The sequence below is a fragment of the Triturus cristatus genome, chromosome 2_2, assembly GCF_964204655.1.
Source record: "Triturus cristatus chromosome 2_2, aTriCri1.1, whole genome shotgun sequence".
NCBI lineage: Eukaryota > Metazoa > Chordata > Amphibia > Caudata > Salamandridae > Triturus > Triturus cristatus.
Window position 1 is genome coordinate 884,312,009 of NC_140582.1, and position 144,179 is coordinate 884,456,187.

Genomic DNA, 144,179 nt, shown 5'->3' on the forward strand with positions numbered 1-144,179 from the left:
TCTGCAATGCTTATATTGTTGTTCTCTTTATATTTGCATATGCTAAACATTTATGCCATTGTTTTCAATGTATCATCTGCTAAACATTTATGCCATTGTTTTAAATGTATTTGTTTCTGACCTCCTTGTGCTCTCATTGCATTTAAGGATAGTGATAGTCTATGTAGACTACAACTCCCATGGTGCTCAGAGAGTGTACTAACGTACTGACGTTAGAGTCAGCGGTCACGCCCTTCCTTCCATGCTCACTATTTGTTGACAGCTCTCACAGAAGGATCGTTTTGCTCCGGTTCCGTTTCTTTGCTGGGACTCCCTACTGGGATTGTGGTGAGTTCCCTTTGGTTATACCAAAGGGTTGGCAGTCAGTTTTGGGGTTGGCTGGCCATTTGCCCTGACGTAACTGATTCTTGCTTCGGCGGTTCAAGATCAGCCACGCCTGCATACACTTAGATTTGGTGCCGGCTCCGGCAGCTCCTCTTCGACGCCAGGATTTGAGTGCCAATTCGAAGTAGGTCGTGCTTTGGGAGGCGGTAAGAGTTTCGGTAACTAATCTATTTGCGTGTAAAGAGACTTTGGTGTAAATCATTCAAGAATGCAATTCATATCGAGAATGCAATTCATGTCTTGCTGTTAAACAGTGGTGAAAATGTAAAGGTGCATTTATAGAGTCTGAGAAAGAAAAAATAACTTTTGATTTTGTATTTCATTAAGAGACAGACCATACAATCAGTGAAATTACAAAGAAGGTTTGCAGATATAGAAGATTAGAGTGGAGATAACTCATATCTTCTTTAGAAGATCTAATAGTAATATCACAGAGTGGCTTAACTTATGTTGTGGTGAATTGTGCTTAGTTAAATGAACAAAGGAGGACACAAGCTTCATTTTAGATCTGTGCAAAAGTAACAGTGAAGTTGTATTGTGTTTTTGCTTTTCCTTTGTATTAACCTTTTACTTTTCAGATCTCCTTCCCCGCTGTTCCCATCCCTAATTTCCTTCCCCCGCTTGATCACGCTAATCCCCTGTTATTTAAAAGCCAGAGTTGGTGGTATCGAGAGGTGGGTCCATTTGTCTTCGTGTACAGATTCTGAGGAAGGACGTTCGCTCTGACACCTTGCTTGCGAATACCTCTAAGTATGTAGACTTTTGTCTACGCCTATTTCTTCTAGCACCATCCTCGTATATACAAGATACCAAGGACTTTTTAGCACACATTGATGGTATACATTGTTATGCATTGGGAGGCAGATTTTGTGTTAGTCACCCTTGATGTGGGAATCCTATACAATAGGATAGACCATGAGGCAGAGTTACATGCTTTTAGACATTTCTTGAAGTTCAGATCCCTATCCTACTTCTTCTACACTAAAATGATCCTGGAAATGATTGATTTCAGGCAAACAGTATAGGACCCATTGTGTTTGCAAACCAGAAGGCAGGAGAAGTCTACCCTGGGTAATTTTGTAGGTGGAAACCATTCCATAACGCCTTTAATCTATGTGGAGCCAGTACACTGTGAACAACTGACCCATATTTGGTGTATCTTGAAAACTACATTTCCTATGCATATTTATAAAATGGACAAAAGGGAAGCATATCCAATAAATATGAGAGGAGTATTCTGTTTGTTTTGGTTCTGCATACGTATTTCATCTGATTTTCTGGAGAGCTAACCATATTTTATTTCTTTGTTTGGTCCTCAAGTCAGTGCTTGGCACGTTAACATTTAATATATGGCTTTCTAGAATCTCCAATTTGTTTCTGTTCTCTAGCCTGTCTCACGCACGCTCTGCATACTTTGGGCCAGATGTACGACCAGTGTTTTGTGACTCACTATTAGGAAGGAGCGTACCCTTCCCAATAGCAACTCTCTAGCCATGTATGAATGTTTTGTGACCTCAACTGCGAACACAAAACACTCGCAATTAACGGCCCTCTTCAAAAGGGTAGTAATGGAGTTGCAAATGGGGAGGGGTACCCTGGGGACCCCTTCCCCTTTGTGACTGGCTCTATAAATATTTTTAAGGGCCGGCAGTGGTCCCAGCAACCACTACCTGCCCTTAAAAAATGAAACAAAAACTTTTTTTTCTTTTTAAATGCTGCCAGATTTTCTTCAAGGAAACCGGGCTGCATTTAAAAAAACAAACCAATGCTTTATTGACAAGCAGTCCCAGACATGATGAGCCTAGCAGGCCACCATTCCTGGGAGGGCCAGCCATTCCTAATGGGGTCGCAAATTGCGAGTGACTCATTATTATTCATGAGCCTCGCATTTTGCGACCCCATTGGGAATCGCAATCAGTTTCTCTGACACTGTGGCACATTCCAAATTATGACTCACAATGTGCGACTTGCCATTGAGCCATAATAGAGGGAATTGGTGTACAACAGTCTACATGTGATGAGGGTCTGGGTGATGGTCTCACAGGTGTCAGGAGGGAACCATAAGAAGAATTGTCTGACTATGCAAAATGTGGGAAAGAAGGTGAAGGTGAAACAGGGAAAGGTGAAGTCTGAGCGTGGGATAGGTGTCCAGGATGAGGGGCAGGTTTCTGGAATGGTTGGAGGGTGAGATGTTTGGGCCTAGTCATTTGGGGAACGATGGTACATACATGTTGCTGCATATCCTCACTACAATCTTGTCGAGGTTACTGTCACATACAGGTAGGCATTTTGGTCAATGGCATAATGTAACAAATGTTGGAGGTGTTGGTGTCTCCTGAGAGTCGATGTATGATCTGGGTGTTATCAGTGTGTGAGATGAAGTCGTATCCCTGGGTCTGAATTATGATTTCCAGAGGAGTCATGTACAAGTAGAAATTAGTGGAGCTGAGTGAAGTCATTTGGGGACTCTGCAGATTTCCATCTTGGGTTCTGAGGAAATGGGGTGATCATGAGCTGTTGCATATTTCCAAGTGTGCCGTGGCTATCCCCTTCAGAGATGCTTCTCAGTGTCTACTTTTGTGGACTCTGGAGATAAATGTGTGTGTGCTAGGAAACTACTGGATTTTACTCAACTATAGCATATAGCATATATATGCCGTTGCTGATTTCGGCAGTGTAGCAAGATTGCTAGCTGTGTAGAGTTGTGTGGATGTGTGTCAAGTATGACTCCTAGGCCACAATATTGCACACATTACATGCAAGACACAACAGCAAGCCAGATTGGTGTTTTGTAGTGTGTGAAAGACACAGGGCTGGTTTTTATGTAATACATAACATAATAACATTACTTGGTCAGTGCTGGGGTGGTAACTGATGGCTTGATAGAATGCAGCCACCCTGGTGACATGCTGCAATGGTCTCAGCAGTGGTGTCAATAAGCTAATGTCACATCAGTTTAGGCAGAAACCAGAAAAGCAACATATTATGTCAAATGGGCTCCTTACCACCACTCTCTCTTTCAGACAGGGCAGGCCAGTAAGTTGGCTATGGTCTTTGTGTTGTGTGCGATTACCCAAATAAGCCTCCTTGTTTATACAGAGGTTGTGTGAACAATGTAAAGGTAATTCCATGTGAATAGCAACAATAGTGTAACATGGCCTCATTACCTTGCAGTAACATATGTTCCACATATCCCTGTGTACTGGAAAGTAAATACAAAATCATCCTGAATGTCACCAAAATCATCTATGTATACATCGATCATGTATAATTTTTTACATATTTATATCATTTTCCAGAGGGACAAGCAACACCTCCTGTAGGGAAGCCTGTCCTTTATGACCAACCTATTGGTGATACCATGCTGCCACCCCTTGGATGTTGACACCTTCAAGCAACTTCTGGACTCTTTTGAATATTCACCTCCAATTTTGAGAAGCGAAGACAATGCTGCAGGGTCTCTAGAGGAATGTCATCCACAGGACATGCCCCATCTATTCCAGCTGAGGACGCCAAGAACCCCCGCTTTGAAATTCAACAGTGAGTGATGGGAGCCCAGCAGTGAATCGCTGGAGAGGTGCAGGAGGGGATGGAGACCATAGCGGGCACCCAAAAAGGAGTCCATAGGTGTCTGAGCCCTAATAAGGATATAACACAGGCTATTACACACACCTAATCTTGGTTTCATGGGATTAATGACTCCCGAGATGGTGTTATGATGTGGAGGGCCCAACAACAACCCTCTGCATCTGACACCAGTGAAGTTACCACACAGCTGGGGGCCATCCCTGGAGCACAAGTTGGACTTCTGCATGGCAACAAAGGGTGCCTTAATAGGAATGTTGTTGCTTTTTTGGCAAGCAACCAGACCCTTGCTAGGGATTTCTAGGCTGTCTGACTGGCACAGACAAATGCTGGTGGGGACAGTGGAGCTATATTTTTTGCCTCTTTTGTGTGTATGTGTGTGCATGTGTGTGTGTGTCTTAGATGCCTCCCATGCAAAAATACCAACTGCAGGGTACAACATGCATTAAAGGAGGACGATGTGAACTGAACCTGTTTCAGTCAGCAAATTGCCAGATAACATTTGGCAGTGCCTCCTGGCCAGTTTTCTAGTGGCCCTGTGTTTAATATCATGCCACCTCCTTTGCCATCCAGTGCTGTACTTTTTGTTTGTGCACCTGTACATCTTATCCACTTTTGGACTTTTCAACAAGTCTACCTTCCCTATTGGCAATTGGTACCTCCTCCGTGAAACAGCCCTCACTTCCACATGTTGTATGACATGTCTCCAACTCGACGGCTATCTTGTTTTTTAACGGTCTAGTTGTTCCAACACGAGGTAGCTATGTGCAGGCTTTAATCCACCGAAGCCCGTGATACTGGCAAGATGCGGTCCCCAAGCGGCTCCCAAGTAGGTGAATGAAGCTGAGGGAAGTCTTGATGAGGTAAGCGCTCGCTGATGACTGCCCATCTAACCAGTGCACAATGACTAAAGGTCCTTTGAGTACCCTATTCTGAGGCACAAAGCTACCCTTAGGTCTAACTTGTCCTGCATCATGGAAGTTTCTAGGGTTATTTCTCGATAACTTTAATATGCTCTCTCCAACAGAGTGTGACTACGGACTTCACTATCCGCAGGATGAACCACGAAGAAAAGACTGAATATTACATATGTATGTGGTGTGTTTATGTCTCTGTTCGTGTACATGTTTGTGTATGTGTTAAAATACTCTTCACTCTAAAAAAATATATAATACGGGCATCGTGAGTGTCATCTAACTTTAATAGTAAGCATGCAACGTGACTCTTACTTAGCTCAAAATAATCATGCCTTCCCTGTTCTATAGTCACCCAAAACTCTAACACCATTCTTTCTAGCACGGTCACTTAATGGGACTGAAAAATTCTCCTGACGCGCTCCAACTTCCTCCAATCAGTAAAATAAATAAATGCCGGAGAGTGGGTGACTCCGCTTTTAAATACGCCCATCGTCCCTTTCCTTTTATTGAAATCATAAAGATAGAAAGCGGACTGCGGAACCGACTGATAGCCGCCATCTATGAGTGAGTTTAAAGTCGATACTGCTCGTAACATTGCCGTGATGTTCATTTCTAAGCACTTCACATAAACTTTGTCAAGTTTTCAAAAACTGAATAGTTCTGTAGTACCTGCCTCAAATTCTCAGCTCGTTGTTGCATAAAGTCACCTTACACGATTGTTTGAGGAGTGTTAATGTCTTCAACTTAGGATACACCTTTTGTAACACAGATCTGCCATTAAAACTAAAAAATGTAATGCTCCTTTGTGAGCACACTTTGTAGAACAGGAACACAAAGAAACTGATTTTAAATGGTACATTTTAGAAAAGGTGATCATGAACAAAAGAGGTGACAATATGGAAGAAAAAAGGAAAACTAGAGAACAGTGGTACATTTCTATTCTTAACACTATAAGGCAAGGATTGAACTTATGAGAGGAATGCGAGAAACTTATAAAATAATGTGGAAAGAAAAGGGAGTATTATTAAGGCATATATATGAATAAGCGATATATATGTTTTGAAGATGTTTGTCCTTATATGCTACTCTTTTTAGTTTATTATGGACCCTTGTTTGTATAAGGTCAGGGCCTTTTTAGAGCAATCGTGGTTAGTAAAATAATTTGATTATATACATTAGACATATCGTTTAAGATAGTAACACTTCCCAACAATCGTGTGAGTTGTCGTTATGCAGTAATGAACTGACCACGTTGGAATGAGATTAGGGTGTTTTTAGGGCAATGGTGGTTTGAAAAATAATTTTATTATACACATTAGACATCACGTTGAAGACAGTAACAATCCTCAAATGATCGTGTAAGGTGACTTTATGCAACAACGAGCTGAACATTTGAGACAGGTACTGCATAATAATCCACTTTTTGAAAACTTGACAAAGTTTATATGAAGTGCTTAGAAATTAACATCATAGCAATGTTACGAGCAGTATCGACTTTAAGCCCACTCTTAGATGGCGGCTATCAGTCGGTTCCGCAGTCCGCTTTCTATCTTTATGATTTTGATACAAGGAAAGGGGCGACGGGTGTATTTAAAAGCGAAGTCATCCACTCTCCGGCATTTATTTATTTTACTGATCGTAGGAAGTTGGAGCACGTCAGGAGACTTTTTCAGTCCCGGTAAGTGACCGTGCTAGAAAGAAGGGTGTTAGAGTTTTGGGTGACTATAGAACAGCGGAGACATGAGTATTTTAAGCTAAGTAGGAGTCATTTTGTATGCTTACTATTAAAGTTAGATGACACTCGAGAGATTTTGTTAGACCCACTCTTGCCATGTAACAGGTGGGGCCATCACCACGGGTAGCACTATTGTGACGATTGTAAGCAGTAAGCAGTTCCGAGTGAGTTCAATACATACGTATAAAGATACCATCAATCTAAGTTAGTCGGCTGTTCATGTAACGCTCCAAAGACAGCAAGGGCCCGATTCACAGAACTAACTTAAGACAAAATCCTAAACTTACTACCATTTTCGTATTCACAGAAGGCACTTACTCATTTTGGTATTCACAGAAGACACTTACTCACATCGGTATTCACAGAAGTTAGGAGTCCTAACTTTAGGACTTCTAAATGCCTTCTGTGAATACCGAAAGTCTTAAAATTAGGATTTTTCTCAGTTTAGGAGTCCTAAAGTTAGGAGTCCTAACTATACTACTACTAAACTGAGAAAAATCCCAATTTTAAGGCGTTCGGTATTCACAGAAGGCATTTAGGAGTCCTAAAGTTAGGAGTCCTAACTTTACTACTACTAAATTTAGAAAAATCCTAATTTTAAGGCTTTCGGTATTCACAGAAGGCATTTAGGAGTCCTAAAGTTAGGAGTCCTAACTATACTACTACTAAACTGAGAAAAATCCCAATTTTAAGACTTTCGGTATTCACAGAAGGCATTTAGGAGTCCTAAAGTTAGGACTCCTAACTTCTGTGAATACCGAAATGAGTAGGTGCCTTCTGTGAATACCAAAATGAGTAAGTGCCTTCTGTGAATACCAAAATGGTAGTAAGTTTAGGATTTTGTCTTAAGTTAGTTCTGTGAATCGGGCCCCAAGCCTTTAACGTGGCTTTTTCCTTTAGATAGGCATCCTACAGGCTTGAATGAGCAGTGTGAAAGTACTGGAGGAGCACTAAGAAAACAAGAACTATATCGTCTTGTGTGCCACAGCTCCAGTGGCTATTTACTGTTGAATTTTAACGAAGGTACAGTGTGAATATATTGTTTTATGCAACGAAGCGTTATGCCTAGGAATGAGAAGGAATAAAATTAACGGATTGTCCCTCCTCTATTTTTATCACCCATATCTGCAGGATTTTAGTGGAGCTTGGTTCATTTTATTCACATCATCAGTTCTTCTACTGATTTAAAATAGAGAAGAATCAATGAAGGTATAGTTGTGTGAATCTGTTCTTTTTAGAGAAAAGGTGACATTAGAACTATGAAAGAGGGTTCTCAATTCAGTGTATCCCTGTATGTTTCTGTCATTCTTTAGGGAGGACATATACGCCCCCATTTTCCCTAGATTGTGTGGCCTTGAGAAACAAACAAAGCAGCCGCACTAGAGGAGGAGAAGAACCCCCCTATCTATTCTCACGTGCTGTCTTTCGGGTGGGTAAAATCCTCAATTATTACACAAGAGTGTGTTAGGTTACGGGTGTTGATAGAGTTGGTGTGTTGGATATTTATATGCGAATCACCACAGTTGGAACCAAAATTGTGATATAAATGTATCTATTGTATGTATGAATTTATTTGTATGGTTTATTTTTGAACACGGATTAAACAAATGTAGATATGGAATGTGTATAACATGTTGATGGATAAGGATGAAAATCTAATTATAATTCCTTTGTATAATTTTTTTAGATTGTATTGGGAGACCCTCAATTGTAAATATAAGCCTGAAGAAGGTGGTGGATCACACTATACCACCGAAACGCGTTGCTCTGTGTTAATTGAGCACCCAAGTACTACCGGGTTCGATTAGAACTAACAAACACGAAACTGATGAACCAGGGTTATCGATTTCAATGTAAATAGACTTGGTGCACTCATTTGATGTATTAAGCCTTTGATGTCTCTTATGTTCTGACATTCTCTCCCATATTAGTTCATTGACATGTTTTTAACCAATATTACTAGATGAAGTAGATTAATAATACATATGTTTTTTTAACTTGTTTAATTAAAAAATACCTTTTTATATCTTGAACCCCATTGGGATCCTAAACAATAAACTATATTACATGTTTTATATTATTCTTTTGGTTGCTATGTGATGTTGGTGATCTGATTAGTGTGTGTAAGACAATAATTTGGATGTATGACAGTAGTGTATACTTGTATGCTTAAAAAGAGACCAAAGGGATCTTGTCTCTGACAGAAGTGTCACAATTTAAATAAGACAATGTATTGCAAAGTGTGTGTATGTGCATGTTGGAGTACTCATCTGTAGAGGAACTTTGTGGGGTATTATGTAGGGATTCTTGCACCATATATGCAAGGTTGACTGCATTGGTGCTACCTGGTCTAACTTACCCCACCAGTAGGTGAGCACTGTAATGGGCTGTACGCTGCTAACACAGTGCATTCCTGCATGAGAACATTTACACAGTGCAGCAACATTACTTAATACCTTGCATTGTATGAATGCTTCCCAGAAATGAAACATAGGGGATATATGTGGAATGAGTTTGCTATTTCAGTGCCGATCTAGGTGCAGACACGTACATTTGTCCAGAAGGCTACACCATGCCAATGAGACTCTATCCATGTATTAAGGCGTACTGGAGTGCCATAGTTTTAACAGCAATGACATTTTCACAGTGTGCTCCAAAATATACACATTGCAGTGAAATATGAAGCCTGATGCCCAGTTTAGACCTGCAAAGCCATATGATCAGAACCCTGCATTGTAGACATCTACACTCACAATGCGCATCAGTCAGTGTTGCAAGGTGGAAGTAGTATATGACATAGATGGGAGGCCATTTCATGCAATATTAATACAATACACAGAGATGGACCTCGGGTTCACACTTATCAGCCTTAGCTTGGTCCTGGTAGAGTGGCGCAGAGCAGTCAGGCACTTTCAGAGGTACTTATGTTAAGCATTTCACAGTACCAACATTAACAATAAGTAAGTGACATGATTCAAAGAGAAACCTTGACACCAATTTATAAAAATAGATGTTATTTTTATATTAATATAGGCACAAAAATGAACTTGATACGTTGCAGATAATTGTATATCATCGGTGTAGGAGAATACTGTCAAGGGGGTAACAAAGATATTAAAAAGCATGGGGCTGATGGAGGACCCCTGACGAACCCCCAAGGGAGGGAGAAGGAAGAGGAACTGGAATCTCCCATCTCCAAGAGCTGTTGCCTATCACTTATAAATTTTGCTCAGCAGAGCTAGTGGTGAGTTCCTAACACCCAGCAAGTAGAGTCCGTTTTTTAATTAATGTGGCTTTACCTCCCCCGTGATCACCATTCTTAGTTCATGCATGTGTGTGTGAATTGTTTATCAATGCAGATAGTACCTTTTGACCTACACATGTTTGTCACAATTTTGGTGGTTGTGGGTAATTGCAATGTGTCCGAGGACACAGTTGTGCCCCTCTGGTCCCTGCACGTGATATATAACGAAGTTTTCCAAAATGGAGTAGGGTGCTTTGGCTATACCCATTTTCTGGAAGGTTCGTTTTTGGGCTGCTTCTTGCAGCTCATTGGGTTCCTTCCTATGGTCTCATGCAGGTTTTATTAGGGCATACCGGTGGATATGAGAAGCTGCTCTGCTGCCCCGTGTGGTTTAGATGTGGTAATGACTGTGATCAGGCTTATTGCTCTCTTGGACTATGTTCGTGAGGCCCTGTGCTATTTGCTGCTACACACTGGGTGCGCTGATGAGGCTATCTGTGCACCATGTTTGGGAGATGGCATGGTAATCTAGAGAACCCCTTTCCCTCCTGGAACCCTTCTCGCCCTTGGATCCAAGACGCGTTTTGTGTTTACGGCCCTTGGTGAGGATCATTGACTTTTTATCCAGTGACATGCTACTCTCTCTATTTTTGAGGTACATGATCCGATAGGAAGACTCTGGATGTTTGGAAGCATTAGGGAGAGGTGGACGCCAAATATTTTGCTTAAAATGGAAGTCAGGTGTGCGGTTGGGACAGCTAATTGTCCTGGCGTATTTCCCTGCTGACTAGGTGCGAAATTGTTGCTTATTCGTGCGTGGACTACAGAGTTCTATGGGGCATCTCGACGTCCCGCCTATGCGGAAAATCTGATTTCCTACACTTAGAATGTTGCCTCATTTTGGAACTAAAAGGAGGTCCTCCATTAGCAGGAGGTCTAAATGTTGAAGAATGGGTTCCTTTCAATCTGCTAATAGGACATCATCCTCATTGGAGGTATCTGAGGGGACCGGGGTGCCTGTGTGCCTGTGTGGCCAGCAAACCCCACCCAGGTGACCAGCAGCAGAGTGGGGCCTAGGTCCCCACAAGCACCTTAATGGTGAACTCTGGCTTGGATTACCAGTCTACATATCAGGCGGTATCCAGAATTTCTTCCCAAGTGCAAGTATAGACTTGAGTTCTTCCAATTGTTGTGTCACTACTCTTTATTGTTGTGGTGAGTTTTATGAAGTGGGTATGAAGTGGAGGTGTCATTTTGGGGGTTTGGACTTACTGGGCATTTGGATTGGGCGATTGTGTAATGGTATTGCCCCCCCCAGACAGTCACCCATCCATTCCTTGGCTGTGGCCCAGTCCTTGATAGGTTCCCTGCATGCTGCTGTTGCCATGTGTTCGGTCAAGTACCAGGTCCTTGTTGCAGTAGTATGTTTGCTGACTGATTCCCTTGTGGCTGAATGTGCTGTGTGATCAGGTCGATCGGGATTTGGTTTTGTAGATTGGTGTTTTGCCGGGCCTGGCCCAGGCTTACTGATCTTTGCTCAAGACAAGCTTTCAGGTGGCATAGGTTGGTCATGTGGTTGCCCATTCAGTGACAGTAGTAGCACTCTCTGAGGTCTGGTTGCTGCCAGCCTCCTCGACCGTTGCCGTTAGGATTGGGTGGAAACCCTCTGGGGTTCGGAGGTTTGGAGATGGCGCTCCCTTCAAGAATGGTGGCCAGTGGGGGCACTTTCTTAGGGTTGTGTATCATTTGATGGGTGTGCCAAGTTCCCACCAATGGTCACTCGCTTGGGCACCATATCCAGCAGCAGGTAGGAGGTGCCACTGTGGCTAGAGAGACTGACCCTAGAAATCCTGGGGGCATGCATGGTCTGTTTGTCACTGTCATTGCCCCTATGCACCTTGGGCCAGCTCCCCACCTAGCCTCGGGGGACTCAATTGGCATGTATAAGTCAAGGATAACAATATTTTCATCTTTTTGGCGGTTTCCATCAAGAGGTAGTGTGCGCAGCATACCCAGCTTCAAGCTAGTTCTCATAGCTCAAGAAGATTGTCTGTATACTCATGTACCGCCCCCTTGAAGAAGGTCTGACAGACAGGGGCCACCCTGGCTGGCAACAATGTAGCATGGTTGTATATTTCTGGTTGCTACCCTGGGGTGGAATGACAGGGGAGGAGTAGGATGTAGACCCATTATTAGCAAACTAGATTGAGATTTTTAGTTTAGGTCATTAGGTTCCACCCCAAGATATTATTTGGGGAAGAGGGAAAGTACAACAACTGTTCCCCCACCCTTTTGACCTCTATCTCCAGCTCAAGGGGTCCAGTGAAGGGGATCCCTGCCACTGTGCCTGAGACCACTTGTATGGTTTCAGTGTTCTTTGATAGGTGGACTATCCCCTCCCATAGGCACAACCTTGTGTCTAGCAGAAAGTGGTAAGGTGTCCTATTTATCAGCATCGTCAACACTGGGTCCTCCTCAGGGCAGCCTGGAATGGACAGCAGTGGGTGTTTGTCTTTGGGTGTCATGTCCGTCTCTGGCGTGATTATTTCTGCATCCTCACCCTTGCTGTAAGATTCTGAGTGACTGGTGTCCTCTTCCTCGCTATTGCTAGTCGTGTTATTGTTTAGACCTACTATGAGGTTCCCAGCTGCTCAAGGAGTGTATGTTTTGTTGCCTACATGCAGTGGTTGTGGGCTCCAGCTTTGGCAATTCTAGCACTGAGCTGGGGCATCTGGAATCACTGAGGTTTGCTGATCTGACAACCTTCCAGCCCTAGATCTGGTGGCTTTCTGCCTGGTGGAGGGGACATCTGGCCACCTCAACCAGTGTTTGGCGTAACATAGTGCAGGAATGACTGGGATAGCTGACATGCCGTTGTACTGTGGGGGTGGTGCAGACTCCATGCTTGTGGGAGTGACTAAACAACCCTCACATTTCCACCTGTGCTATCGAAAAAAGGTGATCTCCAAAGGATAGCCTCTGAGATCGCCCTGTGACTACTCAGATTGGACACATAAAAAAGTCACTAAGTCAGGTTTCTGTTAGTGGCAGGGTGCTCCGGGCAGGTTTTTGCGCTTCTTCCTGGATTGCCACATGCCAAATCTAGGGGCTAAAGGGGGACGCTAGAGGGTGCACGGCAAGATGGCTGCACCTTAGTGCTGCTCTGCCCGGCCGAGCCATCATGCTCCCATTATCCGCCAGACATCGAGCCATCTTCGCCCCTGACTGGGCTGGCCTGTGCTGTTAGGCAGTTCTGCAGGTGCCAGGAGCCTTGTATCGAGCTTTGCGCTGGTGCAGAGTGGGGGAATCGCTCCATTATGCTGCCAGGCCCTTGTTCTTAAAATGGCAGCTCCCGGGTGCTCCAGCTGGCCTGGAGGCGTGGCTGCTGGGCTCCGCTGACTGACTGTGCCCTCCTTGGTACTGTGCCAGACCTGTTGGAGGCCATCGCTGGACCGCGCATCTCCCTGAGCTGGTGGCAGTGAGTGGGGTGTGGCACCTGCGGGAGGCCTGAGTCTGCAGATGCGGGCTGGGCCCTGGTGGGTGCAGCACTCTAGCTGGTGCTGCTGGGCTCGGTGGGGGGCGCGTGACTTGGTGTGTGACCAGTGTGCCCAGCTGTGTTGCACCTCAGGTGTGCATGTGGGTCTCAGCCTCAGCTTAGGCCACGGCTGCGGTCTGTGGGCTGCCGCCCTGTGAGGCTTTACCGGCACCGCTGCTGTGCAGTTGGGGGCTCATCCTGTGGATTGGGTGCTACTTGTGGCCCCTTCACTTGCACTGCACAGCGCCTAGACTACATTGCTGAAGACTCTGGTGGTGACAGTCACTGAGGGCCTGAACCTGCAGGAACATTGTGTGTGGGGCTGGCGGCCATTTGGGAGGCCTGATGTTACTTTGCGAGCCCTCCATGGTTTCTCCTGCTTCCCCGTGCCACTTCACGAGTCTCTACACTGTATGACGGCCTAGGGTATTGAGTGACCCCATTTGCATTGGTTTAACTACAGTGGCCATAGCCTGATGTCCCATTGCACTGGGGTGCCTTTCCAGCGCCTCTGGGTTAGCGGTGCTTGTCCTCTCGGACCCCTGGTATGATTGCCCTTGCACTGTCCAGTTTGTGCCCTTGGTGGGGTGTCTTGATCAGGACTTGCTGCCCCTGGGGGGAAACCTCCTCTCTGTTGCATCATGGGAAGGACAGATAAGACGCAGCCTCACCTTACCTTTGAGGCTCGTAAGCCTGTTAAATTCTCCCAGAAGGCAGCCTCGGACTTGGAGGCAGACTCGCACGGTGACAGCCCCCCTACCTTGGACACCACCCTCCAAGCGATGCAACACATTCTCCAATCTATCGAGGGCTGCTGTGAACCACCACCTGGATCACCTCTCCTCCCAGTTGCCCGCATGGGGGAGGTTGAACAGCAGGTGTTGGCAACTGAGGATGGCCTGAGCGAGGTTGCTGGCAAGGCGCTTAATATGGAGAAGGTGTTCATCCCTATCCAGGCCAAGAATGAGGATTTGGAGGCTAGGTCCGGGCATAATAACATTAGACTTACGGGGCTACCAGAGTCCACCAACTTGGGGAAGATGGAGCACTTTCTTGAGAATCTGATTAAGGAATTGTTTGGAACTGAGCATCTCTCCCATCTGTTTGTTGTTGAGCGCGCCCACCGGTCCCTGGCAGCGTGTCCCGTGCCTGGTGCTCCCCATGTCCTATAATAGCCAGGCTGTTGAATTATAGGGACCGGGACACTATCTTACGTCTGGCCCGGGACAAAGAGACCATTGTACATCAGAGCAACACCTTGGCTTTCTTTCCTGATTTTATTGTTGCTGTGCAGTCTGCCAGATGCAAATTCACTGCTGTAAAAAATTTCTTGCAATCAGAGGGGGTCCCATATGCAATGTTATATCTGGCAAGATTGCGCTTAGGTCCTGAAGGGGACTCTAAGATTTTCTCCAACCCCAAAGCAGCCCTTGAACATGCGAAGCAGCTCAAAGGCAGGCGTAGCAGGTCATGTTCACCGCAGGATGAAGAGGACTGAATGCTAAACTGTGTGTTCCTATATTTCTGTTGCCTAACTATTCAAATTGCATTCTTTTCTACCAGTCTTAGGAGTTTACTCCTTCTGTACCCTCAGTAGTATGCTCTATGGTCCATTGGAAGAGGTGCGTCGATTGTACGCCTGCTTCCTCTCAGGGGTGACCCACGTTATGATGTTTCATGTTATGCTCCTAGAGCTTGGATTGTCTGGCGCTCTTGCGCTCTGCTCGGCCACCTCCTGCTAGCTGGGAGGTTAGTTGTACTCTGCGCCCCTTACATGGGTGTACCCCAAATGCATAGTTCTTTTGTTGGGGGGTGTTCTCTGGGTTGGGATGGCTTTGGCGTGGTTGGGTCGCTGAAGTGGGTGGGGTACCTTTTACAGGCCTAGGCAGAATGCTGCAGCTAGTACCTATTGACTCACATGTTAATAAGCATCACGACTCCTCTAGCATGTATTGCGAACTATGTGGCACAAGAGTTTCCTTGATAATGACTGGCTGGTATGAGTGGTAAGGTTAATCTTCTCACCTGGAACGTGTGTGGGCTCAATAATCCAAAAAAGATAAGGTCTGTGCTCGCATATCTGGATCGGATGGAAATACACATAGCTTTTCTGCAGGAGACCCACCTTACTAGAGAATCAGAGTGTAGAGTGGGTGTGCGATGGGCGTCTGTGCGACTTGCCTCATCTTACTCTTCCTACTCTAGTGGGGTATTGATTCTTGTAAAAAATGGTGTCCCCTTCACAGAGGACCGCACTGATACAGATGAGCATGGGCGAGTGACGATGGTCTATGGGCAATTTGGTGGTGTGAGTGTGTTGTTAGTTAACATTTATGGTCCGAACACTGACGAGCCCTCCATATTCTCAGACGTGTGGCGCAGGATCTCTTTGTTCCCTGAGGCTGCCGTGATCTGGGGAGGTGACTTTAACGTCAGTCTCAAAGCTACCTTGGACAGGTCGGCGGTGGGCATGACTCGGCCTAAACAGGCTGCGGAGGTGCTCCTGGGGCTGTTGGACTCTGGCCACTTGCACGATGTTTGGCGCATGCGGCAAACTGCTAGTTGGGAGGGCACGTTTGTGTCGTTTGTACATGGCACATGGTCCCGCATTGATTACTGGCTTGTTTCGGATGCGATTTGCACTTGGGCTGTAAAAATTGCACACATGGCGTACACGCTTTCCGATCACTCCCCTGTAGCTCTTGAATTGCAAGTACCCGTGTGTGCACGCCGATCCGGCTTTTAAGCACATGATCGAAGAAGCCATGTGTAACTTTTTTCGAGAAAACGAGGGGTCTGTGGATAGTGATGGATTGCTGTGGGAAGCAGCTAAAGTTACTATCCGTGGGGCTTGCATGGGAGCACTTTTTCCGGCATGCTTCGTGATCTTTGCCGTAGAATCCACAAATTGGCAACCGACATCTTAGCACTAGACTGGGCCTATGAACTTGATCCATCCCCCGATAAATTGGCTTGTATCCGGGACTTAGTCACAGAACATAACGACACCGCCAATCAGGAAGTGCTGCACCGTTCCTGCCATGGCCTTGCTGGGAAGGGAGGCCACCCGGGTCTCTCCTTGGTGCAGAAATTGGCAGCTCTTCGTAGTCAGGAGTATATTAAGGAACTACTAGATGAGGAGGAAAATACACATTGTTCTACTCCGGATTTGTGTGATATTATCATACAATTCTACACTAAACTATATGTCTCCAGGGATTCTCCCACCTCTGACGAGATAGACACATATCTCGAAGATGTCGCATTGGGGTGGCTTTCTAATACCCACCGGGAGTATCTTATGCAGCCGTTTGATGTTGAAGATGTGAAACTTGCCATAATGTCATCGCCTACTTGTAAGGCCGCCGCGATGGCTGGGCTGTCCAGCGAATTTTATAAGGCTTATGTCTCAGGACTAGCCCCTTGACTTCTTGAGTTCTACGCGGAGGCATACGAGAAGGGTCGGCTGCCGCCTACTCTACAGGAAGTGCTGCTGGTGACCCTGCTGAAACCTGACAATCCTCCTAATCTATGTGAATTGTATAGGCCTCTCTCTATTATTAACATTGACGCCAAGATCCTGGCAAAGATGATCGCAACCAGACTCCAGCAGTTGATCCCCATCCTGATCTTGCCTGACCAATCTGGTTTTGTATCTGAGTTATCTTCGATCCAAACACAGCGTGTTGGTTCGATTTGCATACCTCTTCTAGGTAAGCTTGTGCCACATCAAGCTGTTGCATCTTTATATCCACCTCCAGTTATCCTTAGTTTTACCGTCTGTCTCACTACCCGCTATTGAGCTTGTTACTCACATTTTATTTTCGGTTGGTACTATGGGTCTTATCTTTTTTAGATTAATTCTATCCACCGTTGCTTTTTCATTGATATGCTCTATTCTTCCTTTTTTCAGTGCACTGTTAGATTGCATGCCTTATTTACACAGAAAACTGTTGTTATCATTATTGGTTTTATATGTACCATGTGTTGTTTAGTATAGGTTTTTCTGACTCAGTGTGCTTAGTTTGTATGTATTGATGTCATATATTGTGTCCATCTATGTTTGTTCAGGTTGCTGTGGCTGTCCTGAAGAAGGCGCTTACATGCCAAAACGCGCGTAGACAAATAATAAGACCTTGTCCAAACATCTAGCCACGTTTGTCCGATACGCAACGATGTATTCATTTCGATATGTTTATATGGCGTAGGTCTGAAATCTGTATATTGTATTACATTTTTGTGTATGTACTATACATGTGTTAATATGTTGTCAAATGGAACATGTCGTCATATTTTGGATCAAATTGTGTTTTTATGAATTTACCAGAACTAAATGTATATTTTAATCTCAATGTTGAGTACACTGAGTCACTCCTTATATCAATGAAACGTATTAGGTCCTTACTTGACTAGTTAATTGCCTAGGTATTTACTGTCTTCAGTTGTATTTTCCCTGCCCTGGGACACATCGTGCTCTGCAGGGGGTCCCTCTTTGTTCTCAATTCGTATCTGAGTGCTCCATGACTCATAATTTGCGTATTGTCTTTTCAACCTTGCATTATTTTGAGTCAGATTTTCAAGCCGTTGCAGTGCTGCTTGATGCAGCAAAGGCATTTGACTCCCTTGGCTGGACCTATATGTTCACCGTTGTAACCAGGATGGGCCTTCCCCCATTTTTATTCAATGGATACGAGTGCTGTACCAGGGACCGGCCGCCTGGGTGCAGGTGAATGGATGGGTGTCCTCCGTCTTCCCCATTGAAAGGGGAACTCGGCAGGGCTGCCCACTATCGCCTATGCTTTTTTCGCTCGAATTGGAGCCGCTGGCCTGTAAGCTTCAAAAGAGGCATACGGCTGCAGCATTGCACTTCCAGCAGAGGCCGCTGTCAGTATCACTGTATGCAGATGATATGCTCTTGTATGTACACAAGCCTGCTGTGTACTTACCGACCTTGCTTCAGGAATATGTTAGATTTGAGCGTTTCTCGGGCCTGGGGATGAATTGGGCCAAGTCAGTGGTGTTCCCGCTTATGCCTGGCATGCAGGAGGTGGAGCTGGAATTCCCCCTCAGCTGGACGTCAGAAACGGTGAAATATCTGGGTGTTTGGCTCCATAGGGACCCAGAGGAGGTACTCTCGGAGAACTATGGATGGCCAATTACGTGTATCACTGAACTCGCGGAGAGATGGGCGCGCCTGCCATTATCCCTTGCGGATAGGATTGTGGTTCTCAAAATGGCCTTTCTCCCTAAATTTCTCTATTTTTTTGTCAATATCCCTATACGGTTGAATATGGCAATGTTCACAATGCTCCAATCGGTGTTACTCACCTTTGTGTGGGGGGGAGAAACCCAGATGCAGTTGGGATACCTTGGTACAACCCTTCGATCGAGGGGAGTTCAAGGCACCTGACTTCAGGCTATATTATTTATGTGCACAGGCGCAATTTGCGCACTACAGGCATTTTCCGCAACGGTTTCAGCTGCATAAGGCTATTGAGGCGGATGCGGTCTTACCAATGCCATTGCAAGCCACGACACTCTCTGGGGGTTCGGGAGGGCCCGGTCCGAGATCAATCCGGTGCAGTGAACTGCATGGGCCTGGCGTCTCTCCTTTCCTAAGAGTCGAGTCGCCAACTCTGTAACAGGTTTATTATGACCTGAACAAGGCCATCCCAAAAACGGAAGGTATATGATCCGTGGAACACCAATACCAATCCAAATAAGGGGTCATATATTGCCCGGTTGGCTTAGCTATCCTAAATGTTCGATTGATTATGGATTCCATCAGTGGACTTCTGAATACGTATTAGCCTTGAAAAAGTCCTTTTGGACGAAACACGTGTTGGCTGTTTTGTACACACATGTGGTTGGTAAAAGAAGAAACAATAAAGAAATATGGAAAGGAAATCCTGAAGTATTCTGTGGACTTCAATTTGATATACACAAACAAATAGTGGAAACCAACTTTACTGGTTTTATTATTTCTCATGTGTGCCTCGACAAGTGTGTGAAAAATCGGCCTGGAGTATGTTAGCAAAACGTGCACAGCTGCCGTACCTGTATGCTCCTCTACTACCTCTGGCTTCGCATCCTGGCATCTCTGTGGTGTGGGAGCAATCTGCCCTTTGGGTGAGGGCGGGGTGGGCATCTCCCATATGGGGAATTTGTACACACAGGGCCGCAAGCAATACAGGGAGATTCTGTGCATGGGTTCATGTTAGGATTCACCTATGTCTGAGTCCGACAAGCGGTCAGAGCCATCTACCCAAATTTCCCTACCGAACCCACTTCTTTGCGTGCATTACAGGTGATGCTCGCATGAGAGGATTGTAAGGGTTTAATTACTAGGCTCTATAACGCCTTACTGCGAGAACGTGACCCTGAAGATTCCCCTTATGTTCATTGGCAGCGGCTGCTGGACCCAACCTTCACGCTAGATATTTGGCATACGTGCTGTAGCCTCACTGGCCGTCTCATGACGAATTGCAACCTTCGTATCCTCCACTTCAAATACTTGCACCAATTATACTATACGTCCCTGCAGCTCTGTCGGTATGGTCTTCATGAGTCTGCGAGTTGTGTACGGTGTTTGAAAGCTGATGCTGACTTTCTGCATGTTGTGTGGCTGTGTCCTGGTATCTATTCGTTCTGGTCCAAGGTGACAAAGATGCTTGCAGATGTGGCACTGGAACGCGTGCATTGCACTCCTGAGATTTGCCTCTTGGGGTATATTAAGTGCCTCAAACCTTGCAACCGCTGCATATTTGCAGTATCCACATTATTCGCTAAGAGAGCTGTGGCAAAATGCTGGGGAGCTAAAATCATCCCCACTCTGAAAACATGGCTTCGTGATCTATTGTACTGTAGGGATCAGCTGGGGGTTTATGCGGAAGACTTACCTGAGGCCTCCTGCCCCAAGGATTTCTGGGCCTCGCTCACTGCATATTTAATGTCTCATCCAGATCTACTGTAACGAGTGTGCCACTTGGACATCCTCTCTGATGAGCAGCCACTGGTTAGGATCTCAGCTGCTCTGCCTTTGTGCTAGCTGTTGTCTCAATGCCACCCTTGTGTCCTTTACTTTTACCATTGTACCGGGTTTCTCTAAATATGTACTCTTTATGCTGTGCTCTGCTTGGGTCAGGGTTGGGGGGTTTGCTTGTTCCGGGGGGGTGGTGGGCTGGGGTGGGTGTCATTGGGTCGTTGTTTACGAAGCTTTTTTGTATACCATAGCCATAAAAAAAAGTTAGCTTACTTTGATATCGCTGATAGTGCGATGGGCCAGTCTGTCACCCTGGCCCCTTGTGTATCCTTTCCTGTAAGCTATTCAATAAAGAGATGTAAAAAAATCTAGGGGTTAAAGATCAGATGTAGTCTCTTACCCACTGACAAGGGCTCCAGGACAGACCTCTGCCCCACGGGTTCAGCAGAACTTCTAAACAATTCTGACGTCTGCTAACCGTTCTTTTTGTTCAGATATGAATCAGGTCATATTCCTTCAGCTGCAGTTGGGTTCAAAGAAACAATCTCTCCTAAAGGCAGCACTCAGGAGAGCAGACAACAGAGTCGGAATCTGAAGACTGTCTCAAAGCACATTGGTTTTGGCCATATTTTCATACATTACATGTAGCATCATGAAGTAATTTGTACATTCCTTTTGAGACAGAAATCTTGGTCTAATCACGTGGCCACAAATCTGATCATTTAATAAGTAGACCATTGGGGTGTCACTGCCTATCTGTGAAATCGATCTGGGTTTTTCTGTTCTCGCGTTTGTCTAAGTGTGACATGTCACCCCTCCTGTGATATGTCAATCAGTTACTTGAGGGCCAGGTTGCAGGGCCTGCCTGGCCATGTACTTCTGACTCAGGGTTGATGGATAGGTCATGTTGGGTGAATTAAAAAATGGTGATGCAAGTTTGTTATTATACGTATATATTGTGACGTGCATTGATATTGTATTTTCCAATATTAACAGGTCACTGTCACTGTAAGCTGCTCTCAGGCTGGAGAGGTAGCTCCACGGCTCGATCACCTGACTGGTGGTCTCCAAGTCTTGGCAACTGCAAATGTAGTCCTCAGGTACTTGGGGCGGGAGGTTGACAGGAGTGGACTACCGGCTTGAGACGTAGCATGAGCTTAGCTACCACTCCAGGCTTGCAGGACACCACTTCTCTTTGGGTTCACTCTTGACAGGCCCAGCAGGTCATAATTCTTGTGATGCAGCACATTGTATCTTCTGCAGGATGCAGGTAACTAGTCCCACTAGTCAGGGGAGTCTGCTTTGACTTTTGGTGTCCACTGAAGTCCCTCTTGCTGGATAAAATGAGCTTTTGCAGTGAACACATGTCGACATATGGTTCCAGTATATGGTCTCGTCAGGGTTCTTTGGACTGCAGCAGAGTCTAAAGTTCTGTTTTCAGTGACAGTGCCTTCCTTGTGCTTCTTCTTAGATTCCAAGTTAGAACTTAGGTTCTCGTTTCAGGGGGAGCCCCTTATATCTTAGTTTAGGGGGTGTTAGGAGCATGAGGGACAGTGGCCAATGGGCTACTAACCCTGTGGCTAACCCGCCCCTGTAGTGACAACATCTTGTGGGTGTACGTCACTATGCAACCAAGAATAATCTATTTTTAGGTACTTCCAATATGGACGCCTCCTGGATAACTAATTCTCCCACCTGTCGGAATGGACAGGGTGCGAAGGCTTTGTCCTCGAGTGAGGGACAAGAAATTACACATTAAGGGTGGTGAAAGTCATTGAGGTTCACCACCTTGATGACTGTAAACACTAGCCATCCTGGGAGGGAGTATATGTGACCTCCTTCCTTCTCATGCCTTTGTCTCTGTCCCGGGAAAGTGCAAGCAAATATCACCAGGAGGGCATACTCTTGTCTTGGCAGCAAACGGCTTGGGAAGCCCGCCAAGGCACTGGGTCACTTTATCCTAGGGGGGGCAGCCACTCAAGGTGTCACCCCTATGCATGCCAGCTCACCCTCGAAACGAGAATTGTGTTGGGGTGAAAAACATTGAGTTTTATACCAAACATGACACAATTTGGTCACTCCATGATGGAGCTGATTATCTCGAGCTTCCTCTGTGGCCAACCCATGTTACTCTAAGGACCACCAATCACTCACAGTAAAACCTTGTTTTGCAGGGTTACTGTAGGGATATATATGTAGGTATATATTTATAGCCACACCTTTAATATAATGCACTCTACCTCCTGGGCTTTGTAGGACGACCTTAAGAGTGACTTACTTGGAATAAGGCAGTGGTGTGGCTCTCCAGTACATAGTAGATGCAAAGCCACTCTCCAGCAGACAGGCTGCCTGTGTTGGGCTGCAATGGCAGACCTGCAGCTATACATATGCTGAAGTCCTACTGTGGCACAATAAAGTGCTGCATCCCTGGTGACCCCTCTTATCACCCTTGCCCTGCGTACCAGGTTACAATCTACTAGGGATTTTCAAGGCAGGATTAGTGCTTGCCAATTGGGTGTACCAATTCAATGGTAATATTTTAAGGGAAAAGGCACTGGCACTAGAGCCTGGTTAGCTAGTCCCAGTTCACTTCCAGATACACAAAGACAGCATCTACAGCAACATGTGGGGGATGGCCATGAGAAAAAGAGAACCTTCTGACCACCAGGCAGTCTGGTAATGATTTGTATAACACTGTGGTTAAATAGAGCAGCATTCCTACATCCTCCAGGGCATCAGTGTAATTGTTCCCCTGTCACTCTATTTCACATTGGTATTACAAGAACTACTCTGAGGGAGGCTCAAGTATGCCTGAGGATGGGTTACAATAGCCACACCTCAGGTTAAGTGATGATTTATAAATACTTTTGATGATATACTAACACCCTTACCGAACCACATGTCGAGGTGTGCCATGGGTCAAATCCATGATAGCAACAACATTTGCCCTATCACAACAACATTCACATCTATCATAGACAAAATGGTTTTGATTGGGATGGCTACCCTGCTGACACTATCCTACATGATTTAATAATTTGGCTTTTGATTTGACACACAGCTACGGGGACAGGTTTGTATTACCAAACATTTTACTTGTTGATGAGCAGGAATCTTTACCCATGCCTATATTAATTCACTCAGAAATTAAGTAGCAGGAGAGGTTAAATGTGTGCTGCATGTATGAGCATAGTATGCTGCATGATGAAGCAACATATGTGGCGTATCGACACACATTTTCTAATAATCAGATTTCATGATATTGTCATGTTTACAACTCTCTGGGTAATTTTTTTCCAGTTCCTCAGCACAGGTTTTATATGCAAATGTGGCCATAGGAAAAAAAGTGTGTCCAAACAAGCTGAGGCTTGCTCATTCTGCTTTGCTGCTACATCTATTAAAATATTGTTTGTTATGTGTGTGCCATTTGTTGTACAATACATTTTGCTTGTGTTAAACATCTTCAGATTAAGCGCCAGATAATTTTTCATGTGGCAAATGCATGATAACTGCAGATATGCAAACATCACCACAGCGTCAAAAGATGCATAAATCGTGTGGACCTGCATGCATTGCCCCTATATGTGCATTGACATGCATCCTTGTCAATTCAACATTATTCTGTGGACAAGCTCAGTTGTCTTGGCACATTGACTGCAATTTGTATGCAGGTGATTGATACATCCCCATATAGATCACAATGTTGCAACTATCATGGATCTCACACAGACCTTACAGAGCTACAACCATGCACTCATTACACTTACTAGTTGCATTGGGATCCTGGAAAGTGTCAATGTCTCCCAGGGTGAATAGAATATGTCCACCTACACTACAAAGATGTGAAAATTGCACTGTAAATAGTGCAGCTACAGAAGGTCTAAATTCCATTATACATACTGTGACATCCTTGTGATTTCAAATATTTAACAAGCTTGACAAACATATGTATACTAGGGGTGGGCGGAATTTGCGGAATTGCGTTACGCAAATCTCCGCGAAACGGTAAAAAATCTCCGCGAACACGCAGAAATTCCGCGAACACGCGGAATTGCTTGTTCGCGATGCTTTTTTCCTGTTCACAATTGCTGTTTGCGTGCTCGGGGAGAAATATCTCGCGAACACGCATTTTGAGAACGCGAACAAGCAAAAATTTCGCGAAATCGCGGAAAGCAGACTTTTGAGCAATTTCGCGTTCTCCGCGGAACGCGAAATTACGCAAATTCCGCAAATTCCGCGAGCGGAACGGAATTTGCCGCCCAGGCCTAATGTATACATTGTATGAATGTGGTACCTTGCGTTGCAGAGCTGGCTTTATGTTGAAGCTCAGAGATATCAAACATAGTATGCCTGAAGCATGCCTCAGGCATGTGATGTTTTCTGTGCTACTGGGCATCATCATCTCAGGCCACTTTGCACCATGACACAAGGGGTAAACCATTGGCCCTAGGCAGACCAAAGTAGAGCTGCAATCGGAAAGGGCAGGTATACACTATTTGTAACATTGTAAGGACCATATCAGACTTTTCATGACACTGGTGCACAAAGTGCTGACTAGCGACAATGTACGTTACCTTGCAACAAAGACACAAGGGTGCATGCCTTGCAAGCCGGTGTGTGTTGTTTTTTCATGGCAGGGTCACCTTCCTGCAAAATAACAATTGCCAGTGGCACTTTCATCTCTCTTCATGTGCTGCACAATGCAACATACATAGCAAGTTTAATATAAGGGGGATTGAACATATATTTCCTCCTAACACATCACCTTTGTAGGTTTACCAAATTTTTGGATCATTCCCTGGTCAATCACATTTGTTAACTCAGGTAATGCTTCTTAATCCATGAATGCTCAATGTAAATGACCACCCACAACCCATTGAACAGGCTATTGGGTCAGGGTAAAGCAAAGCAGCGACTGTCACTGCGTTGCATTACACTAGATATATGTACTCACTCCGAGGCGTACAAAATGGCCATGTGTTGCTTACATAATAGCACTTTAATGTTTGCATTGTGCTTGAAACAATTTGCGTGGTGAAAAATCAGACCACCACATTATTAACTCTGCCCCTTTCATTTTTAAACTTTTGCATAAATGAGATACCAACATTAATACATGCAAATGTCACATACATACTGTTGGAAATGGCCCCAAATTATCCCAAAACTTTTTGCTTCTTCCTCCTTTGTTTTTCCTGAACCGTGGTTGTTGGCTATAGGACTCTGGGCACTTTACCACTGCTGATCAGTGCTAAAGTACATATGCTCTCTGTATAAATTGTTACTATGATTGGTTATCCATGATTGGCAGATTTGGTTCATCAGTAGGTCCCTAGTAAAGTGCACTGAGTGTGCCAGGGCTGGTGATTCAAATGCTACTAGTGGGCCTGCAGCACTGATTGTGCCACACACATGAGTAGTCCTAAAATGGTGTTTCAGGCCTGCCACCACAGTGCCTGTGTGCAGTTGCTAACTGCCATGCTGACTGGGCAAGTGCACCCACTTGCCATTCCCTAAACCTTCCCTTTTCTGCATATTAGTCACCCCTATGGTAGGCCCAAGGGCAGGGTGCATTGTAAGTATAAGGTAGGACAAGCCCTGATGTGTGTGGCATGTCCTAATAGTGAATTACAGCCATTTTCGTTTTTCACTATTGCAAGGCAACCTGTTCTCCATAGGCCAGAATGGGCAGTTTGATTATTACATCTTATTATCCTAAACTGACTCAGGGAACATGGTAGAAATTCGGGTTTAGTATGCCTGAACTCAGAATGAGTAGGTATTTTCTTGTCTAACCATCCAAACCTGCCTTTGCTAAGCTGTGTATTCCTTGTCGGGAGTTTTGAGTGACTGGGGCTGGGGAATTCCAGGGGGCTGGGGAATTCCCGGAGACAGGGTGAGTCAGCACAGGGCTGAATAGAGAGATCTGCTTCTAGATGGGAGGGAGGAGTTGGACCTGGGACCTGAATAGGACAGTGCCTGCCCCCCACAGTGCTGGCTCCACCCCCTGTGGTGCGTCTGATGTCTCTGCCCTGCACTGTGAAAGGAGAGAGGAATCATGTCAACAAAGCGCTCCAGGTCTGTGCTTTCCCTCCACAATGGTGGCTCTACCTCCTGTGGGGCGTCTGATGTTTCTGCCCTTCACTGTGAAAGGAAAGAAGGAGTCATGTAAACAGAGTGCTCCAGAACTGGTTTGGACTGGGCAAAGGCCCCTCTGCCCTCAGAGAACAAAGGATTTTGGGGTATAAATATTGGGACCCTGATCCCAAGAAATTAGATCATCCTGGAATCAAGAAGGAACCTCTGCCAAGGAGAAAGCTGGACGTCTGAAGAAGAAGGATTGACCTGCTGTAAGGCTGACCTGCAGTTGCTTTGCTCCCAAGGAGAGGGGAAGGACTTTGCTGTGTGCTGTGTCCCCTGGCTTGAAGGCATCTCCAAGGGCCTGAGTAGAGCTGGCCTCCTGTTAAGAAGTCCCAGGAATAAAAGGTTCCCCCTGAACTCTGCTGTGTGAGTTCTGCCCTTCCTAGAGTGCTTGATCCAATTGTGGGGCCTCTGGAAGTCGTGCCTGCCATTGGGAAGCTGACCAAGAGAAAAGAAGTAAAAGATCTGCAACTTTTTCACGCACCACTGGCTTAGCGAGAAAATTTCCGTCACCACGAAGATCGTCGCAGCGCCTATCGCCGCTGCAACGTCAACGCCGCGTTCATCTTCGGAGAGCATCGCCTCCGGAGCAGGAAGATTCCCGTTGCTGCGAGTATCGTCGCAGAGCCTGCCGCCGCTGAGTGAGATCTTCGCACCGCTCGTTAGCAGGTCGCATTTCGTCGCTCCGAACATCGTCGCAGAACCATCGAAGATCGGCGCACTGCTCATTAGCGGGCCGTATTTCGCCGCATCGTGCCTTTGTGAGTAAATTTCTACTGGAGAAGCTACGCCTTGGAATCCATACAAGTATCGCCTCACTCACCATACAGACCAGATTCGTCGCCCACGCCCGCTGCGTGCAGCGGGGTTGTCGCATCGCCTCCTCAGGGTCTCAGGACTGACGCTGTTGCTTGTTTTTCGACGCCTGAGCGCCGCTAGGAACTTTTATCGCATCACCAGGTACTGTTGGCTAAAATCGACGCTAATGTGGATTATTTTGTCGCTAAGCTAAGAACTCTTTTTGAAACCATATTCTTGTACTGAGTATGTTGGATTTTTGTCGTTTTGGTCTTGTGTAGTTTATATAAAAGTACTTTATTCATCTACACTGGTGTGGAGTCCATTTGTGGTGTTTTCACTGTGTTACTGTGAGTGTTGGTACAAATACTTTACACATTGCCTTTGATAAGCCTGTCTGCTCATGCCAAGCTACCAAGGGGGTGAGCAGGGGTTATCTAAAGAGTGTATCCCCCTTACCCTGACTAGAAGCAAGGGTCCCTATTTGGACCGTGGTACCTATCCCCGCCAACTAGAGACTCCCAGATCTAACACATACACACCTACCATCCCCCACCTCCACCTCCAATCTCCCGCCCCAGGATGTCCATCAGATCTGCCTCATGTGCCACAACATGAGCCCAATGTCCTAATAACCTATTGTGTACTGTTTTGTTCCTGTAAAGTGCTCTGATACCCTAACGGGTAAATAATCCAATGTTTAAGCTGGTAGATGGTGCACTCACCCCTGAATACCTGGCACATGTGCAAACACACCCTCAACCAGCAATCCTTCCTGTCCTTGGAGGGGTAGCCCTGTCTGACTTACTCCTAGAAGCAGGTAATGCATCAGGAGCTATATGAGACACCTAACCTCTCCTTCACTATACCTTTTTAGACCTACTCTTTACCGAAATGGACCAAACCCTCCTAAAGCTGCTAAACCCCAAACAAAAACCCTTTGAATAATGGCTCTCCAAATATATATGACCCTAAACAGAAGAACACCTGACAATATAATGACAAATACTAATACGATATACCTAAAAAAATAAGTAATTCGCAGAAGACAGGGACATACCAGATACAACTAGACCAAAATCTTCTCAAAACAACCATACACTCTCAAAACACGATTGAAACCTAGGACACACTAACAGACTTTAAGAGAAAGTAAATCTAACTTTCACACTTTCTAGTATGCAGCCAGCCACACCCATAGCATAATTTCCTGGGTGTGTCCAGCACTTTTTTGACATTTGTGTTGATTTTTCGGATGCATTTCTATGCAAATGGGCATTGTGTGATTCATGCATTGCGGAATAGCACTTCTGCATTACATTCAGTTCCACTCATAGTGACAATGCGCGGGTTTCGGCCCATGCAACTGGCGAGATGGGCAGATTCCAACCCACGCAAAAAGGGTGATTTACAGAAGAAGCTTGGCTTCTGCCTGTCCAAAAACCTCAGGCCCACTTCCTTTGGTCCAGGACTGGGGTGGCACCATTTGACAGGTCAGACTGTCCCTAAAACTTAATGAGAGGCAGTCAGGTAGATTGTCCTTGTCAGTCTGGGTTCAAGGCATGTATGTGTAGTCCTTATCTCCCAGCCAGTGGATTAGAAGGCAGCATGGTGGCACAGCAAGGCAGGAACCAGGAGGAGAATGCTCACACATTAATTTTTACATGGGTTACCAGGGTAAACACCTGAATGTCCCCTACAGTCAAATGTGGATGTAAACATTGATCCAGGGGCCTATGCTCCTCTATTTTTGATTTCCTAATTAGTCCAATCTCTCTCTTGCTGTAATGTATAGAGAGCCCTTCCTTGTGAGGGGTCACACACACAACACACGTATAGGGAAGCTCCCCCATACTCATATGTCCCACCCAACTTGCATGTTTGCTAGACTCTCAAATTATTGAATAATCCTCATTTTTTGACAAGACAGCTATGTATTATGCACAAAGGTAGTCAAGGTCCTCCATGTAATATAGCGGTGCAGTAACTTTGGCACTCTGGTGTATCTGTATGACACCAGTTGCGGGGTGCTTAGACCTTGCAACGTGGTACATGCACAAGTAAACTCAAATATGATATTTGTGGAGCCATGCAAAGCCATCTTGCATAGCCCTGATTGGCTTCATAAATCTCAAGTGAGGCAATGCATCACAAATCGTTGCATTGTCTTACTAAACATTAGGGAGGCATTCCATGGCCATTGCGTGGGTGTTACCATGCAACTCTCATAGTTTTAGATGCAATTCCAGAGTTACCAGACATGGTAAACCTGAGAATATGCCAGAAAGATACACCTTCCCAGGAGAGGTATAACAAGGAATGATATCTTAAATCATCCTCATTACTTTTGCTTTCAGTGTGAGCTGCATTCTCCAGCACAAGTAGATAGAGCAATAAGCCTTTCAGGCTTTGAGGATTTGTTTTGTGCAGGAAAGTGCCCACTCATGCACAAAAACATGACTGCATTCAAAATATACACCATGGTGCAAATGTACCTGAGTTGGTAATAGGCAGCCAACTCAGCACCAGAGCAGGGGAAAAGGCAGTAATGCCCCATCTTGGTTTTAAATACAGAACATTCATGGTTTTTCACTGTCATACAGTGCAGCCCAGCAAGGTGACTTGATGCACTACATGACACATATGTATAAATCTACTCGTCTTTTTAGTTCTACACTACCTTTGAACTGTACTAGAGTGTGTCACTAAGAACACCAACTACCAGCACACACACATAACCCATGTGCACACTGTTCAAAATTTCAATCTATGTGTAGTATATGTTTTGCAAAGGCCCATGCATTCCACACATGGTTTTATCATGCTCACATTTCCTGATCCAACTGATGTTGGGCAGGGGTGAGTGTAAGACACAGCAATGCAACTTTTGAAGAGATATGAAAGCCAATAGGCCCCATTGCAGTGGACCAGTGTAGAATGGTGAATTACACAACTAGCTTTCACTACGCAGCATGCTGCCAACACCACTTTCGCTCTGGATTACTTCTGGCAATGGCAGTAGCATATATCTACTATGAGGGTAGGTGTTTGTTTGGGCCTCTTGATCCAAGGAGACAGCAATCCATGACACAGGTCTTTGTCATGGAACCCATGCATATTCCCTGTCCCCCTTTGGGTATATACCAGAGTTTGTGAACAACACAACTATGCAGTTCTATACTCAGGGCAGGGGTACACTACTCTTGCCACGCAGGGGTAATTTCATACCCAACACCTCCATTGCACAATCGTCAATGAGATTGTATATGTACATATACATTTGTTCTTGACTTTTGACATGGATGCTTCTCACATTTACCATCTCTGTATTTCTGAGGTGATGTGTTGGTAAACATCTCCTTTGTCTTACTTCTATGGTTAATGTCACACATTGCACATTAATTCTCTTTATTGTGTTTAGTTACAGGCCTTTGAGCATCCTTGTATTACTGAGAAAAGCATGGTAAATGTGTATTTTGTCAACTGGGGCCGATGTGGTTTTTAGATCAATCTGCCCAAGAAAGGTGACGTGTAGTGTTTCTTGGTTCCCTGCACATGCATGAATGCCTACTTTACAAATGACATTTTAACATCTAAACCTGAGACTAGGCCTTTGTCCATGACAACTGTCACTCATGATATGTGATTGTATCTGCTGCAACATTTGCTCCTGCAATGTACTGCCTTTCTGCATGCTAGTTCATATGTGTGACACACTACAATAAGGGGTTTGCCCCAGATACTAACATTTTGGGAGAATTGTGTTCCATAATTTACAGGAATGTACCATTACAATGTAGCTCAGACAACACAATGATTACATGTTGAGGCCTACATCTATTTGAGAAGAAGTGAGTGATGCAATGTTTACCTTGACTTCCACATAAACATGACACAATGAAGGAGTTCCAAAATGTATTCAAAGGTTGATAAGTTGACGTATTTTCTGTCAGAATTACTCTCAGATCATATAGTTTAACTGAACTAAATTAGCAATAATCTATTTATGTCTCCACCAACTTGCAGGTATGTGCTGGATCTCTCCTTCATTGTGTCCAATCTCGTTCATTTCCTCTGATTTTAGTGCATTATAGTCCCACGGGACAGTTGTTTTTATATAGATAATGTGTAATATAGCTCAGGCTAGGATTATTTTGCGCACTATAGGGGGTGAGTACAACAGCCTTCTGCCTGACAGATCCAGGTATATGAACCTGAACTTTAGGACCAAAAACCTGCTCTAAACAACATTCCTCATCTTGGTTTGTACTGTGATATATTGTTTTTCAAACTCCTTCTGGGGACTGGCGAATGGGCCTATGACCCATGGCTGCAACTCAAGTTCTTGGTCACCTGACAGTACAAAAATACAGTAAATGATTTTGCACATTGTTTTTGACTTTCCATGTGTGTTATGCATGCTGGCAAACTCATACACATTTCTTATAGTTTTGATCAATATGTGTTAGACACTGTTGACAATTGTTTGCACATGTACCTCATGCAGATCTATGTGTGATTGCAAATATTGTTCATGTCCTGATACATAGGACACTTCTACAAGCTTAATGTCATGTTCATGCAGTAGATTAGGGTAATAGGTATTATGGAATATTGCTATCATCGTTATTTGTACTCACAATATGTGCAAAGTGACAAACTTATGATCAGACCCTCTGGGAAATATTCAGCCCCAGGTAGGTTGTGATAGTGTCAACATGTTTGACACTCACACATACATGTGTCCTTTTGACACCACTGATGTCCTTGCTTGCCTACATGGCATTAGCACAACCTTTGATGTGTTCCCTTAATTTAGTCTGGCCATTTGCTTAGTACATGTTGTGAATTTCCAACTAGTGACATGGACATATATATATATGTGTTTTTGACAACCAACAGCAAATGTTTTTTGTACGGCAAGGTGACATGCTGAACTTAGATTGAAACATATGTTTGGCAATGTAGGCTGTTTTTATATGGGACAAATTGATGTAGATAACAGTAACTTTCTATTACAGATTTATACACAACACTTTAATGTTACATGTATGTTTATGGATTTGCCTTCTAGGTGATTCAGTACTTATATACCTTGATTATGACATCATTGATGTGGCAAGAGAGTGTTGAGTTTGGGGTCCTGATTACACTGTAGTACCTTGCCATTGTGGATTTTACTCTATGTTATATACTAGTGTATGAACATATAACAAGTACATGGACTTGAATGCAGTGGGCACTGTTCACTTTAACCAAATTCAATAATTTGTTGATCACAATATAAATCACAGTCAACTTTTTGCTTCATTCTCAAGCATTTGTTTATTCATTTCATACATCTGTTTCATTGTATTTGGTACCATACTATTAGTACCTCACACATATACCTAACAAAAAAGTATTTGTATCGTAAGTTTCCTTAATACATATTTTAACATCAATATCTAATCACAGCATTTTTTGCGCTATACAAAATATGTGTCCTGTTTATTTTTCATGCCCGGTGCATTTTGGGACAGCAAGGTCTCTTCCTCAGGGGCATATCTGAAAACCCAAGCAAAATGTCAATATTTATATAATACATGGAGTTACTCAATTAACCAAAATCCCTTTGTGTGCTTGATGGTTTACACTAACCATTGTTCATCATGACACCTTTTAGTACATGCTAAACCTTATCAAGTCAAGCCTACATGTGTCAACTTCAGTTGTGTTTATGGTATGCATGCAAAATTATATCCATGCTTAATGACCATTGTTTCACTAGATTTAATCACCCAGTGTACTTCACAGTCATGTTGGTGGATTTAAAGCCATCTAACCAGTCTTACCTCGTGAGATACCACTAGGTAGAAGATCTGTGAGTATTGCAAAGCCAATCAAACCTAATGAATCTGTACCCAAAATGTACCGAAATGTAATGTACCATTACTCAATGAATTCCTTTCATATGACAGATTTCCTCAAACAACCAAACCACACTATGCATTACTATGCTCACCTTTTAAGTAATCTTGAGTCTTTTCCTATATTGTTGCTGCAACGCAATATCTCAATTCCTGCCTGTGAAAGTACCAAACAAAGCCCTAATGAGCCAAAGTCTACAGCGTTCACCCGCCTTCCTGTAGAAGTAACATGAAGTAAGAAACCTCGAAAAAGACCATCACATTGCCCGCTTACAGGTATTTGTAAAGCGTCCTATCCTCCCAAACTGAACCTCATAGTAATACGGAAGTTCCTTGTGTGTTCTGATACGCGTCAGGTAAGCCAGCGGTGAAGACAGGGAAGACGGACCGCTCATGTCCGAATTCACCGGTACCTAACCCGATTTTGGCTGCCATCTTGGAGTGTCTGACTGGTAGTCAGTATACCAGAATACTGAATATGAAGTGCCTGAATGGGGGGTATGCAATGTTCACAGTATGCAGTGTTCCCACACTGCCAATAGTCTGCTAACCGATGATCCTCTCACATTGTGATACCAAATATATACGCACAGCTGCGCAATACTGTCATGCTGTCCTGCCCATCCACCTACAATAATCCAATCGACGGTACAATCAAACCCAACGGCGGACTGTCCCCTGCGTGATCTATGCCCTAGTCCAAAAAAGTGATGAAAACTTTATTTAAAATGAAGAAAACTTCATTGATTCTATTGTCAATGTGTGAATGTCAGAGTTCCCTCCACCAAATCTTAACCTTCTAGGTGCAATGTAATAAATGTGTTATAATGCATATCATTATCTCAATTTTATGGATGTTGCAATAAATCCACATTGGTGATTTAAGCATGTTTTTCCTCACACAACTGATGAGATTCCTGTTTTTAAAAGGATCACAGTTGGACTGTTGAATAGGCTTTATGTTCATATGAAACAAATCATATAAATCCTGTTGTTCAGTCCTCTTGGTAATAATGTATCCAATCGCTTGATCCAATAGAGCTCGCGTTGGAGCAACTCCCTATTATTGTCAACTCCAGGCATCACTTTTATAGTCTCAATAATTTGATATCTCAATTGCAAGATTGAATGATTTGCCTCTTGCCAATGTACAGCTATACTGGAGGTCTTGTTCTTTGTCCTTATCGTGCTTTTATGATCAGTCAATCTTTCTTTCATCTTGTGTTTCATTTTATCTACATATGCCTTGCCACACGGGCACTTAAAGCAGTATATAACATTCCGAGTGTTGCAATCTGCTGTATTGTCTTAGCTGTATAATTCTTCATGAAATAGGATGAGACAAACTATTACCAACGATGACATTGTTGCAATGTATGCAATTAAGGCATTTATTAGTTCCTTTTTGTTCATCCAGGTTGTACTTCTTGTCTGGTGTCGCCAATAGTTTGTGTAGGTTCTTTCCTCTTGTTTAGGCATGTAATGGCTTTTCTCTAAATAAATTGTTAATATCTGATTTATTGTCTAGAAGTTATCAACATGTGTTAATCATTCTTTTGAGGGCTCGCGAGCAAGTTGAGAATTTAGAAACAATCACTAAATCGTCCTCCTTAGGTTTGCTACATTTGGTGAACAACTCCATCCTCTCTTTCTTGTCCACCCTTGTGATGCATTCCTTCAATATTTCTTCCGGCTACCCTCTTTCAATGTACCTTTGTTTGTATTCTGTAATCTTTTGAGTGCTCATTGTTTGGTCCGAACAAATCCTTTTAATTCTCAAAAACTGTGAAAATGGTAGGTTTTGAATTAAACTTCTTAAATGAAAAAAGGAAAATGCCAGTGCATTATTTCTATCTGTGGGATTTGTGTATATCTGAGTTTCAAGACCTGTACCAGTTTGTTTCTTCATAACTAATACATCAAAAATTGTATTTGTTTGTCATCAATGGTATGAGTGAACTGTATTCTGGGATTCCGTGTGTTCAAAATTTGTATCAAATTTTCGAGTCCATATTAAAAATATATCATCAATGAACCTGCAGTGCAATGCTATTTTTGCCTGCCACCTTGGTTTGCTCAGAATATGTTATTCTTCAAAATGTGCCATAAAAATGTTGGCATATGCGAAAAGCCCATTGATGTCCCCGTGAGTTGAGCTTAACATTTTCCTTGCCATAAAAAATGGCTGTGATTTAAGCAAAATTGAAGTAACTCCAGTAGAAACAACTTTTCTGCCTTAATGTCTTGTGTTTGTAGTAGTGCCCATTCTGCAGCTTCCAGTCCTGCCTCATAAGGAATAGATGTGTATAATGCTGTATCGTCTATGGTGCATAGTAGCCAGTGTTCTTGTTCTGATGATTCTATTATCTGAAGTTTTTGCAGGAAGTCTGTGGTGTCCCTGATGTAGAAATGCCAGTTTTGTACGAAATGTTGAAAGAAATGATCCAGATACTTTCCCAGGGGGTCGAATAATGATCCACATCCCGAAACTATGGGCCGGAATGGGGGATTCCACAGATCTTTCTGTATTTTGGGGATCACTTACAGTTTCTGTCTTCGTGGGTTGCTTGTAGTTAAGTGTAATATGATCTTTTTATCAATCCAACCCATGTCCTCTGCCCTCTGTAAAATCTTCTTCAAGATCCCCATAAGTTGTGTTGTAGGGTCACAATCCAGTAACATATATGTGCTTTCATCCATTACATGTTGGTTGACCTTAGAATGATACTAGGTAGTGTCCATTACTACAAGGGCTCCCCATTTGTCCTCTGGTTGTAATGTAAGTTTAGGATTATTCAATATAGATCTGATAGCTTTCTTGTCATGCTACATTAGGTTTTGACCTCTGTGTGTCTTGAAGTTGAACTTCTTGATGTAATTTTTTACCATGTTCTCAAATGTATCTAACATCTTATGAGATATAGGATCTTGATTAGTACTTTTGGATTTAAATTGTGTGACTTCTGGTTAATCTTGTGTGCAGTCATTCATTACTATATTAGTAAACATTGTCTTAATTGTAAGGTATGCATGAACCTAAATGATGCTGCTTCTATTTCCAGTTCATTGTTGAAATTTGTGGGCACAAAGGAAATGCCCTTGCTTAAGACATTGGTCTGCTGATGTGTCAATTTGATGGACGATATATTGATTATTATGTCTTGTTTTTGCCGCTGCGCAAGTTGTTTCCTCCTTTTTCCTTGTCCTCTAGATTTTACGATTCCTTCTGTTGCCCCTCGTTCAATTTGAGCTGGTGTTTGTCCTTGATCCGGAACCTGTGACAAAAAAGATTCCGATGTGATGGGTTATTCTGTTTCCCCTTGCTCAGTATATGGTCCAAATCGACCTGATTCTGCCCTTTTTGATCTTATTTATTTATTTATAAAGTTTTATATAGCACGAACCAGACCCCAGAGGGTATCAGAGCGCTTTACATTTAGGATGTTGCGTTACAGGTTACATCAGTTACAAGAGCATAGTAAGGTACAGTAAACAAAACAATTTTGCGAGAATTTGTAGGAGGGAGGAGAGGAAGGAGCCATAGCAGGGAGACGAAGAGGAACTGTGTCCCATGTCCGGCTGGGTAGGTGATGGTTGAGGGGGAAACCAGGGCCAATCTCCTTTATAGCTGTCTAGCAGCTCCACCAGGCATCAGCCATGTTGCTCAGGTCTCAGCGTTCAGGAAAAAACAGTTTATAATAGATGCATAGGCTACAGACAAGTAGCGGAAGACCATGCCCCCACTAGAGGGCAGAGCTAAAAGAAAAGGGGGGAGTAAAAAACAATACAGGGAAGGAGCTGGGGCTGCCATTTAGGCTGCCGAGGAAACATAGGCAGAGGCGGTCGCCATTTTAAGGTCAGGCGCGTAATGTCCAGGGGGGGGGAACTGATCACGTTTCGACATGCAGGTAGGTCTGCCATCTTAAGGACAGGCATCTGAAACAGGCAAGCCGGAGGTTTGTTTTGTGTGGTGAGGAAGCTTGAGTGCTTAGGCAAGGATGAATGCAAGGGTAGGGCTTACTAGTTTCTCTTTGGAAGTAGGATAAATGACAATTGATCAGGATCGCCTGTCGGACTCCAAGGCAGCGTTCAACCCCGAGGTGGGATCCGCCATTTTAGTTCCCGGCATCATGGTCAGGCAAGTCGGGCAGGTCGGAGATCGGCAGAAAGGTGAAACAACGCACAGCGAAAGAGAGAACCAAGGTATCTAATTGGTCTACCTTTTCCTTTGAGGTACGTCGGATTTGCCGTTTGGGGCTGTTAGAAGACGATTAAGTATTAGACTCCGAGCATTGCAACCGGCTTCTTAACGGAGAAGAGAGAGACCACGTCGCAAGATGGTGGCTTACAGGTCCTCCCGGTGCGGTCGCCAAAGAGCCAGGCCCATCTACGCTCTCCTCTCTATGGGGCCGTTTGGTGTAGCCCTGAACACAGCGCTCTCCGGTGCTCAGGACCGTCGGCTGGCCACCGGGAGGGATTTGCCATGATCAACTCTAGCAATCAATGTATGTCCCAAGATGGCAGCCGCAGGCCGAGCTGCAGTCGGGATAAGGGACGGCGGCGGTCTTGGGAGGCGATAAAAACAACGACACTTATGGGCTCCCTATTGTTATTTTTGTTTTTTTTGCAGAGTTTTATATAGCACCCACTTGACCCGAATCCAATCAGGTATCAGAGCGCTTTACATAGCACCAGTTATGTTACATGAGGACACACATTCATTTTTTTTTTTGCTAGGCACAGGGAGATTAAGGGATTTGCCCAGAATCACAGGATGTTCAGCATCATTACCAAGACTCGAACCCAGTTCCCCAGGTCCGAGGTCGAGCGCCCTAGCCGTTAGGCCAACTCCTCTCCCCAGAGAGTTGCTCTATCCTTCTCTGTTGCTATACTCTCTTCGGATGATGTTGTCTTCTTTTTATCAAATTGCCTCCGTGCATTGATCTCACCCCAAGGATACACTTCATTTAACTTGTAGTCAATAGTGTCCATTTTATATTTCCTCAGTTTTCCTTCTTGGAGTTCTTTACTGTATTAATCCAGCTTCTGATTGAGCCCTTCCAAGTTGATCTTCCATGTATCATTCTCCACCCTTACTTCTAATTCACTTTTGAGATTGTGTATTTCCTCCTCCAGTTCTCGTATTGTTTTTGATAATTCCTCATGAAGTAATAATATCCATTTTTCTATGAATGTAGTGTTCAGATGGAATCGGAATAACATTGGTTTGATTGATAATCTCAGGCCTCTTGGAATCTGTTTAGCTTTATGGTATTGCACCAAATTTGAAACATGCAATCTTTGATTAAGTTGATGTTTGGCTAGATATTTCAATTGTTTGAGTTGTTGGGAGATTAAACCTCCATGTGTATCTGTAAGTTTAACTTCCTGTATTAAAGCATACATTTCTGTTGCTTGGTCCGTAGTGTATACCAAAGTTGCTGCCCTGTTCTCAGTAATATGTGATATTGAGTCAAACAACATTTTCAAAGGGTGCTACCTCTTGTATTTGACAGTTCTCTATAAACAATATTTTATGAGTGGTGCACGCCTATTTCCTATTCCTATCTCTCTTCAAAAATAAACAATTAAATAGTCAAGTGGTGCTACACCGTTACGTGTGCAGTCGACACACGTCACATAACCTAGAAACATAAAAAAAGTATGTGGACTGGAATGCAGTGTGCACTGTTCACTTTAACCAAATTCAATAATTGGTTGATCACAATATAAATCACAGTCTACTTGTTACTTCATTCTAAAGCATTTGTTTAATCAATTTGAACATCTGTTTCATTGTGTTTGGTACCATACCATTAGTACCTCATACGTATACATAACAAAAAAATCTTTATATCATAAATTTCCATAATACATATTTGAACATCAATATATAATCATAACATTTTTTGCGCTACTCAAAATATGTGTCCTGTTCCTTTTTCAAGCCCAAGGCATTTCAGGACAGCAAGGTCCCGTCTTCAGGGGCAAGTTGGAAAACCCAAACAAAATGTAATTGTTTAAACATTTATATAATACATGGAGTTACTCAATTGACCAAAAACCCTTTGTGTACTTGATGGTTCACATGAACCATTATTGTTCTCAGGACACCTTTTAGTACATGCTCCACCTTATCAGGTCAAGCCTACACGTGTCAACTTCAATTGTGTTTATGGTATTTATGCAAAATTATATCCATGCCTTAGTTATCATTGTTTCACTAGCTTTAGTCACCCAGTGTACGTAACACTCATGTTGGTGTATTTAAAGTCATCTAACCACTCCTACCTTGTGAGATACCACTTGGTAGAAGATCTGTGAATATTGCGAAGCCAATCAACCTAAATGAATCTGTACCCAAAATTTTCTGAAATGTAATGTGCCATTACTCAATGAATTCCTTTCATATGACAGATTACCAAAAACAACCAAACAACACTATGCATTATTATGCTCACCTTTTAAGTAGTCTTGACTCTTTTCCTATATTGATGCTGTCACGTAATATCTCAATTTCTGTCTGTGAAAGTACCAAGCAAAACCCTAATAAGCCATAGTTCACCCACCTTCCTGTACAAGTAACATGTTTGACAACACATTGTTTGACTCTGTCAGTTTTACATTCATGGACTGAGATGCAAGAAATGTAGGCAACTTAAGCCCATAAACTGGACATCTGTCACATTGATGAAGTATGTCAATGTGTGTTAATAGCTATGTGTATGTTTGGACCTAGACTATAAGAATGGCTGAGACATATGGGTATTTTGTACTTGTGGTAACACATATATACCTGGATTTGACATTTACACATTAATTGAGGCTACACTTACAGTTTATGATCTAAATAGAATTTACAACTACTTCTCCCATTATTGCTGCTGATTCTTTGGTCAACATACAAGTTTACTACCATATGTGACACATTTACTTAGGAACACATGATTTGTTCAACACCCAATATTTTAGTGCAACATACCGAGCCAATATACACCACTTCACATGCTCACTTAGCTTAGCTAATATGTTCCCTTTCTACTCAAATTGACTTCACTTGTGAACCACATGATTATTGTGTTTCTTTTGTGACCAGTGCAGAAAAGTGATTCTGTCCTCTCACACACTGTGAGTTGACTCAATACTCCTCATAGTTGACTTTCCCAACTTCTATTGCAGGAATAGTGAGAGAATGGCACAAATGGACATCATTGTCTACTTGTTTGAGTAATTTATTTCCAAACACAAAGATTTTGATTATGCCATACATTACATCTTCCTAGTTGGTATTAAGTATATTTGTGGTTTCCTTATCAATGAGTCGGACATTCCAATATGTGTCATTCTGAAACCGCTGACTGATGGTACAGTGGCAGACGATGAAGGCATCATGTACACTCCCTAGTTTTTTAGCCAGCACATTAATGAATATTTCCTAATGGTCCACTATGGCCTGGATATTGATGGAATATGAGTGCTTACAGTTTCTGTAGAGGTGGTATGTTGCATCAGGGGATACCAATTGAACATGTGTGCAATCAGTAGCACCAAGGACATGAAGAAATATGGCATAGAATCCTTGTTGGTAGCCAGTTGTTGTTGTGGAGTTTTGAGGAAGAGAAAGTACTGGGGTTTGAGTCTAGTTATGGCATCCAAAAAAAGAAGGGAAGAAGGCAGAAAATGCTCCCTCTGAGATTCCTGCCAATCAGGCTGTTGTGATTTGGAAGGGACCTGATGCCAGCATGTGGAGTACAGCCATACATTTTACATGTGCTGGAAAAAAATGCTCCCTCCTGCCTTGCTGCCTACGTGGTGGTGGGGTCCTAGCTACTCCAAGTTGACAACTTACATCGCATTGTTGAGCATGCCAAAGTGTTTTTGTCGTTCCGGTTTTATGCCACAGCCACTGCATCATTTCTACACCAGATTTAACAATACACAGCAATTCTGGCACATTTCATGCTTTACGTTGCACTTCCACATGATGCGTGACGCAGTGCTACTTTAATAAATACTACTGTGTTACAGTTGTGTCAGATGTTCAGGGCCAACACCTACATTGCACATATTAAATATTGTATGACACAGCTGCTTTCAGTGCAGCTTTTGCTCCACCCAGCACCAACATTTTTGTAAATGTGTTGTTTTGTAGAGTTGACTTAATGCTTGCATCACACTTTATGTCACAAAGTCTGTGCTAGCCTCTCATAAATATGCTACTAAGTTTATTTTGTGACTGTGAATAGAAGGAAAGCCCACACATTTTGCACCTTGGGTCCAGGTGTGACCGAGTTTAAATTGACTAACCAATGGAATAATGACACAGTAAATCTCAAAACCAAGCTGGCACAATCAAACAAAGAAATCGAATAGTTAGCTCATGTATTTAATTGTTGATGGTACAGGACACAGACCCTTTTTTCTCTAAAATGTATGATCCTTTTAAGGCAGAAGGAGCACGGATTGTTAGACAAAGCGGCCATCATTACTAGGCATCTATTTATGTATCATCAAGCTCTAAAGTATGATTTCCCATTCGTCATTATTAGCTTCCCATTTTGGCCAGAAAGACGATTGAAAAGACACTTACGCAAATCAAACGAAAAATGTGTTTAAGTGTACGAAATAAATACATGCATGATGTTGTTCTGTGAATTCTTCACATCCTGGAAACCAGTTCGAATAAATGCTAGCACTTCTGTTGACATTACTTGGAGAGAGCAGCTTGAACACATTTTACACAAATCTGCGATTCAGAGTCAGCTGTTATTTAAATATTTAACTAGATGCACAGAATCTTGTTCAAGCGCATTAGAACATTGAGAAAAGTCTGTCGGATTAGTTAATTAAAACCTTGTAAATGTTAACACCAGGCTGTGTAAGTGTCAGCACCTAATTAAAATCTGTGACGAACACGTTTATGTGACTCTTTTAAGTAAAGTTGAATGTATGAAAAAATGACAATGTAATACTCGTGGCGAATGGAGAATTAAAATCCTTTTCAAAGTATTCAAAATTACAAGCTTTCGATCTGAAGAAAAAATGCTCTGCACCAAAAAAATGCATTACTTAATCAGATGGAATTCTTCTCAAAATCATAATAAATGAAAGGTACAAATAAGTAATAAAAAAGCATAAGTGTGCATGGAAAATGTTCTGCTCGATCTCAAAATGAAAAATCTCTCTCTCTCTCTTTCTTTCTTTCTCTCTCACTCTAGTTAGATAGATAGATACATACATTAGATAAATAGATTTAGGATCTCGTTTCCATAGGAAAAGCATTTTTCTTTATAACATTAGTGTGATTTGAGGAACCTTCACCAAACTTCCTACAAAAGCGTTGTTGCGACTCAGCTCATGATTGAAAGTTTCAGGTGGACCCCTAAAGCAGGGGCTGAGAAAAAGGAGGTAGGGGGCCAACACTCAGTTTCCCTATTCGTTTTTCTATAAGAACGTTATACACAGCTACAGCCCAAGATGCTGAATAGAAATGCACCAAATTTGTCAGAAACCTAGATCATGGTACAGAAAAAGTGCTTTTTGTGATTTGATTTTAATCCGTTCAATAATTTGTAAGCAATTAAGGCTCTAATCCTTTGTATACATCGTGCCCCAGAGGATATGATAAGACAACAGACATTAAGAAGGATCTGAATGGCTGCAGTGCCAACACATGAACAACAATGTGATGTGGCGGCAGCTATCTTAGGACTCAGTAGAGATACCCTGACCCCCTAGGCCAGGTAGTGAGGTCCTAGAAGGACCCATCTTGGGGCCAAAATCTGTTAAAAAAAATATTTAGCCACACATTTGCAGAAGATCCATCCATGAATCTGCCCCAAAATAAAAGCCACACATTTAAAAAAGTATCCCCCGGGGTGAGCCAGGATCTGGGGGATGCTGCTTTTATTATTAGGAGGTGGAGACACATTGCCCCCATCCAAGGCTCTCCTACGCTGTGGTCCCCTGCACAAGAAAGACCAGATCGGGAGGCCGCTCCTTCTCCTTCCTCGCAGCCCGAGCCTGGAACTCCCTGCCACTCCACCTCAGACAGACAACTTCGCTCCCCATCTTTGCAACAAACCACAAAACCTGGCTCTTTGACAGACCCCCCTTGATGAACTGGAGCCTACTAACCCCCCCCGTGCTTTGAGATTCTTACTGGTGAGTAGTTGCGCTTGATAAACGCCTGATTGATCCAAGGCTTGATGAGGCCCTAGGGACCCCATGACCTGGGGACAATATCTTATTTAAAGGGAGGGATGTGCTACCCCTGGGGTGGGCCAGGATCTGGGGGATGCAGCATTTATTATTAAGTGGGTAGAGACACATTGCCCCCCCATCCAAGGCTTGATGAGGCCCCAGGGACCCCATTCCCTGGGGACGATATCCTATTTAAAGGGACGATGTGCGTGCCCAATCTCCCATAGCCTAAAACGGCCCTGGGGACCCCATCTCTCAAGGTGATACAAGAATTGGGGAAAGACGGCATACAGCCCCCTTCCCTGAGCCTAAAAGGATTATATCCCCTAGGACCATCCTTTCAATAAAGGGGATGGCGGCCACATGGGCCACGTGGCCTTAAGAGGCAGAGGGGGTCGCAATTCACTAGAAGGGAAAGGGGTCTGTGCAGGCTCCCTCCCAGAGATATTGTATGGTCCCAGGAACTAAAGGCCAACCCCTGGGACACTGTTGGTTACCCTCCTGCAAGCATGGGCAGAGAAAGAATAATGCTTTTCCACGCTGGCTCCCAGAACAAACCTTTTTGCCTGCCTTGGTCTCATGGCTTGAGCCCCCATTGAGGGAGCGGCTGTGTCCTCAGTCTCCACCCACTGCCCTAAATAAAAATAATGGTATAGGGTGCCCTGGGTGGGCACCGGGGCACCTCAAGGTAAAAGAAAAATATGCCAGTCCCCTGAAATGGGATAGCGTGAAGGAAGACAGCAGGGGGGTCACGAGGGCCCTGGAATTCCACACACATCCCTGTTAAAAAAATAAAACTGTTTGTCCAGGGTAAAACTGGGACACACTGCTCACTCTAGGAGGGCCCCATAATGTACTGCCACAGCTAGTTAGATATTTTTTACTTTTGGTGTTGTCCCTAGAATGGGAAAGGACACCACCAAAAATGTTTTTTGATGTTGTAGGGTGCTGTTGGGAGTTGTGAAGCCCCCCAGCAACAACAAAATGACAGTAAATCGCTGAGCTCTTTGAATTCATGACCCCTGGAGAACTTGTCATTTTTTTTACAGCATTGCTCTGGCTCGAGTTTTTGCTCTACAGCGGGAAGTTCAGTACCTTCAAGACTGGCTATATGTCTGCATTATATGTGATCTGAAGATGTATAAAAAAGACAAAAGGCCCTCTTGTGGTTGTTTTTATGATCATATTTTTGGGGATGCAAAATGTTAAAAGAAAGACTCAGAGGCATGTTTATTATTTTAAAGAAATATATTTGTCTCTTACTATTACTTTCACAATTTTCACCCACAAAATTAGACCCCATCTCTTGGGTAAAGCAGAATAAATGGATAGGGGACCATGTGCTCCTCTCAAAGAGCCTTCTTGGACTGGCGGTACCCCTTTGCCTGGTCCCAAAATCTGTTGGGAGTTGGGCGTACAACCCCCACCTTGAGCCAGGTGTACCCAATCACCGATGCAGACTATAATAAAAGAGAGACGCAGCACCATATGGACCCATCCTCAAGCCATATTAGGGCCTGTGGTAAAGATAATAAAAAAGGGGAGGATGCCATGTGGCCCCCCTCCCCAAGCCTTCTCTGGCACAGGGGACTCCATCCCCTGTGGCCATACGTTTTTGTTTAATGGAGGGGGTAGCTGTGCGGCTCTCTTGTCAGAGGCTTCTCGGGCCCGGGACCTCATACCTGGGGCCCCTAATATAAATTGGTAGGGTGCTCCGATGACCACCCAGGGCACCCACAAAGCATAATGTTGGGGGCAACGAGGGGAGTATCAGGGCACTGCTGCCCCAGCCCTCTCCCTCCAAGGTGCAGGAGCCAGCATTGCTCCCGCATGGAGAGAGCAGCTATTTATGCTTGCTCTCTCTAGGCGGTATGTGTTCTGTTTCCCTACCCTCCTGAGCGTAAGTAGGGTTACAGATCATGTCTGCTGTCAGATGTGGAAGCATGTTTAAATTTCCCACTGGCTGGGTGCAAACTCAGTGTTAGCTCTTGTATGGTGGAAGATTTAAAAATGCTCCCACCATACAAAAGCAAACACATGTTGTCCTGCCCATGCCAGTGCAGGCATGGAAACTATTGTGCCCTGGGGATGGGCTTCCCGGGACACAATAAGTAAGCCAGCCCTTGGGGTTAGGCTCCCTAGGGCCATTAAAGGTTCAGCGAGGGCAGCCGCGTGGCCACATTCCCTTTTGTTTAAAGTGATATCTCTGTGGAATGTGGTCCCCAGGGCCTTTTTAAGGCAAAAAAAGGTATGAGCTCAAAATGTTGTGCGCAGCTTAGGGTAGGCTGCCTCAGGGGGAGGTTGAATGCCTGCGAGAAGGGATGGGCTTTACGTATGAGAATAAAATATTAATTTACGTTAAATCAATTCTAGAACTTCACAGAAACAACAAAGGTTAATGGAAAAAACAGAGAAATTGACTGAAAAATCAAAGACTAAAGCAATGTTCTAGTTAGGTCAATATGTCAAGGACAATATTAACATTTTCAATTTATATTTTGTTCCCATTTCGTAAATATTTCACTCTACATTTTACCAAATGATTTGCTATGTACCCGGTACACATTGAAAAACCCATTGCAAGGCAGAGCTCAGTTATTGGCTCTGGGTACCTCGGGTTCTTGGTGAACCTACAAGTCCTATATATCACTGCAACCACCAGGGCCCAGCTGAGGTAACGGTATACTGTTTTGAAAATTCTGCCATAGTTAGGAGAAGTTACAGGTGATCATGGTGGCACAAACGGCTGTTTTTTTCAACTCCATTTCAATATTTCTTTATTTCAACTGTTAGTTTCTATAGGAAATCCTTGAAGGATCTACACAAATGACCCCTTGCTAAATTCACAATTTTGTCTACTTTTCTGAAATGTATAGCTGTCCTGGTCCCTTTTTATCTCTAACTGGAATGAGGTTGAAAGCCCAAAACATTGCAAAAATAGGCTATGTCCAAGTAAAAACACAAAACTGTTTGGAACATTTTGATTTTCTGACTAACGTCTGCCTGTACCTGAAAGCCGAGAAGATGGTGATTTCAGCACCACATACCCTTTGTTGATTTGCAGCAAAAAATCAAACGCCATCTTCTGCAGCACCTTTTCCCATTTTTCCCCCAAATTATTTTGTATTTTTTGTTGTATTTTGGCTAATTTCTGGGTCTCCTCCAGGGGGAATACACAAACCCTGGGTACCATTAAACTCCTCAGGATGTTGGAAGAAAAGGAAGCAAATTTGGCATGGATACTTTCTGTGCACAAAACGTTACAGGGGCCTAAGCTTCAACTATCCCAAAGAGCCAAAAAATGCTTAGCACGGGGGAGAAAAGGCCTAGCAGAGTAAGGGTTAAGATCTTTGGCAAATCTTTTGAGATGGCTATCTGACATTTCATGTAGTGTGGTAGTGCAGAGCTTAGTCCTCTCAAGAGTTGATTATGAGAACTCCCTATACTTGGGTAGTCCCAAGACAGACATAAAAAGACTCCTAGTGATTCTCAATGCAGCAGCATGCATGCTTCTGAAAATACCCAAATACCAGTTGCTAACTATGGTACTGGCAAACCTGCACTGGCTCCCAGTTGTCAAGGGAGTTCATTTTAAAGCTCTGAGCATTGTGCACCGAGTCATGTACAGGAAGGGCCATAAGCTGATTCAAATACTCCTAAATGTCTATGATTCCACAAGAACACTAACCTCCACCACTCAACAACTCTTTACAGTACCAAGATTTAAGAGAGCAATTAGATGAGGGTGCTCTTTTGCATTCCTGGCACCAAAACTCTGGAATTCCCTTCCTTTGCAAATAATGGAAGCAGATTCAGAATCTCTAATTTAGAAAACTAAAAAAAAATGCTCTATTTAACAAGAGGCCAGATGGGAATGCTATATTTATGCTATCTCAGTGCTGGGAGGCCCAGATGTGTAGCCATGCACTCTACAAATTCCCATGACTAGAATATAATAGAATAGAATAGAATAGTAGGGCACACTGGTCTTGGAAAGCAGGCTAGGGCTGGTGCTCTAGGCTCCAGGGCAAGTGGTCTTGGATTTTCTGGGTGCTATCTCCTCACTGTGCTAGGAGATTAGCAGTCCTTGCCCTCCCCCCCTCCTGGTAACAGGCAGACGTTTCACAGAGTTTCTTCTTCTCACACAGCCATTAATAGGCTGCTTGGCAACTGACAATTTTGGAGGCTTCAATCTCCCATACTTATAGTTTATTTCCAGTAACAAAATGTCATTTAGTGTCTGAGTCTTTGAAGTTTGTGTCGGAGGCCTACTTCCTCTTGAAATGTCCACTCCTCTGCTCTGCCCTTCCTCTGGCAAGCATTCTGTCACAGAAGAAGCGACTCCAAATCCTATATACCCACGACACGGGCCATGCGATTGACTAGAGGTTCACAGCTGAACGTCAGCCACAGAGATAATGGTATCAAAATGCTGCACAGTGCCCCAGCCCTACTTCTTGTGATGATCTTATGAGCCTCATATCCTCCCTAAGATGTGCCCAAACCCCCTTCCAGTGACCGCTGTCCAGTATCAATGAGCAACCTTTGAAATGTACTGAAGAGCCTGGCTCTTTATTCCTCCAGTGTGTATCCCACCCAGCTCTCATGAATACAGGAAACCTCAAATTTGTCTACCTCTGCTGGCTCCACCAGTAATTATAATGTCCAAAAAATTGAACCCAGATTCTTCTATGCATTATAACCCTCCCAGGCACACATATACCCATCACATTCATGCAAACACACATGTACAGTAACTTACAACATATTATCTTGATGTAGGTCAAGGGTGAGTTAAGTATACAGCAGTGGAGCTTTACAAGTGTACGCATGTAGGCCTCACTACAGTGGCACAAGTAAAAAGGCCTGTTCTCTTCTACTTATCACTACACGGTATGCTGCCACCACTGTGCTTGTGTTACTTAACTCCTGGTAAAGCCAGTAGCCTTTCATTATCATGAGGGAAGCACTTTGGGTGCCCCTCTTGCCCACCAAGATTGCAATCTGTGAGACAAGTCTATGCCAGGGTGCCCATGCATGTGGCATGTTCAGTCAAGACAGCAATCTGTGAGACTAGTCTATGCCAGGATGCACATGCATGTGGCATGTTCAGTCAAGACAGCAACAATCAGCATCACAGAACCAGATATCATTGCAGCTGGACCACTCAGGGCAGGGGTACATGTCCATCAGCATGATAGGAACTTTTCCTTCCCAACACTGTTTTTTTTTTTTACAAGTCTATAAAATACAAACTCTGAACGTTGCAACATGCATTGCACCCTCCTGAGAGCATTGCATAGAAAATGTCCTAGAGAAACACCTATGCACTGAGGTACTGGTGTATGTATTATATTGGTACTTCATTCTGTAGTTCAGGTCTTTAAGAATTTGTTTAATAGTGACTGGGATTTATGCAACACCAATTTGCTAATGAGGTGATTTTCTGACAATCATAGATTAGGGTTAGGTCAATGCTTCTGGTCATGTTAGAATTCTGCATAGCATTGTACTCTTTGGTCCATATTATTTTAATTGATATGCTTTCTATATTGACTAGTATCGCACCATCCAGACATATATGGTTCATAGATTGTGTTCTGTGAATAAGCACATTATAATATATTCTTCACTGCTGTTCACTTTTATTTGTCTTGTATAACATCTCTTTATGATGACCATATGTTCAAAATCTTAGGAAAGACAAAGCCACATGTAGGATTCCCACCCTATAAATGTTAATATGCACACAGTTTCCTGGGGAAAAAACAGGCACTCTGTTTCTAAAAGGTTTCAAACAATTCAAGCAAGTTATGGATCTGAATAGAAGTCTACAAAATACATTTAGCTGCACACATAAACAAATATTTGGAGGCAAGAGGTATACTAATGTTATATTACTACAAAATCAGTGGCAAATCTTCACTTTGGGATCTGCATCCAGGGGAGGCTCCTCCGTAATGGCAGAGGGGCATCGCCCCACTGCCAGCAGATAATAAATAAAACAATAATAACACATTTGTTATTATCATTTTATTTATCTCTTTCGTAGTTTCATACATCTGACAGGAGGAGCGAAGCTGGGCCTTAGGAGGGAGGAGTACTGTGCACATATATGTGTGCATGTGTGTTTGGCAAGCGTTCTTAGGCTGGCCAAACACACATGCGCACTTATGTTACTCGAACCCGACTGTATTGTACAGCCAGGTTGGTTTAACTCCATAGGCTCCCAGGCACCATCTGCCAAATAAAGCCACTCAGACCAATCTTGGCACTGCTCTCTTGCTAAAGAGCAGCATCTAGATTGGGTGGAGATCCTGTGCCATTAGGCCCATTCACTTCTGGGCTTTCTGAACAAGAGGAGCAGGAGGAACAAGGCGGTTAGCAGCGGGAGGAGAGCAGAGAGGCAGGTAAGTGATTTAAACAAAAATATTTCCCAGCCTCTCCTCTCCGCCCACCCTTCCTACCAGATTTGATTGGCGGCAGCCACTGGCTGCATCATGATGGGCAATGCTGGCTCAGTACAGAGCCCAGAACCGGCTTGTTGCGTGTGAAGCATCTAAAGCTCAAGCATGTAAGTTAATTTGGAATTTTTCCAAGTTAATTCATGCTCTTAAACAGAACAAGTCGGAAGTGGTGAACTGAGATTTCCTCTCTCTGTTTCCGACTTGTTCTGACTAAAGTTCATCCTTTTACACAGAAATTCTGGCACATATGTATGGACTTTAGCTGCGTCAGATGCAGCTCATCATGATACGGTCCCAATTCTCGCACTCTGATTTATATTTCCGCATCCTTTTATTATAAGAAATTCATAAAAACCGTGGTACGCGTGGTACGGACCAGACCCACGCTCTGAGGGCGTGGGTATGGTCCGTACCACGCGTACCCCTACATCACCACTACAATGGTGGTACGGACCGTACCCACACTCTGAGTCCCTGCGTACGGTCCGTACCACCATTGTAGTGGTGATGTAGGGGTACGCATGGTACGGACCGTACCCACGCCCTCAGAGCGTTGGTACGGTCCGTACCACCATTGCAGTGGTAAGGTAGGGGTACGCGTGGTACGGACCGTACCCAACCGATGAATGCGGGGGTACGGACCGCATCACCCGTACCACTAGGGCACCAGTACATTTGTGAGACAAGGCGTACACTCACCACAAATGTTGGTTTAGGGCCTGGTGCAGCATATAACCAGTACATTGGGGGGGTATGGCCAGGACAGCAGTGTACTGCACCAATGGTGCGGGTGGGTGGGTGGGCGGTTTTGGCTGCCTAGGATTCCCAGCAGTGGACAAAGACATGTGAGGTGTGGGTGCAGAGGAATACCAGCAGTGGACAGAGACATGTGAGGGGTGGGTGCAGAGGAATACCAGCAGTGGACAGAGACATGGGGGTGGATGCAGAGGACTTCCAGCAGTGGACAGAGACATGGGGTGGGTGCAGAGGACTCCCAGCAGTGGACAGAGACATGGGGGTGGATGCAGAGTACTCCTATAAGTGGACAGAGAAATGTGAGGGGTGGGTGCTGATCACTTCCAGCAGTGGACAGTGACATGTGAGGGGTGGGTGCCTATAACTCCCAGCAGAGGAATACCAGCAGTGGACAGAGACATATGAGGGGTGGGTGCAGAGGACTCCCAGCAGTGGACAGAGACATGGGGGTGGGTGCAGAGGACTCCCAGCAGTGAATAGAGACATGTGAGGGGTGGGTGCCTATCACTTCCAGCAGTGGACAGAGACATGTGAGGGGTGGGTGCAGAGGACTCCCAGCAGTGGACAGAGACATGTGAGGGGTGGGTGCCCATACCTACCAGCAGTGGACAGAGACATGTGAAGGGTGGGTGCCTATCACTCCCAGCAGTGGACAGAGACATGTGAGGGGTGGGTGCATATCACTCCCAGCAGTGGACAGAGACATGTGAGGGGTGGGTAGAGAGGACTCGCAGCAGTGGACCGAGACATGTGAGGGGTGGGTGCCCATCACTCCCAGCAGTGGACAGAGACATGTGAGGGGTGGGTGCCTATCACTCCCAGCAGTGGACCGAGACATGTGAGGGGTGGGTGCCCATCACTACCAGCAGTGGACAGAGACATGTGAGGGGTGGGTGCCTTTCACTCCCAGCAGTGGACCGAGACATGTGAGGGGTGGGTGCCCATCACTACCAGCAGTGGACAGAGACATGTGAGGGGTGGGTGCCTATCACTCCCAGCAGTGGACAGAGACATGTGAGGGGTGGGTGCCCATCACTACCAGCAGTGGACAGAGACATGTGAGGGGTGGGTGCCTATCACTCCCAGCAGTGGACAGAGACATGTGAGGGGTGGGTGCAGAGGACTCCCAGCAGTGGACAGAGACATGTGAGGGGTGGGTGCAGAGGACTCCCAGCAGTGGACAGACATGTGAGGGGTGGGTGAAGAGGACTCCCAGCAGTGGACAGACATGTGAGGGGTGGGTGCACAGGACTCTCAGCAGTGCCCAGACATATGAGGGGTGGGTGCATATCACTCCCAGCAGTGCCCAGACATATGAGGGGTGGGTGCAGAGGACTCCCAGCAGTGCCCAGACATATGAGGGGTGGGTGCAGAGGACTCCCAGCAGTGCCCAGACATATGAGGGGTGGGTGCAGAGGACTCCCAGCAGTGGACAGAGACATGTGAGGGGTGGGTGCCTATCACTCCCAGCAGTGGACAGAGACATGTGAGGGGTGGGTGCCTATCACTCCCCGCAGTGCCCAGACATATGAGGGGTGGGTGCAGAGGACTCCCAGCAGTGCCCAGACATATGAGGGGTGGGTGCAGAGGACTCCCAGCAGTGCCCAGACATATAAGGGGTGGGTGCATATCACTACCAGCAGTGCCCAGACATATGAGGGGTGGGTGCAGAGGACTCCCAGCAGTGCCCAGCCATATGAGGGGTGGGTGCACAGGACTCCCAGCAGTGCCCAGACATATGAGGGGTGGGTGCATATCACTTCCAGCAGTGCCCAGACATATGAAGGGTGGGTGCAGAGGACTCCCAGCAGTGCCCAGACATATGGGGGGTGGGTGCAGAGGACTCCCAGCAGTGCCCAGACATATGAGGGGTGGGTGCAGAGGACTCCCAGCAGTGGACAGAGACATGTGAGGGGTGGGTGCCTATCACTCCCAGCAGTGGACAGAGACATGTGAGGGGTGGGTGCCTATCATTCCCAGCAGTGCCCAGACATATGAGGGTGGGTGCAGAGGACTCCCAGCAGTGCCCAGACATATGAGGGGTGGGTGCAGAGGTCTCCCAGCAGTGGACAGAGACATGGGGGTGGGTGCCTATCACTCCCAGCAGTGGACAGAGACATGGGGGTGGGTGCCTATCACTCCCAGCAGTGGACAGAGACATGGGGGTGGGTGCCTATCACTCCCAGCAGTGGACAGAGACATGGGGGTGGGTGCCTATCACTCCCAGCAGTGCCCAGACATATGAGGGGTGGGTGCAGAGGACTCCCAGCAGTGCCCAGACATATGAGGGGTGGGTGCAGAGGACTCCCAGCAGTGCCCAGACATATAAGGGGTGGGTGCATATCACTACCAGCAGTGCCCAGACATATGAGGGGTGGGTGCAGAGGACTCCCAGCAGTGCCCAGCCATATGAGGGGTGGGTGCACAGGACTCCCAGCAGTGCCCAGACATATGAGGGGTGGGTGCATATCACTTCCAGCAGTGCCCAGACATATGAAGGGTGGGTGCAGAGGACTCCCAGCAGTGCCCAGACATATGGGGGGTGGGTGCAGAGGACTCCCAGCAGTGCCCAGACATATGAGGGGTGGGTGCAGAGGACTCCCAGCAGTGGACAGAGACATGTGAGGGGTGGGTGCCTATCACTCCCAGCAGTGGACAGAGACATGTGAGGGGTGGGTGCCTATCATTCCCAGCAGTGCCCAGACATATGAGGGTGGGTGCAGAGGACTCCCAGCAGTGCCCAGACATATGAGGGGTGGGTGCAGAGGTCTCCCAGCAGTGGACAGAGACATTCGAGGGGTGGGTGCCTATCAATCTCAGCAGTGGACAGAGACATGTGAGGGGTGGGTGCCTATCACTCCCAGCAGTGGACAGAGACATGGGGGTGGGTGCCTATCACTCCCAGCAGTGGACAGAGACATGGGGGTGGGTGCCTATCACTCCCAGCAGTGGACAGAGACATGGGGGTGGGTGCTTATCACTCCCAGCAGTGGACAGAGACATGGGGGTGTGTACATCATTATCAGATGACCACAACTCCATGGGTGTATGTACGCATCCCTAATTTTCGACTATGTTGATAGTGCCATAGCAACACATCACTGACGGCAGTGTCCCACTCCCATGAGAATGGATGTATTTCCCCCACTGCATGACACACCACATGTGGGTGTGAGGACAAATGACACATGCATACCCACCCCTGGCGGATGCAGCACAAAACACACTGAGATCATGCCACAAGACTGTATAGTCATGTCAATGCCTACTAAACTAAGAGACCCAAAGGGAACACACGCTGTCAAGCACATCCCAGGACTGATAGGAATGTACAGGTGCTGGGACAGCCACCAAGATGTTGTCTCTCATGGAAGGAATAGGGTGGAGTTCCCACAGATACAATGCCCACAATTGTAAGTCAGGTGCCCAAATACCCTGCAGAACAAGTACCATATGTGTGCTAGGCTGGGATTACACACATGCATAGTACGGAAAAGGGAGAATTTCTCCATGAAGGCATGGCAACATACTCAATACACAAGTACAGTGACTAGCAAGGATGGCACAGACGATGCAGCCAGAGACATTGCTGAGCAGGCATGGCCATAGTTGAAGGGATCCGTCACCATCAAAGGGAATGTATACACAGGTCAGCACAACAGTTGTGCAACTCTCTGCAGGGAAGATGTCAGGTGCCACGAAGGAAAGGACACTCCTTGGTACAATGTCTCAAAAAGAAAAAACACACACGACCAAAGATCCTTGGCAGAGACCTTGTGATGGCACGCAGATCCCATGGGCCACCTCATGACCATCAGACTCGAACCTTTGCCCGAAACATAACACATTACCACAACCCCAACTCCTGGAGCATCAGCACCAACATCAACACCTGAAATGCAATTGTGTTCAAAGTAAAAAGAAAATGCTTTAATCAGCATAAGATAATATTTTTTTTCCAGAACACTATATACAAAGGCCAATGGCCAGTCCAGAATAGAAGTCCTTGGGGGGTCACATGGGCACGTGTCTCCCCTAGCTTGCCTGCACATTAGAACCCTCAGGTTCATCGACTGGTGGGGGGGCATCATGTGGGGAAGGACCAGGCACCGCAGGGACAGGAGGTGTAAGGGTAGGTGTGGTGGGTGCAGGGACGGACGCCTCCGCCACAGGGGGTGGGGCAGCGCCAAAGGTGGAGGTGAGCTCGGCGCTGCACACTTCTGTCAGGGCATCCAGAGTATCCCCTGCACCGGAAGAAACCACAGGCACAAAGGAGGGGGGGGTCGGAGGGATGGGGTGCAGCGCTACTCGGGGAGGGGGTGGACATGGGGGGGACTCAACTTCCCTACCCGGGGAGTGCCTTGCCCGTTTGCGGGCTGGTGAACCAGTGGGGCTGAGGCCCATCACAGACAAGTAGCTCTCCTTGTCTGACTGTGTGGCAGGGGAGCCAAGGGGAGTGCCTTTGGAGGGACTGGGTAGTGAGGCATGCAGACTCAAACTGTTAATGCGTGTATGCCTGTGTGCCCCAGACCCAGTGGGTGTGCCTTTATCCCCCTGAGTGTGCGTGCCAGGAGGTGTATGCTTGCCCTTACGTGTTGGTGTGCTGCCTGTGTCTGGTGGGGTGCATGCTTGGGAGTGTCTGGGTGTGCATGGGACAGGCATGGGAGTGGGAAGTGTCCGGGGACGTCTCGTACACTTTTCCCGAAGTCATTCATATGGATTTTTAACGTACAAATCGTACTTCACCGTTTGTACGGGACTTGTACGATTCGTACATAAAAAAATACGGATACGAGTCGTACGGTAATTTTTTTTAACGGATCGGAATCGGCACCTTAACATTGGTAATTTTTAATTTTTGGTGCAGGTTGTTTGGTTTATAGGTGTAAAGGGGGTAAAGTATTTTTATCTATTAATAATTATTTGTTTGTTGATATTAATTAATTAATTGACAATTGATTATGGTAATTGTATAATTAGTTTTAGGTGCAGGTTGTGGGATCTATTGGGGTAAAGAGTGGGAAGTAAATTATGTGTAGTTAATTAATAATTAGTTGGTAATTAATATTAATTAATCAATTGACAATAAATTATGGATATTGTGTAATTATTCTTAGTTGCGGGTTGTGGGGCTTTCAAGGTAAAGGGTGGGAAGTAATTAATGAATGATTAGTTGATAATTTTTATTAATTAACTAATCGATACTTACATTAATTAGTGTAATTGTTTAATTGTTTTGTTTGTGTGAGGGTTTTGGGGTTATAGGGGTGAAATACTAACTATTTAATTGAAAAGGTTTTCTGATTGAGTAATATTTTTTCACAGATTAATTTTAGGAGTGTGTTGTGGGGATTATAGGTGTAAAGGGTGGGAAGTTATTTACATTTTATGTGTTTCAATTTGTTTTGAATTAATAATATTTGTTTAATTGATAATTAATTATGTTAATTTTGCAAATACATGTTTTTTATTTTACATGTGAGTTGTGTGGTGTTATAGGGTAGGAAGTAAATAGACTATGTTTTTGTAATAATTTATGTATTTGTTAATAAATAATTTCTAAATTAAAATATGTATTTGTTTGAAAAGTATGTTTTTATTTTATTTAATATAATAATTGTAGGTATTTGTGAAATGTATTTAACATTAAAATATGCTTTTTTTAAAATATTAAATATATTGTATTGACTTTAAAAACAAATGTTTTTATTTTGTTGATGATATTTTGTTTGTTTTTGACAGGAGTGAGAATAGTAAAATGTACCCCTCAGCAATCCAACACTTCCCTATTGTTGCATTGAGTGGAGAGGGAATAGTACATTTGGTCCCTCCGCTATCCAACACTTCCTTATTGATGCACTGAGTGGAGTAGCAACAGTACATGTTATCCTTCTGCTATCCAACACTTTCCCTACTGTTGCACTCATTAGAGTGGGAATAGTCATTTTTACCGCTCCCCTATCAAACACTTTCCCTACTGTCGCACCGACTGGAGTGGGAATAGTAAATTGTATCACTCCGCTATCCAACACTTTCCCTACTGTTGCACTGTCTGGAGTGGGAATAGTAATTTTTACCTCTCTGCTAGCCAGCACTTTCCCCACTGTTGCATTAACTGGAATGGAAATAGTAATTTTTACCCCTCAGCTATCCAACACTTACCCTACTGTTGCACTCACTGGAGTGGGAAATTTAATTTGAAAGATTTTCAAATAGTTTCATGTTGACATTTTTTTAATAGATTTTAAGTTATTGGTATGTCTATATATAAACATATATCTATATCTATCTATATCTATCTATCTATCTATCTATATATCTATCTATATATATATTCACTTAAAAAACCATAGGTTTCACACATGTTATAGTTAGCTGGGCATTTCCCTCGTAAAAAACCAATGAAATTCCCCCGTTATAGTTAGTGCAGGCAACTATAACTCACGCGACCGCAATCCGCTGCTGATGACGTCAGATATTACATCACTGTATTTAGACACTTATTTACCAATGTCTTCTTCCATTCATCTTTAGCTATACATATATTTCATTTTTTTTTTTTTTCAGAAAGACACATATGTCATCAGTGATGTAATATCTGACGTCATCAGCAGCGGATTGCGGTCGCGTGAGTTATAGTTGCCTGCACTAACTATAACGGGGGAATTTCATTGGTTTTTTACGAGGGAAATGCCCAGCTAACTATAACATGTGTGAAACCTATGGTTTTTAAAGTGAATTTGCAAGGTTTTTTAAATGCTAATTCCTAACTATAACATGTGTGAAACCTATGGTTTTTTCAGTGAATTTGTATGGTTTTTTAAATGCTAAGTTATGAATTTTTTCCGTTTGGGTGGTGCGCGCAGGGTGTGCGCACTCGGCGATTTTTCGAAAAAAAAATTTAAAAAATGTTTGCCCTTGGGGGTCCTTCTGGGACCCCTGACCACGTCTAGGGGGTCAGGAACTGTCCACCCTGCCCCCTTTTCACGTTCTCCAGATGTGTTTTTCACCCCCTCAGAGTGCGAGAGACAAAATGGCGGCCGACACTTCCTGGTTTCGACCGATTCGAATGTTCACTAAGATCTGACAACCAATCAGAATTGCGCTCGCGCACGGCAAGGTGCGCGCACCCAGCGCGCATGCTGCGCGCGTACAGATATATATATTGATTTAAATGCTATTTTCTCTAGAAATACTGAGCAGATTTACACCAAACCTGCAAAAGGCACTTCATGCACCTTATGGCTACCTCTCTACCAAATTTCACGTAATTCTGTTCAGCCGTTCGGGCTGTAGCTGCGACTAAAGGTCCTATGGAAAAATCCATGGGGAAAACGCGTTTTGGGACCCCCCCTTTTTCTCGGCCCCCGCTTGACGAATCACCCCGAGACTTTCAGGGTAGGAGCGGAGCGGAGCGCCCCATTAGTTTTGAAAATTTCGCGAGGATTCGTCAATCGGCGCCAAAGTTATTCAAAATAGAATTTTGAGATTTCCTATGGAAACTCGGCCCTAATTATAACTATCTACTGGCGACCGCCAGTAGATTATATATATATATATATATATATATATATATATATATATATATATATATATATATATATATATATATATTTAATTATTTATATATGTATTTGTTAAATTTTTGTATCATTTGAAATTTGATATTTTTTAATAGATTTTAAGTTATTGGTATGTCCATATATAAACATCTATCTATCTATCTATCTATCTATCTATCTATCTATCTATCTATCTATCTATCTATCTATCTATCTATCTATCTATCTATCTATCTATCTATCTATCTATCTATCTATCTATCTATCTATCTATCTATCTATCTCTCTCTATATATATATATATATATATATATATATTCACTGAAAAAACCATAGGTTTCAGGCATGTTATAGTTAGGAATTAGCATTTAAAAAACCTTAGAAATTCACTGAAAAAAACATAGGTTTCAGGGGCGTTATAGTTAGCTGGACTTTTCACTCGTACAAAACCATTGAAATTCCCCCGTTATAATTAGTTCAGCTAACTATAACTCGCGCGCCTGCAATGCACTGCTGATGACGTCACATATTACATCACTCATGACATGGTCAGTGACATTACTCATGACATCACTGATGACATCTCAAATGAAATCACTGATGACATCATCCAGTGAATGTGTGTTTTTCTGAAAATTACATATGTTTTATATATGTATATCTCAAGGTCGATGGAAGAATAAATGGGTATATAAGTGTCTAAATGTATGATTTGTTTTTGAAAAATTGATTGTTTAAATAACTGACTGATAAAGTGTATCTTAGTGAATACATGGCTTAGTGAGTAATGTTTCAATGTGTAAATATCTGTATCAGTCTCTCACTTTGTGTATAAGTGGCTGCAGGGGTTGGTGAGTAGCTACATGAGTGTCTATATAGGTTATTAGTTGGTTTTTTGAGTATCAGTATGAGTGTCTGAGTGTCTGTATGGTTGGGTGGGGGGTATTACGTAGTGCATAGGTGCATGAATGAGTGACTCACTATTTGTATGTGTTGAAGACAGCATGTGTGCAGGACTGTATGGGTAGATGAGTGTGTGCATGGGTGTGTTAGTGAGTGATAGACTCAATAGTGTCTTTATGAGTAACTGCATATGTTTTAAACTAGTATATGTGACTATTGGTGTATATAAGTGAGTATATGTGAGAGTGAGAGATTGAAAGAGTTCCTGTATGAATAAGTATGTGTTTCTATAAGTGATTGTTTAAAAGACTAAGTATGTGTAAGTTTCTGTAAAAGTAAGTGTGGTGGTGTGTGTATAACTGTATATGCAAGTAAATGGATGTTTGATTCTTTATTAGCATGAGTGACTATGTGTGTGAGTAACTCTATGGATGAGTGGCGTTGTGTAACAGGATGTATAGGTGTGTGAGTACATATGATGAGTGAGTACATGTATGAGTGACTGTATTGGACTGTTGGTGAATGAGTGGATGTGTATGTGGATCTTAGAATTACTGAATAGGTTGTTGTAACTGGTAGTGGTATGTCCATTGTTTTGAACATTGTAGTTTCTATTTTTGAATGTGTGTATCAAAGGTTATATTAGGGGAAGAGGAGTTCTGCCACTTTATCAAGGATGATGTCATCAGTGATGTCATTAGTGATGTCCTTTGAGATGTCATCAGTGATGTCATGAGTGATGTCACTGACCATGTCATGAGTGATGTAATATGTGACGTCATCAACAGTGCATTGCGGGCGCGCGAGTTATAGTTAGCTGAACTAACTATAACGGGGGAATTTCAATGGTTTTGTACGAGTGAAAAGTCCAGCTAACTATAACGCCCCTGAAACCTATGTTTTTCTCAGTGAATTTCTAAGGTTTTTTAAATGCTAATTCCTAACTATAACGTGCCTGAAACCTATGGTTTTTTCAGTGAATTTCAAAGGTTTTTTAAATGCTAATTTCTAACTATGCCTACAGAGATAGGACATGTGAAGAAAGAAGAAAAAACGCACAGAAAGAAAAAAAAGAAATGCAGAAAGAAGCAACAGAAGTCCTCAAAGACGAAGAAAAGTGCAGGAAGAAGGATAACGTGCAGAAAGAACAAACAGAAGAGCAGAAAGAAGCCTTGTTGCAAAATCATCCTGTACCCTCAACTTTTTCAGATGGATACTGGTGGTAACTGAGTCTGACTAACCAGTCCTAGAGCCAGTGCTATGTTAAAAGACACTCAGAATACAGTGATAACACCTACATACACTAGGGAACACTATGCGTTGGGGTCCCCCTGTGATCAGCATGACCTCCTCTGTAAGCCCCTAGTATATAATAGGGCAGGGGATTAAAACTACCTCTTAAAACGCGCCAGAGGCCTGTTTGCACACGTCACCTCAGGCCCTGTCCCCTCACTTCCCCACTGTGTAAACATGCCCTGTCGCCATTTTAATTTGGGAGATTAAGTCCCCTTGAATCCTGAGGGTCCCTAGGGTCCAACTAGACCACTAGGTACCTCCAGTAAGCGCCACAGACCTGCGTTGCAGAGAGATGTAAAAAGGGGCACGGCCTAGACCACAACTCTGCAACGCAGCGGAGTGGTGCTTACTGGAAGCACCTGGTGGGCTAGTTGGCCCCCAGTGTCCCTCAGGATTGAAGGGGAATTATTTCCCCAACTTAAAACGCGCCACAGGGCTTGTTTGCACACGTTAACTGAGGCCCCTTCCCCTTACTTCACCACTGTGTAAACATGCCCTGTGGCCGTTTTTAGTAGGGAGATTAAGTTAATTTGAATCCTGAGGGTCCCTAGGGTCCAACTAGCCCACTAGGTACCTCCAGTATGCGCCACAGAGCTACGTTGCACAGAGGTTTAAAAAGTGGCACGGCCTGGACCACTTCTCTGCAACACAGCTCAGTGGCGCTTACTGGAAGCACCTGTTGGGCTAGTTAGCCCCCAGGGGCCCTAAGGATTGAAGGGGAATTATTTCCCCAACTTAAAACGCGCCGTAGGGCGTGTTTGCACACGTCACATCAGGCCCCGTCCCCTTCCTTCCCCACTGTGTAAACATGCCCTGTGGACGTTTTTTAAGTTGGGAGATTAAGTCCCCTTGAATCCTGAGGATCCCTAGGGGCAAAATAGCCCACTAGGTACGTCCAGTAAGTGCCATTGCAGAGAGGTGTAAAAAGGGGCACAGCCTGCACCACCTCTCTGCAACGCAGAGCAGTGGCACTTACTGGAAGCACCTGGTGGGCTAGTTGGCCCCCAGGGTCCCTCAGGATTGAAAGGGAATTATTTCCCCAACTTAAAATGCGCCACAGGGCGTGTTTGCACACGTCACCTCAGGCCCCATCCCCTCCCTTCACCACTGTGTAAATGCACCCTGTGGCCGTTCTAAGTTGAGAGATTAAGTCCCCTTGAATCCTAAGGGTCCTTAAGGTCAAACTAGCCCACTAGGTACCTCCAGTAAGCGCCACAGAGCTGCGTTGCATAGAGGTGTAAAAAGGGGCGTGGCCTCAGAACACCTGTCTGCAACGCAGCTCCCTGGCGCACACTGGAGATACCTGTTGAGCTAGTTGGCCCTCAGGGACCCTCAGTATTGAAGGGGAATTAATTCCCCAACTTACAACTGGCCAGGGGGCGCGTTTGCAGAGTGCTGCAAGGAGGGGGCGTGGCCTCCAGTGGGATGCCGGTCTTTTATTTATTTTAGTTTTTTTAAGAAGGAGGGCTGTGTGGCCCCCTTTCTTTTTCTAATTTACTGGCCCTGGGGACCCCATCCCCCAGGGCCTGCATCCTAATTTTTTTTGTTGAAAAAAAAAAATTTGGCCCTCCCAAGGCCTTAATTGGCCCCGGGGACCCCAACCACCGGGTCATGGCCTTTTTTTAATTTAAATTCTTTAGGAGGGGGCTGCGTTGCCCCCTCCTCAGGCCACTTACGGCTCCTGGGGACCCCATCCCCCGGGGCCGGCCTTTGTTTTTTATTATTTTAAAAATATATATATTGATAGAAACACATAGGACATGCTGGACAAACCGTATGTACCTATCACCATGACGATTTGCGTGATATTCATTAAAAGGCGACTATGCACAGAATGAATCCACATGGAATGTATTTACACCGCTAGTGAAGCTCTGATGTGTCTGACGCCCTACCGTGCCTAATCCCGGCGCCCCCGCCGGTGGGTACTCTCCAAGTAGACACCCTTGTCGTTTATTTATACAAAATGGGTAGCTATTGACGGGCACATTTAATATACACGCACACCAAGACATTCAAAAGGGATTCGACAAAAATTCGACCAAACTATGCAGGAAACCCCCCTCACGGTTAATAAAAAACACATCCACCGCCGGATGTGTAATACTTTTTATTTTACTCTCTGGAAAGGAGACAAACCTCACTTGAGAGTCACAGCGTGCTCCTGGCTGAGCCCAATGCTGAGTTACACCCACCAGTGCCTGCCGATTGCCTCACACCTCTGTGTTGTATTCCACCAGCTAGTGCGTATGCTATGACACTCTCTAACCCATGTGCACTGTAACACCACTCTGTGAATATGTCATGCCACACTTGCCTTCGCACGGGTTATATTGCCCCATCTAACATGCCTTCCTCGATGTGTATGTTATAACGCACAGCGCTATGCCATACATATTACAATCTGGGATCCATACCTTTGTCACAGTGCATATGCAACGTTAAACTCCCCAGCACATATTTTATATTACAACTTTAGAAACACTGCCCTGTGCATATTACACTCCAAGGCGCATATGGCATAGCACGCGCTAGTGCCTGTGCTATCTCACGCTCTCCAATGAATCTGTCATTGAGCACAATGTATTGCATATTATATTTCACGCCCCGGTTCATCTTATATTACACTTTTTGGTGCATAGTTTATACCATATACTACATCTAGTTTTCATTTTCAATCGTGCTCTCAAGACTATTTTCTATATATAACACTGCGTCCACATACCCTTTTCACGGGCATTACATTTTGCGATGGGGGTGGAGGGTCAGGGGTTGTTTCTGCCAAGTGAGCCCGGAGTCACAGTCACAAACGTCCTCTTCTACCTGAATAAAGGTGAGATTATGCTGCATACTTGTTCATATTTTAAGTAGTTCGCACAGACACACATTTTAAAAACAAAAAAGTTCCTAATACCCACCTTCTCTGAACAGTTAGCTTGCTGCCCCATCCACCTCCTCTCTATCCTCTGTTGTCTGAATCCATGGACTAGCCTCCTCCCTCCTGCCATGCATGGTCTGATGTGCTGCCACTGCCCTCCATTTAGCATGATGTACCAGTCCACTCCTCCTGCCCTCCATTGCCCAATTCTATGGCCCATCACTGACCTCCTGCTTAGCCTCTGTGCTTAGCTTGCTGCCCCTATTCTCCTTCCCCCTGCCCTCCGATGTCTTTGTGCATGCCCCTGCTCCATCCTTTTTGCCCACTATGTTCCATGGACCTGCCACTCCTATCTACTCTGAGTGTTCTGTTGAGCTGCCACTCCCCTCCCACCTGCCTAGCATTTTCAGATGACTGTAACCTGTCCCTGCCACCTCAACCCTACCTGTCCACATGCCATGCCCCTATCCCCTTCCTCGTGTCCTCCATGGTCCATTTTACTGCCACACCCTTCTGCCCTCCCTGATCTGTTGTGCTGCAACTGCTCCTCCTGCCTGCCCCGCGCGGTCTGTTGTGAGGCCCCTTCCCCTGAACTCTCTTGTCTGTGCCCAGGTCCTGACCCTCCCTTCTATCCTCCATGGTCCTTTGTGCATGCCCCTGCACCCTCCTTCTTGCCCATCATAGCCATTGTGCTGCCAGTAACCCTACCGCTTGCCATGCATGGTCTTCTGTGCTGCCATGGCCCCTCCCACCTTCCCTGTGTGGTCAGCTAGCTGCCCCTGACCCCCTCCCACCTTCCCTCCATGGTCTGTGTGTATGCCACCATAGTCTCATTGTTGCTCTCCATGGTGTGTCTTGTTTCTAGTGCCCATCCTGCCTGACCTCCATGGTCATCTTGCTGCTCCTGCCCTGCCACCTTGCCCCCAGCCCTCTGTTTCCATGTGCAGACCCCCTATTCCCTCCATCCTGGCTTGTCTGTTCCATTGTAATGCCCCTGATCCGTCCCTCCTGCCCTTTATAGTCTTTTATGCTGCAGCTTTCTCTCCTGTCTGTCAATTATGGTCAGCTAGCTACCATTGCCTCTTTCCCAGCTGTTCTCTGTTGTCCATGTGCATGGTCCTGTCCCCTCCCTATTGCTTTCTATGGATTGTTGTGCTGCACTCCCGTCCCGCATGCGCTGTGTGGTGTATTGTGCTGCTGCAAACCCTGATGCCTGCCCCGTAGGGTCAGTTTGGTGCACCCCTCCATGTCCCTCCTGTCCTCTGTTACCCGAGTCCATGTCCCTACCCCAATTTCTCCTGCCTACCATGATTCAATGTACCATACTTGCGAACATTTTGAACTTGGCAAGAGGGAGATTTTGAAAAAAAACTGGGGTATTGATTTTCCCCTTTGAGTTACATTGAAAAAGAGCAGATTGTAGAAAAGGAAACAGATCAAATAAAGCCCATTTGAGCTTAAAAACATTGGACGTTTCCTGGCTGAAACAGGTCTGTTGGCATGTATGGTTGTACTACCACTGCCTCTTCCTTCTGCCCACAATGGTCTATTATATTGCCACAGCCTCTCTTGCCAGTCCTGTTTTGTTGGTTTGTTGCCCCTGCCCCCCTTTCCACTGCACTCCATAGTCTGTTGTGCTGCCACTGCCCTTCCTGCCTGCCCAGTGTGGTCAAAGTGTTGCCTCTACACTCTCCTACCTGCCTTAAATTTTCAGAGTCCGTGCCCCTGGCCTCTGCCTCTCAACAGTATCCCATTGAACAACGAGATTGCTAACATTCTATATTTTTTACAAAAGTGTGGAACGCCTGACGTCATCTTGATGTAATCAAAACTGTAATACCTAGAGTATTTCCTTTAGAAATTACATATATGAGAGGGTCTTATTTGCATCAAAATTATGGTTAGTGCTCTAAAAAACTAAAATGAGGACATATTTTCTGAGTTTTCAAATAGTGACAAAGAACTTTTAAATTATGTGTAATCTTTATGTTTTTTTATCCAGTTGACCACTTCATTAAATGTTGCACCTTGGCGAGAGGATGTGGTGTTACTTCCAGAGCTGCAGACTTTGCAACTGGGGAACCAGGTTGGAGTTTCTGCTTCAGCTCAACATTCTGTGATTGTGGTCAAATCACTTAATCTCCCCATTTCTACAACCAAAATGAATTTGATCTTGTGTGATGTAACCAATGCTCATGTAAAGCATTCCAATACCTGACAAGTCTGCACTATATAAAACTGCAAATACACAAAAAATAAGTGTTTTGCACACTTCTGTCATTGGGCTACATGTGGGCTACATCTGGGTGATATTTGTGCTGCATTTAGGCTCTTTTGTGTCTGGTGGCCATCTTGGGAGATTTATTTGTTATGAAGTTTCCTAATTTCCTCATTTACTGCAGTCTCCTCAGTAGGAAATGCTTTCAGTTTTTTACTTTGATTCCATCAAGAAGGTATTCAGATATGTCACACATTTGCCATAAATTCTGAATGTTAGCACTCTAGTTGCTCATTAGATCACCACGGAAGTCTGCTGCTGGTATTAAAAGTGCATGTTTCAGTCTGCATATCAGAATTTTTTTATGAAATAGAAGAGGATTTGAGAAGTCACTCAAAATGTGCCCTAATTTTTCTTTCTTCAGCACTAATCATAATTTCTATGGCAAAATGAACCCCCTCATTGTGTTCCTTTGTATATTAAATGTTTTAAGTGTTACCACTTTATTCCATTCAAGATGGCTTCAGGTGTGCCATACTTTTGTCATAAGTAAGACTGTTAGCGCTCTAGTTGTTCGTTAGAACACTCTGGGACATTCTGTCATTGGGCTATACTTGGGCTACATCTGGGTGATATTTGGGCTACATATAGGCTCTTTTGTCTCTGGTGGCCATTTTGGGAGACTTATTTTTATGATGTTTCCTAATTTCCTCATTTACTACAGTCTCCTCAGTAGGAAATACTTTCAGTTTTTTACTTTGATTCCATCAAGAAGGCATTCAGATGTGTCGCAAATTTGACATAAATTCAGAATGTTAGCACTCTAGTTGCTCATTAGATCAGTGTAGTAAAGCTACTGCTCATCAGGGAAGTCTGCTGCTGGTATTGAAAGTGCATGTTTCAGTCTGCATGTCAGAATTTTTTAATGAAATAGAAGAGGATTTGAGAAGTCACTCAAAATGTGCCCTAATTTTTCTTTCTGCAGCACTAATCATACTTTCTATGGCAAAATGAACCCCCTCATTTTGTTCCTTTTTAAATTAAATGTTTTAAGAATTACCACTTTATTCCAACCAAGATGGCTTCAGGTGTGCCATACGTTTGTCATAAGTAGGACTGTTAGCGCTCTAGTTGTTCTTTAGAACACTCTGGGAAGCTGCAGTAGAACACAAAGGAATAGACTGACAGTCTCTGCCCTTGTTGTATGTGCATGTTTTACTGAGAATGTCAGACTTCATTCTCACATGACTGAGAAAGATAATGTGAATTTACAGAAAATATGCTCTCAGTTAGCTTATAGATCACCTTCCAAACCTCTGTGGGAAAAGCATGAGAAAATAGTTTTCTCTCAAACATGATTCATGATATCACAGTAGAAGGCTTTTTCACATGGTAAAATCACCTTAGAACACACCACAATTCCTAAATTGAGTATGGTACCATCAACAAATGATTTATAATGTAACTAAAGTCTTAAAACGTTCTATTAACTGCAATGTTTTTTAATGAGGTGCTATCATGTATATTGGTCCCAAGATGGCTGCCACCACTTCTTGGATGAAGTGCTGACAGCCAATCAGATCTCACGATGAGATCTGTGGTTAGGCTCCGCCCAGATATATATGTGATTTTACTTTTGATTTTCTCAGGAACTACTGAACGGATTTACACCATTTAAGCAAAAGGCACGACTCTGAACCAAGGTCTACCTTTCTGTCAAATTTGGTGTAATTCTGTTCAGCAATTCGGGCTGTAGCTGGAGCTAAAGTTGCTATGGGAAATTGCATGGGGAAATCACATTTTGGGACCCCCCTTTTTTCTCAGCCCCCGCTACACCAATCATCCCAAGACTTTCAGGATAGGAGCGGACCCGAGCTGGCCAAAAGTTTTGAAAATTTCGCGAAGATTCGTCAACGGGCGCTAAAGTTATTCCAAATAGAATGTTGCAGATTTCCTATGGAAAATAGGTCCTAACTATAACTACCTACTGGCGCCCGCCAGTAGGTAATATATATATATATATATATATATGCCAAGGTGTATTGAAGAATGAGTGGGTGTATAAGTGTCTGAATGGATGATTTAGTAGGTGCGTGACTGACTGTATAAGTGAGTGTTTAAACGTGTCTTACTGAATGCATGGGTTAGTGACTAAACTATGTAAATATCTGTATCAGTCTGTCAGTTGGTGTGTAAGCAGTTGCATGGGTTGGTGAGTAGCAAAATGAGTGTCTATATGGGTTATCTGAGTATCTGTATGTTTGCCTGAGTGCCTGTATGACTCTGTGCATAGATGTGTGACTCTGTGCATAGATGTGTGACTGGGTGATTCGCTGGGTGTATGGATTCAAGAGTGCATCTGGATTGGGCTGTATGGGTGGGTGAGTGTGTGTATGAGTGTGTTGGTGAGCGAATGGATGTCTCAATGGTACATGTGTGAGTAACTCCATCTGTAAAAGGCAGTATATGTGAGGGTTGGAGTAGATAAATGACTATATATGAGAGTGAGTGATTGTGAGAGTGGCTGTATGGATGAGTGTGTGCTTGTATCAGTAATTTTATAAGAGAGTAAGTATGTGTTAGTATCTGTATGAATAAGTGGTGTGTGTAAAACTGTATAGGTGAATAAATGGGAGTGTGAGTGATTCTTTGCATGACTGACTAGGTGTGTGAGTGCATATGATAGTGCTGTATTGATGAGTGACTGCATGTATGAGTGACGGTATGGGTGAATGAGTAGATGTGCGTGTAGACTTAGGAATCCGTGAGTGGGTATGTAGTAACTGTATCTATAGTAGTCTGTATTTTAGAGCAGGTGTATCAAAGGTTATATTAGGGTGTGAGGAGGCGCATCAGATTATAATGTGGATGATGTAATCAGTGATGTAATCAGTGATGTCATTTGAGATGTCACCAGTGATGTCATGAGTGATGTCACTGACCATGTCATAAATTATGTAATATGTGATGTCGACTTACTCATTTCAGTATTCACAGAAGGCACTTACTCATCAATTAGTAAGTGCCTTCTGTGAATACCAAAATGAATAAGTGCCTTCTGTGAATACCAAAATGGTAGTTAGTTTAGGATTTTGTCTTAAGTTAGTTCTGTGAATCGGGCCCTGTGTGTTGAGTGCATAAGAAAAGGTGAATTTAAAACATTCAGAAGTTATGAAGTATCTATTTGATCATTCTGATACAAACAGTAAATAGAATTTAAAATTCAAAATTCAGATTGATTATAGCAGCCATCACAAAGCATCATTCTCCGAGATAGCAATCCAACTCCTCATCAGAATTCAAACCATTTGGCATTTTCGTATCCAAATCAATAATGTACCTACATTCCAATAGCCTAAGTTTACATATTCTGTCCTTCCCCTTTGTTGTCTCTGGGAAGACAATCAATTATTAAAAACCTCAGGACATTTCTGTTACTTTTGTGTACCTCTTCAAAATGCCATGCCACCGGATATTGTTTATCCTTGTTCTGTGTAGCACGCATATGTTCTAAAATGTGTATTTTTTGGTGGAAACAGAGTACTTTCTAAGTAAGATTTTTGACATGGACAGGTCAAAATATACACACAGTGATTCGTGAGACATGTAAGATGTTTATCAATCAGTTTGGTGAATCTTTCAACTGGATAAAATACTTTTTTCACATTTGAACTATACTTGCAGGCCTTACATGCCATAAATGTATAAAAACCATGTGTCGTGTTTTTCTTAGGTTCAATGTGGGATATCTCATTACTACAAAGTTTGTCACCTAGGGAGTTACACTTCCTGATTGTTACATTAGGATGTTTCCCCAAAGCCTCAGTAAGACTCAGTATCAAGATGCGATGCCACTGCTTACATAAATAATATTTTGCTTTTATTTATGCAGCTAACGTTATGTTAAAGCAGGTTGGTATGTTGTACTTGGTGCAGAAAAGACTTGTGATTGTTTCTTGTGACCAAGATGAGATCAAGTGATTACTACTCAACTAAACAAATTAAGGTGCCGTATCTGAAACTAATAGCCCAATTTGTAGTAATGGAAACGCCTTTAAACTATATAAAGATCATTTGGAGAACATGACAGAGCTGTCCCATTTTCTAATCCATATTGCTATTTATCTTTATTAACATATTCTTTCCATATGTAGGAAGCCCTCCATCATTCCCATTTCAATCAATGGCATAGAGCTGAAATTATGTTCTTATACTGATGATATTGCCTTGTATGCAATAAATCCTGGATTGGCTATGAATGTAATATAGGTGGATGCTAAAAGATTTGGGTATATCCAGGCTGAAGTACTGGGTATTTTAGACCCAGCGGTGCAGGGGCACACACCCTATGACTTCGGGGTTTCACCCTGTTCCGGACCTACAGAAACACAGAGTCTTCTGGGTGAAGTCAAAGAATCGTTTATTGGCTGCAGACCAATGACAGATATCCTAGAAGTACAACAGCGTGTATGTTCTCAGGAGACTGCTGAAAATCATAGGAACGGGCTTCTCCTTAAGTACAAAATATCATGCTCCAGGCATACATTCCTTGGTTTACGATATGGCCATTATAAGTATACATTACAAACGAAAAAGCAGAGTCATGATGACCATCCCACATTCCAGTTCGGCCAGCCCACAATGATTTACACAGGAAGGTTCAGATCCCATGTTTGAAGTAAATAGACCCCCCAATAAATATGAGCATCTCCTGTTTAGAGAAACAAGTCATAAAGCAAGAACAAGCAGGTGTGGAAGAGATTAGCCGGGAGATTGTGTAGAATGAAAGGGTTTTATGACGGGTCAAGCCCTGATACGAATCACAGGTGGAAGGAGGAAGGGGAGCTCGTGAGACCGGTTTGACCCGAGGCAGCAGAGCCAGCTGCCCAGGTCACAGAGAAGTCAGAGGGAAAGCCCGTGTACTGTAAGGCCCGTATTAACTCCATCATAGCCTATGTGAGGGCAATGACAAGATGGCCACTGCTTCCAAAATGGAACCCGCGTAGTTGAGCAGAATACGTGTACACAGTGCATTCGTAGCTGGAACGGCACATAAAGCACTCGTACGTGCCGCATTTACCATTTGCGGTTCGCTAATACCAAAATGGACAGAGATAAGGCCCTGTCCCTTACGCGGTTCCGAATACCAAAGTACGACAGACCCTCCTTTTGCCCTTACATAGGCAATCACTATACTCATCTTAATCCGAGTCTAGGTCAATGTTCACGAAGTCATGGAGATGTTGCTGTAGCATCATCCTATTACTTAGCTCGTCCCTCGATACAGGTTTCCTTACACATAAGGTAGCACAGAGGCCACATATCGCAGGAGCACACTGTATGCATAGACAGAACAGGAAAAGAATGGCTAAGATCATTCCAATGGCCATCAGAACTTTCCAACCCCAGGCAGATATCAATTCCCAGAACCATCCCATCAATGACCAATCTCCCTTATCCACGTGTATGGCTTCAGATATTTTATGGAGTTTGGAGATGGCTTGATACACTGTTGGAGCATTATCTGGTATGAAAATGCAGCAACTGGATTGGATGACCTTGCATACCCCACCGCGGTCTGCAAGAATAACGTCTAGGACCATGCGGTTCTGCAAAGTCATAAGGCGATCCGCTTGGAGCTCAGCTGTCAAATTACTAAGGGCACCAGCCGTTACATTGACGGTGGATTCAACCACACGAGTCAGCTGTCTCAGGTTCCTACTATTGACCATAGGTCCCCAAAACGGCAGGAAACCCAAGAAGAAGTCTCCTGCTTCCTGACCGGCAGTGTCCTCCTTACTAATCACGCCTCTCACAACTCTGGTCTTGTGATAGTCAGAGGCGGCAGTAAATGTCGGCGGTAGCAAGTTCGCAATATAACATGTGCCCGAGAAATCAGGGGGCAGCCACGTATATGCTCGGTCATGACAGATGAAATATGTGCCCTTAGCAGCCAAAAATGCAGGGGAAAACTGTGACGGGAAAGTGTACGTTTCAGTACAGTCACTTCTTCCCAGTTGAGCCCTAGGGTTCCGACCATTACCCTGTAAGCAGAACCGACCCAGGTGGGGTACGACCCAGATTGGAGATGAGATTTTTCGCTGTCTTTCACCCAGACTAATACTATACCCCGTCGCGTTCCATCCTACATAAGGTCTCAGCTCTTCTTTGGGAATGGACGAGTATGCATTAATATCCCTACTCATATCGGCAACTCCTTTCATCAAAGCCTTGTTATTGGTGATGGGTCTGATGGAACGCGGTGGGCGAGGGGAGTATGTATCTAGGGCGTAGAGAAACATGGTTTGGAATGCCCATGACGATCCATTGTAACTGTACGGTAGCACCAGGTAGGGAATACCTTTGTTAATGGTATGGGGCATTAACCCACAGACCCAGCAATTGGTCGTATTCATTACCAGTTGGTGCTGGTGCAAGAGTTGGATAAACGAGTTATTTACGAACTCTGATCGTCGGGTCTGTTCGTGCTCAGGCAAAGGGTGAAAAGAGTGAGAGGAGGCAGTAGAAAGAGATATAGGCTGTTGAGTGGGTGCAATGGGTTTTTGAGCAGAGAAAAACACACATCCTACAATAAACATCATGATACTACACAGTGTAACAAAGCACAAAAAGACAAAACATTTACTTTTTACAATTCTACACATCCTTGCGTTAAAGGTCATTTCCTCAATTGGTCTCTCCATCCTACAAAACTCCATCCTCTACTCGGGCCGCTCGCGGTGGATGAGTTTCTTCTGCTAAGGAGTACGCCTGTCAGTCAAGGGAAACGCCCTAGACCAACCAGAACCGTTGACCTAGCGTCTTCGGCCTGTACCCCAAAGTCTTGGCACCGCGACCCTGCGGCAGAACCCGGATGGTGGTTCGAAAAACAAAAATCAAGAAAGTCCTTCAGATGGGAGAGCAAAAAATGTTAAAAGGGAAATAATGAGGAAATCTTTATTTGTCCATGGGCCTAGGTCTCAAGTTATAGCGGAGACGGCCAGGTGCTGTCTGGTCTTGAAACAAAAGTTCAGGCTCAGTGGTGTCCAGTCGATTTGATGGCGGCACAGCTTCCTGCAGAATATTGTCACTCTCTTGGACTGAAGCTGTGTCTCTTAAGCGGGCGTCACTGAATGGTACAAAGCGAGGTACAATGTCTGTCTCTGAGTCGGCGATACCCTCGTTGACCCACTGGTCATATGGCAGAGGCAAGGGAACTACCTTGCAGTGAGTACCATGAATCCAGTGCTTCTTCCCTTTCACTCGCACTGCTGATCTTGTCGAAAGAAGAACAAGATGGGGGCCGATCCAGCGAGGTTCGTCGTTGCCCTTACGCTGGAAATTCCGGACCAGGACCCACGAGCCAGGGTCGATAGGGTGTCCAGGAGGTTCAGAGGCTTGGGGAAGAGTATCATGTACCTGTTGGTGCAAAACACGCAGTTTAACAGTCAAATCATACAGGTAATCGAGCAGTACTGGATGCTCAATCTCACTGAACTTCGTAGGCCTTGGCACACCCCATACGTTGGCCGGGCGGCCAAAGACTACTTCATAAGGACTAAGTCCCACTCGTGAGTGTATCGTCATTCTGGTGGACAAGAGTGCTAGAGGCAGAGCATCAGGCCATTTAAGACCAGTGCTCGCCTGGATTTTGGCCAACTTGAGCTTTAAGGCTCCATTGTAGCGTTCAACTAGTCCAGCTGATTGGGGGTGATTTGCAGCGTGGAATTTCTGCCTTATGCCTAAACCTTCACATACACTCTTCATCACTTTACCCACAAACTCACTTCCATTATCACACCACACCATTCTCGGCATCCCAAACCTGGGGAAAAACTCCTTCACAAGGGCTTTGGCTGTGGATAGGGCAGTGTTATCTTTCAGAGGATAAGCCTCTACCCATTTTGAGAAAGCACAAACAACCACTAGTACATATTTCAGGTTGTTGCATCTTTCCATGTGAATAAAGTCCAGCTGCAAAACTTCGAATGGACATGATGGGGGTGCAAAGTGACCGGCCGGAGTTGGGGTTCCTCTACCAGGGTTGTACTTCAAGCATACTATGCAATTCTTGACCACATTCTCTGCACACTTGGGAATCCCAACATTCTGCCATACTGGAGCCAACAACTTACAAATACCTTTCGTACTGATATGCGCCATTCCATGTGCCATAGTAACCACTGGAAGCACATATGCATCAGGCAACAACCATCGCCTATGTTCTGTCAGGTCAATCCAACAACCATTCTCATCCAACTTACCCATACTCTCTCTCCACTTGCTTAACTCTTCTTCTGTAGCTTCAGCCTGAAGCGACTTCACACTCTCTATTGTGTTCTCATACATTCCCACATCATTAACCCATCTTGCGGGGCCTGCAACATACATTCTAGTCTTCACATTCTGTGCTGTTTCTCTCGCGGTCTCATCAGCAAACGCATTCCCACGTCCAACATCATCTGTGACTTTCCTATGCGCACTGCATTTCATGATCGCAACTTGCAACGGTAGGGTCAGTGACTCAAGGAGATCATTCACCAACTTGCCATTCTGAATTTTAGCTCCATGCGACGTCAGGAACCCACGCTCTTTCCACAAACGCCCAAAATTATGAGCCACGCCATAGGCGTACTGGCTATCTGTGTATATGTTCACTCTCATTCCTTCAGACAACACACATGCTCTCGTGAGGGCGATCAATTCTGCTGCTTGGGCCGAATTATGTGGCACTCGTGCAGTTTCCACGACCGTATGCAAAGTCGTGATAGCATATGCAGCAGTCGTGTCACCATTAGGGAGCTTGAAACATGACCCATCTACCCATAAAGTGCCATCACATTCAGTCAGGGGAGTATCTTTGAGATCTACTCTCCCTTTCGTCTCTTCTTCTGTCCTGAACAGACAGTCATGTTGCTCAATCTCATCTGAGTCTGCTTGAATCGGCAATAATGTGGCTGGATTCAGCGTATTGCATCTTTTTATGTGTATGTGATTCGCTAACAGTGTGAGTTCATACCCTGATAATCGCGCACTAGTCAAGTGTTGTGTCTTGGTTCTATTTAATAATGTGTCTACAGCGTGTGGAACCATGACAATCAATGTGTTGTCCATTACCAGACCAGCCGATTGTCGGATAGACATCGCTGCAGCAGCTGTCGCTCTCAGACAGCTTGGCAATGCCCTCGCTACAGGGTCCAAGGTGGATGAAAAATACGCGCATGGGCGCGGTCTGTCGCCAAAAGGCTGTGTTAACACTGACAACGCACATCCATCTTTCTCGTGAACATACAATGTAAAAGGTTTGCTATAGTCAGGAGTGCCCAACACAGGAGCTGAACATAATGCATTGCGTAATTCCACAAAACTTTTCTGACACTCTTCAGACCATGGGATAGGATTCGGTGTGTCTTTGCATGTTAATGCTAATAAAGGTTTTGCCAACAAAGAAAAACTAGGGATCCAATGCCTACAGTATGAAGTGATGCCCAAGAAAGCACGCACTTCTCTCTGTGTCTTTGGCACACTCAACTGCGCAATGGCTTGAATTCTTTCTGGGGTCAGTCTCCTTCCCTCCTTCGATAAGAGATGACCTAAGTAGGTCACTTCTTGTCGACAATATTGCAGCTTAGAGAGAGACACTTTGTGATGGTAAGCGGATAAATGGCGCAACAGTGACAATGTGGCTTCTTTACAGATCTTTTCAGTATCCGCAGCGATCAGTAAATCGTCCACGTACTGGATCAGGATAGCGCCACTAGGTAAAACGAGTGCATCAAGCTGCGCTTTCAAAGCTTGACTGTATATGGATGGACTCTCGCAGTAGCCTTGGGGAGCGCGTTTGAAGCGGAAGCTTCGGCCTCCCAGACTAAAACCAAAAATGTCTCTGCTCTCTTCTGCAATTGGGATACTAAAGAAAGCATTCTTTAAATCGATCACTGAAAACCATGCAGCAGAGGCTGGAATCATCGTTAACAAGGCAGTTATATCGGGGACAACCGGAAACTGAGGCACAACAATCTTATTAACCTCTCTAAGATCAATCACAAATCTGTAAACAGGTGGCTGTGAAGGGTCCGTTCGTTTTAAGACAGGTAGAATCGGACTATTGCAAACGTTGCCTCTTGTCTCTTCAATCACACCCTTATTAATCAAGTCGCTGACAATGTCTAACAATGCTTTCTGGCCTTCATTAGAGATCTTGTACTGGGGAATACGTGGCAGTCTGACATTAGCCTTCAGAGTCACCACATATGGTGGTATTTCCAAGAGGCCCACATCATTGGGACCAGTAGCCCAAAGGGCATCCGGAAGGGATGACAATTCAGGTGGCATCGTGTTTTTAGACAAATACATTGGAGAAACCACTGGCTTGCCGAATGTAAGTTGTACTCCTGAAGGAGAACAATACAGTGTAGCGTGCAATCTTTTCAACAAATCTAATCCCAACAAATTCTCACCACAACCTGTTGTCAGGATCAGGGGCGCTTTCAGCTCGCAAGGTCCAACAGAAAGCGACATGGGACTGGAAATCGGGTTCCTAACTGGGGCGCCAGAAAAACCTACTGAAACATTTATATCGCCAGACAAAGGTGCGCCAGGGAGTTTTGAATGCATGATTGAGCTCTTTGCAGCACCAGTGTCTAGCAGAAAAGGCTCCGTTACATTTGCTGTAGTCACCTCAACATACGGTCCACTCTGATCCACTGGCACTGAAACAACTCCCTCTCTCTGTCTATGGCTATCCTAGTAATCATTATTCTCTGCATCACCGTCCTCTGCATAATAATCATTATTGTAATACTGGGCCGTATTACTAGTCGCGTTAGCTTGCTGATCAAAGCTATTAATGGCGCTTTGGGGCGGAAGAGGACGCGCGTTTTGTGGAACACTTCCACGCCCTCTGCCTCTAGGAGCTTGCTGACCACCTCTACCTCTTGCGCCATACATATTACCGTTCCGTTGCATTAATTTAGGACAACTATATTTAAAATGACCTTCCTCTTTGCAGTATGAACATTGGTTGGGACCTACAGGGACACGTGGTTGGTAATACCCATTCATTTGCTGATTAGTCTGAAATTGTTGGGGTTGGTGATAGACACCTTGGGGTTGTCTATAATTATTACCGCCACCACGTGGTGGATAGGCCTGCTGTAAAAGGACCTTTGTCTTTAATTCCTTCGTTTTCTTCTCCGTTCTATCTTTCTCGTCTTTATCTCTGTTTTCATAATACTGTGCAGTAGCCAGTATTTGCGCTGAAGAAGAAACAGCCCAAGAACTCTCTGAATCTTTCAACTTTTTACACAGGTCAGGGAGTAAATTCTGCACAAACTTATCCACAAACAACCGTTGGCCACCCTCAGTACTCATATCTTGCCCACTGTGGTCAATAAACGTTTCTTCAAACCTAGTAAAGAAGTCTGACACTGTCTCATCTTTCTTCTGCTTACATGCAGATAACTTGTCCCAATTTACGCGCATCGCAGGCATTATTGTCTTCATATACGTGATGATTCTACCAGGCAGTTCAGCTACTAAAGGTTCTGGTTTCGCACCACCCGTTTGTCTAGCATCAGCAGCAACAATGTTAGCCCATGTATCCCCTAGTTCTGCATCGTGATCTGCATTACGAATTGATCCCCATAGAGGCTGTGGAACAACATTACCAAACAACATGTCTATGTCGGCCAGATTCATAATGCATGACCCTGCCGTCTGTGACAACTCTTTATAATAACCTGCTGGGTTTTTACGGGGATCAGGCAATGTCTGCTTAAGTGCTAACACCTCAGAGCGCTTCCATGGAACATGCACCCAAACACGCTGGAAATGCGCTGCCACAGCGGGGTTACCACCGACAGCTGCAACCGCTTCCTTCCATACCGGGGGAACTTCTCTCATAGGGTATTGTCGCGCTTTTGCCTTTTTCCCCACAAGGACCTCGTGTTCAAACAATGACTGTTGGCAATCGTCATTCCTTAAGGACAATACAACCGCAACTGCTTTATCTACTTCGCGGTCCACAATTATACCAGTTCCAAAATCAACCCTCACTCTACACAATTCCTGCGGGTTCGGATTTCTACCACTATCCTCCAATTCTTCACAGAGAATTTCGCACATTTTCTCGAATACATATCTCTGTTTCGGGGCATCCCATTGATGGAAAGTGTTAACAACCGATTCCACATCATACAGTGAAGGAAAAACGATCCATCTACGCGCCATGTGATCTATTACCTTTTTCTCATCGGGGTTAGGCAATTGGCTGCGCAACTGCTTACGCGGTACACCAGGAGTTGCACCAGATGACCCAAAGAGAGGCGACATTAATGTAGTAACCACATTAGCTAAACGCTGTCGCGCTGAAGGAGAAGCTGAGGCGAGAACAGGAGGAAAAACAGAGGGAAGAAAAGAGGATGTAGAGACAGGTACTGGAGTGGTAGAAGGAAGAGTGTTAGGGGAGGCAGTTACTGGATTAAGCAAAGTCGCAGGAAGTGCGGGGGTAGTTGGAAGCACTACTGGAGGCGCTTGGGAAGACTGCGCTACAGGAATAGGAACTGGTTGCAGAGCAACTGGCGGTTGCGGCAAGGCTTGCAGTATATGCACCGGAGGTGGCATATTTACAAGCTGGGGAGGCGCCGTGGCAGTTTGAGCATACGGGGGTGGCGAACTCAACAAATGCGACATTAAGGGATCTTTCTCCTTTTCTTCTGACTCATCCTGCTTAGAATGTGGCAAAGCTGGATAACATTTGTCAATCCCTAACTTACGCTGCCTGTGCAATTGCTCATTCATTTGCTCCTCTTCATTATCTTTAAATTGTACAGCTGCTTGCATTACTGACATACCTCTCTCTCTCCTATTCTTTTTCGCTAGCCTAATTTCCTTTTGTTTGGCTTCCTTTCGCCATAAGCGGAAAGAGTCAAACATCGCCGGCCGGGCTTTCTTCTTAAACAATTTAATTTCCAAATTATCTAAAATATCGGTATCAAAACTACCATTTTGGGGCCATTTTAAAACACCGTCTTTCCTGGTGTAGTGGATCCATACTTCGTTATATGCAATGGGGCCTACGCCATGTTTCACATAGAGCTCATAAGTTGGAGTTCCAACCGGAGGAACCGGACATGATTCTTCCAGCTGGAAATCTTTTCCACAACCCAAACAGAATAATCTACCAAATAGTCCAGAACCAGGCATCTTCGCTCACTAGTCTAGATCCAAACGTCAAAGGATTATCGATTACGATATTCTCGTGAATACACGAGTCCTCTGGCTTTGGGGTTTGCAAACACCAAATCACCAATTACCAAATCAAACCAAACGATCCCGAGGGATACCAAAACAAATGGGAGACGCTCCACTTATACTTAACTGAATATTGCTGATCGATGGCGTCACCAGAAGACTCTCTCGATTGTTTCGCTCTCTCAGATTCGTCAAGGGTCCAAAACAGGTCGATTAATCAGGGCAGCAGTCCTTCGTAGCCGTCGGGACGCGGAGAACCTCGCAGAAAAGACTTTCGGACCACGTCGACATGCAGGGGTCGATGAAGTGGCGGCCTTCCTCCGGAATTTCCACACGAAGCTCCTCACGAACCTCTGGCTTGGACTGGTACCGCTGAAATCGGCCCCACGTTGGGCGCCAAACTGAAGTACTGGGTATTTTAGACCCAGCGGTGCAGGGGCACACACCCTATGACTTCGGGGTTTCACCCTGTTCCGGACCTACAGAAACACAGAGTCTTCTGGGTGAAGTCAAAGAATCGTTTATTGGCTGCAGACCAATGACAGATATCCTAGAAGTACAACAGCGTGTATGTTCTCAGGAGACTGCTGAAAATCATAGGAACGGGCTTCTCCTTAAGTACAAAATATCATGCTCCAGGCATACATTCCTTGGTTTACGATATGGCCATTATAAGTATACATTACAAACGAAAAAGCAGAGTCATGATGACCATCCCACATTCCAGTTCGGCCAGCCCACAATGATTTACACAGGAAGGTTCAGATCCCATGTTTGAAGTAAATAGACCCCCCAATAAATATGAGCATCTCCTGTTTAGAGAAACAAGTCATAAAGCAAGAACAAGCAGGTGTGGAAGAGATTAGCCGGGAGATTGTGTAGAATGAAAGGGTTTTATGACGGGTCAAGCCCTGATACGAATCACAGGTGGAAGGAGGAAGGGGAGCTCGTGAGACCGGTTTGACCCGAGGCAGCAGAGCCAGCTGCCCAGGTCACAGAGAAGTCAGAGGGAAAGCCCGTGTACTGTAAGGCCCGTATTAACTCCATCATAGCCTATGTGAGGGCAATGACAAGATGGCCACTGCTTCCAAAATGGAACCCGCGTAGTTGAGCAGAATACGTGTACACAGTGCATTCGTAGCTGGAACGGCACATAAAGCACTCGTACGTGCCGCATTTACCATTTGCGGTTCGCTAATACCAAAATGGACAGAGATAAGGCCCTGTCCCTTACGCGGTTCCGAATACCAAAGTACGACAAGGCAAAGATTTAATGCATGCAAAACTCATGTGATTCTTAATTATAAGTACACTGTACGTGATTATCATAGAGTTTTTCAATCCACCTCTTGGAGTGCTATATTTTGTGCAGATGTGGAACACATTATGCCACTCAATTATGAATTTCACCTTAAGTAATGTATTTGTGAGACACATTGCATACCCATTAGGATAGTTGGCTGGTGCAACTTGGTCAAAATTATTTTTTTACCAAAATGTTTATATTTTTTTAGTTCCATTCCTCTTACTAATTAATTTACTGATAATTTCAATTCTGAAATCAACAGCTTTAAATTGATTTTTTAAAATCCTAAACTTTATATTCAATATATTACACTCTCCTGAACAAGGGTGGTTGGGCTGTCCCAGATTTGCTTTAATTTGTCAGTTATTAAGTCTGAAAAATGCCAACGTTGAGAATAGAAACCTACGGATGTATTTTATGGAAATAGGAGCTGAAGTTGGTGGATTCCTGCTTAAATCAATCAATCAATCAATCAATCAATCAATAAATGAAGCAAGGGTTTATAGAGTGCGCTGCTCACCTGTGAGGGTCTCAAGACGCTGGGGGGAGAGGGGGCGCAGCTCCAGATCTGTTAAAGAGCCAGGTCTTGAGGCTCGTCCTCAAGGTGTGCAGAGTGGGGTAGCGTTTGATGTTGACTGGGAGCTCGTTCCAGGTCTTTGCTGTGACGTAGGAGAAGGCTCTTCCACCTGTTCTGGTTCTGTGGATGCGTGGGGTCTCTGCCAAGGCGAGGTCGATCGAGCGGAGGTTCCTTTTGTGTACGTGGATGGAGACTCTTTTGTTGAGGTCTTTGGGTCCGATGTTGTGGAGGCATTTGTAGGCGTGGGTGAGTAGATTGAAGGTTACTCTCTTCTCGATGGGGAGTCAGCGGAGGTCATGTAGGTGCTGGGTCATGTGCTCATATTGTGGGGTTCCGAGGACGAGTCTGGCTGCAGTGTTCTGGATGGTTTGGAGCTTGTGTATCCAGGTCTTGTTGATTCCAGCATAGATGGCATTACCATAGTCCAGTCTGCTGGTTATGAGTGCATGAGTGACGGTCTTTCTGCATTTGGAGGGGATCAACTTGAAGGTTTTATGGAGGATGCGGAGGGTGTTGAAGCAGGTGGAGGCGACAGCGTTGATCTGGCGAGTCAGGGTGTGGGAGGAGTCTAGGATGAAGCTGCAGTTCTGGGCATGGTCTGTTAGGGTCCGGGGGATTCTGAGCGCAGGGGCCACCAGGAGCTGTCCCACGCAGTGGGGAGGGTCTAAGGACAAGGACCTCTGTCTTCTCCAAGTTCAGTTTTAGGCGGCTGTTGCTCATCCAGGCTGCTACGTCTTTCATTCTTTCTTGGAAGCAGAGTCTGGTGTCTTCTGGGTTCTTTGTGTTGATCTATGTTGGGTTCTGCCAGAGAGAAAGGAGCGGATCCAGTCAAAGGTGGTTCCTTGTTTACCGGCATCATGGCGTCTGGCTGTGAGATTATGGTGTGAGATGGTGTCAAAGGCTGCAGAGAGGTCTAGTAGGATGAGGGCCGCTGTGTGTCCCTGGTCGAGTGGCATGCGGATGTCATCGGTGGTAGCAAGAAGGGCAGTATCGGTGCTGTGGTTGCTGCGTAATCTAGACTAGGAGGAGTCGAGGATGGCATTGTCTTCGATGAAGGTGGTCAGCTGGGCATTGATGAATCTCTTAGTGACTATAGCTATGAAGTGGAGTAGAGACGTGGGCCGGTAAATTTTCAGGTCCATAGGGATGGCCGAGGGTTTCTTGAGGAGGGGATTGACCTCTGCCCACTTCCAGTCGTCGGGGAAGATATCAGATTTGAGGGAGGCATTGATGGTCTAGTTTGGGTGCTATGGCGGAGGTGGCTCTGTGGTAGATGTGCGGTGGGCAGGGATCCGTGGGGGCTCCTGACTGGGTGTTCTTCATGGTCATGGCGGTGTCCTCAGTGGTGGCAGGTTTCCAAGTGGTGATGGTCGGCTGGTTGTTGTGGTGGAGAAGGGGGTGGTGTCTGGAGTCTGTTAGCTGAAGTTGTCGTAGAGGGCTTTGATTTTCAGGTGGAAGTAGGAGCTGAGTTTGCTGCAGAGGTCCAGAGATGGTGTGACGTCCGTGGCTTCGCTGGGGGGTTTGGTTGAATTGTTGCATGACGCTGATGAGTTATTTTGCTTTCCTTGCATTGGTATGGATCTTGTTCTTGATAAAGGTCTGCTTGGTGGCTCTTAGGCGCTGGTGGTATTTGTTCATGGCTGTTCTGTAGTTGTTCTGGTCTTCGGTGGTTTTCCTGTTCCGCCAGAGTTTCTCGAGGTGTCTGCAGGAGCGCCTGTCTTCTTGGAGGTCAGTGGTAAGCCAGGTGGCCTTCAGGGGGAGTGGTTTTACAGGGTGGCGGAGGGGTGTGAGCTTGTCAGCGCAGCTGGCCATCCAGCGGTGTAGTTCTTTGGTTGCGGCATTGGCGTCGGTCGTGGTGGAGGGGGGGCGTGGAGGAAGGTGGTGTTGAGGTGTTACTCTGTGATCTTGCTCCAGGTCCTTCATGGCAGGTGTGGGGCAGGTTTGGGTGAGGAGGTGGTGTTGAAGGTGAAGTTTACGCAGCGGTGGTCTGTCCAGAGGGTTGTGTGATGTGGCTGAAGTGGAAGTTTGTCTCTCCTGCGTGATGGGGTTGAGGGTGTGTCCGGCTCTGTGGGTGGGGGTGGTGAAGAGCTGCTTCTGTCCAAGGTTGGCGAGGTTGTCAAGGAGGGTGGTGGAGTCTGGGACTCCAGTTGTCAAAGTGGAAGTTCAGGTCACCGCTGAGGATGTAGTCCGTGGAGGCAATGGCATGGGGTCCAACGAGGTCAGTAATGGTGGTGGCAGGGGAGGCATGAGACCCAGGGGGGTCTGTAAACGAGGGTCCCGTGCAGCGTGGATCTGGGGCTGGTATTGCATTGTATTGTAATTGCATTTGTGAAGCGCTTACTACCCCTGACGAGGCATCAAAGAGATTTTCGGTTAGTAGCACGCTACTCCGGGACCCATAGAGGATTAGTGTTGAATTAGTATCGTGAAACATGCAAGTAAAATTTAAGTGGTGGATATGTTAGTCAGTTATTTGGATTCGGAAGGATAGCAGAAGGATAGAAGAGGAAAAAAGGTTTGTATTTATATAGCGCTTCTTACCCCTGATGGGGTGTTAAAACGCTTTTTTTGGCGAGTAGCACACTACTCCGGAAACCCATTCATGATTAGTGGTGAATTAGTATGGTGAAATGTGAAAGTAATTTGAGTGGTGGATATTAGTCAATTATTTGGAGTGAGAAGGATAGCGGAGGGATAGAAGGGAAAGAAAGGTTTGTATTCATATAGCGCCTGTTTCCCCGTTGGGATGTTAAAGCGCTTTTCTGGAGAGTAGCAGGCTACTCCGGAACCCATAAAGGATTAGTGTTGAAAATTAGTATAGTGAATATGAAGTAATTTGAGTGGTAGATATGCTAGTCCGTTATTTGGATTGAGAAGGGTTGGGGAGGGGTAAAAAAGGGAGAAAGGTTTGCATTATTATAGCGCTTGTAATCCTGATGAGGTGTTGAAACGCTTTGTTGGCGAGTAGCACGCTATTCTGGAACCCATAAAGGATTAGTGGTGAATTAGTACAGTGGAATATGGAATTAGAGAAGTGAACGTGTTAGTCTGTTATTTTGATTGAAAAGGATAGTGGAGGGAATGAAGAGTGAAAGATTTCTTTTTTTCAGGTCATAGCAGTAGGAGGAGGCTTTTGGATGAGTAAAAGGGTTTTTGGAGGGGACGAGTCAGAGGGAGAGTTTTGAAAGTTTGATTGTGGGTAATCGGTATAGCAAAATAAGTGTCAGATGATGCAAGGAGGGGTAGAGTCAAGAAAGGGTTATTTTGGGGAACATAGTAGTGGTATGGGGTTTGGGATAAATGAGAGAGTGGGTGTAGAGGATGTAATGATAGATGTATAGGGTGAGAGATAGGGTAGTGCATTGCAAAGAGTAGTAGAAAGAAGTTTGAGATGAGTCAGAACGTTGGGCTTGAAGATATATTGAGAGAAGTATAGGCTGAGAAATAAGGTAGTGCATTGGAAATGCTAAATTAGAAGAAAGTGATAAATATATAGATCCATAAGTACATTGAAAGTATATAGGTGCATAAAGGAGGTAAGTATATGTAGATTAAAGATATTGATAGAGGTGTAGGATGAGAAATAGGGTAGTGCATTGGATATGCTTTTTCAGGAGAATAGTAACAGACACACAGATCCAAGTACATGGAGGTACATAGATGCACAATGTAAGCAAGCACATGTAGACCAAAGAAGATTTTTTTGTGTGTTCATTTTGTTTTTATAACAATTATTCTACATGTTTATACAAAGCAATACACAAAGAGAGGTACATATCTATAGTGAAATTAATGCTTATATACAGAGGGACACATACATAGGGTGGGTATTAATGAATGGGAAAATGGGCAGCATTTCTGGCCCAGGTCCCGACCAGTCTCGAACAGGCTCAAACAGGCACTCACCCTTGTCCTCTCCACCCATAGCCTTGATGCCGAGGCTGAGACGCCCTAAGCCTTGGCCGTTTATAGCCCTAGTAGTCAGGTGACCCCTTCAGCCAATGGGGACCCTAGCCCTAAAACTATTCAATCACAACACTAGCCCTAAAATCCAGAACCAGTAGGAAATCAGGAACTTCCAGCCAATCTTAGCTGTAGTCCAAGCACCCAATCAGTTTCAAAAAGCCTGATCTCTACGTCCAATAGAAGCCCTAGCCCTACCAGCAGTCCCAGCCCTAGTGCAAGCAATCAATGGCACAGGTAGCCCTAATCTCTACTTCCAATAGAAAGCCTAACCCTCCTCTTAGTCTCACTCTAGTCCCGACAACCAATAACACAGGAAGCCCTAGTCCCTACTTCCAATGGAAATCCTAACTCTAGCCCTAGTCCCAACCCAATATTGATTGAATCACAGACCCAGAAACCAATCAGAACCCTCAAATACCCAATCAATGAGGGCACTAACCCTAATCCAATAGAAACATCAGATACAACCACCAATCAGTGTACACATTTACCAAACAATATCAGACTATGTAAGGTCCCAGCTACCTCAGACAAGGTTTGCTGGCCAGGGAGTTGGAAGCTGTTCCTCTATTCAGGAATCTCCTAGGAGACAGACAGGCTCAAGCCACACTTTGGACTTCTGCAGGTAAGGCCCTGACAAAATTGTCCTCCAACAACATCATTTGTATTAAGCTTTACTCCCTCTCCTGGCCAAAAACGAAGTGCACAGTCCCTATTAAACACAGTTTAAAGAGCTTACAGCAGATTACTGCTGTCTCAGGGGGGAAGGAGGGGCCTGGTTCCACTCACTTGTTAACACAAAATGGTCGCTGGGGGTGCACTGCTTAACAGGTCTTAGCAGAGCAAAGGAGACATTTGGAGGGAAAAACTGATAGTCACGGGGAATGAGAGGGAAAAACTACAGAGTTTGGACTGCAAATCCCACAATTCAACAGGTTAAATGGAAGCAGTCACGGACAGGAAAAAACACAAGTTTAAACATAATAACATGGAATAAATTATGCAATCACTGACAGGTTAAAACTACAATTTTAAAATGTAACAACAAGTTTTTTAAAACTTTTTCAGGAAAGAGACAGCACTAGTCTGCCTCCTTACCACTTCCAGGACTCTGCTCACTGCAATCTAGGCACAGGTAGGCTGCAACTCACAAGATGGAGGAGAATGATTTGGGGTGCAGTCAGCAAAGCCTTAAGGGGCCTGGGCAGGTGTGAGAGGAGGGCTCAGATTTGCTTGGAGCTGGGGAAAACCAATAGCAGTCCTAGGTCTGCTGGCCTGGGGGTGGGGCTGGTACTGGGGAGCTGCTCTATTCAGAGATCTCCTAAGAGACAGACAGGCAATGAACCCGAAGACGATCAGGGAATATAATATTGTCTTATATTTGAAAAGTAGAAAATATCCTTATAATTGGTCAGTATTGAAAGTGTTCAGTACCTGAGTACAATTGATATATTCTGAACATATGCTGATTTAAATAATACATTTCAACTTTCCTGATCTTTTTTTTAACAAATGGAGTTGTTGAATAATTTTTTGAAAATCCCCACTCACCCTTAACATGTATGTTTAGTACATTATATTCTTTTGGAATTTATAACATATTCTCCTGCTAATATCTCAATTAGGAAGTAAAAAATAATATTTAATAAAGTGAAGAAGCTGAGATAATTGCACAGAAGTCTACAATAAATGTAGGCTTGAGAAGTCTATGAAGGAGTTTATGCACCCATATGTATTACCTCATATAACATTCAAAGCATGTAGGCTTACATTATAAAAGTTCAAGATTATTAATTGTTTATATCATAGAGCTATGATTTAAGTCTGGTAAAAGACAGAATTCAAATTGCCCACAACTTGAATACCAAATATGAGTTGGGAGATAGGGCAGTTTTAACGAATGATCGGCGCAGGGTTAAGTGGGATAAGGTGGCGGCATCCTGCGAGGACCTGGCAAAATTATATAATTCAATCTTACCATGGTTTATTGAATTAGATACCCTAAACTCCCAACAACCTTCCCCTGATTTTAATATTAAATTGCAGGCTCTGCACACAAATTTAGCTAGTACATTACTTGCTGTTTTCAATCCACCAGTTACTAAGAGAAAGAAAAGGATTCCATTTCCCTCTTGGTTTAATGATGTATGTCGCTTGGCAAAAAAAGAATTGATTAGTGTACTAAAACTTTCCAGCGACAAGACTCTCATCTCTGGCAAGAGAACACATTATAAAGCTATGCTGAAGCAGGCTAAATGTGACTGGGACCACGCAAAATGGACTGATCTATCCTGTGCTCTAGAACAGAATGATGCCCGTAAATTCTGGGCTATAGTTAATACTGGAAGCGGTGATGCTAAACCCGCAACCGAACCCAATATAGAGGCAAACGTTTGGGAAGAACATTTTAAGACCTTGTATGCTGCTGAACCTAATATGGACATGAACTTGGTTCTAGCAGCATTGAAAGACCCCCACGACACCTTAGAGTTCACGGTTGAGGAAGTTGCCAATGCTATTTCTAAAATTGCAACCGGGAAGGCGCCGGGGCTAGATAAATTGCCGGGAGATTTTTTTAAACATCAAACGGAGATCTGGGGACCATACTTGTGCATTATATTTAATGCAGTTCTGAGAGGAATGAAGGTTCCCTGCACCTGGTTGGGTGCAGAAATTGTTCCCATCTTTAAGAAGGGATCCCCTCTGCTACCGGTCAATTATCGGCCCATCAGCCTCATAGATGTCCCGCAAAAAATGTTTGCGCGGCTCATCCTCAACCGACTACAGGACTGGATGGAGGAGAATGCTATATTGAGCCATTACCAAGCGGGGTTTAGGAGGAATACCTCTACCATGGATCAAATCTTTCGCCTGCTTTTACTATTCTGGAAAACGGCAAAGATAGAGGGTGGCAGCCTGTACATGGTATTCGTGGACCTCCGCTCCGCCTTTGACTTGGTACCCCGGGGAAAACTTTGGACTGTGCTGCTTAGCTTGGGTGTCCCACTACCAATCCTGGAAATACTGATGAAGCTGCATGAGGGGAATTTTGCCCGGGTTCGTTGTGGGAAGAATGGGGCACTGTCATCTAAGTTCCCCATTGACAGAGGGGTCAGGCAGGGGTGCGTATTAGCGCCTACCCTTTCTGCCTATATGTCAATGGTGTGATTTCCCATCTTAACAGTGCCCCTAACAACCATGCCCAATTTTGGCAGGTAGCAGGGTGCTGGCGATTATGTTCGCGGATGACACTCTGCTTCTCTCAAAGTCACCAATGGGAATCCAGCGTGTGCTCGACAGTTTCGAGGACTTCTGTAGAGGTCGTGGCCTGGAAATAAATGTTAACAAAACAAAGTACATGGTCTTTAATCCCTCGCCCTCTACACGCCCGAATCCCAAATTAGACTCAGTAAGTCTGGAAAGGGTTAAAACCTTTGAATACCTGGGAGTAACCCTAAGTGAAAGTCTCATATGGGCCCCACAACAAGCTAAAGCGCAACTGAAATTAACCCAGTACACAGGGGGTATCCTTAGGCTCTCTAATGTCTCCACATATAAACCCATCAAACCTCCGCTGGAGATCTATAAGAGTCAGGCGAGGGCTGCAATTTTGTATGGTGCGGAGCTATGGGGGCACTCAAAAGGGTCAGAATTTCTTAAAATAGAAAATAAGTTCATCAGGCAGCTATTGACACTTCCGCAAAGCACTCCGCTCCAACCTTTGAGGATGGATTTGCGTCTGAGGTCCATCGATGATGAATTAGCTCTGAAACCCCTCAGGTATTGGCACAGGTTGTGAACAACGCCCGAACTTTCATACTACAGAGCAGAGTTGAAAGAAATATTGTCTTGTAGTGGTTTATTAAAAATCCCTTGGTTTATGTTTTTAAAATCCCAGTTTGCCAAACTTGGGTTGCATGACATGTGGTATGACCCTGAAAGGAGTTGTCAGGTGATCCCGCGGAAGCTCCTCACCAAGATCTATGCGGCTTAGCAACTTACAAGAGCACAGTCTGCTCCCAATATTGGAGTTTTAACCAAATATTTTCTAAGTTTTAAGGATTTTTATCAATTTGAGAACTTTATGGATATTATTTTTCCCATCTCATCAAGAAAATTATACCTCCAATGGAGATATGGTACTCTACCTTTGAGAGCTTTCACTGGTAATTGGTCACACAATTCAACCAGGGCTTGCCCCGGCTGTAGCTGTGACAAAGAGGACGAGCTCCATGTACTGTTTTTTTGCCCTGTATATACCAAAGCAAGGAAATATTGGTTGGTACCTATCTGCAAAAATATGGGCTTTCGACAGTGTAGCCATGCTTTTCGAATTTTTAAGACAGATACATCTGAATGCATAGTTTTCGCAGTCTCCCAATTTCTATTAGCAATGTGGAATAAGAGAAGGGGTCTGATGTAGGGGTGGGCGGAATTTGCGGAATTAACCTCCGCAAATTATCGCGAGAATGCAGAAAATCTCCGCAAACACGCCGGAAATATCGCGAAGATGCGGAAGTTTTTTGCCGCCTGTTCGCGGTATTTTTTGCGTGTTCGCGGGTCGCCAACTTACCCATGCGGTCGCTCACGGGCGCGGCCATCTTGTTTTCACTTGTCCCGCCCTCTGGCGTAGTTTACTTCCTGTTCCGGGTCGCGCAATGCATGTTCGCGGTCGATATTTCCTGTTCGCGATCGCTTTTACTTGATCGCGTTGCTTTTTGCTTGCTCAGGGAGAAAATATCGCGCGAACTTGCGCACGTGGTCGCAACGGGCGCGGCCATCTTGTTTTCCACTCTATTGCATGGTTCTGGGGCCTGATTTTCAATCCTCCCTAAATCTTTTCAATCCTTTGTTTATAGCCACTTTTTTCGGATCTTTATTACTTATTATTTCTCTAACTATTTTCCTGCCTCTATATTTTTGGTTTTTATGTACCTTTTTTTTTGTTTTTTAGCTACTTTTTCTCTTTGTATTGCCTGCTATTTATTTCCTTTACTCCTTTATTTATTTTACCTTTTCTTTCCCGCCCCGTCCCCAGAACCATGTCCAAGGGCAGGGCTGTTCGCCGGCGCAGCCAGAGCCGCGACCGCCTTCCTTGCGGAAGGCGGCGCCCACAAGGGGTGCATGCACGGGCCTTATTTGGGGAGGCGGAGTTGGCTGCACTAATTTTCTTTGTGCAGCGCCACCTCCCCTCAACCCTGGCAGCAGGTGGCAGGCCTGGGTCCGGGTACGGCCTCCGGGAGCGTCGGCAGCGGTGGGGGAAGGTGCGCCGGGCAGTGTCTCGCATCTCTGGGGTCCGGCGCACCCAGGCACAGCTGACGCACCGGTGGTCCGACATCCTGGACCGTGAGCAGGACCTGCTGGACCTGCTAGGAGTGGAGGTCCCGGGGCTTGGTGAGTACCTATTTAATTATTACAACTTTGTGTCTGTTCTTCTGCTCTATGTTATATATTGCGAATATCTTTTTTTCCTTCCAACCAGATAGAATGTTGCTGCTTGCAATACATTCCAGGTTAATAATGTTTAAAAGTCTTCTGTGATTATGACACAGGTGCTCTTCTGCGCTACTACTAATCTTACTTGTTTGCAGCTTTGCGTTTGCGCTTGCTTAGCGTGATTCTTTACGAGTTTATTTTAGAGAAATTAAGTTACGTAATGCTACAGTGACTCATGTCCACTCCTTACTTTGTCCTGTCACTAATAGATAGGGGCGGATTGATACATAGGTTTAGGTACTTTGTATGAGCTTCTAATTGGTTAGTGGTATGCGTGATGCCCCCTCACTCAGTTACGTGACGTGCTGCTAGTACGCCAGTCTTTAGAACCTTTCTAGTTTGTTCAATGAGTGGAGGTAGGCTTTGCAGTTACTTAGCAGTAGCAGATGAGCATCAATCAAACCAAAATTGTGTATATACAAAAAATGTAGTCATGTTAATGTGTCCTCCATGATTGGATCATACACATTGTTGAGGAATACAGTCGAAATGCATACTTAATGTACAATTGGCATGCCTGGAATAGGTGGGCTAGGTTGGGTGGTAGGTTGTACTAATACTTAGGCTTACTTGTAACTTAGTTTTCTGGAATCAGAATGGAAGAATGGATTACTGTTGATAAATAGTAACTTAAGTAGTCGAACTGCGAATCCCCCGATATTACATGTTGACCAGATGAGATCGGTCAATGTAGTTATTGCAATTGTTTACATAAGTGTTTTTTGACCGTTGTTGAAAAAAATTGTATTTGCTTAAGTTGACACCATCCATCAATGTTTGTCTTTCTTATATCTTTCCTGTTCATCAGCACCCAGGGGCAGATGGGCAGGGACTGGGCAGTCGGCGGGACAGGAACACCACGAGGAGGACACCGCTGAGGGCTCCTCTGCTGGCCCCAGTAAGTCTTCTTGTTTTTAATAATATTTCTTATTCCATAACTTTTACTGCCCCATTTCTCCCGAACTATAGTGTGTTTCCAAATGCTATTTTTTTACCACCAATTATCCTTCGATCTGTACGGTTTCAAAAAGCTTATCCCTGCCTCCGCTATGATGACTGAGTACTACTACATACTATCAGTCTGTCTGTCTGTACTGTAGTAGCTAGTCTTGCCCAGTGCCACTCTTTGTGAAAGGTTGTAATATAAAACTCATATTCACCAGTAGCTCGTACAATCCGTTGGGTCGTTGTCTTGTACTACTTTTTACTCTTGTTGATGTTTAGGCTTTGAAAATTCACAGCAACAGCCCTACCAGATTTCTTAATATTTTGATATGATACCCTATAGGACATACAACTGTTGTAGGGATCTTGCACATACATTTGCACCAGAAAATAGGATGTTGGTGATGGTAGGTTGGACCTTCCTTGCACACCTCAATCAGAAATTCCGCACCCACCACAATTCCACTGCTTGACTATAGTACTGTCTTGTCATACCTATTAGGTCTCGGAACCCTCCCCCCAAGACAACCAACAAGTAGACAACCCAGAACATTAACACACCCAACCTCTGTCGTGGAAGCAATTCACATGCACACCCTTACTTTAATTTGCTCAATCGTGTAAGTTAGTCCACTCCACACCAAATACCACAAAATCTATCTAAGTTTAAAATTTTTATTTCAATTTGAGAAGGTATGTACACTGTTATCTTAGCAGCACCAACCGGCAAATCAATAACATTAAAACAAAATACATTGTTACACTAATACAGTTGGGAATTAAATCATGATAACTGAAGTGGTGGAAGGCAGCACCACCATCCCATAGCAATTTAGTTTATATACATTTATAAATGAAGATGTGAGTGAAGGGACCCCTCACCTCAGAAGAACCTAGTACTGGTAGTTGGTGCATCGTTCAGAAGCTCTGGTTCGTAGAAGCGAATCTTGCGTCTGTAATGCGAAAAAAGGAAATGGTGTGCGTTAGTATATTGCAACTTGCAAGCATTTCTCAGCCGTGCCAAAAAGTGTAGCATCTATGGATAAGCAATATGGACTAACAGTAACAGTAGTACACCAGTTCTTCCTAAAAAAGTGGCTTGTTAATGTTTGTTGACCGCCTGTACGCAGCGCGTAGACTAGACAGTAGCAGTGTGAGGCAGGTCATGTGGGCTCAAAGGTGTCTTAAGAAGCTGCAAGGTAAAGGTAACGTCACATGTGCATGGCTAGGGCTAATCAAGCAAATGCTACAATGATCATATAACTTAGTGTCTACTCTACTACTACCTGATTTGTACTAGTGATTTATGTTAGTATTAACTCATTTTTCAACCTTGCTACTGATCAATAGGGGGGAGGTGTATATGTTGCCTAATAAATGTGTAATGTTTTCTAGGCGCACTACCGACCACCATTGCTGGGGCCAGCGAAGGCGACGCAGAGGGCGAGGATGCGGCAGTTGCAGATAGCAACGGAGGGGGAGTGGCAGCACCAGTGGCAGGCGGTGGTAAGTTAGATTCATAATCTTTAACTATTGTTGAACTTGACAGCACACTCACTGCAAAGGTGTACTGTATGTATATGTATACTGTAAAGTTGTGAATTAGGGCCCCATTAGGATGGTGGGCGTATTGCCCCCGCCGGGCTGGCTGGAATTCACTGCCGTCACAGCAGGGGCAAACCTCCCGCCATCCCTGTAGAAAATATTCAGACATGTCTAGGCGGAAAAGGGTTCAATATGGCGGTGGTGTCTCTCTCACCACACCGGCAGCCATATAATCTGCATTTTGGAATGCCTTTGCGTGGCGGCATTACCGTCCACCACGGAAAGGCATGCACACATTGCAGAGTATGCTTGGGGGCCCCCATGGAGGGTACCTAACGATGCTATGGTACCCCCCGACTTTCAAAGCAAAACGTGACAGGCTCCGTGCGAGGCCCGTCATGTTGTGCTTGGAAAAGCAGCACAACATTTTAGCATTGCTTTCAGCAAAGCCAACCAGAATTTAAATTTAAAATAACAGGGTGCGCCCGCCACTGTGCCGGGCGCATCATCCTAATTAATTGTCCCCACGGGACCCCCACCCTTTTTAGCAGTCGGATGGCGGGCGGACAAAGTCCGCCCGCTATCCGATGTCGTAAGTAAGTATGAGTTCTTGGGGACGTTTGAAGAGTGAACTAGAAGACTAGAATTCCCTTTAATTGGTATAGGACTAGGAGCCAGAGTATTGAGTAACCAATGGCCTCATCTATCTGATTTCAACTCCGCTTTGAAAGTTTTATGGAGAAGAGCACCTGGTGCACTGTTCAACTAAAAAGTGTAAGACAGGTGGAAGGAAGAAGGACGGGCGACATTTAAAATGTTATGTACTACTGTGCTTTATTTTATAGTGCTACTCTACCATGCCACTATGTGTATAAATAATTACCTTGTCCTACTGTTTTATTAAGACTATATTTTACAATTGTCTTGTTTTTTTCTTTTTGATACACAGCTACTCCGAAAATCAACCGGAAGGAGTTGGCCGCCAAGGCACGGCGCCGGAAGCTGGAGGCAATCCAGCAGGAATACCGGCGGCTGGTGGTCCTAGCCGAGGAGGAGGAGGAGAGTGCAGCAGCAATTGAAGCCTCCTCCAGTGCCCCGGGCCCCAGCCACCGCCCTCCAGCGGTACGGCGCCACCGTCTGGCGGCTGCCCGCCGCCACCGTGCCATCTCCGGTGCCCCCCCCCACTGTGGTTGCAACTGCCGCGGCCTTAGACACCGCGTCGCCCATTTAGAGGACCAGATTCGTGTCCTCCTCCAGTCCCGCCCCACCAGTTAGTCCCTGTCACTGCCCCTTTTTTAATTCCTGTTTGTTTCCTCACTCGTTTGGGCGTTCTCTATTTCTATGGACAGTCGTTGGGGTTAGGGAGGGGGGTGGGTCAGCTTTTGTGGGTTTAGTTTATTTGTTAGGGTCAATTAAATATATTTTTCTATGTTACATGCAATGTTGTTGATGTTTTGTAGGTGGGGTAACTGTTTTATATCACACTGTTTCTTTGCTGGTGCATGGCCGCCCATAGCGTGTGTTTGATTTCAATAATTTGCTGACTGTATAAGACACAAACAGATAGATGCGACACACCTCACTCATTGACTGGTCCTACTATGCATTCTTTGGAGTGGTGTTTGAAACTGACATCATTGACAACATGTCCATTATTGATTCTGCCTCACCCAAACTTCTCTCTTACCGGTGCTTGATGTTTATGTCCAACTGTGGCACAGCACTGGCTGCATGGTGAAGATGGTTTCCTTTTTCATACATGCCATGATTGGGGTGGTGGTGGTAGTATAGTAGTAGTATACACTGGCAGGGTAGCAGCATTTCCAAAAAAAGAAAAGGAGATAGTCAATCGCCTTTGAGAGACTGTTAGAGGAGTAGTTGAATGAAGTACATCACAGAATTTACCGAGCAACAATTATATGCTCAAATATTTGACAAAAAAAATGAATGCTGGATATTATGAGGATAGCCTACTAGACAGAGTTACAAACTATAGTTTTGTCGACTTGGCTATGCCTACAGTCTAACAGTTAGTGCTGTATATGAGGAATGACAACAAACAAATCAAATCAATGCCGGCAATTCATGCTGAGGTATATGTTCCTTTGTTAAATAAAATAACCTGTGAAATATCCTACTCATGGGTGGGCAAGCAGAAGAAGATCATCGCTCTGCATTGAAATTGAAGTAGTGTTGCTTTCACCACATCCGCCCCAGCAAGTGTGTGATTAAGTATTGGTGTACATTTAATTTAGTTACACCTCGACAATAAGTCACACAGCCCGGGGGAAGAGGGTTAGGATCCGTTGATTGGATGGGAAGGGGGATTTTGGGATAGGTGTGATATAGAAAAACAGTATGCATACATAGACAAACAAACGACAATCATTGAAGACTACCATACCATATCCATTCCATATGTTAAGGTATAAAAAAGGAAATGCATGCATGATGAGACCCGGATTACATACACTTCTATTTCTTGTTCTGTTCCGGCCTTAAAACTTTAACAGATAGCAAATAGAAATTTTAAATATTGGTAGTGAAGAATCGTAAACACAGAGCAAACGTAATGATGATTGATAATAACAACTCCAAGAACACACTGTTGTAAAGAATGTATACAAGATATTAATCAAATTATTTAAAAGAAGTGAAAAGTGGATACTGTTACTGTCTTATCCTGGTCAAAAATGTGGACTGGTTTTTTGCATCTCGGCATTCCTCTTGCTCCTCTCGTCCATCAATCTTGGGTGTGTCGCCTCACCACTCGCCACTGCCCGGCTGGAATAAAAAGGTGATTGATTGGTAAGGTAATTAATATGCATTGTAATGTTTTACAAAGTTTTGGACAAGGCCCGGCCTGTAATTTTAGATTGAAAACCAAAGGGGATATTCAGAAAGAAAGTGAAAACAAATGCACAAGTGATGGTGTAGTGCAACAAGAACACTTTCCGAGGTGGCATGTATGCATATGCATCATCTCTACTGTAGTCTGTTTCCAGCATAGACCTTCAACAGTAACAGGAGAGATCAGGCCCACAGTGCTTACCATTAGCACATCCTACGTTAACACTTTAGAGTCCTTTTTTTTTTTCTCTCAAAGAGTTGGACAAACGCAAAGCACATTATCCATTCCAGACATAGCATTTTACAGTTAAAGTTAGTAAAATCAATGCACTGCAGTCATCCCACCGCTACACTCTATTCAACTTCTACACAGACATTTGGGTGTGCTGTGGTTGTGGTTCACGTGTTTACCTTTAGGCTTTTCCGTTTTATGCCACTCATGAAACATCCTCCTGACTTCATCATCAGCTCTGATACTTCTACTGACTGAAGATCGGCCTGCAGTACAAGTGTAATTTTTAGAACACAACAAGAGTAGAAATATAAATATTACTGACTTGAGTCATTCTTTATTGTGTACAGAAAGATAGATTAACACTAGTACACTTTGACATCATTCACTTTGTGCACAACAAACAACGCAAACACAAAGATCAATAGCTCAGAGTCAGGTGTCCAATGCATGCCATTAATTATCATCATTTATTACCTGTTACTTCTCATCTTAAGTTAACGGGCCGTCTCTTTCGCCATCATCATGACGGACGGTGCTGTTTAAGTCACAGTCATTTGCATTGCGCAGCAGATTGAGTGAGTCCCCTTCCTGTATTGAATTAAAAGCAATGTATCACCAAGATGCAGGAGAAGTACACATTTCTTGTTTGCCAGAAGAGGAAAATTAGTAATTACTAGTGTGTTCTGTAGAAAGTTGATTAGTGGCAGTGCACAATTACATCAATTCATGCGAAACACACCACAAAATCTACATCATTCAGTCTGCTATTCTGCGGCCAATGCATGGCATCAATCATTACCTGTTGCATCTCATCTCGTTAACGCTGCAGGCCGTCTCTTTCGCCATCATCATGATGGACGGTGCTGTTAAGTCACAGTCATTTGCATTGCGCAGATTGAGTGAGTGCCCTTCCTGTATTGAATTAAAAGCAATGTATCACCAAGATGCAGGAGAGAAGTACACATTTCTTGTTTGCCAGAAGAGGAAAATTAGTAATTACTAGTGTGTTCTGTAGAAAGTTGATTAGTGGCAGTGCACAATTACATCAATTCATTCATGCGCAACACACACAACAAAATCTACATCACTCAGTCTGCTTTTCTGCGGACAATGCATGGCATCAATCATTACCTGTTGCATCTTATTTTCAGTTAATGGCCAGTCTCTCTCGGCTCTGAAGGAGGATAGCTATAGAAGTCATCAGATTCATGGTCCACTTGTTTTGGAAGGACGAGGAAAGTTTGAATTTGTTGTTACCATCATCCAATCATCATTCATGAGGGAAATGGAATTGACCAGGAGATGCAGTATGATCGAGCGGAGGAGCTGGATTCTGAGGACTGTAGTGTCAAATGGCAGACACCTGAAACTTGTATCTTAAATTAGAAGATTAGAAGACGGTGATAATGCATTGGTTGCGATTCACAAGTTTATAACCGGAACAACAGACACAAACAAAGGGGGAAAAAAGGGAGGAAGACAGTAAGTGCGAGCCTAATTGTCAGGGAAGTATAGCTCGTCCTCAAACTCTGGGGGATCGTCCAGTAGTAGGTAATCATCTGACACAATACTTCCGTCACCTGAGCCGCTGTCCTCATCTTCCTCTGTTGATTCATGCATTGTGTAATTCGGTGGTATGAAGTGCTGATTCATTTTGATCATTGTTAACCTCTCCACGTTTTTGGGAGATAGACTGGTCCTTCTCAAGGTTACAATGGAACCAGCAGCACTGAAAACACGTTCGGAAGAGACACTTGCGACAGGGCAAGCCAGATAGCTTATCGCCAGCCTGCTGAGCTGTGGCCATTCAGACCTTTTCCTATACCAATACTGCACTGGGTTTTGATCAACGTACACCTCTGTTTGGTCGTCCAGATAGGCCTGGACCATCCGCTCAATGTTCAGGGTTGCTGCTGGTAAGCTTTTGTGCTGTTTTTTCTGTGCATCAGCACTGTGCTTAAAGCCCATCTTTACATACCAATCTGATAATGATTGTACTCGGCAGAATGATCCAGTTATTGTTTTTGTAGTCGATGGTGATGGTGAGTGTTGCGATTGTGAGCCAACCGCACTGCCCTCAGCCGACGAAGTTGCACTTGATTCTGCATGGCCTGCTTCAGTATCAGTACTTGTTGTGGGTTGATGTGGCGGGCTTTTAATTAGCAGCCCTTCGTTTTCAAACTTGATGGCTGCTTCAGCTATACAACTTTTGTAGCGGGCAACATCAGTGTCGGAAAAAGAACGGAATAGTCCTAATTTTGCACGTGGATCCAGAATTGTGGCACAAATGTAATGGTCTTGTGACAAAATTTTATTTTGTATCCTTACATTTTCTGATAAGCGCCTGGATAAGCTCTCCACCAAGTCATGGGCTTGCCTTCTGTCCTCTACACCTTTGTAGGATTCAGACACATTATTCAGCTCATGCTCTAGCATTTGCAACAATGGGATCGCTTGGCCCATTGTACAGTCCTCCTTGCTGACTTCACGTGTGAAGACCTCAAAAGGAGACAGCATCTCAGTCAGGCATTGAATTAGGGTCCATTGCTCCCTCTGAAGGGTCATGCCTTTAACACTAGCATCACTGCTTCTGTACCAGACATAATCATTGAGTGACCTGTGCTGTTCGTACAGACGATCAAGCATGTAATACGTTGAGTTCCAACGTGTTGCCACCTCCTGGATGAGTGCCTTGACTGGCACCCTACGGTCACGTTGGATGATCCTCAGCTGCTTCCGAGCTTTAAAAGAATGGCTGAAATGAGTGCATATTCTTCGGCAGATGGACAGTAAATTGCTTACTATGGGTTCTTTTTTCAGAAAGTCTTGCACTATAATGTTTATGCAGTGTGCCAAACACGGAGCCCTGAAATAGGAACCAAGTTCCATGGCCTTAAGTACATTACTGCCATTGTCTGTGGCAACAAAACCAATACCAAGCCCTCTGGGCTGCAGCCATTCCAAAACCTTGGTGCGAAACTCTTCTAAAATGTTTTCAGCCGTATGAGATTTCTCCATGGCGAACATGGCTACAGTTGCATGTTTCCGAGTACCTTCAAAAATCGCAGCTGTGTCAACAACACCTCGTGCAGATAGTTGATCTTTAACCCCCACAAAAGAGATCCAGTGTGCAGTGATACACATGTAATCTGTGGCTTGGCAACTGGTCCACATGTCTGTTGTCAGGTGGATATTGTGCACAGCACTCTTCTGCAAAGCTTGTCCAACCAATTCCAGCACATCATGATGTAGTGCCGGAACAGCAATTCTTGCGAAATAGGACCGGCTTGGAACTTTCCATTTCGGGCAGATGGCAGACACAAATTCAAGGAAACCCACCCCTTCCACAAATGAAAAAGGAAGAAGGTCCAGCGCTAACATTTTAGCCAGCTTCGCATTGTACAATCGTGCCGTTGGGTGGTTGCGTTGGAACTGCCCCTCCAACCTAAACATGCTGTCAATGGTAGGCTGGCTTACTTTCCTTAGTGGTGCCATTAACCCACTAAGGCTCAACGACACAGATTGTCTCATTGAGGTACTCGCTGCCGGTCGCCTTGGTGTCTCACCCACACTCTGAGTATGGCTCTTACTGCGGTGCCACTCTGATGTTACTGAGGAGGATGTGGGCGTTACCACTGCAGTGACTGCACTACTGGAGACAGGGCTAGAAATGCCTCCCTGTTCTTCACCTGCCACCACAATAATATCGCTCCCTGATTCCTGACCAACTTCAAAGGGTTTAGTTTTCCTACTTTCTTTTAACTTAAGTAGGTGATCCTCCCACACAATAGTGTGGTGTATTCTGAGATGACTTGCTTGTCCTCCGGTACCATAGTTTGTACCAAGCTTACCACGCCGAACACCTTGCCGACAAATTGCGCATATAGCAATGTTCTCCTCCTTGGCGCTAACAGAAAAGAAGTCCCAAACTGGGGAGGAGAACTTTCTGGCACTGCTGGATGTGCCACTTTCAACACCAGATGAACTTGAGGGGGTCCTTGAAAATATGTGACCCTGTCCACCTACACTGTGACTTTTACTACCACTTCCTACTGAGGTGGTTGAGCTGGATGTAGGTCCCTGCCGGGCCTTGGAAAATATGGCAGCTGGAGGTAGTGGTGGTGTAACCTGTGTTGGTGAGATCCGTGCTGCATCCCACTCAGTAGCAGCCTTTCTGGATAGGGTTAGAATGTCAGTCTCCAATCCCTTTGGGGCGGGAGTAATGTGCGTGATGACTGGCTCGTCTTCATCAACATCATCACCCCCCTCTTCTACATCTACCTCCATAACTCTAAGTTTTTCTGGGACCTTCCTTTTCAGAAGCAATGTCTTGTGGCGTACTTCACTCTCAGACCGAGCTGGTGGGACCCAAGTGTCATCACGATCATCAGAAGCGGGGCTTGAAGAAGAAGATGATGGACTAAGCCTCCTTTTCCTTGCTGGTGGTCTGGAAGACAATAGATGTTCTGAAACAGTGGTTTGACTTCGCTCCGCTTTGTCTGCAGGAAGCTCGATTTCCTGAAATGCCCCTACGTCAGGAGCAACAACTACTATGGTGGGCTGTTGTGGCGGCTGCTGCTGTTCTGGTTGCGGCGGCTGCTGCTGCTGTTCTGGTTGCGGCGGCTGCTGCTGCTGGTCTGGTTGCGGCGGCTGCTGCTGTTCTGGTTGCGGCGGCTGCTGCTGCTGTTCTGGTTGCGCCGGCTGCTGCTGCTGTTCTGGTTGCGGCGGCTGCTGCTGCTGTTCTGGTTGCGCCGGCTGCTGCTGCTGTTCTGGTTGCGCCGGCTGCTGCTGCTGTTCTGGTTGCGCCGGCTGCTGCTGCTGTTCTGGTTGCGCCGGCTGCTGCTGCTGTTCTTGTTGCGGCGGCTGCACACTGATCTGCTGAGTTTGCGCCTGCGTTGAACTTGATTGTGTACTACTTTGCGGTAATGACATTTCTTCAACATCGCTGCCCGTTAGTAGACTGGCTACCTCTGCGACAGTAAAGCCCTTGGGCATAGGTTGGTGGGGTTGCTGGACCGCTGTGCTGCTCCCAGCTTGGTTCCCGGACAACGCTTTGGTGCCAAAAAAAACCTTGGCTGGCACACCACCAGTCGTGGTTAATGGCACTTCCTTTTTCTGTTCCTTCTTCTCACCAGCAACTTTCTTGGTACTGGACCTGGTACCTTTCTTTGGGGCCATCTTATTCCGACGTCAGGCAGGAGGCAGATGCACAACAAGTTCTGGTCACACGTGGGCGTGATGCGCAGCAGGACTTCTGTCTGGCTGGCAGTACAACGGGTAGCCAGGTGATGCCGATGACACCTCCTACTCTGTCTTTTGTGCACCTAAAAGCAAAGAAGACAGGAGAAGAACATCAGTGAAATGTTGCATTTGTTTTTGTGGTTCAGTTACTTAGTACTGTACTAGTGCAAACAAAAGATAGTCTAGCCATTTATGAATTTTTTTTAACTAGAGCTATGTTATACTACTAGTACTGTGTACAGCCACACTACACTCTCAGGAAGGTGATGTCTAAAAATTCAACAGATCACATAGAAAACACTTGATCAATAAAGCTGTGGCTACCTGCTCTGGTAGCAGTGGATGAAAGCAGGCCTGCTGGCAGACAAGGCCAGGCAAGCTTGCAGGCCTAGGCCTCAAAATGGCCACCAGCCACATGGCGAGCCCCAACAACATCAGCAAGGCTACCCCAAAATACACACTTCCCCAACTCAATCCAATGCCATCCATGCCCAAAATGATGTCTAAAATCAACAGAACACACAGAAAACAGTAGATTACTAAAGCTGTGGCTACCTGCTCTGGTAGCAGTGGATGAAAGCAGGCCTGTTGGCAGACAAGGCCAGGCAAGCTTGCAGGCCTAGGCCTCAAAATGGCCACCAGCCACATGGCGAGCCCCAACAACATCAGCAAGGCCACCCCAAAATACACACTTCCCCAACTCAATCCAATGCGATCCATGCCCAAAATGATGTCTAAAATCAACAGAACACACAGAAAACAGTAGATTACTAAAGCTGTGGCTACCTGCTCTGGTAGCAGTGGATGAAAGCAGGCCTGCTGGCAGACAAGGCCAGGCAAGCTTGCAGGCCTAGGCCTCAAAATGGCCACCAGCCACATGGCGAGCCCCAACAACATCAGCAAGGCCACCCCAAAATACACACTTCCCCAACTCAATCCAATGCCATCCATGCCCAAAATGATGTCTAAAATCAACAGAACACACAGAAAACAGTAGATTACTAAAGCTGTGGCTACCTGCTCTGGTAGCAGTGGATGAAAGCAGGCCTGCTGGCAGACAAGGCCAGGCAAGCTTGCAGGCCTAGGCCTCAAAATGGCCACCAGCCACATGGCGAGCCCCAACAACATCAGCAAGGCCACCCCAAAATACACACTTCCCCAACTCAATCCAATGCCATCCATGCCCAAAATGATGTCTAAAATCAACAGAACACACAGAAAACAGTAGATTACTAAAGCTGTGGCTACCTGCTCTGGTAGCAGTGGATGAAAGCAGGCCTGCTGGCAGACAAGGCCAGGCAAGCTTGCAGGCCTAGGCCTCAAAATGGCCACCAGCCACATGGCGAGCCCCAACAACATCAGCAAGGCCACCCCAAAATACACACTTCCCCAACTCAATCCAATGCCATCCATGCCCAAAATGATGTCTAAAATCAACAGAACACACAGAAAACAGTAGATTACTAAAGCTGTGGCTACCTGCTCTGGTAGCAGTGGATGAAAGCAGGCCTGCTGGCAGACAAGGCCAGGCAAGCTTGCAGGCCTAGGCCTCAAAATGGCCACCAGCCACATGGCGAGCCCCAACAACATCAGCAAGGCCACCCCAAAATACACACTTCCCCAACTCAATCCAATGCCATCCATGCCCTAAATGTGATTGAAAATGAAATATATTCAAAAAACAAAAGGAACAGTTGCTTCATCATGCACACACACACCCATGAGGCCATGCCCATGGCTAGCTCGGGCCTACTACTACAACCCACAAAATTAAAATAAATTAAAAAAAAAAAAAAGGAATGATGATAATTAATTATCAAAAATAAATTGTAGTTACACAACAACTGCAATGCCCACAATCAAACACAACAACCACTTACTTGTAAAATATCCTATTCCAAAAATCCTGAAATCCAATTGCAATGATGCAGCAGACAAAAAGAGAGATCTTTCCAGCTCCAAATCCAAAGGCAGAATGAGCAGGAGATGGACAAAGCACTGGGAGGAGCCTGCTGGACAGGAACAGGAAGTTGGAGAATCTGTGTCACTTCCTCCCTCTCTCCACTTTGTAAAAAAAAAATGACTCCTGGAGTCCTTGCACAAAAAAGGAAAGCCAAATGTGAATGTAAGGAGTTCTTTTCATCCAAAATCAGTATTTGCAGATGGTTTCATGCTGCTAGAGCCGATATTCCTCTCCAAATTGTAAATTTTACGTTGTTCAGTTCTCCAGCTTCACATTACTTCCGCCGGCGTGTCGAAAACGATATGATCGCGTTCTCTTCTTTGTCCCTGTCGCGTTGGATATGACGTGTTCGCGGTCTCTTTCTCCTGTTCGCGTTCGATTTCATGTGCCCGCGTCCTCATTCTCTGGCTCGCGATGTAGAATGACATGTTCGAGATCTCAATCTTCTCATACTCGCGCGGTGCATGATCGCGAGAAGAAAGACCTGATCGCGCGACAAATGACGTGATCGCGTGAAAAATGACTTGAATGCGGCCGCGAACTCTCGCGAGACAGCGCAAAATGGCTACCAAAATCCAACATCTCGTGGAGAACGCGACCGGGTCAAGAAAACTTGTCGGAGAACGCAGGGATTCAGGTAAGGCGATCGCGCGCGTGCGAGAATGTATTGTTTTACAGCGCGAGCAAGAAAAAAATTATCGCTAAGCTGCGGAATGCGGAAATTTTGACATTTTCGCGCTTTCCGCGGAACGCGAGAATGCCAAAATATCGCAACTTCCGCGAACGGAACGGAATTTTGGCCCAGGCCTAGTCTGATTAACATTTAATGAAATGCAATGATATATTTTTATATAATGTATGGTCTGTTCTTGTATATGTCTAATTTTGTATTCTTTTTGAGGCAAATTGCCGAAATAAAGATGATCTTGATGATGATGATGAATACCAAATATCTATGATATGCATACGTTTGTCAACTGCCAGAAACGTAATAATTTTGTGCCTAACATAAGCAGACGATTAGCTAACATATTCTCTATATTGTATTCACTTTGAATTGTTTTATAGTAGATACAGATATATAACATACTGACGTCTTCAATTCAAACAGTATATGATTTAATTACAGCTGCTCTCTTGTGTAGAGTTAAAGACAGGATCAATGCTTAAAGCTTTATACTGATTCATGTTGAAATGTCTTATTATTTAGACGTAGATTTTGCTGTTGCATGAAGAAAGGATACTCAAAGCATGACCCGTCTGATGAAGAGGGGACCCTAGAACTTTGTATTTTAGGAAATGTTATCTTATGTCGTCGACAGTCATCTATTTATTTTAAATAATGATGAAGAGCATTTATTGGGATTTTTTATTATATTAATTTTTCTAATGCAGGGCGCCTGATCTTTTAATATATTTGAGCATTTTGTTTTTTTTATGAACTGAGTGTATTCATAAGTTGATATAGGGGCACATGCATCAATGTAAGGAATTGCTATTTCTTAAGAGCGATTTTTAAGGAATCGCTATTAGGGACTCGCAACTCCCTATTTATGTAGGAATCGCTAATTAAATTATGATTCCTACACATTCCCTTTTACCGAATTGCAAATTGTGATTCGGTAATAGGGAATGCCTTCCCATTCATTCCTACGGGCCTACCGGCCCATAGGAATGAATGGGAAACCACTCGTAATTTGAGATTACCAAAAAGGTAATCGCAAATTGCGCATGCAATTTCAAGGGTGATAGGGGGCCAAAAGGCCACCCTGATTCACTCCCAAAACTTGCACATGTGCGCCACGTAGCACTTACAAAAATGCAATTTCTAGCATTTTTCTAAGGAATTTCAGATTACCATCAACTTAAAGTTGGTGGTAATTTGCGATTCCTTAATACTAAATCGCAATCTCAGATTGCTTCTTGCATTGCATTTAAGGAACCGCAAATTGCGATTCCCTAAATGCATTCACAAAATAGGTAATCACAAATTTTGCCATTATCTATTTTGCGATTGGGTTTGGGCTTGATGCATCCCAAATGGCTAATTAATAGTCGCAAAGGGGCCGATTGCGACCGGTAATTAGTTTTTGTGTTACGAATTGAATAGGGTTAAATGTCTGTTTTGAGATATTTCATTATTCATGTGTTTCTTTATGCAATACTTTATAAATTGTTTAGGGTCGCTTGGAAAACATAAGACCTGTACAAGAGGTTTTACATAAAAGTAATTCAGTGTTGCAAGATATGATAGTACCCCTGCATGCAATATATTATATGTTAGATTCGTCTCATATTTGAGTATCATACTGTAACACACTTCTGGATTATAAATGCAGTGTGTGTTATGGTAACTCCATCATTTGACAGAGAACAGGAACACAATACAATAAAATAATTAATGGTCGTTTAGTCCTCGGCCATTGAGAAAAAAACATCAATAAAAGTTCAAATGAAGTCTACATCATACAATTCTCAGAGGCGCTCTTCTTTGAAAAATAATCCTGTAGCTGTTAATTAGCTAGGGATTAGAAAATGTAGCTGCTCGCTATTCAGCAATTACGAAAACAGGTACATTGACAGCTCTGTATACAGTTATAATCAGGGGAAAAACTAAGGTTGGGGAAGGTGCTGCATTGTGGCTGACAGACTGACACATTGATGGAAACGGTATCCTTCCCTAGAAAATATTAACATAATGGAATCCATTGGGCTCATTCCTCTTTGAATAGATTTACACCAAACGATGTTGAATGAATACTTTTCAAGTTCAATGTCGGATGTTGTTCAATGAGTCAGCTAGATTTTCCGGTGGGACAAAATGGCTTTGAACTTTTAATAGTATTTTAGTTAATGTGGTTGTGAAATGTATGAAACTTAAAATAGTTAGGCTCACTAAATTGTACTATGACCATTTGTGGGATAAAAGAAACAATAATTGATCATTTTCCAGAAGCATTGTGGTAAAAACACAAAAAATCTGTTTGCAGACTAGTGGTCCTCAAATCGTTCGGAAATATATAGAACTTGCAAACTGTTTCTTAGACTTTTACTGGAGAATCTTATAATGCACGAAGACAAAGCTCAAATTTAAATCGTAGTTTTTTTTATAGTTATTCACAGATTTTTTTTTCTTAGAAGATAGTTAATTATTCAATGGGATGAAGTTATGTAATAGAATAATCAATCTTGATTTGCACTTTTACGATCTCATTCTATATGGTAAAACTGGCAAAACTCGGTCCTGTACTCTCATCTGTCTGTGTGAATTGACCCCACAACATACAAAATGGGAAAAGAATTGTTAATATTCAGGTCATATTTCTCTACAATTAAATAAAACTTTAACCATGTTAGAAATGTTCATTGTATTCCCGTTGTTTACAATGTGCATGAGTTCTGTGTGTTTTTTTTTTCATATTTTGTGTGGTTATTTTTGATGTGTTGAGCAAGAAGGTTCATCTGTTGAAGTAGGATGTATGTCGTTACAATGCACACTTTTACAACGCATGCACTTACAACGCATTTTTTACAACGCAAAATCCATTACAACGCATTCCATTACAACGCATGACACTACAACGCATTTTTAAAAACTACCTTTACAACGCATTTCCATTACAACGCATACTACCTTTACAACGCATACCATTACAACGCATAATATTAAATTGCATTTAAGGTAAGTATTAGATAGTACAGGGGTAAAAATTACTTTTCTAACTCCAGGGGGTGCAACAGTAGGGTAAGTGTTGTATAGTATAGGGGTAAAAATTACTATTCTAACTCCAGGGGGTGCAACAGTAGGGAAAGTGTTGGATAGTATAGGGATTACAATTACTATTCTAACTCCAGGGGGTGCAACAGTAGGGTAAGTGTTGGATAGTATAGGGGTAAAAATTACTATTCTAACTCCAGGGGGTGCAACAGTAGGGTAAGTGTTGGATAGTATAGGGGTAAAAATTACTATTCTAACTCCAGGGGGTGCAAAAGTAGGGTAAGTGTTGGATAGTATAGGGGTAAAAATTACTATTCTAACTTCAGGGGGTGCAACAGTAGGGTAAGTGTTGGATAGTATAGGGGTAAAAATTACTATTCTAACTCCAGGGGGTGCAACAGTAGGGTAAGTGTTGGATAGTATAGGGGTACAAATTACTATTCTAACTCCAGGGGGTGCAACAGTAGGGTAAGTGTTGGATAGTATAGGGGTAAAAATTACTATTCTAACTCCAGGTGGTGCAACAGTAGGGTAAGTGTTGGATAGTATAGGGGTAAAAATTACTATTCTAACTCCAGGGGGTGCAACAGTAGGGTAAGTGTTGGATAGTATAGGGGTAAAAATTACTATTCTAACTCCAGGGGGTGCAACAGTAGAGTAAGTGTTGGATAGTATAGGGGTAAAAATTACTATTCTAACTCCAGGGGGTGCAACCGTAGGGTAAGTGTTGGATAGTATAGGGGTAAAAATTACTATTCTAACTCCAGGGGGTGCAACAGTAGGGTAAGTGTTGGATAGTATAGGGGTAAAAATTACTATTCTAACTCCAGGGGGTGCAACAGTAGGGTAAGTGTTGGATAGTGTAGTGTAATATGATGCGTTGTAATGGTATGCGTTGTAATGGTAGTATGCGTTGTAATGGAATGCGTTGTAAAGGTAGTTTTTAAAAATGCGTTGTAGTGTCATGCGTTGTAATGTCATGCGTTGTAATGGATTTTGCGTTGTAAAAAATGCGTTGTAAGTGCAGTGCGTTGTAAAAGTTGCGTTGTAAAGGTTGTTCCCCGTTGAAATAAACAGGCTTGTTAGTTAAAGTGTCTACGCCTTCTTTGCACTTTTATTAAAAGAGAGTTGGACTCTGGAGGCTGATTAACAAAGGACTCCAAGAGTATGTGAAACAGTACTTCTGTAATCCTACCTCCCACATTCCTGAATGCTTTCTTGGATTGGCTCTAAGGTGGCTCATTACAGGAGTCATTACACTACTGAACCTGCAGTCAGTGTTTGCCACCGAGGTTATGCCCCATGTCGGGTACTGTGCTCTATGTGAAAGTCAATTCAACAGATATCAGCATCTGCTTGAATACCACAACCGTGCATGTCAACAGGTGTGTTACAGTAGAGCACTAAGTTAATTATTGTATGTTAATTTAGTACCAACCAGCAGTACATAAAGTTTCTAATAATTTCACAGAAAGCTCATGTGCCCCCGTGCTACTAATTTTGGCAGCAGAGGTTGGTTCCTACCCTGCCAGCAAACTTTTAAAAATGTACTTCTTAAATTATGGGCATGCTAAGCATGTGTCCATATTGAACAAAAACAACTTTTCAGCCTTCCAGCGGTGCAGGAAAGTGTTAGATCCCTGGTTGGCTGAGGTAGGTACCTTAGGCCAAAAAGGGGCCCGAGTTTCCACGTCAGGGAAAGGCAGGACTCCTTCTGAGATAGCCCACCCTCACCCCCTTGGTAGCTTGGCAACAGCAGCCAGGCTTATCTTCAAGGCAAATGTGTAAAGTATTTGCAACCACGCTCACAGCAATCCAATAATGACACCACAAAGGGACTCCGCACGTGTTTTATAAAAACGAGTATATTACAGGAGCCGAATTACACCAGGCAATAGAACTACTACCAGCAGGGAAAGCCGCAGGGGAGGACACAATCCCTTTGGAGATTTACAAAATCTGCATAGCCGAATTGGGACCTTTGTTACTGGAGGTAATACAAGCTGTCGGTCGTGACGGAAACGCCCCAAAATCATGGAACAGGGCAAAAATAATATTCTTTCTGAAAAAGAACAAACCAAAGGAGGAGAGAGGATCATACCGACCCATATCGTTGATCAATACTGATGCCAAAATATTTGCTAAAATATTAGCTATAAGACTGTCCCCCTTCCTGCCTCTAATTGTTAACCCTCAACAACACGGGTTTATAATAGGGAGGGATACAACAGCACACGTAAACATGGCTATTACGGCATTTGATGTAGCAGAGACAGAATCCACCCCACTCGGCATGATTTTATTAGATGCAGAGAAGGCTTTTGACCGAGTGGGCTGGGACTACCTTTGGTGTGTCCTCTCTAAGCTGGGTTTTGGGGGGCAATTCTTACGAGCTATACAGGCTTTGTTTGATAACCCAATAGCCTATACATCCTATGGGGGCCTGTCCTCTCAAGAGTTTCCAATTTTACGAGGTACCCGCCAGGGCTGCCCTCTCTCGCCTCTTTTATTCGCCCTCTCACTGGAACCATTCTTGCATGCTCTCCAGTTACAAACCCAAATCACTCCTTTCAGGTCAGGCACCCAAACACTAAAAATAACTGCATATGCCAACGATATAGCGGTCTACTCACAGGATATTGTGGCGGCACTTCAAGGCATAGCTTCTGAGGCCGAAAAATTCGGGATTGTTTCCGGTTATAAGCTTAACCTACAGAAGACCCAAATCATAGCCAATTATACTCCCGCCGTCACAGTTCCTGAGATATGCAAAAGCGCCACCTATTTAGGAGTTAAGCTAACGGCTAAAATCCAAGAAATCAACAACATAAATTACAATGCACTAGTTAAATCTACTATTTCACTATTAAAAAAATGGCACAGACTACCACTGAATATTATCGGCAGAATTAACTTAATCAAGATGAAGGTATTACCTAAATTCGTGTACTTATTCCGCTCCATTCCGCTGGCTTTAAATAATTCGTTTTTCAAACAGCTAGACGGTGCATTTAGTAGTTTTATATGGGGCTATAAAAAAGTGAGGAGGTCACTGAATTCTTTGAAAAACAATACAAACCTGGGAAGGCTTAACTTTCCCGATTCTAAATTATATTTTTGGTCTGCTTTTGTTTTTCGTATTCGCTCTTTATTGAACCAGGGCGGAGCATTTTTTTTTCACTCTATTATGTTAAAACATGATGCTAATATGTTTTTACTACGAGTCAATGACCCCAACTACTTTAAAAGAGTAAAATTCAAGACCGCAAGAGACATAGCAAAGATCTGGGATAACATACTCACTTTTTGCAAAACTACTTTTTTTCATCCTAAACTACCGCTGTGGGGCAACCCGGGTCTTCCGGGAATCTTTAACGAACACAACTCTCAAAGCTGGGCAAGACGGGGTATTAGGCATCTAGGGGACTTATACGGCACGCAAGGCCTTTTAGACTTTAACACACTTAAACTGCTTTATGACCTCCCCGAATCTATGAGATTTAAACATCGACAGATACATGATTATCTGGTGAACAAAAAACGACTATTCGAGATTACTGACTGCGATATCTGGACTCACTTTTACTCTTCAACAACTAAATCAGCAATAAGTAACACTTATAGTCTTTTAATCAACTTTAAACCAAACGATTGTTCTAAATTAGCTACCAAATGGGGTAGGCTATTAGGCACAAACGTCACATCGAAAGATATAGAACGCTCCCTATCTAATATTAACAACTGCGTCCACTCTTCTAGCCTGAGGCTACAGCAATTTAGAACGACTTGCATGCTATATTATACACCGGAAATCATCTCCAGATGGTCTCTTAACAACTCTGTTAATGATCACACTAAATGCCCCAAATGCTCTGCCCATGCAGCTGATTTGGTACACATGTTGTTTTCTTGTCCCACTCTTAAGGATTACTGGTCAGACATCCGCAAGGTTCTCGAAATCAGGTCAACCCAGCTCCCTCTCTTCTCTGCCTCCTTTGTTTTACTAGATATCCATCCCACTCCTTTTTCCCAGGCTGCTCTGGCTTCAATTCTCATGTCTTGTGCTAAACTAACTCTGGCCAGAGCCTGGATTCGCCCTGATCCACCATCGGTGTGGGACTGGTGGACATTGGTAACTGAGATTTACTCAATGGAGGCTGCACTAGCCAATCTTAGGGGGACCCGGTCTTTGATGAAACACAAAAAGAATTGGGGATCATTTATGGAATAGTGTTGCTCCTCTTCTGTGTTTAATTTTGTCTATCGGGTTGGTTTTTCCTTTTTTTTTTTTTTTTTCCTCCCCTCTTGTAAACAAACACATGTATCAATGTATGTTTTACTCACCAGCCTGTTCTATAAAAATATTTTAAAAAAAAAACAAAAAAAAACGAGTATACATTTTATATAAAAAGATATACAATAAGACCACACAATATAAATCCAACATATGAGTATTTGTAATATTCCTCCTGTCTGGTTGTTAGGCCAGCCAGCCCTTGTAAATTCTGGCGATATTGATGAGCACTTCCAAACAGTCCTCTGTAGTCCTAATACAATGATATGCAGTTCGTAATGCTAGATTCAGGCACTTTGCTATGGAAAAGTAATGCAATGCGTAACGTAACAATCGGGCACTGTGCAATGTAAAAATAATTCAATGCATAATGCAACAATCAGGCACTTTGCAATGTCGAAATAATGCAATGCGTATCGCAACAACCAGGTACTTCGTTAAGCAGAAATAATCATGAATCAGGTAGTTCGTTATCCAGGAATAATGCAATGCGCAATACGCTAATCAGGTAGTTTAATATGCAGTAACAGTGCAATGCATCATACGACAATCAGGTAGTTCGTTGTGCAGAAATAATGCCATGCATAGTACACTAATCTGGTAGTTCGTTATGCAGGAATAATGCAATGCGTAATACTCTAATCAGGTAGTTTGTTATGCAGAAATGATGCAATGTGTAATACGACAATCAGGTACTTCATTATGCAGAAATAAGGTAATGCATAATACACTCCAGCACCGATCACGGTGCCTTAGGCAGTCTCTCCGCCACTCGTGCTGGCTCACAGTCAGCCTCTGTCAACAGTTGCCCCCAAAATGGGCATGGTATAACAAAAAGTGCAGCTCCGCACTCCGGCCCTGGTACTGCCACTCCCTTGGCCAGTATGGGCCACGAAACGAGCTGAAGCAGAGGCTCACGCTGCCGGAATGAGAAAGAGGCCAAGAGTGTCTCCCTCCAAGCCCGCACCCCGCCCCAGGCGTCGACACACTTTATCTGGGGGGTGCAACCTCACTCTTCTCTCCTCTTCCAGAGACTTGGGTCTCCGATGCAATCTTTGGGAATTGGCAATGGCGGGCTTGTGCCGGTGGCTCAGCTCCTCTGGGGCTGCTGGTCCGGGCCCGGTCTCGGGCTGCCACAGGGCACACACACACAGTTTCGCTGAGACTCACTTGAGCTTCGGGTACACGATCACCGGGCACTCCTCACAAAGGTCTCAGGCTGCACGAAGAACACGCACACAGCAGCGCTGAGACTCACTTTAACTCCGGGTGCATGATAACAAGGCAATACTCATGAAGGTCTGAGTTCCCTTTTTTAGGCTACTGGTGTGGGTGGCACAATTAGTGCTGCAGGCCCACTAGTAGCATTTGTATTACCAGCCCTGGCACACACAGTGCTCTTTACTAGGGACTTTACTAGTAAGGCACACATTCCAATCATGGACAACCATTTACCATTTTACTTTATACAGGGAACACTTGCTCTTTGACACTGATCAGCAGAGGCAAAGTACCCAAAGCATCTAAGTTAGCAACACCATGTCAGAAAAAAGGTCCATGGGGAAAGCAAAAAAAGTTTAGGGAACTTTAGCCAAAAAGGGCCAACTCCAACGCAACGGACTAATTCTCATACCCTCTCAATATTTCAGTGTTTCTTCAGGCCAGCACTGCTCTGGTGGGGCTGAAAGAATCCATTACAAAACCACTGTAATGCAGGTGCAATGCTGTGACTTTCCACGCCATCTTCCCTGCAGTACAAGCTGAAACAAAAATCAGGGCAACAGTGTTTCGATTCAATAAACATCCAGCTGCATATCAGCAGTGTGCCGTAGCCTGTCGCCGGATCAAACATGCACTCTATATATGAACATACTTACATTATTTGTTGAAACAATTTCTTCTACACAGGGCAGTGCAGACTCCTGTACATCAACAAATGGAAAATGTATTACTAACAACCAGTTGATGGTGTCATAAATTTGCAATAGGATATCTTATGAGCCAGATTTAAGAATCTCCTCTACCTAAAACTTTCTTGGTTGTATCTGCAACTGACCATAATGTGCTTGTGTAAGGGAGCGATTTCTTAATGAATGCAATACTGATCAGTGGCCTATTTAGCAAAAGAGAACAACATGCTACACCATTTGTGGTGATACAGTAACACATTTTATTTGATGTACTATCGTGATGTCTGCTCTGATGTCTAGGGGCACTGTCACCAAAATCCTGCTTTGCAGGAGAATCCTTAGTTGGAGTTGCGTGTTTAATAGAGAGTCTTATTAACGGGAGTCTTAGAGTCCAACTCTTTCTCCTCCCTGATTACTTCGAATTTAGCCTCTCATCATGTGTCACCTTTTCTAAAATACTCCTCCTTTCCCTCTCTCTGCTTGCATACCTTCAGAGTCTTGAAAAGAACATGGAGAGTGGATATCAGTATACTGATACCTTTCTGGTGTTTTATTTTTTTTGTGGCCCTTTAAATTATAACCACTCCTAACAGATTCCTGAGATGCAGGAGATCCAGTCCATCTCTGCTCTTTACCCCTCTATTTCTGCCTGCCCTCCACTGAAGATTATTTTTAATGGAAAGCTAAACATCACCTTTAGGTATTAAATGAGGCTTAAAGGCATGCAACCCTAAGGTATGTAGACCCAAAGAGGTGTATACTTCCACGATTATTTTTGGTAGTTTCTGGTCATGATCCAGAAAAAAATGCTTTTAGTCATTGGCATGTGGCCAGAACCAAAACCTCACACCTTCTAAGAATAATACATGAAACTGTAGTAAAGTTCCCCATTAACTTCATCCAAAAGTCCAGTACTGTTTCTGCTCCGTGCTCACTCTGTAGTGGCTTCAGAACCTATAGGGAGGAATGCCAATTAAGGTGTGCCAAGAATGCTGGTTTAAATGCTCGCTAATATGCTTCCCCCAGGGGTTGCTTTCCTCTTCAGTTGGCACCAACCCTAGAGGGATACACATAGTCAATATTATATCTTTGTAACTGCCCCCTCATAAGGAACACCTTTATGTTTGAGATGCTGAGAAACTGCTTACCTGTAATTGGCACCTATCGGAGTAGGGCCCCATGTGAACATATTCAAATGAAATGGAATCAAAGAATTATAAAAATAGAATGAGAAATCACCGTTTAACATTTAACAGTCAATCTTGATAAAACTATGGTAATACATGCTCCCTTATCACTATTATGAGCTGACATCATTATTACCGATGTCTCCGTAAGGACATAATGATGGTTCACATGTTTGTATATATCAAAAAGAAACTACTCAAGGCCCATCGCGTTCAGGTGTTAATGTTGCGTAAATTGAGTCTCTGGCTTAGCTCTACAAGTTTGCTTTCCCACCCTCGGGTGTCGCAATTGAATTGAGTTCAATGCACCAACTATGAATGTGAAAGACAGTTGAAGTGCTGTCAATACGTTTAAGTTACCAATGGTCTCAAGAACACAGTGGCAATCAGAAACAAATCTTTTTTATTCTCTTCAAATATACACACACAAGATTCACTGAGAAAGAGACACTTTAACTAACAAGCCAGTTTACTTCAACAGGTGAACCCTCTTGCTCAATACATCGAAACATCACACAGAATATGATTAAAAACACACAGAACTAATGCAAGTTGTAAACAACGAGAAAGAATAAACATTTCTAACATCGTTAAAATTTTATTTAAATACTTAACACCCTAAAAGCTAATTCTATGCGCTATCCTAGGAGAGCATGGACAGTAGAATGACTTGCAGTTAGATGTTCTTAGGCAGGAGGAGTGCAATTAATGCTTTATTCAAGGTAAAACGGTGTAATTATCAGGAGCCAGGTAGTCTGTGTTTCTTCTGAAGGGCAAACACACGTTCAGCATCAGCCAGTGGCGTAACGAAACTTGAGGGGGCCCCCTGTAAAGTACATGGAGGGGGCCCCCTCTAACCACAGTCAGGAGCTCTCAGGCCAGGGAGGGCAATGTGCTGAGGAGACCCCCTGGAACTCGGAGCCCCCCCCACACCATGGGGGCTGCTGGGGCCTTTGTTACACTACTGCTTTCCTTCACAGCCACAATTTAGGATATCATGAAACTTTAGAAATACTACCTGTAAATTTTAAGCTAAATGAAACACAGCGTTTGTTTATATAAACCACCCACTTCCAAAGCTAATGAGAAGAAACCGGGGGTCTGTATGTTAGAGTGGAGAGGTTCACTGATCGCAATCGCTTCAACGCTCTGTTTGCTCATTACTTTCAGTTGCTAATATTCAAGGCCACTGGAATTATGTAGCAAGGATGGATCAAATTATGTGGCAGGGCTGTCTATATTATGCTGCAAGAAAAGGCAAAGTTTGCTGTATAATGCGGCATAATGTTGGAATGCATTGCCTCATTAGTTTTTTATTTTTACTCACGTTATAAATGTTTGGGCAAATGTTTCATCCCAATAATACAAGTGCACTCAGTCTTTCATCCTTCAAAGGTCAATAGCAAGAGTATCATTGAGTTGAGTTGCACACATTTGTTATGTTATGTTATGTTATGTTAGCTGTACTTATATAGCGCATAGCTACCCCAGCATCAGGGCATCCCAGCGCTTGCAACCGGGAGACCCGGAAAAGTGAAACAAGCTGGATGAAAGACAGCCCGGTGAGGTCAGATATTGAAGACTAGGGAACAAGGGTACAGCAAACATACCCATCGTGAACTAGATGGATGAGAACAGCCAGGTTTTGATGTATTTTCTAAATGCTAGATTATCGTGTGTGCTGCGTGCCAAAAGAGGAATAGAGTTACAAAGGGCTGGGGCCAACGACCTGAAAGAGCGCCCTCCAGCTCTACTCCTACATACCCTAGGAGTACAGCCAGATACAGGTCTGCTGATCGCAATGCTCACGTGGGAACATATCGTGAGCAGAGCTCCAGAAGTATCTGGGGGGCCAAGCCGTGAAAGATCTTGTGGGTGGTGCAGAGAGTTTTGAACTGGATTCTCTGTTCGATAGGCAACCAGTGCAGATGGTGCAGAAGATGGGATGTAGAGCAGTGCTTAGGGAGGGCAAATATAATGCGGGCAGCCAATTCTGTGCCCTTTGAAGTCTCTTTGTGACTGTTTTATTTACACCGAGTAACAGTCCATTGCAATAATCTAGACGTGACAGCACCACCGATTGAATGATCACCTGACGAGTGGGAGCATCAAACAAACCCAAGATGGGTTTCAAACCCCGTAGGTGGCCAAAGCATGTACCAGACACTTTTTTTGTGCGGAGTTCAAAGGAGAGGGAGTTGTCCATCAGGACCCCTAGATTCTTAACAACACTTTTCGGTTGGGGAGGGGTGCCCAGTGCAGCCGGCCACCACAGATAGTCACTGATACAGCACTAAGACATCCGTTGAGACGACCGTGTGCTTTACAAGAGCTCATGTGTGTTTTTTTTGTCCTGTGTATTTCTTCAAAAGCCATCCTGTTCACAGTGTTTAAATTGGGAGGTCTGTTTTAACATTCTGCCCTAAACTTACCGTCTTTTGAACTGAGCAGTGCTGAGAGATATTATGATATATTTTTTTGAAATGAGGAGTGTTGGGGGGTATGGCCTAATATGAACTTCTTTTTAATTGTGCAGTGCTGGTGGGGTATGGCCTGTTTTGACCTTCTTGTGAACAGTGCAGTATTGGGGGATATGGCCTGTAATGACCTTCTCTTGAACTGTGCGGTGCATGGGAAAATGGCCTGAAATGACCTTATGAACAGTACAGTGCTGTTGGATATGGTCTAAAATCACCTTCTTTTCAACTGTACAGTGTCTTTGGGATATGTCGTGAAATGACCTTATCAGCGGAGCAGTGCCTGAAATGGCCTGAAATGGTCTTCCTTTGAACTGTGCAGTTCTGGTGGGATATGACCTGAATTGACCATTGTTTGAGCTGTGCAGAGCTTGGGGAAATGGTCTGAAATTACCTTTTTTAGAATTGTGCCGTATTGGGCTTAATGGCCTTGTTTTGAGCTATGCGGTATTGGGGGATATGGCCTGTAATACCCTTGTTTTGAACTGTGCAGTGCTGGGGGAAGTGGCCTGAAAGGACCTTCTTTTGAATTGTACAGTGCTGGGGGATATGGCCTTTTTTTAAATCTAGCACAAAAACTGGTATGTAGTGTCTTGCTATTTATCTTAGCCTTTGGAGCAGGAAGATAGAACGATCTACCCAGGATCACACAGTTTGGTTAGGCGCGGGGTAACTAGTACTAGAACATTGCTCCCTTGTTTACGTTCAGGAGCTGGGCCACTTGACTACCTCAACACGTGCCAAAGTGGCTGTGAGCTGGGCCACTGCTACCTGCAGTATGACCCCATCACTCACCCACTGCGAATGAGCTTGATGCCGGGGTGCCAAATACCAACGTTGGCAAGACTAGATTCCACCTCCCGCCTCTTTCTTCCACCACTTTCCACCTCGGGCTTCTTTACCTCAATCTTGCAGGTTCTTTTTCACCTCTGCTTTCTCCCATTGCCAGAGATTTCCTGTCTTTGTTTCCCTCCCCTTTTCTGCCTTTCTCTTGCTTTATTAAAAAAAGTCTGATAATTCCAAATAATTCTCTGCCAAAAAAAGAGTGCCTTTACTTGGGGATGGATACAACTTTTTGGGGGGTCTGTGAGACCTGTTCAGTTAGGGCATGCAGTGTGTTAGTGCCAAAGAGACCAGCTTTCCACTACACCTACGGTGTGTCTGAGTGTGAACAACTTAAACAGCATTGCTTGAGTTCTGGCTGGGGAAGGAGAGCAGTCCTAAGTTGGAGGCAATGAGGTGGCATTTCTGCATCCTTAGGCCTCACATAGTTTCTTCAGTGCAGGCCACTGGCCCTCATCATATAGAGGAAATGAGGCCTCCAGGACCACAGAGAAGTGTGTTGGTCAGTAGCAAGTAGTAGGAATGGCACACTTTTCGGAAAGACACTCTTGATTGTGCTACAGCCTGGACCAGGGGCTGTAAAAGACCATGGCTTCACACAGGGACCTGTCTGTCAGTCAAGCAGGGTATACACAGTCAGGACTCGTTCCTTCACCCCAGGATCCCTTTCCATCTGAAGCACCTATTCCTTCACCCGTCCACTCCATCCATACTGCATCACAGGCTAGGGAGGTGGGCGAAAAGCGCTCTATGTCTAGCAGAACTGGAAGCAGCCAGTCACTTTTAAATCTTGGTCTTGGACCTATAGGTGATAACGTAGAGCATCTTATCCAACAACCGTATTTACATCTTCCTCCCCAAGCCAACCCCTACGCTATCAACTTGGATCACGTTGCGGCACTGAAAAAGAGCATGAAAGAATCAGAGGTAGATCTGAGGCATAAGGTGTTGCACTGGATACAGTGAGAGCAACAGCCGAATGTGTCACTAAGAAAAGAGACATCATATGCTTGCACCTCTCTTCTTGGGCCCATCCTCTGTCCAGAGGCTGGTCTGATTCTTGTGGGGTGCCTGCAGCATCCGCTCTGACGCTCCCTGCCTCGAAGGGGTGCAGCACGTGCTGCCCCATGAGGGCTGCCTGTGGGACTTTCCTTACAGTCCTCACTTTCCCCGCTGTGTGATGACCTAAAAAACCGCATCCTTTGTCCCTCACAGGTATTGGCTTTACTAATGAATGATGACCTTGCACACGCCTGTTTCAGCCTTACAAGGCGTGGTGTGGTGCGCACGCACTCCTGGTCCCAGCCGGGCCTCAGAGGCTCTTCATGAATTAACTGGTGCGCACACCCGGCCTCTTAATAATTCATGATGAAGAGGCTTCCTGAGCGAGGGGGCCCCCGGAGCGAGGGGGCCCCCCCGCAACACAGGGCCTGTGTTACGCCCCTGGCATCAGCATCAACTCCTCCCGGGTTTATGCTCAAAATCAGCTTTCAGTAGAATGTGTGATATGGCGGAAATATCCCTGACTCGCTGAAACATTTTCTGATCTGACAGTGTCTTGCTCATGATAATCTGGGCAAAGGATCTCTCCCGACAGGTGGTTAAGTGGCATTCCATATATACTGTGTCTTATTTGAGATGGAATTTGCAAATGTCACCCTTAAAATGTTTGATATAATCAGTAAACATCAAGATGCTAGATTAAGACTTTCTTTTATAAACTTAAGGTGAAAATATAACTCAGACTACACTGTTTGGCAATTGTTCTTTGCTTGACCTTGAAATTGAGATAACACAGCACTTGTACTAGACTGATGTTATGTTATGTTATGTTATGTTAAAATATTTATACCGCGCACTTTCACCATCGGTTTCTTGGCGCTAAATGACAAATAACAGAAAGCCAGGATGAGATAATTAGCCGTATGCAGATTGGAAGAGCGAGGTTTTCAGAAGTCTGCGGAAGCAGTCATACTTAGGGCAGATGCGAAGAGCTAATGGCAGAGCGTTCCAGGTAGAAGGGGCCAAAACAGAAAAGGAGAGGCCACCATGCTTTTTCCTTTTATACTTGGGAATCTCAAGAAGGTTAAGAGAGGAGGATCGAAGGGTTCTGGAAGGGGTATAACGGGACAGGTTAGAGGAGATGAAGGCCGGGGCAGCCTGTGAGAGGGCCTTGAAGGTAGAACATGCCATCTTGAAAATACATCGTTTGGAAATAGGAAGCCAATGAAGACTGTGAAGGAGGGGAGTGACATGTTGGAATTTCGGCTGGTGAAAAATCAGGCGGGCAGCTTGATTCTGCACCAGCTGTAAACGGTGAAGATGACAAGCCGGGAGACCGGCATATAGTAAGTTGGCGTAGTCAAGCCTGGAAGTGATGAGTGCCATAACAACTAAGGTCAGGGCTTCTTTAGTAAGAAACCTACTGATCTTACGAACCCGCCTAAGATGGAAAAAGCAGGCTGAGGTGACCGCGTTGATTTGTGGCTTCATTGAAAGATTATCAGAGATGATCACCCCCAGGCTTTTGACTGAGCGCACAGGGACCGGAGCGGTCCCCAGGGATAGAGGCCAAAATGAGGAGTTCCAAGGATGGTTGGAGCTGCCAACCAAGACAAGCTCAGTCTTAGTAGGGTTCAGCTTCAAGTGACTATGATACATCCATTCCGCAATGGACAACATAGTCGACTGAAAATTAAGACAGGAGGACGGGGAGGAGTCAATAGGGAAAATCAACTGAAGGTCGTCAGCATAGTTGAAACTAGTAACTGGCGAATCACGGAGGGAAACTAGGAGAGGTTGGAGATACAAATTAAAGAGGAGAGGGGATAATGCAGAGCCCTGTGGGACGCCGCAAGGGAGAGAGGTGTAAGGGGCAGAGAAAGAGGAGAGATGGACGGACTGTGATCGCTGATGAAGAAAGGATCTGAGCCAGTCAAGGGCCACTCCCTGAATGCCGGCATTGTGGACACGGTCGATCAGAATGGTATGATCGACCGTGTCAAAAGCCGCCGAGAGGTCCAACAGGACAAGGGCCTGAGAGGTATTATTGTCAGAACCCTTCCTGAGGGTATCCATGACTGCTACTATGACCGCCTCGGTGGAGTGGAGGGGTCTGAAGCCCGCCTGCTGAGAGTCCAAGAAACCAGATTCCTCAATGAATGAGCTCAAACAGCGGGTGACATAGGTCTCCAAAATTTTTCCCAAGTAGGGGAGAAGGGAGATGGGTCTGTAATTGCTGAGTGTAAGGGGATCAGTGTTAGGTTTTTTTAAAATGGGAACGATAGATGCTTGCTTAAAGGAGAGAGGGACCTCCCCAGTAGCAAGAGAGTTATTGAGAAGAGCAAGGGGAGGGCCTGGGCATGTTAGGAAGGCTTCTCTCAGAATCTGAGGGGGACAACAATCGTTGGGGGAGCCTGATTTGACTTTAAGAAGAAGAGAGATAAATTCTTGTGAAGAGATAGGGGGGAATCTAGACAAGGAATTAGTGTTTTTTGGGGGGAGGGGGGGCGGAGTGGGGGATGCCGGGGTCGGAATGTTGTTTTTTATTGTGATGATCTTGTCTATGAAGTACGAGTTAAGTGAGTCGCAGAGAGATTGAGTCGGCAAAGGCTGGGGAGTGACCCTATCCGGCAGAGATAACTCATTAACAACAGAAAAGATGGTTTCGGAATTGTTGTTGGAATCCAAAATGAGTTTAGAATAATATGTCGTTTTGGCTGCCAAGATCGATAATTTATACAGCTTCAACGCCTCAGTGTAAGCTAGTTTTAGTTGAGGGTCATAGTGGCAACGCCAGCGGCGTTCAAATTGCCGCAAGGCGAGTTTCTCCGCTTTCAGTTGGTCCGAGAACCAGCGTTGGGCGTCATGAGGGCGCTTAACTTTGATGTTCTTAAAGGGGGCGACTTTGTCGCTGGCCTGACGTAACCAGGTATCGAGGTTGTCAGACTGAGCTGTAAGCGAAGTCGACGGGGTAGGTACAGTGGAGGCTAGTGAGGCATAGAATTCAGCCAGATCCGCTCTGTTCCAGTTCCGGGCTCTAAAATTCTTAATCCGGGGGGGAGGGCATATAGTGTGTAAGTGAAGGACAAAAGAAATAAAGTAATGATCAGACCAGGAACAGGGAAAGACCAAAGGAGGAGATATGTTGAGGTCAGACATCCAGACCTGGTCCAATATGTGACCTTTGCGGTGGGTAGGAGTGTGAATGAATTGAGAAAGATTCATTCCTTTTAATAAGTCTGTGAATTCCAGCGATGATTGGCTTTCATGAGTGTCCGAAGGCCAATAGTTAAAATCGCCAATTATTATAATATTCGCATAGCTGATAGCTAGAAGGGCGATAGAGTCGCTGAAAAGTTTAGGGAAAAGGGGCATATGATCAGGCGGTCTGTAAACAAGAATACAAGCAAAAGATAACTTGGGAGAGGAAAATTTTAAAGCCAGGTAATCAGTATTGGGAAGCGGAGTTACGGCAATCTCTGAGAAGGTGTGGGTCGAGCGGATGATAGCTGCCACCCCACCACCGGTCTTCCCTGCAGGCCGATTAGCTTGAATAATGTAATATCCCGAAGGGATTGCTGCAAGGATATCAGGAGCCGAAGTTTCTGAGATCCAGGTTTCAGTTAAAAGGAGAACATCAATAGAACTCTGGTGCAATAACTGAAAAATCTCAAGCTGATTACTTATAAGTGAGCGGGTGTTGAGGTAGTAGATGAGTAATGAGGAGGTGGTCTGCTGTGTAGAAGGAGAAGGATTGGGGGGAGAACCAAGTATCGGACAACCAGAGGGAACAAAAATGCCACATGCCTGGGCCATACTAGCAGCTCGAGCAGGTATAGGTCCTGTGGATTTGAGTCTCAGGAGCTCCGAGGAGGAATATGAGTAAAATTGGGCATTATGGCAGGGCCCTGGGCCCGGTCGGCCGCGGACGGGCGCAGACGGGCTTGACTTGTGCGCGACTTCGGCGCGAAGTCGGCGCTCCCGCTGCGCTCGTCCGCTGCGCTTCCTCCATACTGCCATTAAATACTGGGGGCGAGGGAACACTAGACCGCTAACCTGCAAACGTTACGTGCAGGGCGGAAGTGGTGTCACGAGCGGAAGTGACGCTCCTCGAACTGACCCTCCACACAAACGGCACAAGCCGGGGCGGAACGGGGTCACGAGGGGATGAAAGTACAGGTGAGTACAGAGTAGTGTTCGTTTTAAAATGCTTTTTCAGCGTGCTCAGTTAAAATAAGGTTAACTGCAACAAAAGACATAAATAATAACAAACAGCATCCACAACAGCGCAATAACACGCAGCCTGACTCGCCGCGTATGTCAAAGGGCCTGGGAGCAAGAGTCTCACTATTTATACTTGACAGTCTCAGCAACACTAGACCGCTAACCTGCAAACGTTACGTGCAGGGCGAAAGTGGTGTCACGAGCGGAAGTGACGCTCCTCGAACTGACCCTCCGCACAAACGGCACAAGCCGGGGCGGAACGGGGTCACGAGGGGATGAAAGTACAGGTGAGTACAGAGTAGTGTTCGTTTTAAAATGCTTTTTCAGCGTGCTCAGTTAAAATAAGGTTAACTGCAACAAAAGACATAAATAATAACAAACAGCATCCACAACAGCGCAATAACACGCAGCCTGACTGGCCGCGAATGTCAAAAATGTTGTATTAGGTGTTTTGTTTATGTCTATATCTAAATGATTTGACATGTTCATGGTTCATTGAAAAACTAGGGGCAGATGGCATTTGTGCCAAAAATGAACATGTTGATAATTTTGCAAAAATACAGAAAATGGAGTTGAGGCGCACTTACAAATGGTGTTGTGGCCTACTTAAAATGAAGTTGGGCCTTTTATCTTTATGTCAAGAGTCATCCCCGCCATGGAGACATCTGAATTATCATGGACAGAGGAAGCACTATGTTCATCATCCCACTGGACCTTTCCAAAGCCTTTGATAGCCTTCAGCATTTATTTATCTAATCTCTGAAATGATGGGACATCCTGGTGGAAGCAAGGCTCACGTGTGTTTCGGACAAAATATATAAATGCAAGGGAAACAAGGATATGTTATTTAATTATTTTTTAAACAGGAGACTTATCTCTTTCCAGCGAGAAATCTGGTTATTAATTATCTGAGTGATATCATTAAAGGGGTTGGTTGTTAGTATTTTTAAAGCATTGTTGCTTTTGATGTTTTCTGCTCATCTCCTGATCATAATCTGCATGGTTCATTATTTGTCTGCTTCCAGAATAACAATTGATTCAAATGTACATAGAGTGTATAATGCTAATTTATAATGCTTGTTCTGTTAGGGACAGATACATTCCAAGAATGATTTTTTTGTTTCTTAAAATTACAATGATTTTCCAAACAAAACAAGCAGTTAGTCACCTTTTTACCGAATAATTCTATGCAGTTCAAATGTGGGCCCTATGGAACAAACTTTGATCACAAGTCAAGCCAGGCAAAATATAACTGTTCTAGCATTTGTTAAAAATCATCATTATGACATGGATCCAAAGTCACCAGTGGATGAATATCATTTGTCTATGACATGAAGTTTGATAAGATCACACTTCAGACATTAATTTTAGTATTTTATGGGTCTAAGGTGAAATACCTTTTAGCTTTAAGCTTATGATAAATTTGTAAAGATCAATGTGCACATCTGAGAAGGAGCCCATATTGTTTAGGCAAAATCCTAGTCCCTTGTGCAACACAAGTCATGTACAGTCAATGTAGTGATAGAAATGGAAGACCCAGAATTATTATTTGTTCAACACTTGATTCCTGGTGTGGACACCTGATCTTTATTTGGAGTGTTCTACTTTTTCTCCAACCCTGTCCTGGTTTTGGAGTTCTTCTGTTCTGTTTAATCACAGTATCGGTTGTCTATTCAACTGTTTGATAGTGCTGTCCCAGGTTCAGGTTTATCAACTAATGATAGATCTAAGCTACTATCATCACTGGCAATGTTATCAAACTTTCATGCAAAGGTAATTATTTTGCCATCATGGTAGTCTTTCTTCTGTATCTTGCTTAACTTCCTCTTTTTATTATCTCCTGGTGTTCCTGAACTTCATTTTTCAAGATCTCATATTTTTTCACAGTGGCCTCATCAGGTTGTACCAGGGAAGTGTCACCTTCTTTCCTGTACTTTATGAAGATCAGAAGAGACCTTGCCTAGGCCTGGGCTTTGAACTCAGCTCTGTTCGCAGAGTTTGCAGAGTTTTCTGCACTCCGCATTCCGCGGAGCTCACGGAGTGCAGAAAACTCCACTTCACGTAGTGCAGCAGAGTTTTTTCCCTGCTCGCGCACGCGAACAGTAATTTTACGACTGAAAGTTGCCGCTTTGGAAGAATTTCTACCCGAGCAGCAGGAAGACCAGTGGGAACAGCAGTTCGCATTACACTTCACCGCTTCCAGAACTTTGCCGAGTTTTTCTGTAACTTCGCGGAGTTCCGCATAGCAAAACTACGCCAACTACGACCGGGCTTAACCTTAAGCTGCTGTTTGAAACCTTTTAAGAGCCTGGAAGGACTAGACCTGCTCTTTCTTGTACCGAAGACAAAGAAGTGGACCCTTATAATCATACAGCTGACCACCTGTTGAAGCTACAAGGATACAACAAGCTACAAGAGGCCTTTTTTGCAACCGATGAGCTGACTATTGCCAACTGGTCCTGAACCCAACCCTACTGTTAGCCTCTGCCTGACACCTGACACTTTGGGAGTCTCTAAGTGCCTCCCTTGAGGTGAATGGGACTTTTGTGAATAACTTGCTTGGTGGATTTAGATGTGAAGGAGTAAGGTCAGAAGGTAAAATCATTGACCAGGACAAGCCTCATCAGTGTATCCAACCCACGCTCCATTGCGGTCAGCGTAAAATTGTGCCTGGATCTGGATCTGGGTCTACTCTGACTATTGTCCAGCATACCTATATACTACAGATGGTTCGGAAAGCAGCGGCAAGGCTAATTCGCTGGGTCTTTTTCCATCATCATATCTCCCCCCATTTGAGACAGTTGCATTGTCTCCCGGTGGCTAAGATTATAGAATTTAAGGTGCTGACCTTTTCTTTCTGAGCCATTTATGACATGGGCCAAGGCTATCTTAATTGAAGCCCATATCAACAGGAACTGACTCTGAGATCCAACTACCAGCGTCTGCTCTGCGTCCCTCAACATGCCGAGACTCCACAAAGGGGCAGGTTCTTCTTGGCCAGGACCACAAGATTGTGAAACTTTCTGCCATCTCATGGCCAGATAGAATCGAAACATGAGTTTAGGAAGATCCTAACAACCTGGCTCTTTAGGCAGAGGTAGTTCTGCTTGCTGGCTGTGCTCTTGCTGTAGGTCCGTGTAGCGCTGGGACACCTCTATTTGAGGTAGCTGAGCACTTATTGCTTTTTAATTGATTTATTATCATTGGACTTTTATGCTCCTTGGAGCTATTTCTAGGTAAGTATTTAAAAATGTATATTTCTGGTTCCTCTTATAATATTTTTTGGTTTCATTCTGTCTCTACTCTTCTAATTTGGCTTGGGATTTTTATCATTGTGCAGTGTGACTTTATTACTTTTTTGCTGCATAATTACACATTCCCCTAAGTAAAGCCTATCAGCTCTGTGCCATAGCAACCCAGGGTTTGAACTCAGGTTAATTTAGTGGCTTTGAGCGTTCACTCAGACAAAGAATGTGGTCATTCATGAAGTGGCTAGTCACCCACCCCTAAAAATAATCCAATTTCTTATAAAAGTTCGATCGAGGGTTTTCACTGAATTTCAGAGACTTTTTAATTGCATTTTATGATAGTGTAAGCAACCCTAACCATAGTTTTAGTGAAACCTGTGGTATTTTCAGTGAATCTTTAGGGTTTGTTGATCATCTTTAACTTTGAACACTTTTTTTGCATCACAGTTTATATGAAAGGCTAACCAGAGATGCACACTTAGGGGCAGATCTATATTGGAGATGCGCCACTTTTACGCCACCGTTGCGTCACTTTTGTGACGCAGCGGCGGTGTAAACCCTGCGCCGCGTTGCGCCAAATTTACATCGTGACGCATCTATGGAGATGCGTCACGATGTAAAGCCCTGCGCCACATAAAACCTGCGTCAGGTTTCACATGGGCGTGTCGACAGAGAGGGGGGCGTTCTGTCGCAGGAACGCCCCTGAAAAGTGAAGTCACTTTCCCAACGCTGATGCGCCAAAACCCTGCGCCCGCTTGAAGCAGGCGTAAGGCTTGACGCACCATGTTAGGGATAGGATAGGTTGGAACAGTGCTGGAGTTGCGTCGCGCTTGCGAAGCACCTGAAGCACTGCGCCAACCTTACACCATCGGATGCGTCACGCATCTGTTTATTCCTGCGCCATGATGCGCCGCATTGTAAATGCGGCGCATCATGTGTGGCGCAAGGGTAAACTTGCGTGACGCATCATTCCTGGCGCATCCTTGCTGATTTGCGGGGATGCGCCAGGAAACATAAATCTGCCCCTTATTTTTGGCTCTGTGTATTAGGGATTGTCTTCTATCACTGTACAAAACTTACTATAGACAGTATAACCCTTACAGGACATGGATGTTATGTATATGAAGGAGGGGTTGACTGAATATCATGATATGCAGTAACGTCCCGTACCCTCACTAGTCTGGAAATTGTGTATGTAGAACCTCTTGCCAATGCTCAGAAACTTCTGTGTTTCCTTTTTGCATAGTTTATGCTGCCCTCTAAGCCTGAAAAGGTATTGTCTTGACTTATACTGGGTGCTCCCTTGTGTCAGAGCCAGAGCTACTGATTTATTATTAACTTATCGTAGCAAGAAGTGACCTATAATGTCATATGGCTTTTTAGAAGAATATATTTTTTTGTGGGTGGCGCCCTCAGAAGAGGCAGGGGCACCAACTAACATTTTTTGAATTGTTGTGAGGGGCTGAAGGGAGTGCATCAGCCACCAAGCAAAAAAAACAAAAAAACACAGGAAGCTTAACATATTTTTCTAAAGCACTCCTAGCTTTCTGCAGGGCCCCTTTGTGGTTGTTTTTTGCCTGTAACTATAACTTGTTCTGCTGTGGTTTTGCTGATTTAAAACAGTATGCTTTAACTGACACTATCTAGCTTCAAGAGGTTTTTGCAGAGCTAGACTACAGATCCTGCTTTCTTGAAATAATCAGTTGCTGTCAGGATGTGCCACTCCCCATTTTTGTAGACTGATGCCACTAGTTCTCAAGCTATGCACACTGGGTTTCTGCAGTCCATGCCCCAGGGCATGTGCTCTTGCCAGAAAAACATGGTAAACAATTGGGTAATCCACAACAAAGCATATTTCCCTTTCCGGTAAAGCCATGGTATATGTAAAAGAAGAAAAGCAGATGATATATAAAGTTAAATTTCACTTGTGGAGAGCAGTACCTATTGTGCCATTCACTAGGCTAACAAAGAATTATGACTTCAGTTCTACATCTGTAGTTTAATAAATGTTGCATTTAAACTTGCATGCAAACTTGACAATACAACCTTTTCTGATAGAATAACCCCTGTTTTTTAAATATTAGGAAGGCTTTGTATTCTACAGGGGTATTTAAAAGTGAACATGAAAGAACTTAAACCTTTGGGAGGCTCATGACGGAATGGTTCCGTCATGAGCACCAGTGTTCCTGTGCTCATAATGGAACCATTCCGTCATGAGCAGATGCTCAGAAAATCCCTCTGCTGCAGACAGCAGAGGGATTTCCCTTTTTTTGGCCTGGGAAGGTGGGGAAGAGCTTCCCCAACCTCCCCAGGCCTATTTTTGGATATCCTTGCAATGACGATCATGCACATGGTGCACTATTGTCATTACAATGAAAACTAAACTGAAACTTAGTTCTAGTTTCACAGTTTCGGTGCTTGAGGGGCTATCTCAGCTCCCGAGCACCGAAACAGATGGGAGAGGTATCGTAGGAAAGGGGAGAATCTCCCCTTTCCAACAGTACCCTTCCCTAATGGATCCCCTTTGCTCTCCCCTTACATTATGGGCACAAACAGTCTTTCTGCCCCCAGAGGGAGCAGATGGAGGCAGCAGCCCCTATCTCCCCCCCCTCCCCCAGGGTCAGAAAGCACCCTAGAACAGGGATTATTTTTCTAAAGGCCAGGGGTGGGGATTGCCCAGAATGGGCATCCCAATGACCCCACCCTACCCCCCCAAAGAAGGCAAAATACTTTCTGCCACTCCCATGAGGAAGATGGGGGCAGAAAGCCCACCAGGCACCAGGGTTTTGGTTTTTTTTTGTATGTAGGGGTGAGGGATGCCAAGAACGGGCATACCAATGCCCACACCCAAATAAAAAATGTTACAGTCTTTCTGCCCCCCTAGGAGGCAGATGGGGCAATAGTCCCTTATCAGCCCCCCAGGGGGGCACAAAGCCCACTAGGCACCAGGTTTTTTTTTTCTCCAAAGTTCGGGGTGGGGGCTGTCCAGAATGGGCATGCCAATGCCCCCACCCCCCCAAAACTGCAACAGTCTTTCTTCCCCCCAGGAGACAGATGGGGGCAGTAGCCCCTGATCGCCCCCCTGGGGGGGCAGACAGCCCATAAGGCACCAGGGATTTTTTTTAATATACATAGGGGTGGGGGCTGCCCAGAATGGCTTTGCCACAGTCTTTCTGCCCCCATTGTGGGGCATATCGGGGTGACCCCTCCTGATTTGCCCCCCCAGGGCGGCAGAAAGCCCACTAGGCACAGCCTTGTTTTAGCAATGTGCCTACCTGTGGATTTTGGGCCCTAGCACAGCCGGCACACAGGGAAACCTAGCAAACCTGTACCATTTTTAAAACTATACACCAAGGGAAATCCAGGATGGGGTGACTTGTCTGGCTTTCACCACATTCTGTTCAGAATCCCTTGCAAACCTCAAAATTTGTCCCAAAAAACTAATTTTCCTCACGATTCTGTGGTAGAAAGTTCTGGAATCTGCGTGGAGCCACAAAATTCTGCCCACCACGCATACCCCAAAGTCTTCCGAGACAAATGGTACCTCATTTGTGTGGGTAGGCCTTGTGCCTGTGACAGAGAATGGCCCAAAACGCAATGTAGACACACCACATTTTCACAGTAAAAACTGATCCTTTTTTTTGCAAAGTGACTAGCTGTAGAATTTGAACCCTAGCTCTGCCGGCAGCTAGGGAAACCTAGCAAACCTATACATTTTTGAAAACTAGACACCCAGGGGAATCCAGGATGGGTTGACTTGTCTGGCTCTCACCAGGTTCTGTTACCCAGAATCTCTTGCAAACCTCAAAATTTGTCAAAACACCCACATTTTCCTCACATTTCTTTGACAGAAAGATTACACTCACCCCGCATTCCCCAAAGTCTTCCGAGCAAAATGGTAACTTACTTGTGTGGGTGGGTCAAGTACTCGCAACAAGCAAGGGCCCAAAATGCATTGAGGAGACATCAAAATGACTTATCACAAAAACAACCTGGTTTTGCAAGGGGGGTCCCATGAGTTTTTGGCCCCAGGATCGGAGACCATATTGGGAAACCTACCAAACCCACACATTTCTGAAAACTATACACCCGGGGAAGTTCAGCGAGGTAAGGCCTGCGTGGACCCCCCAAAGTCTTCCTACCCAGTATCCCCTGCAAACCTCAAATTTGGCTGTAAAATCTAATTTTTATCAGATTTCTGTGTGGGAAAGTTCAGGAATCTGCATGGATCCACACATGTCCTACCACCCAGCATTCCCCCAGGTCTCCCGATAAAAATGGTACCTCACTTGCCTGGGTGGGTCAAGTACCCGCGGCAGGCAAGGGCCCAAATTTTATTGAGGAGACATTAAAATTATACCGCCGGGGATTATCAGTCTTGATGAAAGCTTAGCACAATCGCATTTATAAGCAGAAGCATGTCGACCATTCTTTCACTTAGTTAATAAATCAGACGGGTCTGGTTAACCTAGCGCACGTCCGTCTCACTTGATTTTAATGATTGTTGTTTTTTTCCGTCATTAAAATTAATTTTGGATAATCCATCCATCTTTTAATTCTGCACTACCCCTTGCACTGACACTTCCGCACAAAAAAATCCTGCTCCGATGTAATTCAGGTGTTGAAGCACACCAGGGAGGCACTCGGTCTCCCTGGTGTGAACCCGATGATGAAGCATGTCACCAACCAGGTTGGTTAGTGAGGGTTCTTTTTGAAAAATAGAGGTTTTTCCTTGCACATTTTTATTCCTGAGTATTTCTTCTTCTTCTGAATTTTCCTCTGAATTTTTTGTCACCCTTTTGTTGATTTGAGTATTGCATGTATGCAACATAGCAGAAAAATGTTTGGTCTTAGATATGTGATTTCCCCTGATAGTTCTTATATCATGTATGTTCTTGTCTCAAATCCATCATTATGTATCTCCAGGAACTGTTTCACACCTCAATATATTTGGCCTTTGTAGTTTAGAAAAGTGAACTGATGTCACCCAAAGGGAAATCTACCAAACATTCCTTTGTAGAGTTTCTTCACAAGGCCCTAAATTCAGCATACTGTTCATTTTCATAACCGTATTTATGAAAGAATGAGTTCAGAAATGCTGCACTGCGACCTGACACTAAATTTGAGGTTACATGATTGAATACACCTACACACAGGTCATGGAACTTTAAATTTTGATAAATCCCTGGAAGTCAGCCATTTATCCCCCCTTTGAATTCATCATCTGGATATGACAAATGATTTATGATATGCACTTCTGTATCTCCAATGGGTACACATTCCTCTGTTTTTAAAATAATTGTATGCCAATCACAATTATTTATAAACATACATACTAGTTTACACACACATATTTGTAAAAGATTAAGACATCCTGCTACTATGTGATTTAAGCTCACATGCTCACTCATTTTTCTGCAGAATCCCAACTTACCAATGTGATATTTGGTGCATCCACCGCATCAGAAGTGCAAAGTATGACATGTCACATGTACTAAAGGCTACCATCACATTATCCACATCACTTAAGGGGCATTACACATGACACAATAAAGACTAGTGGCCTGTTTACTGCAAATTTCCCCCATTACATCAAACTACATGTTTATGTGGAGTTTACACAGCCAGGTGTGTGCTCAGAACAGTACATTGGTTGTGGACAGCAATCAGGCGGGGATCCTATTTAAAAGTCAATAGCAAAAGGCACATCATCATACATGTTCCCGTGCATTGGACATGGGTCCCCCATAATGTTGATGAGAACATTCTGACCTGTAACAGAAATTGGGTCATGTAACATGCAAAACACAGTTTAGGACTTAACCCTTTGTTGCTGCTGTTGGGCCGTCAACTGCCCATTAAGCTCTGGATAGGCCACAGCATGGATGCGGGCCATTGGGGGGTCAGAGTGCATCACGTGTGCCCTCACACATTGGGAGGACATCCTCAGCTGTACTTCTGTGATCTTCCAGGTTCAGCATCTTCTGTCCTCCCCCCTCTTGCAGCAATTGATGCTATGCTGCTTGTAGATATACAGGATCTGCACCCTGCTGGCGAATGCCTTCCATATATTTTGCTTCTGATGGACTTCGACCTGTATGGATACTTGAAAAGCAGTAAAAATCAATGGAACTGTGACTTTTAGTTTCTCTTTATTGATATCACAAAATATGTCTACAACTATCAGTAGCATAACTCAGGAGTTGGCATACAACATGCGTATTGTCAAATGCTAGCTTACACCTATATACTCATACACACTTTAGTAGTGACCTGTTGGCCATCCTCAACCCATGTCCTAGTCTAAACACACTAAACCAGGTCCATGATATCATGCATCCCAGGGGTCCCCACATAATCTGTGATGTGACCCACTTCTGGTCAGTCCAAGGGATTGTGAACTACTGAAGGCTAAACAATAATATGTATGACACAGTGAATAGTGGCCACTGTGAAGAAGGGACCTTCAGATTGGACAATACATATTTTGACATGTAAGTCTTTGGAAAAGAAGTGCTAGTGCAAGAAGTCATGAATATCTCCCTTTCAACTGTTGTCCATTTCAAAGCATTCAGGGGCATATCTCAAGCACACGAAAAGGTTGTAGAGCCCTGATCTAGGCTTATCTAGGCTGAGGAAATTGTGGGACTATTCACATAGCTAACATCATCTGTAATTGCTTTTTACAGAGTACATACAAATCACCAGTTGAAAATAGTATATATGTGGATTTCTATTTAACATGATGTGAGTTGCCAAATTAACACAAGTAAAACAAATATAAACATGCATTGGTTTCTTCATCCTATGTAAGGACCACAATATGTGATACTTAACACCAATGACTACACTGGAACTCAATGGCACATTGTAGCATGTGTAAATGGAAATAAACCAGTGAGACAGATCCACATTTTTATTTCAAACATGTATCTGATATTCTGGTGAGCCATATATCTGACCATACGGGGAAAGGACCTCATTTGCCAGCAGCGCCACCTCCTATGGTGTATAAGGGGCCCTCTCACCTGCTTGATCTGGCATGGTTGCTCATAGAGGTGTCAAACAAAAACAATAATGGAGAGGGCCTTGATAGCAGCAGATTTAGGAAGCAAGTGAGCTATTTTTCCAGACGCCGCATATGATGTGTGCAACATATACAATCTTCAGCGGAGACGGACAAACCCATTGCCATTCTACCATTAAGTTCACCAATGTTCATCTATGGCTGTGTTCATCGTGGAGTTTACTGCCCACTGCACGTTTGATTTTCACCATCGCCATCCCATTTCAAATGTCCTATCGGCATGATCACGCACTTGCTGTTTTAGGAGTCCAAGCTAGTGTGTTAATGACTATTAAGAGCCTCACCACCACTCCAAATGGGACCTAGTGCATTCATATAATCACACTTCAATGGACGGTTATATTTTTATTAAAGAAAGATTTATATGTAGTGTGTTTCTGTGCTGAAACATGATATTAGCGCAGAGTTGTATACACCTTCATTGATTGTAATTTTGGTGGATAAATTAGAAAAGAAATTTGAAATAAAAATGTGTAGATAATACATTTGAAATGTATTAAATACATATTTATTGTAAAGATTGATATTAAGGCCACAAATGTAATTTGTGATGTATATGGGGCAAAAAGCAAATGTTGGTTCAAATTAAGTATAAATCCGTACACATATTGACACATTACACTACTCTTGTGTTACTCATCAAATATGTTGCTGATATAATAAGTGTTCACATGTTTTTGTAGTGTAGATATATGAACCATAGGAGAGTGAAGAGATGACAGCTTCTGGTGTACCGCTCATTTCTATACCTGCATATCATGGAAAAAAGGGATATAATCAAGAAGTAACTAATGTATGTCATCAGCTGGAGCCAGATATTCAGCCTCACAACAGGAATCCCACATCTTATAGACCAGTTGTCAAACTGATGGCACTACTTCATTTTGTGGCCACAGGTTGTTTCCAATACACTCTGGCATTATTTGGTGGCATGTCACAACCAGATTTCTGTGGTGTGCTCCAAGAATTTCTTTCTTCAATAATGAGACACATTAACAGCTTCATCCAGTGTCCCCTACAGCAGGATTCAGCCAATGTGAAGGGTAACTTTTATACACATGTTGCCTTAATCCCATCACATGCCAGAGAACAAGTCTACTGTAATCAAAAAGACTTCCATTCAATCAGCATGCAAGTTCTCTGCTTCCTTTGTACCACGTAACAGCCCCTCACCCCTGGAAGTGTCACAACTTGGACATGAGAGAGCTTGGCATGTTGGTAAGTACAATCTGTCATGTCATTGTTTGGGTAATTTCTAGAGTAATAATCATATGTTTGCATTGTTTTTTGTCTTCCATCTAGAAGACTCAGCTTATCCCAAATGATCATGGTTGTTGGCACCACTGAGGAATTCAACAACACCAGGTCCACTTTAATGAGGCCCATGGAAAGCATGGCAGCCAGTGGAGAGGGCTTTTGGGCTCCTAAAGGCTAGATTTTCCTCTCTGCAAAAAACTGATGAAGCCCTCTTCTACTCATCTGCTAAGGTGTGTCAAATCACTGGCGTTCAAGTGGATCATCTCATTCTTCTTAAGTTGCACACAGAGCATTCATCTACCTCTCTTTACCTCTGCTCCAGAGGATATCATATGCGGTCTGCCCCAAGGCTCATCCATCAGCCCCCCCTTTCAACATCTACATGACTCCCATTGCAGATATCGTGACAGTCCATGAACTCAATATTATCTCCTACGCTGATGACAGCCAGCTCATCCCTTCATTCACCGTTGACCCCTTCAAAAACAGAACCAACTTCTGCAATGCCCTGTCCAATGTAGCCGACTTATGATGAACAGCTGCCTAAAACTCAACCGCGACAAAACAGAAGTACTGATCTTTGGGAAAAACACATCCACATGGGACCACAGCTGGTGGCTGGAAGAACTCGGACCCCCACCCACACCAACCAACCATGTACGCAGCCTTGGCATAATCCTCGACAGCCAACTGACCAAGAAATAACAAGTCAACACAATCACCTCCTCCTGCTTCTAAAACCTCCACATGCTCCACAGAATCTTCAGTTGGATCACAGTAAACACCAGAAAGTCTATCACAGAAGCCCTTGTCATCAGCTGTCCAAACTACGGCAAAGCTCTCTACACCAGAATCCCCACCCAGATCCTCAGAAGACTCCAGACCATACAGAACACTGCAGCCAGACTCATCCTGCACCTCTCCAAATAGACCCACATATATCTTCACCTCAGAATCCCCCACTGGCTCCCAATCCAGAAGAGATACCACTTCAAGGTGCGTACACACAATCCTACAAATCTCTCCACAACTGTGGATCATCCTACATCAACCACTGGCTGAATTTCCATCTTCCCTCGAGGCACCTGCGCCCCCTTTTTTTACTTGCCCTCTCACACATCCCCCACATTCCTCACAGCCACAGAAGGAGCTGCTCCTTCTCCTTCTGGGGATCACACTGTCGGTATCACAGTGCGAGGAACACAGCAATTGGAGTCTTCAGAATGCTGAGTGTTACAGCTGTGGTGGGAGCTGTCAGTGTGGGCGCAGTGAGTGTCTTTGGAGCTGTCTGCCCAGACTGACCACATGTGCCTGGCTCTTCAAGCTCCTCCATATCACCAGGAGTGCGGTCCTCACTGATGATGTGTTGCTGGGCTGGAGTGGAGATGTCTTTGGTGGCAGGAACATGCTCACATTGTCTGGCAGTATAAGGTATTTATAAATGGATAACATTTTTATTAGTAAAGGTTTGTATTCCACCTACAAATATTTAAAAGCCGACAGTATCAATACCTAGAAAATAAAATAGATAGAGATTATTGTAATGATAGCTTCAAGTGGTATTGCACATATTACCCATAAAATTATCTACTTCAAACAGTATGACATCAAATCAGCAGGTAATAAGATGTCCTGTAATGTCCATGAAGTGATTAGGAAATTTACCTCCCATCTACCAAACATTTAGGCCAGCACAGTGTTGAGGTGAAATGTGTAATTGACAATTCCAGGGCCAATCTGATTGCACAACAGACAATTCCACTACTTGGATAGATGTTTGGCATTAGTCGGGGGCAGAGCTTGCCTGACTCCGAGATGGCGGCTTAGTCTGCAAGCTCTGCCGTGTCGTCTAAAAATCCGGCATATATCCTGCATTTACCTAATTTGCTTCCCAACTGACGGATTACTGCATGTGAAGGCCGCGCCAACATAAACGGCACCTTTTGAGGACATTTAAACTGCTGTGGGAGACCTTGCCATGGGCGGCCGCAGAGGCCTGGACTGGATCATCAGAGACCGGCGGCACTGCGTGACAGACTCACCGATGATACGTGCGCCAGGACTCCGACTAATGCTGGGGGCTGCTGGAAGAGCGGCACTGCTGGTGACTCAAGCCATTGCTGCCCGGAGTACACAATCGCCCCCCTTGGCTCCCCGGTAGTACGCCACACCAGGGGAGCTGTGCAGGAGTCAGTGGGGTCACTTGGAGGACCGGAGCCTGCAGCGAGTTTGTTGTCCCACAAGTGGTGAGTGCACAAACACCCCCAGGGACAAGGCCATCCCTCCGCGACACAGTGGCACTGCCGGACAAAGCGGGAACTGCACAGGTGAAGTTTCGTGGGACGTACTCGTGGTGGACAACGCTGAGACAGCGGAGGCCGGGCACAATGCTTCCACCCCATATGCACTGATGAAAGCGGTCCTGGCCTTCCCATCGGCCATATAGAGGCAGCGGGTGCTTGGAGGAGGACTGGCCCCCTGCCTCGCCCATCAGTGTATGCCTGCCTGCTGCGGGTTTAAGTGAGATCTACGGCCTCCTGGGCCCGGGATGGTTGGGGTGCTGAAGCCTCTCCGGACTCGTGTGTAGATCCCTTTAAGTCATTTGTCGCACCCCAGGAGATTATCACAGTGGCATTCTATGTGCCGGGACCCCTGCAGCCAACAATGACTGGACTACAGGGTCTGAGACCGCAGATCTCTTCCAATACTTACGCTGCCCCCCTGAGAAGCACATAGCAAGCGGTCTTGACGCGCTCTGGGCCTCCGGAGATCAACGGCTGTCGGGTGGTCTCTGAAGGACTCTGAGACTCACTTAGCGCCGTACTGCGTTGCTCCTGTGCAGCTATACCCTAGTTGGCACTATGGGCAAAATAGACAAAATACAACACAACTGAGGCTGAACTTTGAACAAAGGAAGTTGCGGCTACGTGACCCAACCCCGTCTCGGGAAGCAGATGCTCTCATCGGAAGTCCCGGATTCAGAGGAAGGAGACCTCAAAACCATGCTGGCTGCGATGCAGAAGAGTCTTCAGAAAAGCCTATCCACAATTGACAGTAAGATCGACTCCTTAGCTATTCGTATGTACCAAATGACAGAGCGCTTGGACAAACATGCGGATTGGTTGGACATGGCCAAGCGACGGGTCACGGAGATCGAAGAGGTGCAGACAGACATGGATACATCCAAAATCAGATGGGGAAGCTACTGCAGTCTCTCCAGGATAAGGCTGAAGACCTGGAAGCGAGGTCCCGGCGCAGCAATATACGCAACACGGGACTTCCGGAAACCACCAATGTGGGAAACATGGCACTGCTTGTTGAGGAGCTACTAGTGACGTTACTTGGTAGGAAAAAGTTCTCCTCAATGTTCCTTGTTGAGCGTGCGCACCACTCTCTAGGACCGAGACCACCACCGGTAGCTCCCTCTGAGGCCAATCATTGCCAAACTGCTCAATTACAGAGACAGAGATGCAGCATTAAAAGCGGCGAGGGAAACTCTACAATATGAGGGCTCAACTATCTCCTCGTTTCCCGATTTCATGCTCAGAGTGCAAGAAGCACGCAGACAGTTTGCACCTCTGAACAAACAGTTGCGTGACCAGAACTTATACTATGCTATGCTATACCTAGTGCGACTGCAGGTAAATCGACAGGGTCAATCTCGGATCTTTATGGACCCAAGACAACTGCCGAAAGCGCTGAAGGAGTGGGCTTGAGATACGGCACACATTGCGAGATCACCAGCTTGAGACGGAGCAACCGGTGGCAGTCTGGATGAGCAGGACTGACATCGGAGTACTCTCACTAGCAGATAAGACTCCATGTTTTTCATGGCAGGCATTGTGTTTCTCTGAAACAACACGTTGATATTGTGTGCCTCACAAACTCTGTGGATTATGGAAATAGTCAATATGGAATGTGTTTTGTTACCCGTCATAACAGTTTCTCAGAGAGAGATAAGGGATAACGCAAGTTGCATGCTGTTTTGGGATGCTATCATCTTTGAGCTCAAGAACAGACATGGTGTTGGTAGTCAGACAACCTTTATAATGCTAGACTACAGGCATAAATGCCACCGGGCATTATGGGAGTGGGATGGAGTGTGGAGCATTTTACATCCGCCCATGAGTGTGAACCACACACAGGCGATCTGCCTATTTTGGTTTATTATATGGAATCTAGAAATGTTATTTTTCTAATGATGAGGTGGGTTGGGGGAAGTTATTCCGTGCGTGCACAGTTGGGGTAAGCATGCCATGGGTGGGGGAGGGGAGTTCAGAGACCAAAGTCATTTGCTTTAACATATGTCAAAATAGCCGACTTGACACAACGCAACTTAGTGTTTAGGCACAAAGTATCACCTGGTTACACAGAGGCAGCACCACGCAACGTACCTCAATTATTATTCACTCCCTAGATGCACCCACAGACTCGTAAGATAAATATTTTGACATGGAACGTCTGGGGTCTTAATGACCATAGGAAATTGAGGAAGGTTCTGGCTTCTTTCACAAGGCGTGGTGACGACATTGCTCTCCTGCAGGAGTCACACTTGCCTCTACACAGTGCATTGTTGCAGCACAGAGGATTGCGGGGTAAAATACACGCCACGGGGTTCACATCACATGCCCGGGGAGTACTAACGTGGGTGAATCTCAGATTGGACCTTCACTTGGAAGCATTGGAGACCGATCCTGAGGGTCGCTTCGCGATATCGTGAGGGAGAGGGTGGAGTCTGGTTCTAGTTAACATCTATGGCCCTAACTATGATAATCACACCTTTTTTTTAAATGTATTACATAGAATGAGTCGCTATGGTATGTGTTCCCAACTCTGGGGGGGTGACTTTAACTGTGTACTAGATAGATCCCAGCTTAGATAGGTCAGGTGGCCCGCCAAGATGTCCAACTACCACCGCTAGGTCCATTATGACGGCTGCCACCCAACTAGATTTATGTGATGTATGGCGTACATGTTCACAGGGTCCGGGTGGCTTTACACACTATTCAGCGTATCATAACCTCCACACCAGGATTGACTACCTGTTTATTTCAAGAGATCTGTTTGTGTGGTACTGCCTCACACGCTCCCGGATCATGCCCCAATACAGATCGACATGGACACCCTGCACACAATTATACCTGCTTTTAATCGACCCCGTTTTTAAAGCGGAACTGGCTGAGGCTATTGAGACATTTTTTTAGACTAATATTGGGTCAGTAGACTCTTTTGCCACAGTGTGGGACACCTTTAAGGTGTACATCCGAGAGATCGCCATGGCTAAGCACTTTGGTGTACTTCCCACTCTTCGTAAGTGCCTATCGGATTTAGTGGCCACTTTATCAACCCTAGAGCAGCAATTACTAACAAGAACAGACAACAGTCTCACACAAGAACTGCACCATAAACTAGAAGAGTATCACACTACAGCAGACGTGGAACTAAAGCACTTAGGCAAAAACGCAACAGCTCGCATATATGGAGAGGGTGACCAGCCGGGTTTGGTCATGGCCTCATTGGTTAAAAAATGGAGGGAGAAGTCTAATGTGACAGTCCTTAATGATGCAGAGGGGGAGCCCCTAACTGACCCACTCGACATAGCCAACAGATTTCAGTAATATTAAGCATCACTATACAGTTCTGAGGGTGAAGCTATTTTAGACTACCTTACTCATATTAAACTGCCTTCGCTGATGAATTGACACAGGGAATACTTAATGCCCCCACTAGAAGTGGAAGAAATAGCTGCAGCCTTGGCCTGGATGAAATCCAATAGCGCCCCCGGATTGGAGGATCGCACTGCATTGTCTCCTTTTACAAGGAGTTTAGGGACCTCTTGGTTCCGCACCTACAGACACTGTTTGAGGAAATCATTGAAGCAAGAGAAATGCCACCTTCAATGAGGGAAGCGCTAATTGTTACCATACTTAAACCTGAGAAACCTCCTACCACCTGCGCGCCTCTTACCGTCCGCTGTCACTCCTCAATGTGGACACCAAAGTGTATGCAAAGGTCTTAGCGACCAGACTGTCTCCCATTGTGCACTGCTGATATCACCAGAGCAAGCCGGCTTTATCCCTGGTAGAAACCTTACTTATAACTTGAGAACTGTGTTTGGGGGTATACAACACATTCGACTGGATACTCAGGCGGTTGCAGTCTTCCTTGACATGGAGAAGGCGATCGACTCTGTGGAGTGGAGGTTTATGACCCAGGTGTTGACGAGAATGGGGCTCGGGAGTGTCTTCCTGCAAATGGTGGATGTGCAATACATCTCACCCACAGCTGGGATCAAGATTGGTGACTTAGTTACTGACCCTGTTTGTATTACTAGAGGTACACGGCAGGGGGATCCGCTCTCCCCTTTGCTATATTTTCTGGTTGCTGAACATGCAATGCGAGAATATCACAGCCTTAGGGGTATACAATTCCCAAAATAAAACTTGATTATATCCACGTATGCTGATGATACATTATTGTATGTTATAGACCCTGACCGAAATCTGTTGACGGTACTGCGCAAAGTGATTCTTTTTGGTGCTAGGTCCGGCCTTAAGGTTAATTGGAATAAATCGCTTATCTTCCCGCTGACGGCAGAGATGGCCCAGTGTATGCCGGAATACCCCCTATGCTGGACGAACGAGCCAGTTCAATACTTAGGCATTAGAGTGCATACTGATTCAGATGTTGTACTCAAAGAAAATTACTGAAAAGCGATGTCCAAATTGGAAGACGACCTGGACAGATAGATACACTTACCTCTATCATTAGCGGGTAGAGTATCGATTGTGAAAATGGGAGTTCTTCCTCGGTTTTTATTCTTATTCACTAATATTCCCATAGTCCTCCCAAGGTCCTTCTATTGGTCGCTGACAACCCTGATGGTACAGTTAGCCTGGGCTGGTAAACACACTCGAGTGAAGTGGGAGATTCTCACGCTCCCATACAGCTTGGGTGGGCTTTGAGCTATTGATCTTAAACTGTATTATAGGGCAGCGCAGGGAGCCCATGAGCACCACTGGATGCACGGCCCCATGGATGCTCCACATTATCAGATTGAGAATATGGTGGTGGCCCGAACTCCATTGCCAGCCCTCCTGTTTAAACCGTCTGACTGCAAGACTGGGATCCTTGACTCCATTAATGCGACAACACACGCCTGGCATCACCTCCTGAAATTACAAGCCGGCGCCATCCTATACTCCCCTAAGACACCGTTGGAGTGGTGCCACTGGTTCCCCCCGCGCAGGGAAAAAGGGGTGATTAGGGCCTTAAACACTATAAATATCCATACAATAGGAGAGATGTTTGCTGAGGGTAAAACAATATCATAGGAAGACACAATACGGGAAGGACAGACATCTACACCATTGACCCAATTTCACTTCCACAGGGTGAGACACTCTATGAGGGAGCTTCTGGGCAGCGGGTTGGATGAGCCACCAGAGGTAGCTCCGCTCACATATGTTATTAATGCTGAATCGCCATTGCGAATTGTCTCAAGGATATAACACAGCACAGGGATACAGGGCCAACCACTACACTAAGGCTAGGTTGGCGTGGCAGGTAGACTTGGGTAGGGGGATTGACGATGCAACAAGGAGGTAGTGCTGTGAGAGTACGAAACACATCTCATTAAACGGGCGTCATAGGCTGATACATTTCAAATTTTTAAATAGGGTATATTTTACACCAGAGAGACTCTGCAGGTACCGTTTGCGTTACTCGGCGGCGTGTGAGCGTTGCTATGCGGACCCTTTTGGGCATTGATATTCAAGAAACTGGGGAAGTCACAGACACCACACTTGAGCCAGATCCTATGCTCGCTCTATTGGGATACTCCAAATATTTGCCCAAGGAAATTAGACATGGGACTCCTAGTGGCTAGGCGTAGGGTTGGGATCAGCTGGTCTCGGGGCCCGACACCCACCGTGACTGCCTGTACTAATGGCATGATGTATAGCAGAACACAAACGGAATAATATAGCGAGTCATTACCCCCGCAATCGGCCTAAAAACTTCTGGGGTCTATACCAGGCCTATCTGGCTGCCAAGGCAAATGGCCCAAATTGTGCTGAGTCCGTTGAAACATAGCAGGGGAGAATGGATTACACGAGATATTCCCTGTTGCTGGACTGGGAGAAGCGCTTTGATTAGTGGCCGACCTTAAGTGCCTCAGGATTAGTACTGTGAAAGGGGTATGTACAATATTGAACTGAACTGTAAATGTTATGGATCCGAATTGTAAGGAGCTAATATTGATACTGTATGCTATAAGATACTAGCATTGCCCTACTGTGTAAGCCTTTGTGTACTGAGTATATTGCAGCAAGACTGAAATGTCTCTGATTTTGTTATCAATAAAAACCCTTTAATTAACAAAAAAGATGTTTGGCATTAGTCATCATGTGAACAGTGCAGAGTAACATTTTATAAGTACCACTTACATTCAACATTGTAATTTGCATACCTATACTACTCCTGAAACTTTTTGTCTAAGCAAGGTTTTATTTGTGAAATTAATTAAATCCATTCAATTGATTGAGAAGAAAACAGCAAAAACTGTTTTCAGAAGAGAGCATTGAAGAGGGATTGATCAGTACATGACACTTTACCATATGCATGGTGAAATCTGTTAGAAAGAGAAAATGAGCAACATGACATAGCAATATACTTTTGAGAAACAGAAACAGGAATCATGGTAGTGGTAGTCATTTCAAAGACAAGTTCCCAACACTTAGAGAAAGGTTAGTGGAACATACCTGTGGAACATGTGTAGTGGAAATAGGCCAGAAACTTACAATATAACACACATATGGGTAATGGGTTAATTGGTTTTGTAACCGTTACAGGCACCATACCTTCATGTGACATGTAATGGAGATTGGCACTTGTAATCTTAGTTGCAACACAATACATTCACTCAAACAATCACAATTATATGAAACTGACAGGTTAGGTTTAGATTTCTGTGTTATGAAATTATGTGCAGAACACATTAGCAACAGCTTACTTCTAAGCAAACAGTACATTGAGGTTGATTGTGAGTTTGTAATGTGTAACTTACCAGACTTTACTCCACCAGTTATTCTTGTCAATCTGTCAGTGCGTAGGATCTGCAAGATCTTCTCCTCCCAGGAAATGAGTTGTAAGGGGAGCCTGGGATAACCAGCACCAGTCCTGGTGACCTCCAGGTGATGTTCAGAAGCCAAGGAACACACCCTCCCATGCCAGTCATTACACCTCTTCCTAATATCCTCCTGTTGTTAGCTACTTCATTCACTCTGCTGACTATCCTGGCCAACATTTGACTCTTCTGTGACAGGAGTATTTTGGACTTGGACTTCAAGCAATTGTGGCTCTGCTCTTATGATTTCATCCACCATGACTGATAACTCGCCCTCAGTAAAATGGGGATTCTTGTGTCCTGGCATTGTGCAATGAAAATATCTCAAATTAAAAAAAGTGAACACAGGGGGCACAAAGTATAAAGATGAAGGGACAAGTAACAAGGAAAAAGTAACACAAAAACCTGACTTTACTGTAATTCAATCTGCAGTCAAGTGTGGTGGAGCAGTGGAATGGCAATGGATCATGGCCCTAAATGGTGTGTGTTTCACAGTGTGGTATATAGGTGTTTCCATTTAGCCAATGGACATCCGGTGTGTTCTACTGGCATCCATTCAAGGGCTACAGTGATGATGCATTGTGGAGTGTGTACTGCGACGGATTCACTCTGTCTGGGAACCACTGCTAGAAGTTTGCTAGCACAACTCTGTGATCTAAATCTGCTGGACGCGAAACCGCCTCCCTGGCAGCAACAGAGTTGTATTTGCCAGCATTGGAGACCTCTGCATTGGCAGTGGTGTTCAGCGATGGTGGCGGAAGACAGTCTATCGATGTGGACAACGAAGCAGCCTGCATGCATCTTTATACAGCGGGTGAAAGACTGTGGATTCAGTGGAGTACTAGGGACAGCATTAAGATTGCCAACCTCAAATGCAGGCCCTAAGTCATTCATATCCTTTTTTTTTTAGTATG